The 103,907-nt window shown below is 31.1% G+C and overlaps 4 protein-coding genes and 2 long non-coding RNA genes across 10 annotated transcripts; 3 read left to right on the forward strand and 3 right to left on the reverse strand.

Annotated features, from left to right (window-relative positions):
* The first annotated feature begins 1,431 nt into the window (after positions 1-1,431).
* On the forward strand, positions 1,432-24,030 carry LOC123692441. Of its 4 annotated transcripts, none has more exons than XR_006751550.1 (5): positions 1,432-1,744; positions 2,406-2,446; positions 15,629-15,837; positions 16,126-16,273; positions 16,956-24,030. It is a non-coding gene; the product is annotated as an uncharacterized LOC123692441 (long non-coding RNA). The 4 variants fall into 4 exon arrangements; XR_006751549.1 differs by having other exon boundaries at positions 15,671-15,837; XR_006751551.1 differs by lacking the exon at positions 2,406-2,446.
* A 1,093-nt stretch (positions 24,031-25,123) lies between these two features.
* LOC123692843 lies at positions 25,124-26,213 on the forward strand. Its single transcript, XR_006751606.1, has 3 exons — positions 25,124-25,369; positions 25,450-25,504; positions 26,050-26,213. It is a non-coding gene; the product is annotated as an uncharacterized LOC123692843 (long non-coding RNA).
* A 715-nt stretch (positions 26,214-26,928) lies between these two features.
* On the reverse strand, positions 26,929-77,487 carry LOC123692449. The gene is made up of 3 exons (XM_045637197.1): positions 77,339-77,487; positions 61,722-61,759; positions 26,929-29,047 (listed from the first exon to the last, which is right to left on the reverse strand). The coding sequence occupies exon 3, from the start codon at positions 28,985-28,987 to the stop codon at positions 28,526-28,528; it is 462 nt and encodes a 153-aa protein (XP_045493153.1). The 5' UTR covers positions 28,988-29,047; positions 61,722-61,759; positions 77,339-77,487; the 3' UTR covers positions 26,929-28,525.
* Positions 77,488-83,939: 6,452 nt separating this feature from the next.
* On the forward strand, positions 83,940-86,265 carry LOC123692784. Of its 2 annotated transcripts, XM_045637574.1 has the most exons (5): positions 83,940-84,145; positions 84,550-84,577; positions 85,240-85,392; positions 85,625-85,639; positions 86,114-86,265. In XM_045637574.1, exons 1-5 carry the CDS (start codon positions 84,107-84,109, stop codon positions 86,242-86,244), a joined length of 366 nt encoding a protein of 121 aa, XP_045493530.1. In that variant the 5' UTR covers positions 83,940-84,106; the 3' UTR covers positions 86,245-86,265. The 2 variants fall into 2 exon arrangements, with proteins under 2 accessions (XP_045493530.1, XP_045493531.1); XM_045637575.1 differs by lacking the exon at positions 85,625-85,639.
* Positions 86,266-86,738: 473 nt separating this feature from the next.
* Positions 86,739-91,998, reverse strand: LOC123692531 (calreticulin). The gene is made up of 7 exons (XM_045637290.1): positions 91,848-91,998; positions 91,625-91,729; positions 91,096-91,331; positions 89,318-89,515; positions 88,783-88,992; positions 87,576-87,911; positions 86,739-87,270 (listed from the first exon to the last, which is right to left on the reverse strand). The coding sequence occupies exons 1-7, from the start codon at positions 91,933-91,935 to the stop codon at positions 87,250-87,252; spliced, it is 1,194 nt and encodes a 397-aa protein (XP_045493246.1). The 5' UTR covers positions 91,936-91,998; the 3' UTR covers positions 86,739-87,249.
* Positions 91,999-93,664: 1,666 nt separating this feature from the next.
* LOC123692573 (guanine nucleotide-binding protein-like 3 homolog) lies at positions 93,665-98,704 on the reverse strand. The gene is made up of 9 exons (XM_045637331.1): positions 98,551-98,704; positions 98,045-98,334; positions 97,332-97,518; positions 96,594-96,818; positions 96,085-96,268; positions 95,534-95,756; positions 95,149-95,256; positions 94,555-94,719; positions 93,665-94,039 (listed from the first exon to the last, which is right to left on the reverse strand). Exons 1-9 carry the CDS (start codon positions 98,567-98,569, stop codon positions 93,716-93,718), a joined length of 1,725 nt encoding a protein of 574 aa, XP_045493287.1. The 5' UTR covers positions 98,570-98,704; the 3' UTR covers positions 93,665-93,715.
* Between the last annotated feature and the right edge of the window lie 5,203 nt (positions 98,705-103,907).

Below are 103,907 nucleotides of genomic sequence, written 5' to 3' on the forward strand. Positions count from 1 at the left end.
TAAGTCTCTTTCTATTTTGTTATTATATTTTATCCGTAAAAGCTGTTTGTGTATTTTTTAAACATTATAGCCGAGAGTGTAGAGCGAGCAGTAAGTCACCTTTCTATGTGTGCGTGTGACTCGACCACACATACACAGCCAATGCATTCTCTGGAAATTTAAGGTCTATTGATCTCAATTTCTTTGCTTTGCGCAGCTGCAATCCGTACCTACTGTTTTTGTTCCCAGACCCCAGTCCCCAACCCTCTAATAATGATGCACACATACAAAATATTGCAGTTTCTGGAACGTTCTATATCTATACCTTATATTGATCGTTTACACTGAGTCTGCATTCATAAAAAATCGCACCCGTATACTGCATAGTATAAGATATGACAACAAGTTTTTGTATTATAAAGTACCTAGTATTAATGATTAAAAAAAGATGATTTTACTCTTTATAAGTTTTAATTACTACTGCTAATTAGGCCAATTAGTTAATTATTGTAAAAGATTTCACCACTAACTATATTGTAATCATATTTTTTTACAACTAGATTTAATCAAATCATGAAATCATTAGTCAACAAAGAAATAATGTGAAATGATTTAAAATATATGTAGGTATGTTATTAATACATAATTGTAAAATGTAGTAAATTCATCTGATTATTTTTTTAATGTATAGTTATTAAATGTATGTGTGAATCCTTTATTTTAAATAACTGATAATTTACATTTATATGGATGGCATACTTTTTCTTCATTAGTTTTGATGATATTTAGATATGATTTCTTTACAAAAAAATCTTTATACGCTCTGAAGTAAAAAATATAACGATAATTAAAATAGTGAATGTTCTTTATTCCATAATTATACATACTCCAAAATTTTTTTTTTATAATTTTAAATTAATATATGTATTTGTATTATATAATTTTTAATTCGCTAATTAATTGTGTTGGTTGTTCATTATTTTACATATTTGAATAACTGAAATAGGTTAAAATGCTTATTGTGTTTTACATAATATCAAATATTTTGTGAATACATATTTATTATTTATTATTGATCGATAAATTATTATAATTCGTAATAACATTTTTAAACAAGATAAAAACAATTTACATAAATAGAAACGGTTAAAAATTAGCAACATTGAATTACTGATTAAAAAGATATTATAAAATCGATTAAAATTTTCTGCATCTCTTATGCTATAATCAGATTTGGAAGATTCCAGAACATCCATCGTTCTCTTTTATCCTTTATGCGTTGTCTCTTTCAGACCGTTATCGAATGTTCTAGAACTATTATCTTACCGAAATACAAATATTGCTTAAAAATATAGCAAGCTAACCATTGCGGTGGCCTCTTAAACTTTGTCGTATAATACTGCGTCACCGGGTGAGTTCTAGGGTATAAAAGCAGCTGCGCGGGGGTTCGGGCACGATACCTATTTCATTAGAGTAGTGGAGAGGTTCGTAGGTTAGATAAAATGTATTCTAGGTGTAGTCTCTATACCAGTAGGAATTATAAAGCTTTAAAAAATGTAGATTACAAAAGTGAACTAGAATAATAAGTCTCATATGACCTAGAGAAGATTGCATAAAATGGATAGCATAGAATAATGAATAATCCAAGATGGCGCAGTCATCGCCCGGTTGAAAATGTAGGCTGTCGTAACTGCGTAATTTGGTTTATCATCGAAAAGATGGGAGTGAAATCGCCCCGGGAGGCAGCAAAGATATAAATAATAAGGTGGGTGTGATTTTTTTATCAATATTTTATTCAAGTCAGTGTCAAAGAAAATTAACATAATGACGTACATTTTACTTAACAGTAATTAAATCGCTAATCTTTCACATTTTGGTCATATTATTAATTTGTAATCTAAGTTATTATTAATAATTAGCTACTTTATATTTAACGTGACAAAGATAACCTTGTTGAATATTAGTTTAGCCAAGTAGAGTAAACAATGCCATCATCAGCATAAATATTTCGAGTACGTCATTATTATTAATCATGAGAAGTAAAAATAACGTCATGATAAATTTTAATGCGCAATATTTGTGCAGTAGGTTTTGCAAGTACCTTGGTAGAAATACATTATTTTTAATAAATATAGATAGGTACATAATATAAGATGCTAGAATATAAGTAAATTGTGTGTGTAACTTATTTCCATATCAATTTAAAAGTAATAATTTATTTACCTATAAGTATTATTTCGTCGAGTAGGTACCTATTGCTAGATAGAGTATAATATGTATTTAATTATGAAATCAAATGATGTAAGGATACGAATCAGGTTTACATAATATTGTGCCTGGTTTAAATTTTTGATAAGGTTGAAATAAAGTAGTAAGTAGGTATGTACTTAGTTATTCATGTAGCATAACACAAACGACATTTTCAGATGTGCCACAGCTCAGTCAAGAGACTAGCGATGGATCAAAGGTACAATGCTGGAAATTTAGGACGAAAAAACTTGATAAAATCGAGTAAAATTTTGAATAAAACTGTAGGCTCATTGTTAGGCACTTAGGTAATAAACAGATAAAATATAGGTTTCAAATCCAAATACCTAGATAAGGTAGATCGATCCTAATTGGCACAATATTAGAGTTGATAGGTTGTAGGTATAGCGAATATTATTGAGTTATTTTAGAGTCTAGTAACATTAGGATTTTTTTAATAGAGCTCTCTTATAAAATTTTATAGCTTAGGTACCTATTTTAAAACGAGTGTAGATACACCATTATTGGTAGAACAAGACAAAGAATTAGGTACCATTACTGAATTATAATTAGACCGTACTAAAATATTATTTTTACAAAGAAATATATTGTAATTATAATAATGCAATTTGTTAAAATTCCAGTATTGAAATAGGTATCGTACATAATTATTATCTTAAGCAAATTGAAATTTTAATTAGGTCTATTATATGCAAGAAACGGAATTCAGCTATGAATGCTATTCATATAAATCTATATAACAAAGAATATTAAGATTATAATATGAGAAACAGATCGCAAACAAATAACGTGATAAATATAATAAACAATGATTATTAGGTATTTAATATTTATGATAAGTAATCTTATCATATAGGTTCTCCGACCAAATAAAAATCAATAACAAACAAGGAAAACCATAATAGATATGAAAATGAAAATGAAAATGAAAATATATTTATTTCTCATACACACAGTTTTCATATACAGAAAATGAATGAGTCCTCCTAGTAAGTTTACAAAAACCTGTGTCAGGAGGACCCGCTCTTCCTTAACTAGAGTTTACAAACATAATACGTGTGCAGATGTATGTCTGTGAGTGAGTGTGTGTGTATGTAAAAGTTAAAAAATGTAAATATTCAGTGGGTTTAATTTTTTATTATTATTATCTAGACTAAATTTCAAAATTCGAGAGAATTGAATAAATACAATCGATGCAATAATTAATTTCTTTTCGATTAGTCAAACGATATTCATAGAATAGGTAGCAAAATAGTTTAATAGCGATACAGAAAATATTAATAGGAAACAAGGAACTTGTTCTTAAAAAAATCTTCCCTTAAAGGGTGAATCTACGGATTACGAAATGAATTACAACCATAGCCAGAAATCCACAGAACATAATATGCAGAAATCAGGAAGCTAGTGTAGCTGAAGTATGCATTAGGTATTTTTTTAGGTAGATTGGTATTTTGATGATTACAAAAAATTATTTAATATTACGCAATGATGATCATGAAAGCAATTACTTTTTTTCGTAAATTGGGTAGGTAGGTAGACAATGCGACAATTGTAATAATACATATTAAAACATTCGTTATATATGAAGACATATTTTAAGTAGATATGAAAAAGAAGACAGCAGTGGAGCCAAAAAATAAATAAATAATTATTGAGATAGGTACGAATTCATCTGTTCAAACATATAACACAACATATAATAACATAACTGTACATATATATTATATTAGTTGGAAATTAATAAGGACATTTACACAATACTAGGTTTTAGTAAGGAGAAATTGTAATATAAAATAAATCCTTAAAAACCAAAAAATATAAATATAATTTACAGTCGAATAATAAATTACAAATGCAATTAATGCAATCGAATTGACAGATACAATCTTAGGTAGGTAGGTAAGTTCAAGGCAGGACCGAAAAATAAAGGTCTCAAAATTAAAATTAATTATTATATAAAGAAAACGTAAGCAAAGATTGATACCTAATATGAGGAAATAATTGAAACTTGCAACGGAATCTATTAAGAAACAATATTTAGGTCAAAAATTATTTATTCTATAAAGCGATTATAGTATTAGTTAGCGATTAGCGTTAAGTACTTTATTTTCTAGGCCAAGAAGAAAAAAATTTTAAATTAAATATTGAATAGGTGTTGACAGCAACATTGAAAAATAATTACTAAATTTGAATTATGTGTTATCAATTTTTAAATTATAAGACTTACAGATTGTCACAAAATTGCAAAAAAAAAATAACGAGAAATAATGATAGAAGCATTATTTGAATTTTGAATCGATATTGATTTTGAATCTGAAAACTGTACAAATGTAAAAAATCGCCACTGGAGCTCTAGCTTCCTATCTCCAGACAAAAGACTAACAAACAAAAACCTTTTCGAATATAGATAAAAGAATATAATGTAAAGTATCTAACGATATGGGCTGTTTATTTTTTATACGGTTTTATTTTGTTTAAAAATCTTAATTGCATAAAATATTAACATACCAGATACCACAGATATAATATAACATACCATAGGTGCGTAACAAATTGAATAGATCCAAGGTATATAGAGATCAACGATAGAGATATTAATATAATCTTTATGAACTTTCAAGTGTAACTTTAAATAAATAAAGACTTATAAAATACAGAGTATTAGTAAAGCCACAAACAATAGGTCTAAATTTAAAAGATTGGAGGTCTGAAAATATATAATTCCGCAATATATAATAATAAAAACCTTACTAGGTACTATAATTCATATATTTAGGCGTGAACAAACGAAAGATGATATTATATCTCAAACATACCATAGACATGAATATACCTAGCTAGGTACATGAAAATTTAACAGAACTTTAAAAATACTATAATATGTTATGTGGTTATTAGTTTAGTAACATATTAAATATGTTACATAAGAAATGGAAACTATAATGCAATGTGATAAATATACCTACCTATAAAAAAAAATATTTGAATCTACTGATGGACATATTGTATGACTTTCGATAGATCTGTTGCGACCGCGACGTGAAATAAGGACAAACAAACAAACACGCATTCGTATTTATAATAATTAATTAAATAATAATATTATTAAATGTAAGAATAATATTTGTAAGGATATGTATATTAAATATTGGGGTAGGATTCTTCAGCTTCAATTAAACTAGCAAATACTTCAAATAACACTTTTATTAGTATTCTTCACATAAGTTATATATAATATTCACAATATGACAACGTGTGACGCGCGTCGCTGCTCTACGCATATTGGCGCTCTCCCACCTCCTCTAAGCTTGCAAAGCCCTACGTCTAGGTACATTATATAGATAAATAATAATAGAACCTAACAATTATTATAATGAACAAAATATAGATGTTGTGGATATTGAAATTATTCAAACGTACCAACTCGTAACATGAAAATAAAGTGTAGGTACCTATATCTACCTATATGTATTAGTAATAACACTAATGAACGTAAATATTAGTTACCTAATAAAGAAGTAAATAAGGAATATGATAGTAACCAATAAAGATCTCTTTATTCAAAAAATAGTAGGTGGTGGTTTATTACAGATTTTTTAAAAAACTACTGAGGAAATGATAATGATAAATCAAAGATAAATTATAAAACGATTATAATTATTATATGAATCAAAAACAACATTAGGAATGGAAAAAATATACTACCAAATTTCAACGTTAGTTTGAATTTTATGTTGTAAAATACAGTGGAATCATATATATATTTTATAAGGAACATATTTAAAAAGACAAAATTTAGTAAACGTGATTACGTGAAGTGTCAAATAAGTAAATTTTGAAGATTTTATTGATGTTATCTACCTATAGATAACATTATTTTTTACGATTTCCATTAGTATCCAAAGGAAAACCGATTGAAAAATTCAATAAAGACATGAAGAATAGCGTGAAATAGTTTTTGTAAATTTTACTAATTCGTTTAATCGAAAAATATTATGTGTATTATTTATATTTTATAGGTAAAGGTTTATTAGGAAATTGAATGCAAAAAATAATTTAATAGGTAAATAATTATTTATATTTTATAGGTAAAGGTTTATTAGGAAATTGAATGCTAAAAATAATTTAATAGGTAAATAATTATTTATATTTTATAGGTAAAGGTTTATTAGGAAATTGAATGCAAAAAATAATTCAATAGGTAAATAATATGAATCAAAGGATATAATTATATTTTATTGAATAATAATATGTAAAAGATTGAATTGAGGTAATAAAATCGAATATATATATAATATAAGATTTATAAAAAAGAACGATCGTAAATGGAGATCTAAAAAGTATCGATAGATTACCTATATTATACGAGTGTAAGGTAAATATAAATAATTGATAAATGAATAGTAGGAATTTAGCTGTATGATTAGAAAAGAAAACGAGATACCTTTTAAAATTTAATTTTAATAATAATTAATAGTTATAATCGACACACGGATAAAAAAAATAAATGACACAATTTTTAACTAAGTATATAACTGCAATATATTATGTAGGTACAAATCAAAAAAATATATTTTTTAGAATACATACCAAGTACCTAAGTTTTAAATAATAGATTAAAATTATTGAAACTTTTAACGGAATATAGAAACAGAATATTTAAATAACAAATGTGATCATGTATATTATGTAGGTATCTTGGCACTGCATAAGAATTATGACCTCAACGTTAGAAGTTAGAACAATAGGTCTTTAGTATGAAATATACTACATATTTGAAATGTAATGCCGGAACAAAACAATGTACTCGGAGTAAATTGAAAATATTATTATTTACCATAGCCGCAGAACAAACTACCTAAGTACCTAGAACACACTTTAATACTTTAAGTTATATTTGAAAATAATATAAATCTAAGGATATATTGTATAATACAAACAATATAATCGTAAAACAATACAAAAACAATAATTGGTAATTAATAATTATACTAAACTTTCCACGAGTCGCGTAGTTATTCATAGATCTTAAAAAATCTTTCCTTAAAAATGTTAGAATCATAATTATAATTATGTATATCATAGAAGTGAAAAATATAGCAAGTAGGTAGTGTATTAGTAAGATTAATCCGTAGCTGAGAAAGGATTTTAGTAAAGATGTTTGTTACGAAAACAATATTATATTATTAGGTAGGTATAATAGGTAATAATAAACAATGAGAAACGAGGAGAGAAGTCATATTTCAATAAAAGTATTAAATTCAGAGATAATATTATGAAATAACATAAATTTTGATCAAGTTTATTTTAAAGGAAGCTATTTAAAAGATACATTTTAGTAAAACTCATGTAGAACAGTACATACGTACCGCGAGCTGTTAAATTATTATTAAGTTTCAAAGATTTTATTCATTAGATTACATTTTTTAATGATTTCTATCCAAAGGAAAATTGATTGGAAAAATTCTAAACATGAAGAGTAGCGTGAAATATTAAGTTAATATTAGGTTTTGAGTTTTGCTAATTCGATAAATATCTATACGAAATATTAAATGTATTTATTTTTAATAAGTAAAGGCTTAGAAGTATGTATTAGCAAGTAAAGGTTTATTAGGAAATTGAATGCAAAAATAGTTCAATAGGTAAATAATATGAATCAAAGGATATAAGTAGTCAGTAGATACATATTATTTATATTTTATTAGAACACCTACTTTTTATGCGAATGATTATGATTACGTATTTTTAAATGATTGATTACCAACTTTTTTACATTTTAAATAATAATAGTTATTATTGATATTACACACGGAAACAAAAAAAAATTAAACAATTGTTAACTTACTTTATAATATTTTTTAGAATGAAGGATTGATACCAAGTTAACCTAAGTTTTAAATAGGTTAGTAATTGAAATGTCTTTTAACGGAATATCGAAACAAAATAATTAAATAACATGTAAATAACAGATGTGATATCCTTGGCACTGCATAAAAATTATGACCTCAAGGTTAGAAGTTAGAACAATAGGTCTATAGTATTAAATACTACCTATTTGAAATATAATGCCGGAACAAAACAATGTACTTACTCAGAGTAAAATGAAAATATTATTATTTACCATAGCCACAGAACAAACTACCTAAGTACCTAGAACACACATAGGTTTTATACTTTGAGTTATATTTGAAAATAATATAAATCTATGGATATATTGTATAATACAAACAATATAATCGTAAAACAATACAAATACAATAATTGGTAATTATACTAAACTTTCCACGAGTCGCGACTCGTTAAAATTTGTTAATAGTTATTCATAGATCTTAATTTTATCTTTCCTTAAAAATGTTAGAATAATAATTATAATTATGTATATCATAGAAGTGAAAAAGATAGCAAGTAGGTAGTGTATTAGTAAGATTAATCCGTAGCTGAGAAAGGATATTAGTAAAGATGTTTGTAACGAAAACGATATTATATTATTAGGTATAATAGGTAATAATAAACAATGAGAAACGAGGAGAGAAGTCATATTTCAATAAAAGTATTAAATTCAGAGATAATATTATGAAATAACATAAATTTTGATCAAGTTTATTTTATAAGGAACCTATTTAAAAGATAAATTTTAGTAAAACTCATGTAGAACAAACAGTACCTACGTACCGCGAGCTGTTAAATTATTATTAAGTTTCAAAGATTTTATTCATTAGATCACAATTTTTAATGATTTCTATCCAAAGGAAAATCGATTGGAAAAATTCTAAACATGAAGAGTAGCGTGAAATATTAAGTTAATATTAGGTTTTGAGTTTTGCTAATTCGATAAATATCTATACGAAATATTAAATGTATTTATTATTAATAAGTAAAGGCTTAGAGTATGAATTAGCAAGTAAAGGTTTATTAGGAAATTGAATGCAAAAATAAAATAGTTCAATAGGTAAATAATATGAATCAAAGGATTTAAGTACATATTATTTATATTTTATTGGAACACCTAATTTTTATGCGAATGATTATGATTACGTATTTTAAAATGATTGATTACCAACTTTTTTTACACTTTAAATAATAATAGTTATTATTGACATTACACACGGAAACAAAACAAAATTAAACAATTGTTAACTTACTTTATAATATTTTTTAGAATGAAGGATTGATACCAAGTTAACCTAAGTTTTAAATAGGTTAGTAATTGAAATGTCTTTTAACGGAATATCGAAATAAAATAATTAAATAACATGTAAATAACAGATGTGATATCCTTGGCACTGCATAAAAATTATGACCTCAAGGTTAGAAGTTAGAACAATAGGTCTATAGTATTAAATACTACCTATTTGAAATATAATGCCGGAACAAAACAATGTACTTACTCAGAGTAAAATGAAAATATTATTATTTACCATAGCCACAGAACAAACTACCTAAGTACCTAGAACACACATAGGTTTTATACTTTAAGTTATATTTGTAAATAATATAAATCTAAGGATATATTGTATAATACAAACAATATAATCGTAAAACAATACAAATACAATAATTGGTAATTATACTAAACTTTCCACGAGTCGCGTAGTTATTCATATATCTTAAAAAATCTTTCCTTAAAAATGTTAGAATAAAATAAATAAATAAATAAATAAATAAATAAATAAAAATCGTTTATTTAGTACTAAGTAATACATACCTAACACAATACAATTTGAACTCGACGATCGCCTCAACTAGGTATAAACCTGTGCTTTATGTAGAGAATCATAATTATAATTATGTATTTCATAGAAGTGAAAAAGATAGCAAGTAGGTAGTGTATTAGTAAGATTAATCCGTAGCTGAGAAAGGATTTTAGTAAAGATTTTTGTAACGAAAACGATATTATATTATTAGGTAGGTATAATAGGTAATAATAAACAATGAGAAACGAGGAGAGAAGTCATATTTCAATAAAAGTATTAAATTCAGAGATAATATTATGGAATAACATAAATTTTGATCAAGTTTATTTTATAAGGAAGCTATTTAAAAGATACATTTTAGTAAAACTCATGTAGAACAGTACATATGTACCGCGAGCTGTTAAATTATTATTAAGTTTTAAAGATTTTATTCATTAGATTACATTTTTTAATGATTTCTATCCAAAGGAAAATCGATTGGAAAAATTCTAAACATGAAGAGTAGCGTGAAATATTAAGTTAAATAATAATGAAATATTAGGTTTTGCTAATTTGATAAATATCTATACGAAATATTAAATGTATTTATTTTTAATAAGTAAAGGCTTAGAAGTATGTATTAGCAAGTAAAGGTTTATTAGGAAATTGAATGCAAAAAAAATTCAATAGGTAAATAATATGAATCAAAGGATATAAGTAGTCAGTAGATACATATTATTTATATTTTATTAGAACACCTACTTTTTATGCGAATGATTATGATTACGTATTTTAAAATGATTGATTACCAACTTTTTTACATTTTAAATAATAATAGTTATTATTGATATTACACACGGAAACAAAACAAAATTAAACAATTGTTAACAAAAAATATATATTTTTTAGAATGAAGGATTGATACCAAGTACCTATCTACGTTTTAAATAAGTAATATATTAAAATGTCTTTTAACGGAATATCGAAACAAAATAATTAAATAACAATATGTAAATAACAGATGTGACAATATAATTATCTTGGCACTGCATAAAAATTATGACCTCAGTTAGAAGTTAGAACAATAGGTCTTTAGTATTAAATACAATTTGAAATATAAAGCCGGAACAAAACAATGTACTTGGAGTAAAATAAAAATATTATTTACCATAGCCACAGAACAAACTACCTAGAACCACAGAATAATAACTAGTAGATAGCTACTAGTAACTAGAACACACTGTATAGGTTTAATACTTTAAGTTATATTTGTAAATAATATAAATCTAAGGTTATATTCAATTTTATTAGAATACAATACAAACAATATAATCGTAAAACAATACAATTACAATTGTAAATTATACCAAACTTTCCACGCGTCGCGTATTCTTTGATCTTAAAAACAAAATTATATCCGTCGTAGGTTCTTAGATCTTTAAACGAATGAGAAAAAGAATTTCTTCTTTCAAGAAAATGTTTTAATCAGAATTATAAATATTAAATAGTATCATAGAAGTGAGAAAAATAGCAAGTAGGTAGTGTATTAGTAAGGTAGGGAGGAGAGAAATCACATTTCAATAAAAGTATTAAATTCAGAGATAATTTGAAATCACAGAAATTTTGATCAAGTATATAATACGAAATACCTACATATTATTCATATTGAAATGTATGTAGGTTCTAGATACCTATGTAGGTATGTCAGTTTAGAAAAAAAGGCGTTGAAAAAAAGATAGGTTTACAATAAATAAATAGTCAAAATAAATTGTCAAGGCAAAGCCAAAACAAATTAGGTGTATTTTAATTAAATTTTAGATATTTTTTGTAAGTACATATATTTTATTATAAGTAAGTGGTATAAACTACAAAAGAATATGAAATTGTAACGACAACAAATCTTTGAATAAATAGATTTAAAAGAATAAATTAAATATTAGTAATTAATAGAAAAACAATGTAAAATTAATACATTTATACGATAGCTAGATAGGTAGGTACATGAGAAAATATATTTTGTAACAAAACGCATTGAAAATGCTATTAAGAGATTATTAATTATAGGTCAAAATTATTTTTCTTTTGGTAGGTCACTATATAAGAGCATTTTTTTAAAACTATAATAGGATCTGAAACAATACAGATGTTACCCAACATAAGGTCACGGATTGTCCATTAATAAAAAAAATAAAAACAATGATTATATTATGAAATAATAAATTGACCAATGTATTTTATTATAATAATGAAACAGATGAGTAAAAAATCAAAGGAAGAAGTAAATAGAAGACGTACCTAACTAAAATGAAACTTTACAGATAAAACAGATTGCTGAAATTTACTACGGTAATTACACTAAAATGCGTAATAATGATATTAAAAACATTATTTTATATAAGTTAAAATTAAGATTTTAACCAGTAGGTAAAATGAATTGAAACATTGGTATGAGATATTTGGTCAAAGCAATAAAACAAATACGAATAAAAGGTACGGTCTGGGTAAAAACACAAGACTTCTGAAATAAGCAAATTAATTAAATGTTATAAATTTAGAAAATGCAATTACATTTTTTTACAAAATGTTTCTCTCCAAAAAAGTTTAACGTAGCGTATATATTTTAAATAAAAGTTACATTTATACATATAGCTGTATAACATAAGAGTTGACTTAGGTAGATAGATAATATAAAATGAGCCATAGATAACTTCCAAGAACGTAAACCTTAATTAATTCTCAGGACTTAATTTCGTAAAAATTAAAAGTTTCGCATTAGTGGAAATATTCATATATTGGAATTTAGAAATTTCGAATAAGAATAGGATGCTTCCCTGCTGATAAATATCGCCAGACACGAAAATAACATAATATTGATTAATAAATAAGTTAATACAAACTAATCACGAAATTATTATGACCGGTATACCGTGTACGATATTGGAATTGAATATTTTGTGTAGAGAAATAAGTTTATATAAATCATCTAATTAATTATAAGGACATACAACGGGAGAGTGTAAATTGCTTTTTAAAATATTTTAAATAAAGTATATATTAATAATTAATATGCACTAACGCAATTATTATTTTAATGAATAATTAATGAATATTAACTTGTCTTATTTATTAAAATTATGATTGTTATTCGCAATAATTAATGCTAAAATTATTTTTGCATGCACATTGAATTGAAATTTAAATTATGTGTAGGTAATTGTAATAACAAATCACAAGCATTTTTTCTTTGTTCGAATATTTTATTGGTAAATTTGGTTCATGTCAATAACATTTATTGCATGGGATTTTTATCATTTACTAGCGGTCCGCCCCGGCTTCGCCCGTGGTACATATTAACGTTTTCTCTACATAAGAACCATCCTCGTACTTCAAGGAATATAATAAAAAAAGAATTATCGAAATCGGTTCAGCCGTTCTCGAGTTATGGAATTACAACGAAAAGTGGCATTGATTTTTATATATTAGATTATGGCTTTAATTTTTGCAGCATTGTTTTTGATATGTGTTAGGTTAGGTTATGTGTTTAAAATTCTGGGCTTAATTACCATAAAAGTCATTAAAATGACTGTTACTTAAAAATATATTATCTTCGTAATTCTATAATAATTAAATAGGCAGCGATAGATGTATTTTTATATCGTTTAAGTATATGGTTTATCTTCGTAGGCGACACGTTGATCGGAATAGGAAGACATCTGCAGATATTAGGTTAATTTGTTATTAAAAGAATGATGATAGGTATACAATATATTTCTTGACTCGGAAAACAGATTTAAGATATGAAATATGTCCTAGGAAAGTATACATGGCTAATAAAATAGTACTATCGTGAATGTAAAGATAATAATTATTATAAGAGTAGGTAGGTACAGTAAATATTAATTAATGAAAATTCATAGTAGGGTAATTTAGGTGTATGATTAAAAAAATAAAGTGTTCTTTTAAATAATAATTTAAATAATAAAAAGCTATTTACAATACACACAGAAACAAAAAAATAATAGATATGATTGAAACTTTTATCGGAATATTGAAACAGAATATTTTAATGAAAAATAAATTAATAACTACAATATATAATTATACATAGGTATAATAGAAAGATTTTTAGAATGAAGGACAAGTACTGGCTAAGTTTTAAATAATTATAATGGAAACTTTAAACGGAATATCGAAACAATATATTAAATATACTTAAATGTATAAGAAATTAAATTAAACAATTTTTAACTATAATATAATTCACTACAATATATTTTAAACACATCAAAAAGATATATAAATGCTTGAAAGTTCGAAATATCGAAACAGAATATTTTACTGAAAAAGAAATTACTTAAATGAAACATTTGTTAACTATATAACTACAATATATTATAATATACACATAAACAAAATATTATTTTTAGAAAGAAGGATTAAATAGGTATATATGTACACGAAATATATATTTTTTAGAGTAAAGGATTCATAACAAGTATCTAAGTTTTTAATAGTAAATTAAAATGAAGGATAGTTTTAGCGCAATATTGATACAGAATATTTTAATGAAAAACTAAATAACTGAAACAATTGTTAATTATATAAGTACAATATATACACACATTAAAAATATATTTTTAGAATAAAGATTTCATGCCCAGTACCTAAGTTATAAAATATAAGTATAATGATTGAGGAATATCGAAACAGGATACTTTCATGAAAAATATTAAAAGAAACACTTGTTAACTATATAACTAGGTACAATATATTATAGATATCCCTATTCCCTACACATCAAAGAAATATATTTTTTAGAATGTAACACGTACACTTATAACAAATTAAAACGATTGAACTTCTCTCGAATCTTTGAATCACAAATGTGACATTGCCAGAATTGGATCATGTAGAAATAGTTATACATAATACTACGCCATATATCTTGGCACTGCTTAGGAATTCTGCGACCTCAACGTTAGAACAATAGGTAGTGTTTATTATTAAATACTAATTGAAATGTAAATGGCGGAACAGAACATTGTACAGAGTAAAATGGAGATAATATTATTTATCATAGCCACTGAATAATAGGGGAGAAACAATTAAAACTATAGGAACTGCGGTATCTTAAATATTTTAACACACATAAGTTTTATATTTAATTCTATAATATGTTTTAGTAATTAATTGTCAAATTCTTACGTCATACGTTTTACGTTTAGATATGGTTAAGGAATTAGATTACATAATTAATAAGAAATAAACATATATTTGGTTGGAATAATGAAAATGATTGTAATAATGATAGATATGTATTTACTGTATTTATAACGAACGTTAAATTAACTGTATATTATATTAAACTTTTATCTTTTTAACGCACAATTATATATCAAACCATGATTTATAAATTATAATATAAGTAGCACATAATATAACTATACTTATATATACATAATTTACAAAGCTTCTACTTTAAAAATAGCGTCATCAATTTATAAACTCATTAAAAAATGAAATGTCAGTTTATGATTTATTATTATTTATTACCATTTATGTAAACAATAAATCCATCCAATAACGTCTATCAAGCAACAATTGAAAGCGTGAAGTTTAATATGATCATAAAGTTAATTTGTAACAGCATTGCATGCGTTTACGTTCTAATAACACTTGATTAATGTATCGTATTAATTGTATTTCAGGAGTTTGTTTAACTGTGTATTGATGGGTCGCTTTTTCAACAGAGCCGGGTTATGACAGTCAGGCAGGCAGGTCGCATAGATGACGTTGTGATAGCTTGTAGAGCCTTCGTATACCCTCGGTCGCGACCCTTTCGTATCAACAAGGAACCCGCTCGTCCGTAGAGAAACGTCCCCGATTAGGGATTTTCTTTAATTTAAATTAAGTACAGGTATATTAAACTAGCTCATAACATTTTTTATTATAGTTGATTTGGTACAGATTAAGAACGAAATTTATTTTCACTAATTCATTCAAGTTTCTGGGAATCACACGGAATTCAATTTTTAACAGATTTTTGAAATACAAATAACTTTTATTTAAACGAACATTTTCGGAACTAATAACATTTTATGTTGTGTAAATACGACCTAAAAGCGTTAAATTTTTTATTCAATATTAAGGAGTAATTAACATTAGATATAAGTGAAGTAATGAGTCCGATTACATTAATTTTCAGATATTTATAAAAATATATTGGAGCTGCAGGCAGGCTTGTTCGCGATAGGAGTTAAGCTACGATAAGAGATTTCAAATATCGTCGTCGAATTTTCATTTTGAAAGCATTTGCAAACATTCGGATATAATTTGAACCCCTTAATTTTTTTGTAAGTTTAAAAATAGTCTAGCAAATAACATACATATTACCATTAGACAAGTTTTAAAGTTAATTACAAAATTAAAATGTTTGCTTAGGTATATCGTACATAAATTAAAGACTCGAGTCATGGAGTATATTATATTTAGAATAGACCGGGCGATGACAAATTTATAATAACAGTAAAATAATTTAAGATTGCTTTAGATAATATTTTAGTTTGACACTAAGGAGATAATAAGTATAGTTGAGTTTAGTCCCTATTACTTCATTCTCAATAGTATCGTCAACATATAGGATATTATTTATTGTATATATTTATTAAAATACTTTTATTTATAAATACCTAATAAATAAAAAGTCATTGCTCCGGATAAAAAAAAACCTGACTAATACAGATAATAACTCGAATCGAATAATTTGTGTACGTAGTACGAAAACATTGTCATAATATAAATATGTAAACATTGAAAATATTATTTTAAATTAATTCATTAAAATAATTAATGAATAGTAATTTTCATTCCTACTATCATTCACATTTGTTTGTACTTTGTTTACTAAATTACCATTTATACAAATATGAATATAGTATTCAAAATAAATTATTTTTATTTTAATAAAATGGTTGTTATACTTTTTAATCCCAATTCACTTTAATACTTAAAATACCCTCAATCTTTAACTTTCAGTTCTTTATAAGGAGGCAGGGATCAAATTAAATGCTCATTAATATCGAGGTGAAAAATATAGAAATTAGAACTAAATAGATCGTCTATCGGGGATACTTTTTATGTAGATCGTAGACGTGTTTCTTGAGTTAGATATTCGAATATAACGGAATTTCGAGCGTAAACAAGAAAAATACAAATGAAATTTTGAGATAATGCACAGAAGAAATAATTAAACGAATATTCAAGCAAAAGATAATACTCAGAAAAGACTTCGGAAAGGTCAGTCGAAATAACAGGCGTCCTTTGGAAATAATAAAAAATTGGCGAAATAGAGCATCGACATTTATGTCCTGAGGTAAAAACTTAAAGCAGTAACTAGTTTTCAGAGTTAGTCAGCCGATTTGTTAGCTCGACTCAGAACAGGTCAGTAGGCGAGAAATACGTAGATTGTAAAGTCCCTACACCTAATGGTTTTATTGAAAACTAAATGAATTTAAATGATAATGCGCTGAGGAAGTAATTTCGATATAAGCTGAGCAAAGGTAAAGCTCTATTTTTAATGAAAGATCATTTAAACTAAAAGGTCCCGGTCGTCGGTAAATCTAAGTATATGCGGTTATCGAGAGTCTGACGATATCGTAAGGTAAAAGTTTTTAATGTTGTAGTTTGAAAACAGATTGGTTACTTTTACCCAGTTATCCGGTCACGGGACAAGAAGTAAGAGATATTTAGATAGTACTTGCTTGAATTTTCCAAAGGTCAAAAACAACACACAAAGAATGAATGCAATATGGCAATAAAGATATCGATTACACCATACAGAAGGTTGGTTTAAAATATAAGTAGTTTGCAATATAATTTCGAATAAATAGATAAGACCGTCGGATGTCTAAAACACTGGAGCAGTTTTGCAAGTATAGGTAATACATATATTGAATATATTTTCACAATCCACGATCTTTCGCATCGGAGATTCAAAACAATGCGGAAGGTGGGTTTAACTTCTTATTTTTAAATTACCCTATTACGTCGGAGCTATATCGAAAGCTGGAAGTCTGATTAGTATTCTGAAGTAACATTTACTCGGATTATGAGTTAAGGAAGGAAGTACAAAACAAATTTTAATTAACATAATTTAACGATTTATGCCAATCCTTAAGGTCAGTAGCCGTGAAGTAAATGCAGATGTAAATTGTTGGTGTCGCGTACCACGACTAAGGTTGGTTTTATTCAATATTCTGTTTTTCCACCGAACTAAAGGAAAGTACAATCTAAATACACTTCACTTCGGGAATTCACGATAAAATATAGGTAAAAACCTTAACATCTTAATACTCAACAAAACATCGTGGACATGACACTATAATAAACGCCGGAAAAATCAAGGTTAATATGTATATTACTGAAAACAGAGAAATAATTTTATTGATTGGAGATATTCAAATAACCATGCGAGTAGATACTGCATAATTCACAATTTAACAGCTGTCAATAAAAATCACTTGCACGCCTTAGTAAGGTTAGTAAAATTGGGCATATAATGCTTTTCATGTAAGGATCCATTGAACGTATGTAATGTTTATATATTAATTCTTGTATGTTATTTATCCTGTATTATATATTATGTTTGCAAAATTACATTTAATTTTATTAGTGCCGCTAATTGTGTTTTTGTTTCCCATAAACATCAACAGGTTTTTGTAAAGTGGATGTAAATACTATATAATATATATAATACACCCAGCAGTATATATTAATGGAAAAATTAAATTTAATTGTTCGACCGTATTGAACACATCCTCTTTCAGTTTTTTTTCTATATTAAAGATCAAATTGAGTTGAATTATAAGAAATATTTTAAAGCAAAAATTTACAAGATATTCAAGACATAAAGAACATTGAGCCAAGTTATAGAAAACATCTTTAATTGAAGATTATTTGAAATATGAAGTGACGAAGATATTCAGAAGATTTATTTAATTACAATGATTATAATCAAGTATGATAGATAAAACAAAATGAAAGCTCAATTAATGTTAATGTGTTTAAGTGAAACAAAAATAACGTAAATGATGATAAATAAAGGGTCATTCCCCAAAGTTACAGTTTCAGTGTGATTGTGGTATGGTTTTTTATTATTTTAATGTGGTGGGTTTATAATTAATATCAAGAGAAGTTTATGTTTGCAAAAATAGTTTGGGTGATGAGTTTCGAAATATCGATAGATAAATTCTGAATAAGGAGTAATCAGTTAGAAACACCTAATAGCATGATTTAGTAGCTAATTGGCTATTGTGTTGATGTTGGTGAGAGTGCTAATGTTTTGTTTGTCTATCAATTATTGATAGTGTGCAAAGTATTGTGATATATATTAACTTATGGTCGTATAATGGTTGCCCATATAGAAAGTTTTGTGTTAAGTGGTTGTGTTTAGTTCTATTTCTTTCTGTAATTCATTTCAAATGAATAAAGCTTTGTAATGTGCAAAAGAGCTAACACGGCGTTTAAGCTTGTTTAAAATTTATTACACGTATTTTTTCGTAATACCTTCCAAATCTGTTCCAATATTATTTCGTAGGAAACCCTTCCTCTAAATATGTTCACAGAAGTTTTGACACGTTGATGTAATACCATGAGCATCGCCACTCACCACATGACCAGTCAGCAAAGTAAATAACAAAAAAAACACGGTATTCTTCGGTACGTACGTTTTAGTATGTTCACAGGTTTCCTCACCAGTTAAAATAACAACGAATACACCACAGATGATGTAGAATTTTAATTTACGCTTCAAGCACGAGCTTGTGAAATGTCAAAACACTAGAAACCATCAAGAGCATTCCAATTGTCCACCTAGACGTAGGTACCGCTAACAGTGTGCTTTCAGAATTTCGTAGTCCTGTTACGCTTTGAACTGCCGCGATACAAGGAGGTGGTCTAGCTGCCATTCGATCCGTGCTTAAGGTTACAAACAATAGTCAATATCTACTTAGATACTAGACTCGCAGAAAGCTTGCAGGACAAATTGTCGGTTGAGACGTGGAAATCGTTCAGCAGAAAATTGGTAAAGTCCAATAGAGTTTAATTATTTAACTACTCATTGCCTACAGATCTATAGCATCGGATATGCTGAACTCGACTCAATTGGTAAAGCTTAAACTGTCATTAGATAGGTGTGCATTTAGTGTGATTACAGATTACGCGTGTCGGGTATAAAACTAATGAGGAATTCGAGATAACGCACTGAAAGGTTGAATGATATTTACTAGATAGTACGCTCGCAGCATGCTTGCAAAACAAATTGTCCTTTGACTTACGATACGGGAGAGCATCTATCGGAAACTTGGTAACATCCAAAGCTATAATTATGTAACCTTTTATCTAATCCCATACAAATAGATGTGATTGGCATCGGACATGCTGATATCGAGAAAAAGGGTAAAGTTTTATTTTTATCCCACTTAATATTTACCATTATTAGATAGGTGTGCTTTCATGTGTGATTACAGATGTTGCACGCCCGTCGTGAAAATTTTCGAGGATTACACATTACCCTGTAATGTATTCATATGTCTTTATTATTTAGCAATATTGCTTGTGTAGATAAATTTAATGTTCCCTTGAACTTAACATTTTCCTATATGGAAAATATCGTGTTTTAAATCTTTTCGCAGTTTTAACTCGTCGTGATCGTGGAAATAGACTCCAAAAGGCGGTAACACTCGAGTTCTTTATTGCATGAGAACCAAAAATCTTTCCCTAATTATTATAATCACTATTTTGGTACGCTTCTGTTGTAGTTTTAAGTGTTAGGGAACGGCTTTTTCTTAGTATGTTTCAGATGTTGAGCTACGGCTTTTCTAGGAGTTTGGCACGGAGTCTCAATAGCACTGTATAACAAAGGTCCGTTTTATGAAATAACACCTTTAATATCTTCCATTGCATCTTGTAAGCTAGGCAAAACGCACTTAATATGATTCCAGATAAAGCGACAAAGCGCTTGTGACGATGCTTTCTCACTCGACTCATCCGGTAAACAAATTAATATTCTTACTATGAATAACATAATGTTATATTTTTAAAACTATTACTTAATTTTTCTACTGTATATTAGGTAGATAGCAATAGGGAACGATATGATTAGAATGTTTCAGATGAAAAGTGCACGCATTCGGGAGGTTGGTCTTGTCGTCTCATTCATCGGTAAATTAAACTTTATCTATGAATGCGTGTTATTCGCAGAAATCGGTTTGTTTTTTTTATTTGCAGAAAACCTGACCGCGAGAGTTCGTTAGAGCATCGAGATGCTTGCGCGGTCGAGCAATAACACAGCTTACTTTTGTAAGTCAAATACATAGAAATTAAATCTTGTCGCAAAATTAAAAAAGTTACTTGGAATACATATTATAATATATTTAAACATATAATATTATTTGTCGGTTTTCTTTTATATGTAGATAGGATACGATAGGCAAACCATACATTAAATGTTTCAGATGAAATCGGCAGATCCGTTTTGGAGCTTCACCATATTAAAATGGTAAATTTTCAAATGCATCTTTAAAATATATTTCGCCAGAAATCGGTTTTGTGTCGTATGTTCACAGAAAATCTGATGAGGATAGAATGTCAAAGATCCAGATGATCCCGCGTTCGTTGCGTCGCCGGTAATAAAAACACAATTATTATGGCCAAAGGCCACTTTAATAAGCAAAAACGGTTTTTCTTCATATGATTTCAGATGTCCAGGACGATATTGTGACACTGATTATGTTCTAATCACGCACAAACGAGTAGGTAATATGAATACTCATGTACACAAAGCTTAACCCTAGGCTTAGGATAGCATCCCGCAGAATTCGGTTGTTTTGAATGATTGCAGAATCCCTGGCAATGGGCGAGTTAGTCCCGAGTCCGCCGTTACGAGAGGTGAAGGTTAGGTAGATATGAATGTTCCACACCTAGATTGCATAAATAAGTGTATTTTGCATGTAGGAAGCATTTTGTTGAAGTATGTTTCAGATTTGGCCCAGTGTTAGCTAATGCGTAGAACGTAGCCGATTTTCCGGTAACCGTCGTTATTTAACGAGCAAATCTTAATATTTTACCCAGTATATTTAGGAAGCAGAGCCAATAATATATTGCAGACTGGTCGAGGTTAACGGAACAATCTAATTATGAGTAAGATTTTTGCCATGAGCTGTATAAAATTATTTGTATATAAAATTATATATTTATTGCGTTATTTTATTTTTCCTTTAGCCAATAACATATTGTAACTAAATAGCTTTAGAAATAGTGGTAGGGTGCTATGATCATCTCTTCCAGGTCTTGAGATCTTTCACCATGTTTGGATATTGAGTGTCGCGGTGCATATCGCAATATTGTATGTAAATAAACATATTTATTTGAGAGATGTGAACGTTAACACCCAGTAATCCTAGCACGAGCACGATGTTTGTAATAGTATTGCAAATAATCATGGAAAATTCAAAATGGGTTGGTAAATTAAGCAACATTAAAACAATGTAGAATCTGCGTCTTTGGAAAGTGATTGTTAGAGGTTTGTTATAGTTTCGTGTGCAACTAATATTCGGGCTTAAATTTAACAATTTAATTCTGTAATATGTGGTGGTCATGAAATAGACGGGAAAGCTTTCAAAGTTAATGTCTGATTGGCGTTCAGTAATTTTTTGCTGGTTGCGTTCATTGTTTTCATTTTTACGCTTTTGCATCAAACTTATTTCGCAACCTCCACCGAATAGTTGTCTGTACAATTTATAACAAGCTAGCCTTAGGATAGTCTTATACCTCATACGTTTTGGTGATTTCAGCACGTAGAAACAACAGCTGTGGCTAACGTTTATATTGACATATTTGCAACTTTAGTCTTACTGAGCATGAAGCTTGAACGGTTCATGGTAATCAATCGACTTCCGGCATTTCCAGCTTGTGTGGTGCATCGTTTCAAAAACTGCGTTTATGTAATTTAATAAATTGCACAAAACCTTTTTGTTGACGCCAAAATCATGTAAATCACTCCACCCGGATGATATTGTGTGCTTTGATGTTCAATTGTCATCGGTATGTTATTTCCTTCGTATTTTTTCATGTCTTCGCTAATAAACGCTTAATTTACGGTTTGCAAATTTTATAACACTACACAGGTTTAGTGTTATGCCCTATTCCTGATATTGTGATGTGTGTTCTTAATTAGTACAATTTATATTTATTCTGTTATTTATATTGTGTTATGTAATGCTTTTAATCATCTATTTAGGACTTTCACAATCTACTTATGTATTTATTTAAAGCAATTTCCTACATTTTTGGAATTCTAACACATGGTTCTTGTGTACTGCAATGCTTTTATTTCGCAAGCGATAAATAATTATTATACTTATATTGTGCCTATTTTGTGTATGATAAAATGCAATATTTTATAAATCATGTAAAAATGTATAAAAACATATACTGAAGATGGAAAGTACATGTAAGTTTATACAATGTTAATATATTTAAAAATAACTTGTATAAAATATAATAAATATTTTTTACAGGAACTAGAAAATTATAGGATGTTGAATAATAACTAAATGTAATCTATTTAAACAAATTTCTGTATGAAAATAAAAGTTAAACAAAGGTCTATGAAATTACGACTTTATAAAATTACTTATAAATTATAATAAAACGAGGAAACCAAAGGAAGAGTTACTAAGTACCTTATTACTTATATTATATATTGTAAAAAACGTATGACGGACGTTGAAATGAATATAAACGAATTATTTATATTATGGAAATAGGTAGGCAAAGAAGTAATCCGGGCGATGACATAGGTAGGGTATATACCTATATATTTTATACCTACAATATATATATTTTTTTGTTTGTTATTTATAACTTATATAAGGACAAATAATGTTTTGAAGTAATTGATTTAAAAAAAAGTGATTCCCGTGGAGTTTCTTGCGCCGCTTCTTCTCCACGGAGGAACACTTTCCGAAGCGGTGGTAGATTTTTTCTAAAAGTAAAAAAAAACAATCTTAAAAATCTAAAATCATGAAATATACATAAGTTTTAAAATCTATTGCAGTTGTTTTATTTTTACCCCTATACACACCTTGAATTACTTATTACTTGAAGAAAGACAGTTGATGGTGATAAAATCATATCCATACATATATATATACCTACAAAACTTTTGTTATGTGTTAAAATTTATCAAAGTAAAAGTTGATCATCAAAATGGAATAAAATCATATTATAACAATGATCAATTACCTATCTCATTTCTGAACCACTGAAAATTTAACTAATCTGGGTTCGATCCCCGGTCTAACTGTCTAGTACTCTAGTAGAAACAATTTGTAAATAGGAAAGAAATCTAAAAATATTTTGTTTTTATTTCAATATCGATTTCAAAGATCACTCAATCCACTTGCTGTAAACGGGGTTTTCCTTAGCTGTGATAGTCATTCAATTTGATATCCAAGTACTGTGGTTATTACTAGCTAGAAGGTATGTATTATGTCATCGTGAATTTGTAAAAACCGTTAGCTCGCCGAGGGATAGATTCCCGAAAATAGTAATATATATAATATAATATATAATGCATTGAATTGCAAGCGTACATAGGTGTCCTACGGATTACAATGTTTCGACAGCTTACAATGTCGCGAGTTAGGTGGATTTAGGTAGATATAAATTAATTTAGATTTAGGTAGATCTAACGGTTTTTACAATCTTACGGCGACATAATATTCTAACTATAAATAAATAAAAACATCTGTCTCATTGTTCAGTGTTTAAAACTATACAAAGAACGTTTACAAACATAGGTATGTAATCTAACATAATAAATTAGGCTGCCCAAGGGTTGCCCTTTATAGGTACTCTTTGAATTAGGCTAAGGTAGATAATACAATAATACCTATAATCTATGACTCCGCCACATATCATCACGAAAATTAATTAATATTACACCAATACGGTAAATATTAAATCATTGGATTATGGAGTGTAGATAAAGATATTCACTTGTTAAAGTTCGCATAAAAAGTATCGAATAAGTTTTATCAAAGTTAGATTGGATAATTAAATGAGAAAGGGCAGAGCAATGGCGCGCATTTCACAATTTGTAAGTTAGTTGATAAAGATTATAGAGTTTAATTAGACACAAAATCAAGTACCTAATCAACATCTTAACGTTTGATCACGTCACTCTAGCGCCGCTGTGGCCAGTTTTCGAACTATAATTATTTTGTTTCATTTTCCGGACACTTCACATAGAATATAGAGAGTATTGTAGATTGCCTGTGGATTTAGAGGTATAATAGAACTGATGTATAACGGATTGTCCTTTTTCTACACTCCATATTTCAATATATAATATGAAAAAAATACATAAAAATAGGATACAACTACAAGTAGGTAGTACCTAGGTATTATGAAGAGCAAAATTGGGTAAAATTATCTGAGACTATTGTGTAAATTCTTTCACTTACAGAAAGCTACACAGGAGCAACATATCATTCTTTTTATTTATCCCGGATTAACATAAAGTAAGTATGTTATATGTAGATACCTATTTGGCTATATTTTCATGAAATAATATTTTATTTATCCTATTGGTAAAAGCTCACGAGTCAATTTGATGTATATTGAGACTGTTTTATAAGAATAAATGATTGGATTTGAATTATTATAATTACACAACATACTGATATCACAGTTAAAATTAACACCAAATCGGTAGAGGATTTCAAAATATACCTACGTATGCAGTAGGTATAATTGACAGGCAATTCAGAAAAAAATATAAGAATCAATTTCACACATCTGCCACCTTATGTTTTAAAGATTTATAATCTACCTAATTTTTAAATGGATATCTTTAAATCAGTATTCAAAAACTACAATCAAACCGGTTTTCCATTTTTGCCTGGAAGTTATAAAATGCCTTGATTGCAAATTACGACATGTGAAAGGTTAATCATTTATTATTGCATGAATGATAATGATTAAAAATTTAGGTTTTAATGTAGGTTCTCATTGAATTCCAAAAATACCTTTATCTGAAAATCGTTTGTGAAATCACCTTTCACAGATTTAAATGTCTTAGGACATAGGAATAGCGTTCACATCCAGATGGCGGCTACCAGCGGGATCACTCCAAATTAAAACCACCTTGGTATCTATATGTACATTGGACATTGTATCTTGTTGAAAGCAGGGACGAGTTGCATGTGATTAATAAAGAGTTTCATAGAATTGTTCGTTTTCATTTAAAAGACTAATTCCTCAATCCTAACTTGTACCTAATAAGCTACAATTTAAATCTAAATGTGTAGAGACCTGTAGCTGTGGTAGAGACCAATCCTTCCATCCTATGTTTATAAGACAAGTGAACTGTCACTGCCTACACCTACTGCGAGGTAGGTAGTATTGAATTGTTACATCAACTAAGAACTAATTAGACCAAATGATAAACTAGCTTCTACTTGTACAGGCAGTGTTGTATTCTTAAAATACTTGTAATACAATATGTACCTGCTTATGTACAATAACATCATTTCATCATTGGCCCATATTACCCGCTAGTTTTTTTATTTCAAATATGAGGGATTATTTAAATAATAAAAACACAATTTAAATATGTAAAATTATTTTAATATTGCATTACAATAAATTGTCACAACAAGGAATTGCCACGAGCCTACCGTACACATAATATAATATTATGTCGATCCACACCATAGCGCTAATTTACAATGTTCCCTCAACCCTTTTGTAAACGAGTCTCTATAAATACGTGTGCGAAAGGAGCACACAACCACCTTAAAAATGTTTAAAATTTTCAATTTCCCACTTAAAATATGTATTAGTCAGTCCAATGCAGGATAGATGCCGTCATCTCAGTGTAAAAGGTCCATTACATATCACCACAGACTAATAATAATATACTACGTATACAAATATCACATATCACATAACCCCCCCCAAATTTTCTACAATGGCTTATCACCAGCTTCCAACATTGAACATACACGCTATATAGAGACTAAATTATCGTAGAACCATAATATAATTATATACTGTAAGTTTTTTGGTCATTATTTTTAAAAATTACAATTAGGACTATGGTGTGAATTCAAGTCTTATCTTACTTAATATTTAACCTATGCACGATATTAACTATGTAGTACACTTAACGTTACATCACATGTAGAATGAGATATTTTTCATAATAAGTAACAATGGCCGAAGATATTTCGTCACTTACTCCGTTCCCAACAAATTAAATTATACCTCATCATACAGTTTTTTTTTTTACTACAGTATTAACACGATTAAGCGTCTTATTATGCATCTATTACCTATCTATTTTATTACGCACGTTAAATTAGTTATGACGCAATTGAAGACACAGGTTGGAGATCAGAAAAACCAGCCTTATTCAACGTAAGCAATAGTTATATGTTTACAAAGTTTTCTTAAATATATTGCCAGTATAAAAGTAAGCAAAAGTAGAAAATAGCTACCAATTGTAAATAACCGCGTGGCAGTGGTAAAAGCACCAGATATTTCTGGGACATCGAGATTGATTTACAGTAACAATTGTACACAAATATTACAAATAATATTATTATAAAAATCTCAAACATTTCCAAAGCCTATAAATGCATTTAAAAAGCTTTCAGGAACAGGAACAGTTTTTCAATGCTTAACTAAACATCGATGAAATATTGTACGCTCCATTAAGTTTAAATTTAATTACAATAACTGTTCTATCCACTGGAAAGAATATTTTAGCACTTTACTCTATAAATACCTACACAAAATGGACACTTATCGGCTGAATAAAAGTTTTTGAAAATCTATCCTTCGTTTCGTGGTAATGTAGGATGCTTAATATAAATATAACTATAAGACTTCATTGTTCTTACTTTAGCAACATGTACCTTTTCCTCAAAAATGTATTACATATTAAACATAATAAAATAAAATGTAGATATATTCATAGTGTTGGAGTTCAGATTTAGAAGGTTTTTTTTTTAATTCTATCCGGGATTTTAGTATAGAGTTATGTTGACAATGACGGAAACTTTTCTTTTATGACAAAAAGTAGTGAAATAAGAAGAATTATTGGTCTTGATTAATTATGTGAAATACTGCCTCGACGTACCAACACACAATTTCATAGTGTTTCCATTGAAAAAACCTGCTAAGTTGTTGACGCAAGAGAAACACGTCAAGGATCAAAGGTTCAGAGCTATTCTTTCAAAACCTTGATGTTTATTTCGAAATTAATTCATTTGTGCCTTACGTTTTATGTATTGTATTGCGAAAACAGATTGTAAAGTGACCTTTAATCTTCTACTTTTCATTTAATTCATCGGCTTCAGATTTCATTATAATAAAATTCAATAACATCCCTGATGCAAACGTTCACAAGGATTAATCAATTAGTTGACAACAATTCCCAAACTTTTAAATGGAAAGTAACAGAGTAGACAATGGAATTATAGAATATGCAAATAGGATAACACGGAGTTGACGGTACAACGGCTATCGTTAACAAATTATCTCTTATTTTTATTTTTCATCGTAAGACGTCGCCAGAAGCTCGTCTTTTCAGCGGGAGGCTGTTCCTCCCTCGCTTCTTCACCCCTCGTCTCTCCCCGAAGCATGTCTAAGAAGGTCGGGTCGTTCTTCTTAACATTTTTCTCAATTTTAACCGCTTCGGCGCTGAGTTCCGCCTTTAGTTTTTCTGGGCTCGTGTTCTCGACCTTAAACTCGTTAGGGTCTTCAACGAACGCCTGTTGGAGATCACGCATAATCTTTTTCCGTATTGTTTTTTTCATACTTAGATGCCTTTCAAGTGTTTTCACATCGCCATTGGCGTACGTACGGTAGTCATCTTTTTTCTTCCTGCATGATTTCTTTGTTTTGTCTTCGTTCTCGTCGAAAACTTGCTTGGCTTCGTACTGTTGATTGAGGCCAAAGATATCTCGCAAATGAGGTATAGCTCGTTCGGATGTCATCTTGCATGTGGCGGCAGCCGCGCCCGGCACGAGATCACAGACAGCTCCTCATCGTGGGACCTGGAATTGAGAAAATATTAAATTAACAAGACATATTTTTAAAGTTGGGTCATATTTTTATACATTTATATTTTCGTTCAATACTTAATTGATTGAGAAATTTCAATATACAATTTTTTAGAAAACTGAGACTTATTTAATAAAACTAAGAAGTATTGAGATTTGAGGTGAAAAGTGTATTGACGAAAAAGGTTGGTTGAACAAAATATTAGAGGCCAGTTTTCGCTAATGGAACAAGCTTCCTAGCTTTTACATTTTGTTTTAATAAAGTATGCCTCAGTTTTACAAAATGTAGGGCAGAACAATAAACACGTGGTGATGTGATAATGTTAGCTAATCCGGTGGTAAACTTGGTCGTTACCCCGAAGCCACTCCCCACGACCTCACACGCATACAGATTGCTATAGTAATTATTTAAATTGAGCCCACATTAGCGGAAAGAGGAAGAGGTGTGTCAGGTATCCACGTCAATTTTGTTATAAAAAAAATAAACTATCTTTGTTAGTTTGGATAATACCTAGTTACAACGGTTCCCTGAGCTGTTTTGACCTAATCGAATACTTACCTAATTTTTTTATTGTATCTTATTACATTAGGTACATTTAACAGACGACTTCGGCTTGAAATTAACTTGATTCTAAAGAAACTAGTTTGCTAAAAGTCAGTTTTCAAATGCCATCTTTTAAAGTCCATAATAGATCTAAAAATCAGGTAGGTACGTAACTTTTAGAAAACCGACGGCAAAAAGTTCTAGAACAAAACTCAATAAGCGAACAGTGAAGGTGTTAAGATGGTTAGCTCAACACATGATCCAAATAGACAATGGAAATCGTGTACCGTAACCGCTGGCTACTCTAACGACTTCCTTCATTCATCTTGCCTTCGACAAATGTTGACACTGCAGGGAAATTATGTATTATCACGCTCTATTAACATTATCAACACCTATCACATGGAAAGTGTACTCGTTAACCCTTGTATAGCGAAGTATAGGGCGGATATTGTTGCTTACAAGTTACACTTACAGTTAATACAAAAATGTACGCAAATACTTGATCATAAGTCTTACTGAATTTAAAATGAAATCGATTGTGATAGTGCAAAGCGATTTGATACGGTTACTTTGAAATGTTTAAATTTAAAATACTGTTATAAATAGGTTTGTATCTATTACTTTCTGTCTTGATTTTCCATAGGTAGAGTAAGGATTTCAAGCGATAATACAAAACTTATTCAAATTTCGTGAGACTATATTATCAATTTATACCTAGTTTATAGAACGTAGTATATTAATAAAAAATGTAGTTTTATAAGGCTCTAGCTCACGATTTCAACTTGCATTGAAATTGTGCATGTACACACGCCGAATTGTCGACCTACAAAGTATTGCTGTCGTGCGGCACTAGAAAACACGTTTTATCTATGTTCCTTTTCATCATAAAGTATTTATTCATACATGTATAATTAAAACGCGGACGTGTAGTTCACTTTCATCTACGTCGCTCGACAGCACATGACATTCGTCTTGCATTGTGTTCATAATATACCTAATACCGCTCGCTTCACTGCACTAGGCTCCTCTCTCCGAACAATGCGACTTTGCAGACATTTCTCCACTTTATTTCCCTAATACCAACTGTGTGCGGTGTTAATTTTTTAACGTTACAAAAACTGTACTTTCAAATATTTTAACGTTTACACTTTTCTACAATGGCTTTGTTGTAGAGCCACATAACGATAATATGATGGGTTCTACTTACATCTTATAACATATTATAACTTTTTTCTCTATGTAAAATTTTCTACCTGTTGTCCTGTACCGGTATAAAGAAACAAATTATAAGCACTGTCCTAATGAAGAAGATGTTTCATGAATATGAATAGGAATTCGAAGCTAACATTTTCACAGAATTTATAACCTAATTCGAGTTCAGAGTTTACCCAACATTATGAATTAAAATGTCTTTAGATTGTATACGTAGTATATTATTATTAGTCTGTGCTTTAGAAATGAATTTCGTTATATGTCTAAACTATATTTTGTGAACACCGTAGCTGAACTTAAGCCAAGTTATTGTTGCGGAAAAGCAATAACATCTATGAATAATTCGTGTGCGGCCAACAGCTGACATTAACATTGGCTGGGGTCACTGCACTTTACCTAACATGTGATCGGCCATCTTGCCTCTTGACGTCAGAGTTTGGTAAATTCTCAAACATTTTTATTCGTTCGTAACCGTACATAACAATCACTCTATATAATATGTTTTAAATTATACACAATTTTTAGGCCTGTGCTGCATAAATATATTATTAACAACAATGAAGTAATGGAGGAAATGATACATATTTTACATAATAGTGCTGTCTTTATTATCTAAGATTTAAGAGCTCTGGATTTCAAAATTTCATTTAACAGCAATCTGATTATTCAATATTTAATACATACTTAAAAGAGCATTCTCTATATAAGTATATACCTTCACCTAATAATCAATAACACCAATAATACGTACTTTTTTATTGGTGCCGTTAAAGTTCTAAAAACAATTTCTCTGCACAGCTAGTACTTAGATACCGTTAAATGGCATTATCACGGTCATATGGGCACCGCACGAAGCAAAGTACACGGTTATGTTGGAAAGAGTACAAAATAAATTCATGCGACACCTGTACATGAAGCTTTATGGCGTGTATCCCTTCTATCCTCTAATGTATCCCACACTGTTTGTACTGGGAATGGTGGGATATAATGAGTTAAGGGTAAGGCGCGAATTTAAGCTGGTGGCATACTTGGTGGAGGTTTTAAGGGGCAAAGAATACAATCCTGGAATATTACAGAGATTGCATTTTAAGGTTCCAGACAACTATTTAGGAAGAAGAATCTTACCCAATTTACTGTATGTTCCAGTAGCGAGGACTAATCTATTAGCCAAATCCCCTCTTTTTTGTGCATTCCGTACAGTTAATGAAGTACACAATAAAATAGATGTGTTCTCTTGTACTTTGAGTGATTTTTCAAAGGTGCTCTTATATATTTTATGCTATCGGGAATGTTAATTGTATTGAGATTATAATTGTTAAGTAGTACTTATTTTTAATTTTAATGATGTTGATGTTTGATGAGATGAGATTTGTTTTTGTTAATTTATAAAAGAACACTGTCGAATTAGGTTAGAATCCTGTAATGATAGTAAGTTCTATGTGATGTAAATAAATAAATAAATAAATAAATAAATAAATAAAAATCACAACTAGCCCCCGGTTTAGCGTTGATCCATTGGTTTAAAACTGGGGCGTCGAGTACCGCCACGATATTTATTGGAAATTGTACAAATTGATTCATCTGATCTGTATCTTTTAATTGGTTTTGTTTTCATTTTAACGCATCGCTACTCGAATGTTTTTACTCCACTAATTGCTGGCTGGTCGAATCGTTTGAAATCGGTTACGCTATTAATAGATCTGCTGTTCTGACTTTGCCGGAATTTGCGATGCGGAAGGTGTTAAAATATGAAATAAAAGCACTTTTCAAGTTCAAATACAAATATTATCTATAGAAAATAATTGTGAATATGTGAATCTGTCAAAAATAGGTTAAAGGAGTAATATCTCATATGCAACGTAATAACTCAGCCCCCGGAATCACAGACACAATAGAAAATCTATTGGTGTCGTGGTCCGATCGGGCCGCTGCGCTCGGGGCTCAATGGGTACTTATAATGTTTAGTGCAGTTCATACAGAAGTATGATAAATGGACACTTTTAAATATACATAATCGATATCAATGTCATATTTTGGTATTTATAACGATATCTGTACATATTTAAAACAACTTTATTCGGATTTCAGAATAACCGGCCTTGGGGTTTTTATTCAACTTACAAGTTACATGTTATATATTGACTCAAGTGTTGTGCCTTTCTAGTGTGCATAATAACAAAACAATAAAATGAGAATTTATTTCCAAACGAAATGCGGGCTCTGCATTTAATTTGTTTATGACAGGTAAAATTATAACTGAGTTTGCCATGTTTTCATACGGGTCTTAATCACTCTCATGATTCATTTTCATTAGATATCTTTATTTTAATGAATACTAATATATGTATGCATCAACTAGGTACTGTTTTAAAGTAAATATAAACGTTAAATAAAGAATAACTCAAATATGCTTCATGTACAAAAACAATAATGGAAATTTAATACAGGAAATATATTTAAAAATATTCACATAAGTAAGTATTCCAAGTGAAATATGTTGAAACTGGTCGGTTTTTATTACTCAGATATTAATATTATAGCATAAATACCACTGGCATATGCAAGACAATAAATAAGAAGTAATAAAATAAATACCTAATAAGTACTTATTTTTCAAGTAAACAAAGATTAATTTTAAATCGTTAATCGTTAATTAAGGAAATCCATTAATTGGAAAAACCATTAACTACTTTATTGTTCAAAACAAATTGTATAAGTAGATACCTATTTTTTTTAAATAATTACAAAGTTACTTAGAAAATCACAGTTGTAATCTCCGGAATGAATTACTTCTTAAAACCTCAAAATTGAACAAAGGCTTCGCAAAATTCCAGTTTTCACAGTATAATCACGAAAAGGGAAATTTCTTTATTTTTTTAACAAAACGATAAATTAGGTCGAATTTACATTAACATTAAAAAGGAGAGTATTCTAATGTCGTTTCTCACAGTAATTATAAATATGTAGTGAGTTTTTATTATGGATATTCAGAGTACAGATATTTTTTCAGTTTGTTTAAATTATTATAATATATATGAAACGGTTCAACGTACCTAATAGGTACCTACATTTCTTTAAGTTATCAAGAAAATTGTAAGGCCGATCAAAGCAACTTCGTACTAATCAGACGGAAAAATGCGTCTAATTAGTTCAATTTAAAATTTCTTGACACAATCCTTTTATTTGGTGTGAAATAAGGTTTATTACACATCGCAACAACATGGATGTATCGCATAATGGATACGCGAGATCGTTGTGGCCTAGTACACGTTTCGCCCTGATTGTTCTACGAGATGCGAGTCCATTTGTAAAGTTTTTATAACATTGACTTTTATTATACTTATATCTATGTGCAGGATGTATAAATAGTACGTCGTGTTATAGTTATTTAATTATTTATTTATAATTTATATTTGAGTATTATTAAAACATTTATATCACCCGTAACATTTACCCATAACCAGAGCTTCTAGTTCTACTACATAATATAAATAATAAAAAACAATAAATTCATATAATTTCAAGAAAAGTTACTTGAATAATTTTTATTACAATTCTGTTTTGTTTTAAATAAAAGACAGCCGAAGATTAAGGTAAACTAACAACTTCCATTATCTTTTAAACGAAGCATTACACGAAAAATGCAAAATTTGCATTGCACACATTCGAAAGTAGGTTTATTCATTGGCCGTATCTTTAGCAATTTTGTTTGTTTGTCTATTATAACAGTGACATAATGGGAACATTGCGACAACGATGACGTATGCAAGTACGCATTCATGTGCGTATTGCGTGAGCATTTTAAAGTTAATTAGAATATAAATAGAACATTATTGCAGTGATTGTATCGTCATTCCATTTCTAAGTATATCGAGACAGTGATATATTGCGTTTGTATGCTGATTAAATTTTACATTTCTGAAATGTGTTATTTTTGCAATCGTATACCTAATAATTTCGTCATACAATTGTTTGAGCGGATGGAGTGGATAGTCGCGTCTGGCTTTTACTTTAAAATTGTAATTTGACTTTTTGGTGTTATCAATTCGAAAATTATTACACAAGTAGATAAAATGTATGTAGAATGTTGATATATTAAGTGTTAACTAAAAAGTAGGTACTGAAGGTACTGATTGTTACAATATTTGTTATGGTGATTTTGCTAGTTTTTTAGTTGAGTGGTAGAGTATGCTTATTTTTACAAATTGAGTTATTGACATAATATGATAAGCCCTAATCACTAGATACGTTGCTTAACTTGCAATTCGCTAATGGATGAGCCAGGCTATACCCAGGCAGTGAAGCTTTGACCTAGATTTAGATGAGCTCTTTGACTAATAGATAAACCTGTCTTCTAGATAAATGAACGTGATCCTTCATCAGAGAGCAAAGCAAATCTTTGCTCCCTTAATTTCGGCTCATTATACCTCTTTATATATTTTACTAGCTGCTCCGCGCGGTTTCACCCCCATGGCTCCCGTCCCGTTGGTCGTAGCGTGATGATATATAGCCTATAGCCTTCCTCGATAAATGAGCTATCTAACACCGAAAGAATTTTTCAAATCGGACCAGTAGTTCCCGAGATTAGCGCGTTCAAACAAACAAACAAACTCTTCAGCTTTATAATATTAGTATAGATTCGCTGGAAGATGAAATAATTTACGCCGTTTATAGGTAGTTATTAAATTATTTGTGTTAGGTACTCACTTTCAGTACTTAGGATAATAAAGTTAGATCTAGAAGGATAAAATAACATTTATTACTGTAAATTCTCATGAAATTACTTCAGGTATGAATTTAATTAAACTCTATCTACGGCGGCCTCATTTGAATTACATAAATATTAATAAGTAAGTACGTATTTAAGTATCAATAACTTACTGCTTACATAACTATAAAATATCTAAATATTCAAGAATCATCATCATCATCATCATCAGCCCAAAATATTCCCACTGCAGGGAAACAGTGGTAAATTATTATAATAATTAAAGTTAAACCAATTAGCATAGTCCTTAAAGACAAGAAGTAGGTCAAACTGATTAAGGTTAATTATAAAAACGTACATATCACTTTTTTGGCTCAAAATATTTACAGAAAACAAAATGAGAACATATCATATAACATACTATAGCTTACCGCCCGCGGCTTCGCCCGCTTTGTCTAAAACCTAATAAATTATATACTAAAACCTTACTCTTGAATCACTCTATCTATTAAAAAAACCGCATCAAAATCCGTTGCGTAGTTTTAAAGATTTAAGCATACAAATGGACATAGGGACAGAGAAAGCGACATTGTTTTATACTATGTAAGTGATTTATTTTGCTTGTAGGAATTATTGCTTGTATTTTTTCATATTTAAATACATTCATCACACATTCACGCGTTTTGCTTGCGTATATTTGACTCACATAATATGTAGAGCCAAATAAACGCAAGCAAAACGCATCGCAACTAAATAATATCAGTTTTATTGCTAGTGTAAATGCACTACTTAAAGAGCTATTATTATAATATACTAGCGGTCCGCCCCGGCTTCGCCCGTGGTACATATTCACGTTTTCTCTACATAAGAACCATCCTCGAACTTCAAGGAATACTTATTATAAAAAAAAGAATTAACGAAATCGGTTAAGCCGTTCTGAAGTTATGCGCTTACCAACACATTTTGGGATTCATTTTTATATTATAGATTTTAAGAATATACAGTAAGGGTCATTTACCATTAGTAGAAGCTGAGCTTATAGAATAATTCCCACGGTGGAAGCGTTGGATAATATGTTACTTAACAATTCATTGAATGATTGTGCAAGCGGGACTCAAGGTTTGAGCCGTGTGATCTTATCACAATGCCTGCCTCTTTATTGCTATAAAGTATAAACACTGAAAATGCTTTTTTTGAATGCAAATATTAGTTTCTAGGCGTTTTATTCGGTCAGGTTAAAACGGCATTAAAAGTACCTGGTATTACCACAAAACAATATAAACACAGTCTAACTATAATGCCTCCTCCACACTACTCGCGAAGTTCCTCGGCGAAGTACTCGGCCGAAGTTGACTTCGCGAGGAACGCATACGTTCATATTCAGAACGAACTTCAGGTAACTTCGTGCCCTTTGACTCGGGCGCAAAAACCGACAACAAACGGAAGTCGGCCGAGGCGAGGTAAAGTTGGACGAAGTAAGCCGAAGTGCCTCTCTACATTATTCTATTCGTCTAACCTCGTTCAACTTCGCGAGTAGTGTGGAGGAGGCATAAGCTTCTTGGTCTAACTATATACCAGGGATCTGTCACTTTAAAAGTTGTCTATGTTAAATACTCCAAAACCATATTAATGGACTAAACCCTGTCTAGAGTTTTTTTTGGTAAGACAGACCATATTATATTTACCTAAAGATTTTTTACATAAATTATATAAATTTTCACTTCAGTCTTCAGAGGATGTGATAAATTCCTTTGATATCTCCTTGACTTTGGCTCGCAGCTATATGGCTTATTTCACGTTTTTTAACAGCAAGAGACCGGAATAAATGCATGAAACCTTTTGAGTGAGTGACAAGAAAATGTAGACTTTAAGGTAAGGTAGGTCTTCTATTTAGAAAATGTATACGAAACCACTATATTTAGTTACAAAATAGTTAGTGTTTCTGTTTGGTAAATATTTGTAACAAAATAATTGAAATTAAGAAAGTGTTTCAATGCATAAACAACGTGTTAGTAAGAAGGGATATACCAATATTACTTACGCGTAGGTAAAATATTTTAGCCATAGACTAAATAAACAGTTGATTTACGTAATTTTGTTATAATAATAGAGAAGTTTATACAATACTAGCTTTTGGGCCGCAGCTTCGCCTACGTAGTAGAAGAAACACCCGCATACAGCATACTTCCCGTTTCCTTGTTATTTCCGGTATAAAATCTATCTTATGACCTTTCTATTAGTTATCTCACAACCAAATTTCATCAAAATCCGTGCAGTGGTTGAGGCGTGAAGAGACAGACAGAGTTACGTTTTCGCTTTTATAAAATGACTTAGGATAGTTAGGATTAAAATAACTATACAAGAAAGCTTGTAAAAGACACGAAAACGTTTACATGAATAAATACACACACAAATAAATCGTCAACATACAACAATCATTTGACATACCACAGACTAAAAACTCAACATACCGTTCCTTAATGAGCGTTCCAAAATGACACAGATAAAACAAGAACCAAAAGCCTTCCGTTACGGGAGTACATCAGATAGGGTAGGTTTAATTGAGCTCTCTTAAGGTTCTGATTTATGAGCCACCACGCTAAAAGTTATTTTCATTTCGCACCTTGGGGTTTTACCTGTGGGTTTTACTGTGTGGACGGATGATGAACAAAGAGCATAAATATTATGTTACTTTAAATAGCCTTGTTAAAATAAAATATAAAGTTTACTTTTAAAATGCCACCCCACCACACGATGACTGCTACTGGTAAAAAAAATATATTAAAAACACATAAAATAAAAATTATAATAATCAAAAAAAGCACATAAAATAAAAATTATTTAAATTAAATTCAAACGCCTAGAGGGCTTCACTGTGACTTAATTAATTTAAGATTATGAGCTATCTTTACAAACAAGCCTTTATACTAAACTATGTAATTCATAAAAAAACGTCCTTTTGGTTCATCAATTACTAAAATTGCTAAAACCTGAAATAATAATTAGTTTATTCCATACTAGCTGTGCCCGCGACTTCGTCCGCGTGGAATAGCGACTGCATAGTAGTTACTACTTTACATACAATTATTTAGTAAACACGTACTACCATAAACAATTCATAGAATTGTTAATAGAATTTATTACTAAAGAAAGAAAAGACTACTTATTACTACTAAACTAATCTAAGCTAAAAAACTTACGTACTTTCCGGAAATCCGGGGCATTTTCCGGGGATATCCGGAAAATGCCTGTAAAATATCTGGAAAATCCCCCGGAAAATGTGTGAAAATGTCCGGGAAATACCCGGAAAATATCCGGAAAATGCGTGAAAATGTCCGGAATAAGCGTGGAAAATGCCTGGAAATCCCCGGAAAAATGTCAGGGAATGTCCGGAAAATGCTTGGAAAATGCCTGGAAAATGCCTGGGAAATATCTGGAAAATATCCGGAAAAAGCGTGGAAAATGCCTGGAAATTTCCTGGGAATTACCCAGAAAATGCGTGAAAATGTCCGGAAAAGCGTGGAAAATGCCTGGATAATCTCCGGAAAATGTCAGGGAAATGTCAGGGAAATGCCTGGGAAATGCCTGGAAAATATCTGGAAAATATCCGGAAAATGCGTGAAATGGTCCGGAAAAGGCGTGGAAAATGCCTGGAAAATCCCCGGAAAATGCGTGAGGAATTGCCCGGAAAATGCCCGGAAAATATCCGAAAAATGCGTGAAAATGTCCGGAAATAGCGTGGAAAATGCCTCTTCAAATTTGCGAAGTAATTAAAGCAGACAACCAAAAAAAGAAAAAGAAAGCTAAAATCTTTCATATTAAATGTATATGGGATATTCATATTTCATATTATGTACTTAATGTATGGGAGGGTTTAAATATATTTTTTTTTTATATTTCTCGATTTATTTAAAAAAAATGATTACGGCCATTATTAGGTTAAGTACTTTCGATATCAGTTTAAAGTTTTTTGTTATCTGTAATACTTACAAAAAAAAATCGCCTGTGCACACTGAACGATTACACCTTGTACACCAATGCCTTAGCAAATCTTCGCCGTGATTATTTAAATGATCATAATTTTTTTATTAATGAACCAATTGACATGAATTAAACACTAAATGACAAAAAAAATTAACTACAGTTTTGGGTTCGGGATCAATTTAATAATTACACCTGCTAATATTTTTTTACATATTTTCATTGTATAAAATCGTAACATAATTTCCTTTATGTATTGTTCTATTAACACATAGATAATATCTTCCCAAGGTACTAAATTTTAATAAAAAAGTTGTTTTTGTTATTTATATCTAAAAAAGAGTATTTATATTAGACAGAAATAAACATAAAATTTTTATAAGTTTTATGGAAGCTGAATGTAATGCAAATGGGCAAATATAAAAGTAAAATTAGGTATTTAAAATAAATAAATGAAACAACTATGTACCAATTACAGAAAAACTACGCAACTAAGTGTTGGAATAATCTACCGCCGCCGATACGTGAATCAATGTCTAAAAATTCTTTTAAGCATAAATATAAAAAACATTTGATTAACGAATTCGTCGGAAAACCTTAGTTGCGTTGTATATAACGCAAACAAAGCCGAAAGACATTGTATATACACGTATTATATAGTATGCAATATAGTTGTATTCTTATAATTTCTTATATTTATAAACTATGGTTATTTATATATATGTATATTAGTGTATTAGTTGAATTTTTGAATGTATTATAAGTATATTATGTAGTTCACAATATGGGTAATATTAGTATTATATAGTATTATATTATATTCTTTACATGCAAACATATAATTATTTTTTTTTTCTAAATTAATTGTTTAATTAACCGATAGCAGAGAGAGACACTTTAGACTTAAGCGTTTTGTTGTCTGGTGGGGCCCTGAAAACCAGCGCTATGCTGACCACATCGGCATAGCATATGCTGAGCGGCCTTACCCTTTAGGTCGCCAGTCGCCACACAAATTATATTAGTTTTTATTTTTATGTTTGTTTAATTTTAAGAGTGTATTTTGATATTGTTTTTTTTGTTTCTTTGTTTGTGTTGGTGGTGGTAATTTGGTGTGCCTAATAAAATTTATTTTATTCTTATTCTTTATTCTTATTCTTTTTCGTTTGAAAATTGCTGGATCATGAGTATAATTCTTTATCTCTTACCTTGGGCAGTCTGGAAGAGATCGCTAGTAAGCGATAAGACCGCCTTATGTACATACCGTGTTAATCCATTTGGTATGATTGTAAATATTTTACTTGGTGTGGTACGTATATTACCACACCAATTGATAAATAATATGTACTCTGATCCCAGTACGATCTGTACCGCGATAGCCATAACGATAATAAAACAATCAGATGACAGTAAAGCACGATTATAAATCATACTTGTACAGTAGTTGTGAGTGCAATATTTACGTTTCAAAATAACATTTTTTTGGTACTAAAACGTAGGTAGATTCTCACGCACGCACGCTGATACGTGGTTGGCTGCCCCTTTTCTCATTCCCGAAAAATATCCTCTAAAATTACCCAAGATTCTTCCAATGATTGTACCATACGTTGGAAATTAACTTTAGTCAACAATTGACCACGCGCCAGGATACTTATTTCTACTACATCCTCATGCAAATCGTTAATTTTTATGAACATTGAATCTGTAAATAAAAAAAATGAAAACATTACTTTACCTAATTTTATTAAAAAGCTACTAACAAATAAAATTCTATCAAGAACTAAAGTGACCTTCTTTGGGCGTTTAATATAGTCTTGTAAAAGTTATACATAAAAATAAAATTTCATCATTTTCTTATTTTGTCGTAACTTCAATTCTAATTAAAAATATGAGTCTAACTATATAATTAATTAATAAAGAATAAATATAAAAGCTACAACTTACCTTTTGTGGGAACGCAAGAAGGATTTTTTAAAATGTCACAAATTACTGTTAATAGTGTCTTGTTTGACATCAAATAATAAACATCTACCCTCACTTGTAAAATTTTATTTAGTATATTCACATAAAATATAAGCACCTGAAGTGGACTCTGGGAAGACATGGGTTAAAAAGTTAAATAAATAAGTACAATTAAAAACCCCACCAACATCATATTATTTAATTTTTAATTATAAATTTGCAAGAAGCGTTAAACATGTAAATTGATTTGATTTTAATGAAGTCTCATAGATGGCGCTGTTTCAAATTTGTCTTTATACTACTAAGATTCATTAAACTGTTTCTCTGCCAAAATTACGTAAATGACGTAGTTTTTATAGTGTAAAGCTAGATAATAGCGTGGCTTACCCAAAAACAACATTTAAACATGAGTCTTTAGATTGTACGCTGTGTAATACACGGAATACGTTAGAAAAATAAAGGTTCACAGCTCCTCCCCCGGAGGTGATAGCATGATAATGTGTATATAAAAGCCTCACCCGACCTGTTAGTAATATTCATGCAAAATTTGAAGTCAATCTATGCGGTACTTTTCGAGATTAGCTCGGACAAATATACAGACAAACAGACAAACAGACAAACCGACAAACAGACAAACAGACAAAAACTCTAAAAACTATGTTTTTGGCTTCTATATTGATTATAGATCATGGATTATGTATTCTTTTAAAAAAATATTCAATGTACAGTTTTGACTTTCCTACGATTTTATTATATGTAAAGATTGCATTAACGAAATGGGCCTATAAGAATAACAGCGTGTAGGATATTTTCACAAGTCGTTTTAGACGTTACACACGTCTAAAACGACTGGAAAATAAATCAAATTGGTACCTTTAGAACGATAAGTTGAATCGTGTTTAGTATTATAAATATTAAATCTATACATATAATAAAATCGTAGGAAAGTCAAAACTGTACATTGAATATTTTTTTAAAAGAATACATAATCCATGATCTATAATCAATATAGAAGCCAAAAACATAGTTTTTAGAGTTTTTGTCTGTTTGTCTGTTTGTCGGTTTGTCTGTTTGTCTGTTTGTCTGTATATTTGTCCGAGCTAATCTCGAAAAGTACCGCATAGATTGACTTCAAATTTTGCATGAATATTACTAACAGGTCGGGTGAGGCTTTTATATACACATTATCATGCTATCACCTCCGGGGGAGGAGCTGTGAACCTTTATTTTTCTAACGTATTCCGTGTATTACACAGCGTACAATCTAAAGACTCATGTTTAAATGTTGTTTTTGGGTAAGCCACGCTATTATCTAGCTTTACACTATAAAAACTACGTCATTTACGTAATTTTGGCAGAGAAACAGTTTAATGAATCTTAGTAGTATAAAGACAAATTTGAAACAGCGCCATCTATGAGACTTCATTAAAATCAAATCAATTTACATGTTTAACGCTTCTTGCAAATTTATAATTAAAAATTAAATAATATGATGTTGGTGGGGTTTTTAATTGTACTTATTTATTTAACTTTTTAACCCATGTCTTCCCAGAGTCCACTTCAGGTGCTTATATTTTATGTGAATATACTAAATAAAATTTTACAAGTGAGGGTAGATGTTTATTATTTGATGTCAAACAAGACACTATTAACAGTAATTTGTGACATTTTAAAAAATCCTTCTTGCGTTCCCACAAAAGGTAAGTTGTAGCTTTTATATTTATTCTTTATTAATTAATTATATAGTTAGACTCATATTTTTAATTAGAATTGAAGTTACGACAAAATAAGAAAATGATGAAATTTTATTTTTATGTATAACTTTTACAAGACTATATTAAACGCCCAAAGAAGGTCACTTTAGTTCTTGATAGAATTTTATTTGTTAGTAGCTTTTTAATAAAATTAGGTAAAGTAATGTTTTCATTTTTTTTATTTACAGATTCAATGTTCATAAAAATTAACGATTTGCATGAGGATGTAGTAGAAATAAGTATCCTGGCGCGTGGTCAATTGTTGACTAAAGTTAATTTCCAACGTATGGTACAATCATTGGAAGAATCTTGGGTAATTTTAGAGGATATTTTTCGGGAATGAGAAAAGGGGCAGCCAACCACGTATCAGCGTGCGTGCGTGAGAATCTACCTACGTTTTAGTACCAAAAAAATGTTATTTTGAAACGTAAATATTGCACTCACAACTACTGTACAAGTATGATTTATAATCGTGCTTTACTGTCATCTGATTGTTTTATTATCGTTATGGCTATCGCGGTACAGATCGTACTGGGATCAGAGTACATATTATTTATCAATTGGTGTGGTAATATACGTACCACACCAAGTAAAATATTTACAATCATACCAAATGGATTAACACGGTATGTACATAAGGCGGTCTTATCGCTTACTAGCGATCTCTTCCAGACTGCCCAAGGTAAGAGATAAAGAATTATACTCATGATCCAGCAATTTTCAAACGAAAAAGAATAAGAATAAAGAATAAGAATAAAATAAATTTTATTAGGCACACCAAATTACCACCACCAACACAAACAAAGAAACAAAAAAAACAATATCAAAATACACTCTTAAAATTAAACAAACATAAAAATAAAAACTAATATAATTTGTGTGGCGACTGGCGACCTAAAGGGTAAGGCCGCTCAGCATATGCTATGCCGATGTGGTCAGCATAGCGCTGGTTTTCAGGGCCCCACCAGACAACAAAACGCTTAAGTCTAAAGTGTCTCTCTCTGCTATCGGTTAATTAAACAATTAATTTAGAAAAAAAAAATAATTATATGTTTGCATGTAAAGAATATAATATAATACTATATAATACTAATATTACCCATATTGTGAACTACATAATATACTTATAATACATTCAAAAATTCAACTAATACACTAATATACATATATATAAATAACCATAGTTTATAAATATAAGAAATTATAAGAATACAACTATATTGCATACTATATAATACGTGTATATACAATGTCTTTCGGCTTTGTTTGCGTTATATACAACGCAACTAAGGTTTTCCGACGAATTCGTTAATCAAATGTTTTTTATATTTATGCTTAAAAGAATTTTTAGACATTGATTCACGTATCGGCGGCGGTAGATTATTCCAACACTTAGTTGCGTAGTTTTTCTGTAATTGGTACATAGTTGTTTCATTTATTTATTTTAAATACCTAATTTTACTTTTATATTTGCCCATTTGCATTACATTCAGCTTCCATAAAACTTATAAAAATTTTATGTTTATTTCTGTCTAATATAAATACTCTTTTTTAGATATAAATAACAAAAACAACTTTTTTATTAAAATTTAGTACCTTGGGAAGATATTATCTATGTGTTAATAGAACAATACATAAAGGAAATTATGTTACGATTTTATACAATGAAAATATGTAAAAAAATATTAGCAGGTGTAATTATTAAATTGATCCCGAACCCAAAACTGTAGTTAATTTTTTTTGTCATTTAGTGTTTAATTCATGTCAATTGGTTCATTAATAAAAAAATTATGATCATTTAAATAATCACGGCGAAGATTTGCTAAGGCATTGGTGTACAAGGTGTAATCGTTCAGTGTGCACAGGCGATTTTTTTTTGTAAGTATTACAGATAACAAAAAACTTTAAACTGATATCGAAAGTACTTAACCTAATAATGGCCGTAATCATTTTTTTTAAATAAATCGAGAAATATAAAAAAAAAATATATTTAAACCCTCCCATACATTAAGTACATAATATGAAATATGAATATCCCATATACATTTAATATGAAAGATTTTAGCTTTCTTTTTCTTTTTTTGGTTGTCTGCTTTAATTACTTCGCAAATTTGAAGAGGCATTTTCCACGCTATTTCCGGACATTTTCACGCATTTTTCGGATATTTTCCGGGCATTTTCCGGGCAATTCCTCACGCATTTTCCGGGGATTTTCCAGGCATTTTCCACGCCTTTTCCGGACCATTTCACGCATTTTCCGGATATTTTCCAGATATTTTCCAGGCATTTCCCAGGCATTTCCCTGACATTTCCCTGACATTTTCCGGAGATTATCCAGGCATTTTCCACGCTTTTCCGGACATTTTCACGCATTTTCTGGGTAATTCCCAGGAAATTTCCAGGCATTTTCCACGCTTTTTCCGGATATTTTCCAGATATTTCCCAGGCATTTTCCAGGCATTTTCCAAGCATTTTCCGGACATTCCCTGACATTTTTCCGGGGATTTCCAGGCATTTTCCACGCTTATTCCGGACATTTTCACGCATTTTCCGGATATTTTCCGGGTATTTCCCGGACATTTTCACACATTTTCCGGGGGATTTTCCAGATATTTTACAGGCATTTTCCGGATATCCCCGGAAAATGCCCCGGATTTCCGGAAAGTACGTAAGTTTTTTAGCTTAGATTAGTTTAGTAGTAATAAGTAGTCTTTTCTTTCTTTAGTAATAAATTCTATTAACAATTCTATGAATTGTTTATGGTAGTACGTGTTTACTAAATAATTGTATGTAAAGTAGTAACTACTATGCAGTCGCTATTCCACGCGGACGAAGTCGCGGGCACAGCTAGTAGAGTATAAATGATGATACAGGCACGATTAAATTAGCACTAAGAATAATCAACTTTATTTAAAAGCTTTTATGTTAATCAACTATTTACATAAGAGTGACTATGTATTCTTTAACAGTTAAACGGATTGCGGATACGAAGCCATACATCGATTAAGTACAACAGGATCAAAGAATAATAAAAACGCTTGCAAAAACTACAAAATAAGTCTATCAAAGATCTCAACCTCCAGTTTGCACGTTTAAAATCCAGTACACGTGATAACGCATCAGAGATAAGGAATAATAGACGTAAATCCGTTTTAATTACTACTTTGTGCTCATTGTCTGGTACACTTCCACTTTTACTGCTTTTAGCCGAAACAACTCCGTGTTGAGGCATTATATAATTTTTGTATTCTTCTAATATGACGTGAAGTTTTGTTTATGAATGATTTTATTCAATTTATTTTTTGCACTGTACACGTAGATGAGTTAACAAAAGCTCATCTATTAAATCCAACTCGTGCCTCAAATAGTTATAGGCATATTACAATATTATTTCGTAAAACTGTGTATAGGTTTTGGAAATTCACTACCATGGTACCGACCGGGACCATGTGAGTAAAGAAAATTGTTTTAACAATATTGGTTCTGTAGCGCTGAATTGTGAATCGATTAAAAAAAGAATATTACAATAATTATCTCATTAGAAATTAGAATATCGGTTTGTAAGAAAAATATCAATTATGTGCAAAGAAAATTGCATCTATTGAAACAAACCGAATTAAACAAGTCTTCGTAATATTTATTATGTCGTTAAGGAAAAATTACGCATTAAAATATAAAAAAATACATTCCCACCAAGTTGAATGTCACGTAGATAGGAAGCTAAAGCAATCTCTCAAAGCATCTTGAGCCAAAATTCTTCCTATGATTATATCATGTGCGTCGTGGGAAAACTTTAGTAAATGAATAACAATGTTATTTTAATATAAATAAACCTATCTATAGCTACCTGCCTAGCTACTTGAAATTACAAGAGCGAAATCGAGTTTGAGTTGATTAACATTTCTTCCGTTGATTCCATTGTAAACAGATATATTTAAAAATTGATACATTTAACTAAACAAGATTTTCAGATAAAACAATAATGTGAAGTAGAATACTTTCTTAACAAAGAAGGTACAAAGAAATTTACGTTTATTGCCAATAGAATCGTGCTGAACAATGGGATACATTTTTCAATAAGCGATTTTGTAAAATACTGGAGATAATATTATCGCTCTACATAAAGGAATAACAAATTAAGAATCTCTACCTTTTATTCTTTTGAAGTAAGTACTAATAAATATAGTCTGTTGATACGCAAGATTGCTCTTATATTTATGTACCCATTATAAAATCCATTTCCATACAAAAAATTCGACCCTCACTTTAAATAATTAATCTCAAAGATTAAAGTTTTTATCGAGTAATGAGCAATAGTGTTTTTATGCAAATCAAGAGCCTTGGAGAGTGAACGTCTTTATTGATTTTCTTTAGAATTATAGACTGTATCTTGTATGAGAGTTTCGTCTGAAATGAACAATTTAAAATATATTTAGTAATTTGAATGAAACTATATAAAAGTTATGCACCGGAATGTTTTTCATAAGCGTTTTAAAGTGCTGTGGTCACGATTTGCGACAGAACATCTGATAAAAATACTTAAAATTCCTTATTACGTATTTAAAATAAAGTAACTGTTATAGTTAACTAACAATTTTTTGTCCATAATTTACTTAATTTTGTGTAGATGTAGAAAATTGGAAATAATATAAAATAACAACGTTTTAATTACATGTAACTATAAAGCGATTTTATAGTAAAGTGGGAAAACAGGATCTAGTCTGGTATGCTGTTACTGAACTTGTACTGTTCTTTAAGCGATTCACAACTCACAAGTTATTATAAAATACACATTCCTTTAAAAAGAAGAAAAATAAAGTTACTTCTCGGTGAACATATGGCTGAACGCAAAATTCATAAATAAATCACCTATAACCACGTTGAAAGGAATGAATATCATACGATTAGAAAATTTAACAAAACCGTATTGCTGCTCCATCGGCTTTTGATTTAAAAAACTTCGAGAAATCTTTCAAACTTTACCATATTGAGATCTTCTCTTAAGCACCTGGAAATGAAACTTTTTTTTTTTTTTTTTTTTTTTTTTTATACATAGATAGGCGGACGTTTGACCCCAGTCCCACCTGATGGAAAGTGGTGACGAGATCTAAGGTGGTAAGTCACGCCCGCCTAGAAAGTGCCTGTTAATTCGTCTCTTGAAAATTCCCATGTTATACTTCTCTGGAAAGACGGACGCCGGCAGAGAATTCCACTCTTTGGCAGCTCGCATTAAGAAGGAGGACGCAAAGCGTGCTGTGCGTGCAGTCGGCATTTCTACCAGGTAAGGGTGGTATCCCGCCGTGCGCCTGGACGTTCTTTGGAAAAAAGGGGAAGCTGGGATAAGGCCATGTAATTCAGTTGCACATTCCCCGAAATGAAGTCGATAAAAAACTGAGAGACTGGCAATTTTGCGGCGATGACCAAGGCTCAGAAGCCGGTTTTCGAATAGCCGGTCGTTTCCAATAATTCGCTTGGCGCGACGTTCCATAGCTTCCAGAACATCGAGGTGACATTTGGCGGTACCTGCCCAGAGGTGGCAGCAGTATTCCACACAAGATCGAACTTGAGCTTGATAAAGAGTTAAAAGCTGTTCAGATGTGAAATACTGCCGCACCTTAGCTAGTATGCCAAGTTTTTTGGCTGCGAGTTGAGCTTTGGACGTAATAAACTGGCCAAAGTTGAGGGTTGGCGATAGTGAAACTCCAAGCATTTCTAAGTTATCGGCTAGTTCTATCGACACACCGCGGAAAGAGGGAGTTAAGGTGAGGGGACTCCTTTTGGCAGAAAAAAGACACGCCTGTGTTTTGGCAGCATTAAACTTCACTAAGTTGGCATCTCCCCATTGAGATACTTTTTGTAGAGTCTGGTTTATTCGCTGCACCATGGCCTCTCTCTCGTTCTGGATGGTAACATTAGTTGCACGAGCATTTGACAGGTATCTCTCCACAACCGTACAATCGTCTGCATACCCAAAGATGTTTGATTGGAGAAGGTCATTTATATGTATCAGAAAGAGGGTTGCGGAGAGAACAGACCCCTGAGGTACGCCGGCGTTGATTGCCAATTGATTAGACGAGCAGCCGTCAATGACTACCCGAATAGATCGTTCCCTCAAGAAGTCGGCTATCCAAGCTGTGAGGACTGGAGGTAAGCCGTAGGAAGGGAGCTTGCTTAGAAGGGATTCGTGCCAAACCTTGTCGAAGGCTTTCGAGATATCCAATGATACCGCTAATGCTTCACCATGGTTCTCAATGGCTTCTCCCCATAGGTGCGTGGCGTGTACTAGAAGGTCGCCAGTTGATCTTTTAGGGCGAAAACCGTATTGCCGATCGTTCAGTAGATCGTTGGCCTCTAGGTACGCGAGAAGTCGATAGTTCAATGCACGTTCCATAATCTTACATAGTAAAGACGTGATTGAAATCGGACGGTAATTGCACGGATCAGCACGGCATCCCTTCTTAGGCACTGGCTGCACGTTGGCAAGCTTCCAAGCCTTAGGTACAATTCCAGACGAAAGGGAAAGGCGAAATAGGCGCGTCAGAATAGGAGACAACTCGGGTGCACAGGTCTTCAAAACCACTGCAGGAATCCCGTCGGGCCCACTGGCTTTATTCACATCAAGATTTTGCATAATTTTTAATACTTCTTTGTTGGTAATACGAATTTTTGACATGTGTGAGCCACGGTGGGGTATTATCGGTGGACTTAAATTGGTATCGTCGAGATGTGAATTATTAGCAAACAGTGAGGCCAGAACATCGGCTTTCTCTTTTGCTGTATGAGCCAGGTTACCGTCGGGTTTCAAGAGTGGTGGAAGTGAAGACTGAGAGAAGTTAGACTCAATAGTTTTTGCTAGAGACCAAAAAGCTTTGCTACCGGGTGGATATTTTGCAAGCTTTTCACCTGTCCGTCGGATATGATCATGTCGAGCTTTTTTCAAAACTTTTTTGCATGACTTGGCCGCTCTATTGAAGGATCTCTTTTTTGCACCAACATCGGGTAATTTGCGAGTGCGAGCATCGACCCATGCTTTGAAGGCGTTCTGTTTAACATGATCAGCTTGCCTACATTCCTTGTTAAACCATGGTCTAGCTTTGTCAACCGCGAGAACGTCAGAGAATGGAATGTAATATTCCATTCCCTGACGGATAACGTCGGTAACATCATCTGCAACTTTCGATGGGTCGGTGGAGGAGAAACATACTTGCCGCCAGGGATATGATGCAAAAAAGTGACGCATCTCGTCCCAATCAGCTGACTTGTATCTCCATATTCTTTTTCTTCCTCTTATAGTGCTGTCTGGAGGAGAATATGTCGACACTGACTTAACCAGACAGTGGTCGGATGATCCCAGTGGAGCGGAAACCGTAACCACATATCGGTCTGGTTCAGTTGTCATAAAAAGGTCAAGACAATTAGCTGTGTGGTCTTCAATATCCGGGACCCGAGTAGCTTCATTCACCAGCTGGTAAAGGTTGAAAGATGTGGCGAAGTTAAACGTCTCTTTTCCAGCATGGTCAGTCTTCTTGAATGGGTATAACCAGTCTGCATGACACGCATTAAAATCTCCCAAAAAGACGAGTTGGGCTGTAGGGTATAGTTTCTGTGTGCGGTCTGCTGCTTCACTGAGGTAATTGAATAGACGAGTTGTCTCAGAATTTCCGCTATGCGATCGGTAAGCACATGCATACACAATTTTTTCACAGCCTGTATCGACGAGGGCCCATAGGACAGAGAAACTGGGTTCTTCAAGGTGACGGAGACGCAATAGGCAAATGTCATCGCGGACATAAACACATGTGCCTGCCTTGGGGTGAAAGTTGTATTCAAGAGCATAACCGGGGTACATGAGGTATGTCGCGTCAGCAGGACACTTGATCTGAGTCTCCGTGAGAAATAGTAAGTGAGGCTTTTCTGTCTCGAGATGGTGGTGGACAGCGGTGAGATTGGAGTGCAGACCTCGAATATTTGAGAGGTGCACTGTTAAAGAGAGGATGTGCAGCCGCTGAGGAAACTTACTACTTTTATGGACCTTTTTCATGTTTTTATTTGGAATGGACGAAGAATAGGCGGGGAGATAAATAGTAATTGGATTAGGCTTCACGAATAGTGCCTCCTAAGTGAGCAAAGATTTGTACACTTATGGGAGTCTAGATTGGAGACTGCGGGGACGCCCGAAACCCCCTGAATATCGCCAACGGGTCCTCTCGTCCGGTCGCCAACCGGCACGTTGGAGCCAACTCAGGATTATACACAGGCGGCGGGGCAGCCTTTCACGGGTGGCTAACCCGCTAATTGGGCCCCCTACAACCTGCGGTCGGCCAGCGGTTAACCGTTTCTTCGGATCCCGCTACCCTCCACATCTAGACACCCGGCGACGAAATACTATGCCACTGGATTCGACTCATAGACGTAAAGCAAATTATACAATACATTTATCATCCCAAATGGTTTCACCAGACCTCACACCGGAACACGACAACGCTGCGAACATCATCGCTTGGCGGCATGGCGTCGTCAGGTGGGTGGTGACTAGCCACGACATAAAGTCTCCCACCAGAATAAGAATGCTCGTTTTGCACAACCCGGGGGGCACGTGTAGGGAATCAAGTGTTAACACCTACGGACGCGAGCATTAGCACCCCCTAAACTTTAGGAATACATATATATATACCTACTTTCCATTGCTTTTCCTGATTCCAGATTACCCCAAATCCCTATTGAAAATTTTAGATTTTGTTAAGTGTTAGCCAAAGTTTATAAGCAATTAATTTAATTATTAAATAAAATAATAAGGTCCTGATATGAAATGTCCTTGTATATTTACGAGAAAATTATGTATCTTTGTATTAACGGGTTTCAAACACATGGTTCATACTTCGAATTCCTACACACCATTACCATTTGTGTTACATCAGGCATAAGTAATAAGCTTATGGCCATTAGCCGGCCGCTGGTAAATCGTTATCGTCGGCGAATTATAAACACGCTCAGTTAATAGGAATATAGATACTATGAGAGGTAATTCATTATATGAAAGTGAATGGATAGGCAGTGCCCATCTGGTACTCAGTTTTAGCGTGGGTGTAGGTAGTTGTAGGCTTCCAAGTTCCAACGAAGCCTAACCTTTATACGTTTATCTCTCTTAGATCTAGTTTCTCGCTTTCAAATTTCAACTATACATATATTTAGTAGAAAATCTAGGATTAATTCAAAGTATTAATAATTTTAATGTTCAAGAGATAGTAGACCGTACGAACTAGCAATTACTAAGGTAATTGCTAAAGTTGATTGTAATGATAGAATTTGCGCTCAAATATGAGTTGCTAAACAAACTTTAAATGAAAGGAATTTCTCTTCTTATGTAATTTATTCTTATTTTTAATTGCCATACTGCCAAAACAGCCTCTCTTGTATATTACGTCTTCAATTATTTCGTCGGAAGAAGGCGATAACATGACTGTAAATGATTTCCCCTTTGATCATTGATTTGTAATTTATTTTAGGCACGTAACGCGCCAACCGTCCTTACCAGGGTGAACCTTCAGTTCACCCCCGCGTCCGCGTTAAAATGTAAAAGCCCTTCTGGCTAACATTGAGAAACACCATACAAAAAAAAAAAAAAAAAAAAAAGCCAACCGTCCAGTCATACAAAGGAAGTATTACGTATTACTAATTTCTTTTAAAATATACGATAGATAGTATTGTAAATATAGAAAATACGTAAAAGCAAGTTTCACCTTGCGCGAAAACTAATAAAATGACAATTAAGAATTTAATAATGCTCTACATTTTATAAAAATTGGATTTATTTATTTTAATTTATGAACATGAAAATTAAGTTCATATTACAACATACTATTTAAAAACAATTCATGTTTTCATTTTATGTAAAACGCAATACAATTAGAAACTAAACATCTAATCACATTTAATTACGGAGTCTCATGTTGTTCACCGTTTTTCATACATTTCTACTTAATGCTGATGATTTGCAGATTTCAATTATTAACAGTCATGGTGTACATTTTGATATTAACATGGCATCCTCTCACTTCCGAGTTTCGATGTGTATTATTTAAGTGTGAACAGTGAACACGAATGACATTTTTAAATCGTTATTTGCACCCGAGAATAAAAAATCTAGCTGAAGCATGAACAGAGCATAACCTTCAAAATGCGACTAGCATTTTTAATTACTGCAATTTTTCTTATCACTACGAGATAAGCGCAATTTTCTTTCATTATGCTAATCTTTATTTAATCTCTAGAACATTCGTAATGTTCGTTTTATGTGACTTATTGTTTGTTTCTTATCAATCTTCTCGAAAATCTAGCAAACATGAAATGGTTTTGATGTTCTAAATAATTATCGACTATCGTCTATTATTTTGGTGTCCTTTATTTAGTCGAGACGTTTATTCGTGCTCCGTCTAATTGTAAGTGAAGTTTAAAAGCTATTACGACAGTGTCAAAAGAGAAAGGGAACAAAGCGTTGCACAAAATCGCAACAGAGTCAAACGAAACGCGGTAATTGGTAGAAAATAACTAAACAGTATGTGTCAGATGACTGATAATAGCATTAGGCGCTCGCTCGAGAATGGGGGGAAAAAACACTATCAAGCAGTGAAAGTGTTCGGAATTTTCTCGTTAAGAATACTTGTAAATGTTGGTAATGAAATTGTTTGCACGTGATCGTTAATAACTCATTTATGTCAACAAAAAGTGAAGAGATAAAGTCGATCGAGGCGACGAGGTTAGAAGCGCTGGGACAATAAACTGCTTTATGGTGGTGTATTTATAAAGGGCGACGTGAGATGCGAAGCATGTGAGTCTGCGAAACTGAAATACTCGCGGACTAACTATAAATAGTCCTAGAAATAAAGTACTATAACTATTCAATCTGCGCTAATTACATCTTGTACTCTTGTTACAAAATAACTTCCAGAAATAAGTACTTATGTCTTACACCGTTGTTATGTAAAGCTATCTTTGATAGACAATGTCTCTTGATCCTTATATTATAACACATGAAAAGAGTTACCTATCTAAAAGGTACGTTTATTGTTACGAAAACTATAAACCTTGCCTATTATTCTGCAAACTGTGACGTCATTACACATACGAATTCCTTAGTAATTAGAGCAGTGCTATTAATTTCACCACATGTCAGTTTTGGGTTACACGTGCACCGCAAATAATGTTTTTGCTTGGTATCCTTCAAAATCGCACGTCTATTAAACAAAATGAATTTGTAATGTTGTAGCGTTTAGCTACTATTATGTATTCTGTGATGTTGTATGAATCACCGTGACAGCGTCTTTACTTATTCATTTATCGATAGGAAAATACTTCTGGCCCTTATTTCTTTCTTTGTGAAGGATTTAAACTTATCATTTTATTTCAGGAAAAAGTCTTGTTCTTTTTGTCAACCGATTTATTAAACACAAGTAAAATAAATTCCGATTTTTTTAAAACCCCAAGTTTCCAAATTATGGAAAAATTTTGAGATAATTATTCGTTATATATAAAAAGACAACCACTTTTATTACTAAGTACAATTTTTTTTACCAGATTATTACGATATTATTTCTGTTAACGAGAATTGAAGTAACTTTTATGCAAATTGGTATCAAAATATATTATAAAAAAACGTTTATTAATTCTCTCAGATAGGTATTATTTTTTCATAGTAATAAAGGTTTATCTGTAGGTTTATTTACCTATATAAGTACTTCATAAAAAATAATTATTAGACGCAAAAAATCACGGAAATTTCTTAAGAAAAATAATGATCTATAATATAAAAATGATCCGCCAACACGCACTTGGCCAGCGCGGTGGATTATGGCCTGTACCCTCATAGGAGGCCCGTGTCCCAGCAGTGGGAACGTATATGGGCTGATGATGATGATGATGATGATGAATATAAAAATGAATCCCTTTTTATAATATTCCTTGAAGTTCGAGGATGGTTCTTATGTAGAGAAAACGTGAATATGTACCACGGGCGAAGCCGTGGCAGACCGCTAGTTAATTATAAATGTTTCTGATGTTTAAAACAATTATTTTTATATATTTTTTTAAATTTAGTTTAATCTTTGCGTTTCTATACACTTCGAAAAAAAAAACGATAAGATTTCTTCACAAAAGTAAAGAAATTCAAAGCCTTTTACTTATTTCGATAAACTGATGTCACGACAACAATAAAAAATTGTAAAAAATACTTTATTACTTTTAGATAAGGTATAAAATTGAGTATTTTTAAAAGGCTTTAGTTCTAAGATGGCGGAAGCATTTTGTCGTAATCTTAGAGCAACAGTTGGAAACAGATTTCGTGACATTTACAAGGAATAATGAATGATAAGCTACTTTTGTTAACCATATTTAGATCTGGTTCGGTTTTAATGATTTGTATCTTTGAACTACTTAGTATATTTTTAAATTTTAAATTTAAAGCTGTTTTAGAATTTTTCAATTAATATGCAACATTTCATTGTTTATTTTGTTACTCTCCTATCACAAAATTTTACTGCAAAATATGTGTAGGTAATAAATACGATGGTATAGGTAGTGAACTATATATTCTGATAATAAAAAAATATTTTCGCAGAAATATGTAGAGAAAAACCATGGAAATCAAGTAAACCTTTTGAAGTTATACTTCTTTTGGCGCGATGGAGAAAAATGATGAGAGTGAATTTTTACGATGCGCGCGCACACCGACACCTAAATTTAACAGCATGAAGTTAGTTCTAGGTGGTATGAAAATTGATAACTATGTTCAAGTTGTATATTCTAGTATTTTTTCCATACGCCAAAGAAGTATAACTTCTAACGCGTGTACGTAAGTACACACACTCTTTTTTTGATAATGTTTTTATTATTTGCAACAACAGTGTCTTAGTTACCATACTATGAATACAAATTATAAAATACCGTTGTGTGTAGCCTGCGATTATATTTTTAATCTGTGCCATCTGTCTGTGGTCTGTAAGATAATTGACAGTTGCGTAGGCAGTGCACTAAACAAAGTCATAATTATTTTATCAAATAATTGTTGTTATTGAATGAATCCTACATAATATACCATTAACATGTGCACAAAAGATTATCTACAGATATTTTAGAACGAATCTTTAACATTTTTGATAGATTTTAGTACATAAATAAATATCTACTAAATATTTTTAATACAATGTAACCACAGATCACAGAAAATGTAACATAAATCTTTGGTTAAATAGTAATAATAAGTACTTAGTTTTTAAAGCGTCATCTTTTATTTTACAAGGGTTTTCTTATACCATTTACCTTCAAAGACCTTTTATAAATTAAGTTATAATTAACTCTTCTTAAGATGTTATTGCTGTGATAGCAAATTGAGTTACAAGGTAATTCGCGTTTTCCTGCAAATAACTGAATCATCGTTTTTATTCATATCTAAATTTAAATCTTTATTTACAAAAATAAAACCTTACAAATAATTCTCTTGTATTTTTACTTATTTTTGAATATTAGGTCTTAATTCTTATACTTAGGTAATATACTATTAATATTTCCGGAAGTAATCTCAAGTGTTGATAGCTTCCGCGATTTATTTCCTTTCAAACGATATTAAACTGAAAATTATAATTTAAATGTATCCCTCACTTGTCTCTAATTACGAACAGTAGTTGATATACGACAGTTTAATTTGACTGTTAGCATGTGGTTGCTATAACGAGAAAATGAGAACAACCCGCGGGCAAAGCCCTTATTGCGACTGAAAATGTTTTAGACATCAAATTCGTAGCCAATTTCCGAATATCGAGGTTAAATATTGAACAGTCAAGGATGCTTAAAATGTAGCTTATTTATACAGCATATATATTTTTAATAATTTGTAGCTTTTCCCTAAAAGTTAATATAGTTATTATTCTGTGCTAAAATGTACAAAAATCTCGTGATAGTACCTACCTATTGTAAAAGTCATGATTGTCTACTAGTCCATATAAATCCTATTATAAAATCTCTATTCCATAGACAACAAACTTACTAACAATTCCTTTTCAGTCTGCGATTTCAAGATAAGTACGATCTTTTTATTAACTTTTGTTCGGTCAGAAAGCTACTTAGATGAAAATTGATAAATTGGGCGCAAGTCTAAACGCTATTGTATTGTTTCTTATATCTCTGATATCGTGTTTTATACTGGTGGTAAAAGGTGAATTAACAATAACGAGACCAATTTAAACTTTTAACAAAAGATAGGCGATCGCACGAATGACGGATTACATTTTTAATACTAGTAGTATCCGCTCTGGCTACACCAGTTTTGGGAATTGGGATAAAAATACACAATTTAAAAAATATTCCGATCAAAAAATACAAATATTCCGATCGTTACCTTTCAGCATAATTTGGGGTATAACAACAAAAGCTTTTAATTTTCTTTACCATATTTTTGTTATGTTCGTTCGCAAATATTGCAAATTTTCAATAAACTGAGCGTTAGAGTGAAAAATTATTTGAACGTGTAATTGATTGTAATTTACTCATATGTTAATTTTTTCATTACACTAGGTACTATCTCTATCTTAATATATATAAATCTCGTGTCACAATGTTTTTCCTCAATGGACTCCTAAACCACTAAACATATTATAATAAAATTCGCACACCATGTGCAGTTCGATCCAACTTGAGGGATAGGATAGTTTTAGAGAAAGCGGGCGAAGCCGCGGGCGGTAAGCTAGTATACTTATAGATATAGTAGTGTTGTGACTATTGACTGATGTTATAGAATCAGTGCATGCCAGACTCAACACACAATAATTGTTTTTTTTTTTCTTCTTCATTTCCAGTAGTTACTTTGAAGTTACTCCAGGACATGGTTATTTCGTTCAGAGCCGTGAGAACACGGACGCATGTCAAGGCGCGTCGTGATCAATTCAATGCAACTGAACGTCCTTATAGTACTTGAACCGAATGATTTATTCAATGTTTTCGACTGGAAAGTTTCCCTAAAGCTCTGTTTGCGTATTTATTAGTGAATCATCACAAATGACATTTATTTTTAGGGTTCCGTACCTCAAAAGGAAAAAACGGAACCCTTATAGGATCACTTTGTTGTCCGTCTGTCCGTCCGTCTGTCAAGACCCTTTTTCTCAGGAACGCGTGGAGGTATGAAGCTGAAATTTATATCAATTACTCAGGTCTACTGTCCCTTGAAGCTGTGAAAAAATCAAACTTCAAAGCCAACGCAATCAAAAGATACAGCCGTTTATGCCGCAAATTTTCGACACTTGCAAGGGAATCAAAACCTAGGTAGGTACAGGGTGCTTCCCGTGAACTCAGAATCTTGAAATTTGGTTCGAAGCAACGTCTTATAGCATAGATAAAGGAAAAATTACGAAAACCATAAATGTTTAGTTACATCACATAATATATATTTTTTTAATAATTTTAAACTTACTACCCATTTCCTCATAAACGCGTAGAGGTATAAAATTCAAATTCATACCAAATTATGGTATTAAATACGTAAGTAGTAAATAGGTATTAAATACAGAACCCTCGGTGCGCGAGTCCGACTCGCACTTGGCCGGTTTTTTTACTAGGTACATCCTATATTTTAATATTATTAAGGGTAATATAAAACGCAAGTTTCTAACTTGAAAAATGTTCTCGTTAACTTTGGAGTAATGTCAAACGATCAAGCTTTTTGTCATGAAAGCGACAGTGACAGACGGACAGACTTACTTTCAGAATTATTTACTATTACGTTTTTATTGGACCACGTTCGTACTCATTCTATTCTGCTTTTGAAATCTTTCAAAAAGTTAATTAAGTTGTGGCTTCGTAACTTAGATTAAAAACATTGTTCCTCCAATTAAACTTTTATCACACTTGAGTAAACATTACTATAAATTAAAAATCGATAATATAGCGAAGGTTCTGGCAAGAATATTAATTGTTGATTTATAACTGTTTTCAAGATGACGTTAAAAATCCTCACAGAAATATTTATAAATTTACTAAAAACACGACCTCATGCTTTATGGGATATTATATAAGCCATTGCACACAGAAAGTTAAATCTATGGTTAAAACCATTAACATTTAACTGTAGGTCAATAACGGAAACACCTTGAAACAATTATATGCTTTTTGGAGATGTCGTCCAAATATTTTGAACTTAATTGTCCGTAGAGCCAAGGACGACGATTATTGTTGTCGTGATTTGAATGGCAACCTTTGTGATGTTTATGTAAAGGATTAGTTCATTTAATAGTACCGACGGTTTATACAAATTAGATCAATAACATTGACCAAAAAGTTTATTTGTATTCTATATTCTACAAGCTGCGCTCCGCGGTTTCACCCGCGTGGCTCCGATATATGATATTTAGCCCATAGCTATAATCAATGAATTGGCTATCTAACACTGAAAGAATTTTTCAAATCGGACCAATGTTGGTTCCTGAGATTAGCGCGTTCAAACAAACAAACTCTTCAGTTTTCTAGTATAGGTTACCTACAACAGCCGCCCGCTGTTTTTTTTATTGTTGTGTTTTACAGTCTCTGGTAGAGTGTAGGACAATGTTATCCGCACAAAACTATCGAAAATTGAAACTTAAATAGTGTAACATTATTACGGCAAACTTCAAAATCGATTTCAATGAAATTTGGCAAGGATCGTGTCCCCGCGGGGTAAGGCGTAGGCTTATAATTGGTTGGAAAGCCTTAGGCAAAATTGAATAGTTGGAGTATTGTGCAATGCACAAACTTATAGCGGGCTAATATCATGTTAATATGCAGTGACTGTATTGTTTTACGTGTATAGATATATTATTAAGTAGGATAATTCAACAATACATGAATAGCGCAAAATTCAACAAAGCCTACATGTACATTATATGTATTTTTTTACATTTTGAAATAAAAGTTAATAAAACTGCAATAAGTAAAGATAAAATATAGCATCGAAGGCACAGTTAAGTACGTGTTAGATAGGTACCAGAATTATTGAAATCATATGCATCTTCTTTTTTATTTTCATTTAAGAGATAATGCTCATTAATTAAATTTTTCATAGAGGATTAAAACTTGGCCGTACGAAACGTTATTAAAACGTTACCTAATATTTGTTGTTTCTGGTGTTTATTTTCAAGGAAGCAGATAATCTGCGAAGTTGAATCTCGGATCGACCTTTGGGCAACCGGTTTGTGATACAAGTATTACTAAATTATACCTAACGAGACGAGATCCGATTGACTTGCAGTGAACTCGCTCATTATTTCTATTCATATTTCATACATAGCTTTTTGGGACCAATACAGCTATATAGCTACATTTAACGCGGCTATGTACAGTAGGTATATTCTACTGAGAAGAAAATTCTCTTATGAAGACGTTCGTACGGTCTATTTCTTAAATTAATCACATGGACATTCTGAGCATAAAATATTATTATTATTATGTGTCATTTTCTTTACCTACTTCAACTTTCAGCTGATTCATTCATTAGTAGACAATTAATTTCTAAAAACAAAACAATTCTACTATTAGGTTAGCCTTAAATCAGCGAAGCCTTCAGGTACGACAGAAAAAATATATAAAAAAATTCAGAACAATCCTTACAAAATCTATTCCCATTTAGACAGGCGAAAGAAAACCAATAAGTTCAATTAAATAACACAAATTTTGCACACGTTCTTATGAAATTTGCATTGATTTGTTTTGTTATGGCCTCAACTCCTATTTTGGTTATGTTTATGTCAAAAGCAGCTACGACAAGCCTTGTGCAAGCAACCAGCAAGGTTCATGCACAATGCTGATGTTAGATAACCCTCGTTATAATAATTAATTAGTTAGATTTTTGTATTCGTTTCTTAATTATTGTTCTATCATAATTATGTGGGTTATGTAAGGATTTTTGGAGACTTGGAGTATCTCTTATTACGATCAATGGAGGAAATATTTTGGTTAAATATTATGTTTCTGTCGTTCTTGTTTAGTTTTGTTTATAATCTGTTTAGCTTACTCTTATGTTCATTTTAATCTCTTTCTCACATATTAATACAATATGTGGGCTTGAAATGCTGAACTTGTAGAGTAGCAAATGTATAAAATCTTGTTATGTTAATAAAAATCAAGCATAATGTTTTATAACACGTTTGCTTTATTCATTTATTTAATTCTCAAATAATAATATTTGTTTAAAGATATCTAGGACAACGTTACAATAGACTACACAATTCCGAGTAAAATAAAATAAAACATAACATTCTTTCTTATCTAGTTAAGGTTTTTTTTATTTGAATGTTGCTGAAATCATAGACCATGTCTGAATATTATACTAGTATGTACTAGGTATGTACATTTAAATGTAACTGAATCGAAAAAATCTCTATAAGTAGGTACCTACTTCTTTTTAGGATTAATCGTTAACAGATTTTTAAAACCAGTTTTTGATCTCCTTTTGAATCGAGTTTAAAATAAGACTAATTAATAGATACTTACAAGTTTCAATCTTCAGCCAATCCTTTAAGAAGACTATCCTGCAAGGAAAAAAATACCTATATTAATTCATAAATCTATAATTAGCCGGCAAATGGTTTTTAAATGTCTGAAAAATAAATGTTGTATTGCAAGCCGACAGATTTTGTTTTGCGCTCGCCACAAAAAAGGTAACTGACTGAAACGACTTCTTAATTATAAAGCTGTGTGGACACAGGGTGATATAAATAGTTTTATATATATTATGGTTTTAAAATACTTAATAATTGTTAAAAAAACTTTGCATGTTTGAAATAATGAAAGTTTATTTCGTTAATTTAGTTTCCAATTCATTTATCACATTCTAGAATTTAGTTAGTTTCCAATTTCCGTAGATGTGAAATCTATTTTATGTAAGTGAATAATGACATGAAGAATTTGTAAATATAACCCTTTTACATAAATACGTTATCAGAAATGCGGTTCAAAATACTTTATGGTTTCAGGTCTACACAGACGAATGAAGTCTCCAAATTGAAAGGCAATTGTTGATCGCCAAATGTTTGGCTCAGTATGCACCCAGCTCAAGACAGCCTGTATCAAAACAAGTTGCGGATTTACTCTGGAAAGGCTGACGCCATTCTGACATAATATTATAGCCTTCATTGCAGAAATAATGTACAAATTCTGCTTTACTTTGAAAAACAAAACCGCTAAAAGATTTACAAAACTAGTAATTAGCAAATATAAATGAGTCTAACAATAATAATATTTACCAATGTAAGTATGTAAAAAATTAACGTAAATACGTAGCGTTTTCTATAGTAGGTATTTCATAGTTGACATTAGAGGATACATTTTTATTTCTTAGTGTCGATTAAATATATATAAGTATTTTCCAATACATATAAGCACTAAGTAAATAATCATAACATTAACGATGACCCTCAAATAAGCACTATTTTAATTTATTTTTATTATAAGTAATTACTTCCTTAATCATCTTAATACATTACCTACAGGTTTATATACACCTATAGCTTAGCGACTAAAGACATAAAAATAAATATAATTAATGCCCCAATAAATACTGATGTATATTTTATTATTAATATTCTTGAAAGTCTCCACTTCATTTGACCATACGTGTTACTTTTTAATAATCTGCAAATATAATGTTTATTTAAATTAAATAAATAATAAATGTACATACGCATTCATAATTAATTATTACTTTCCGGTTTCAGGTCTTTTTTTTTATAATAATACAAATATGGCGATACACGCCATCTTTTATTATCTAATATAACTTAGTATGAAGAAAAATCTACGTACCTATTAATATAATTGTATAGAATTAAAAATGAATAAATTATAAATATCTGTTCTACATACATTTTAAACCGTACATTAATAAGGATAATGCGCAGTTATTTTTAAAATGAATTGTTTAAAATGTAGTTGAAAATTGTTTATGCCATACCTACCTACTTTACGTTCTATTAGTGGGAGTATTCTAAGATAAAACTTTGCGCAACAAATAATTGTTGCTCTTGGAATAGTTTGACTATAAATGAAGACGCTGTAGTACACACAGCATAAGTAGAATACTTCTAACAATAATTATCTTTTGTTGCTACATCCTTGAATTACACACGATATTAATATAATAAATGTTCTGAGAAAATTATGCTGGCCTTATGATTGCTCTTCAATGTCACCAAATCGTGGAAGTTTCGCAATATCAGGAAAACATTTAATCAATAAATATTTCAATCGTCTATTTATTCTATCCACGTCAAAATGAAAACGTTAATTAATCTATTCATGTTATTTAAAGCAATAATTATAAGGGTTCAAAGCTTTCAGCGTGCACGGTGCATTGATTTGAAAAATTCGAATGTAACCTTTTTAGTTTTTACAGAGTTTTGCCACAGATAACTAAATGGCTTTGCTCATCCTCAGCAATAAACAATGTAGAGTCAAGAGCGTCGTGTTCGAATCTCAAATGTTTTATTTAATTAGCCGCCTAGATCCATGTTCTTTGAATTCGACAGTTACAAAATAGTGAAAGGCATCAAGGCCGTGGCAACAATGCTACACTTATATATCTGCGATACAAGACCACCGGAAGACGGCTCATAAAGCACCTTTGTTCGAGGATCCTTCTTAAATTTGACCGGCCATGATAGATGCTATGTTTGTTCACTATTGTATATCATGTAATATGATAAGTAGCTGGATTATATAGGATTTTAATTTATATGTTAGAATTCAACTAGGTTGGCACAGATGTAATATTATGAGGTAGGTACGCTTGACAACGTAGGCTCAATCCTTCTATTGAAAAATATTGCGATATAAATTATAAATATGTGCATGTATGTGTTTCTCTAGTAGGTGCATTATAGTGTTTATATTATGAGTAATATGTTACTTGGAAAATAAAGTATATATTTAGTACATTCTTCAATCTGATAGTTGTCATATTAAAAGTTTAACATAATAGTGAATACTGCATAGCGTTGTGTTAACTACCTATGTCTGGGAATATTTAAAAAGTCTGTGTGTTACTTAATCTTCTTTTACTTAATTTTCAGATAAAATGAAAATACAAGAGTTTGTACAGATGCATACTTATTACGTAATATTTTAATAACGCCGCGGCAGTGTCTATTTTGAAGAGCATTACTTTATAATCTCATTTTACGAAAACTGTTGATACTTTGTACGGTATTGTTGGTACTTTGAGTCTCTTTTTATACAGGTTTTAATAAAGATTACTGTCTCATTACGTATTATAATCTAGTTTAATGTTCTCATTTGTAAACTGCACTAGACCGTGGATGCCGTTATATTATGACATTCGACTTGGTACTGATTTAAATTTCAAATTCATATCAAAGACTAGAATATATGAATGTTATAAGTTATACTTGTTATTTATTTTTTTTAATTCAAAAATAATGATGCCATTAATGAAACTATGAAAGTTAGAACATTCGAGAAAGACGAATGTGAGATCAGTTCATCAAAAAGTCCTTGAAAAATCAATAGGTCCTTACCTACGTGATGGTTTCTACATTATTTTATAATAACCATATTACAACAATAATTGTTTTACATAACCTTGAATATAAAAATTGAACATAATAATATAATCTATCCAGAAAGCCAAGCATTAGGTATAAAATTTCTAATTATTATATATCAATTATCAATAGATCCACGTACACAAAACAAACGGAAATATAAACACACAGACGCTGTCCATTTTATCGTTCTATTCTAATATTTTTTGCTTACAAGCGATGTCAGTATTACAAAACACAATATACAATACTTTTTAACCACAATCTCTGAGATTTTGTCCTAAGAACTGCATTGTTAACCATTCTCTTTAATTTCCTTTGTTCCCTTAATTTGAAGACCATTCGTTTATAAAAATACGAGAAACAAGCGACAAACCGGTCTGTTCTTTTAATTGCACTTTGCATACAATTTGCGCAATCATTATACTGGTTATTACCCCTCACTTGCGAGCTTAAAAAGGCACTTACGATATATTTTACAATTTGCTTATATGATTATTAACAGGCGCTTGGGCACTTTCGTATCGACGTTTGCGACGTCATTTGCATAATTATGAAATGTATAGCTATACAACGCGTTTTCAATTAGCCCGTTGAAGCTTTTATCTGATTGGCTAATGCAGCAGAGTGTGTGTTGGAAAAAAAATGATAAAAGTGCTTAGTGCCATTTACCTGGTACCTACCAACTGGTTTTGATTGTAGGTGCACTAGATGCGATTCTCGGTAATCAGGTCCGCTTGTAAAGTGTAGAAATCAGGTCTTTTATCTTTTATCGGACGATGTTTGTGGGCTCCGTGTTATTGATTTTGTTTTGTTGGTTATTTTAGTTCAGTTCAGCTCGGGATGGGCTATTGTAATTGCAATTGCTCTCGCGAAAAAGGAAAACAAAACCATACCTCACACGTATATATGTATCATCTATCATTTTTTAAAAGTTGATAAACTGTACATAATTTTTTCAATACAAGTTATTTCAAAAAGCTGATCATAACTGAATTTTATACTTCACGAATGCACTGCACATTTCTAGCTCTACGAATTTAAAAACGTTTTTACCTAACTAGGTTATGAACATCAGAGTAAAGTTACCTTATTCAAAGTTAATATTAAATTTTCCAATTTCACGTATAACGGGATAATTCCGAAATGTTTGCGCACTGCTGACCGCATAGTAAATAATTGGGCGACCCACATATAAAGTTTAGCTTGCTAAATATCTGCAAAGCTCTAAGGCTTACATAATCGGAGTTTCATTATACATGCAAAACGTTTTGCAGCTGAATACAGGACTTATTAATTGTTAGAACAATGTACATTTTCATGGTAATTTTTTATAGACTATCTGTCCACGGTTTTACCCGCGATGCACCGCTCCTGTTGGTCTTAGCGTGATAATATATAGCCTATAGTCTCTTCGATAAATGGGCTATCTAACACCGAAAGAATTTTTCAAATCGGACCAGTAGTTCCTGAGATTAATGCGTTCGAATAAATAAACAAACTCTTCAGCTTTATAATATTAGTATAGATTTATATTGGATAGCAAAACTGTGTAGGTAATTTTGTCAAAGTTTATTCATATAATTGACTATTTAAAAGACCAATCTTAAATCTTATGATTGCAATACCTATTCAATACTCAAAGTGTCCACGTGTCTGTTAGATCAAAGTATAATTCAACTTGTAAACAATGTATAATAAGATATGTAATTTATTGGTTTCATTGAGAATTAACTCAAACAATGAAGTCATACTAACGCAGGTAGGTAATAAGTAATAACTAACTTCCTTCCTTTATAGCAGGTTGGAATGATGTATATATGGAATCGTAGGAACTTATATGTGCTTATGTGTAATTTAATAAAAAATATAAATTTATATGTAAAACAATGGACAGATCACACATAGTACATATTTTATTACATATTCATCGAAAAGTCTCTACTTCAAGTACCAAATAGTAAAATATTTTTTGCTTATGCCTAGTTAAAATAATTGTTGAAAATTTTCAAATTCGCAAAATATTTTTTGTTTAATTACGTAATTGAAATTGTAGAAAGACGTTCCAAATAAACATTATTTCACAATAGCGCTCAATTGTTTCCGTAATGTGTAATATTTCCAAGTATAATGGCTTCGTCCGAAAGTTAGAAGTAGAAGCAACACAAAGATTAGAATAATGTACATAGTATATAATACCTACAAATGCACGTTGAACATCAAAACTTTACGCAAATTTTTCATATTTTACCTATCTGTTGCAGGTGTTACATTTTAGCTTCAGCTGGTAAGACAATTAAAAAGTTATTGTTTAAGTTTCAATAATTTATCTCCATCGTGAAAACTCTACCATGAATCTCAACCATAAATGTGACACATATTATCTACATATTACATTAACAATACATAAATTTATTTTTATTTCATTTAAGTTTAGGTATTCGATATAAAACAGACTTTTCGAGAAAGTGATACGACAGCACACAGCGATCTAGTCTGGTTAGTTGTTCAGTAAGATGAATCATAGCCTGAAAATCAGACTATTCAGACTTTCACTCACGCTGATCTACTAGCACTATAACTGGCATTTGTTTATAAACACCCAGTTACCTTTTGAGCGGTACACTTTCTTCAAAGGTGAAAAAATAGTTCATTAACCTTCCGTCTCCAGACAGATGATACGCTCGAATGCTCAGCTATTAGGAGGTTGAATTATCTTGGTAAAAACCTAAACTGTAAGGCGAAACAGGCCTTTTTATGTTTATTTGGCGACGTTTTATTTACCTATTGATTATATAATACGTTATGTAAGTGTAGGTATGTAAGTAATGAAATTAATAAATGCATTTTTAGTAAGGATATTCAGTACTCGTAAAAATACTTTTGTAAGTTGCATAATAATTATTACCTATACTTAAGCGCATATTGTGCTGATGCTCTACTTAATTACTATTACATTATTGGTGTGCTGTGTAGATTGCAATTTCTTTACAATATTTTCAATATAAAATGTACATTACGAGAAGTGAAATTTTGACTTGTCTGTTCTTGGAATATAACTTTGTTACATACAAAATCAATATTTTCCTCTACTTTTTCTTGTAAAATAGTTAATTAGTGACTCAAAGTAAAACGTGACTGCAATCAAGATTACACCTCTACAATAGATAAGAGATTGCTCAATCCGATGACGGACCTTGAAAAGTGGAGAAGTGAAACAAGAAAAGGTTAAGAAAACGAGACAGATTCAGTAACAGTATAATGTAATGGTATACGCCACTCGTGGTATCAGGTGCTAGAAATCGGAATGTTACTGCATTCGTGTCTCAGCGAGTCAAGCGAAACGGTTCACGTATATTTATTTCTTTTTATCTATCTTGCTAATTGATTACGGAGGTGGGACAGGAATTGGGAATTAGTAACTATTATAGTTCTAAGGTAAACAATTGGGTGTTTAATAAATTTATAAGTACTGCCACAGATATTAAATACATACTACTTAATGTACTGCCGAAAATTTCCCTTTGATGAAAATTGAGAATCTAGTTGATTTTAACATTGTTTCCGAACTAAAATAATTATATAAAAGACAGTTTAAATTCAAATAATATTTATAGATAAATTTCTATCAATTCTAGCAAATTCAATGGAATGGAACAAACTACGACAAAAGGAATAGTAGAATATGGTGTCAACGTGATTTAGTCCTCGTTCCATCATGGCAAATGTCAGCGCAATTCGTCTACGTTACACCACGACAGTCAGTCGTGGGGTGTGCAAAGAACAGGACTTTCCGATAAAAAGCCAATTTAAGCATTACAGAAGTAATTTTTGCAGATTGAAATGCAGAACATTGGCATCTGCGTCGGAAAGTCGTTTCAATTTAACTGAATAGAAAGTTTAGATAACAACACACTGCCACCTGCTTTCAGCAAAATGTTATAAAACAACCGAACCTAATTTACCTACCGTCGTGCACTGACTATGGTTTTTGCATGACAATTACCTATAGATATCAAGCGGCGTGTAAAGTTTATTTACAATTTAGCAGGGCACTCCTGGTGACCCAATTGGGGTAGATAATAACATGAGAAGTAGGTCAAGTGTAGCGAGGGGACTTCCGGCTCAATACCTCGTGTCCAATGTTGTGTTTAATAATCTGTACACGCTATTTGAACCTCCTTGATGGATTATTCGCTAGATTGAGATTTGAAATCCCTTGATTGTGGAAGCCTATATAGATCAGTATTATTTTTTCGCAAATATGCCTTACCTTAAGAGAGCTTTAAAAGCTCAATTTTAAAACATAAATCTATTCATAATTTTCTTTATTTTTAAAAAGTGATGCATATTTCCCAGAATGGGTATTAGTTATTACTTATTACCTATTTATCTATTTAATAATTCACTATATTTTAAACGGGTGATAGGTAATTCCAAGAAAAGTAACAAAAATTGGAAAAAAGTTTTATTTCTCGTGTCTTTTAATTTGGCAGCGAACTTGGTTGTTTACTTGAAATAATAAAAAGAAGAAAGTACATTATTTGAGGCGAAGTTCCGGCTATGAAGCGGAAGATAAAATGTACCTACTGCTTGATGAAATGTAAATTAAAGGTTTTGGTACTAAACAAAAAATATGATTATGATAGAGTGCTATGGAAAATGTAAGTATTGTGTACATAACTTTGTGGATAATGATATTTCCATTATAGTTAAAAATATTTAATAGAAAGTTTTGGAATCAGATTCAATCATCTTATAATAATGAATGGTGATATAATGTATTTGCATGAAAATTACATTATAAAAACTTTAAACTAGTTAAAAAAACTCTGCGTGAACTATCTTAATGCGCAGTCTGCCATCTCGCCTAATAACTATGTCCAAAACTTTAATACTCTTTGAGAATGTTGTTCTCATTCCCATTTAAAAAATATCAGTCAACATTTTCTGAACTAATAATGATTAATCGCCAATTAAAATTATTAAAACCTCTGCCTTATAAGTCAGTCAGTACGCTAATTGAACGCGTGTGTCATCGAAATAAAAAGTTAAAAATGCAAGTCAAACATTCTCAGGCTGGTTGAATCACGGTGCAAGTTCGCATGCGTCATAAAATAGAGATATACTACCTCTATAGACTGTAACTGTCTATAGTCTATGCTCAGCTTTGTATAATTGTATAGTCTATGGTCGCCGATGACTCAGTGTCCAATGTAAATTGTAAACCCTTTCGAGTTTCGAGTAACTGAGACCGGTTTCATACAATACATAATTTTCACTGCAACCTCCAGATTATTCTAAATTGTTTCATTTCCTTATACGAAATGGCAATATTGTTGTTTTGATCAACCTGTTTTATGTGTTTTGCTTTTAAGGCTTTGCGCTATAATGTCAACTAGTTTGATATGTTTAATTTTAGCAGCTTCTAATACACACAATAATTGGGTGTGTAATGTGACTCAGATCAGCGACCAATATTATTATTTTTAAAATAAATGTGCGATTCAATTTGCAAAGAAGAAAAAAGATACCTAACTGTTATTTCATCTCAAATTAGTGATATTGTATTACTCAGAAAATAACACGGATAAAAATATTATTGTAGTGAACGCGTCATTGCTTTTGTCCGATGTTGTGAACACAAGCCTTGTATGGAACAGTTGTGCAAACGAAAACCGGTTCAAAACATCGCTGAGCCCACAAATGCAATATTTTAGTGCACTCTTCGTACACAACACATAATTCGATACGTCGGCCTGTCCAACACGGTTTTATCTGCTTCAAGATTAAAGAAATCAGTTGTGGGTATATGACGCTGTAGCCTATACTTCTCAGCTCTCTTGAAATATTTTAACATTTTAGCTGGAGATTTTACTTAAGTAAACACAGTATCGGTAATTACTGTCAGTAATTAAATTCATTAATATTTAATAAAAACGGTAAGATATCTACTAGCTAAGAAAAAGCTCAAATCAGAAAGACACATAAGCACAGATTAAGGTAGTTAAGGTTTTTCTCTGAGCATTTCAATTCTCTCGTCACCCAGAAAAAGATTTTTCTTCTTCCAAAAATAAAAGAAACTGATATAGAATAAATTGTATCATAGTTAAAGGCAATTGAAACCATTAATAAGTTACTAAACGAACATCACATAACCATAACTATTGACATTGAACGCAGAACTACGCTTTAACCTCTGTTCGATCATTAATTGGTATTCACGCCGTTATGTCATTAACTATAGTTGGTCACGCCGCGTGTCAACGAACTAATTGGCGCAAGTCACAAAAGAATTGACGTGTTGACACATTAGATGCATTTAACTCTACTTGTGTACTCATTGTAGTCCATTTGCATCCATTTTGTCATCATGCTCGACAAAATAAATTCGTACATGGACTTGAAAGGTTTCTTTGCTGTTATCCTGTGTTGCATACTTATATTTCATTTATTTCTATATTGAGTTCCGGTACGATGTAAGTTTCTATCGGTTGTGAAGTATAATTTTGGTAAGGAGAGAAGTAAAGAGAGACTATGACTCCTTTGGGTAGTGGAATAACATCCGATACAACATTTTAGGCATTTTACTTACTACTAAGATACTTTTTATGAGAAATGTTATAAAAAAAAATGTTATAACACATACTCATGATTAATGCTCAAGATACTTCTTCACAATGCTCTTCTTTTAGAAGTGCTATAGAAATAATGCGTTCCTTCGTAAGATGCTCCTACTTTAAGATTTTATCTTAGAGAGCAACGCCTCTGAAAATCGCACACTCATTCAAAAGTCTTGTATAAGTGTAAGGAGCTTCTTTACAAATTATTTTCTAAAGAAATTTCAAAAATCTCTATGAATAGCCCTGTCCTTAAAAGAAGGTGTCTGAATTCGTTTTTTTTATTGTTAAATAAAGCTAAAAGAAATAAAAGACCTGGAAAATTTACAATGAAAAGAAAAGAGAAGAAAAATCGCATATTTTGTATGTTCTTAAGCTCGGTTAGTAAAATATGAAAGCGTGTCTCTGGGTCGGCAGAGTAAATAAATAAAACTGTTATAACCATTATTTACCCAACATCCCTGAAACCCACGATTTCCGAGACAAATAACTCCACTCTTATAAAGCTCTAGGAAAATACGCTACGGCTTTTCTTGAGTAAGTATACTTAACGAGCTAGTGAGGGGAAATGTTAAAAATACAAAGGGCGTATAAATTCTTTTATTACGCTCTATCTTGTAAAATAGTAACACATTTATTTACCTTCTTATTGTATTGTGTCGTTGGAAAAATAGTTTTACTTTATTAGATTTACGATTCTAATACATTTTTAATAGGAGTTTTATAAACTCTTAGAATTTCCTTCATGATTGATAGCTTTAAAAAAATACTACTGAATTATTTTTTTATATGAAGTTCCACCTTAATTTAAATAATGTTGAAAACTTATACCATAAAACAACTATAGCCTCTGAAAGGTTCTTAAAAAAATGTACATAAAATGTACATATAACATAAATTTAATAAATAAATTTCCTATCAACCATTCAAGGGTGTTACATTTCTATTGAACCCATTACTATAAATACATCTTAAATGCACCACTTTCGAGGGCGCCACCCCATACAGGGAATAAAGAATAGGAAATGCTATGTGAGACATATACTGATGAAATTGCAATACGTCGGGGAGTTTCACGGCCCTTTGTACTCGCTCACATCATTCATCCTCAGCGTACTATGGGAGTACTACATTCCCTCACAAACTTTTTCATACAAACGAGGTAGTAACGAAATTTCAGGCAGGTAACAGTACATTGCTCTTTTCGAACAAAACAATCGGATATTGTTATGCGAATTTACAATTGTACTTAGTGGAATTGATATAAACGCGATCGATTAAATGTTACAAGTTTGGTCGTCTTTTGTCCTTGTCACGTAATAACAAACTGATTAAACACGCTCCGATAAGTTTGAGATGATATATTACAGCTAAGAAAGTAAACTATTTCTTTGTAGGACCCTCGGTGATACTGTAGACGATGTGTTATGTTTATAGCGAGCTTCAGATATTTAACTTTATGATAACAGACACGGCTAACGCATATCTCCAAACTTTTTACCCCAAAATCCGGTTTACCAAAAATTTGTTGCCCTTTTATGAAGGCAAAGTGAAAAGTTTGGCAAATTTGTTCCTTTCTCCCTCTTCAATTTATCAGACGTTCATTAACAAATGGCTTCAGTCGATTTGTATAAACCACAGCTCATTATGAAACGTTTTCTGGGCTTATTCCTTTACAAATCTGTGCTATGTATAAAGTTTTAAAAATCTTGACTACGGAGATATACACGTCAAACCATTGTAGTGTTTATTCAACTATCCTAGTATTACATATCAAAAATGTATCTTTCTTAATAAGCTCCAATTTTGAAACTAAAACTGGGTTAAAGCAGTAACAATACATGAGACTTAAACGGCAAAATGTTTTAATATTAAGTATGTTTACTTTGAACAAAATGAGAAGTTCTCAAGCTTGCACAAACTAAACTAGGCTGCCCCTACTTCAAGAAAGTTCCTTAGGCTTTAATTTTGTACAAACAACTAAAGTTTTCTTGAAAAATACTCGGGACCGGAGCACGTAATTCATTGAAAATGTTGTTGAACTTAATTCATCTCAAATGAGGCTGTATAGCAAAGTTCTTTGAGACATGAGAAAATAAACAATAAACTGGTAAACCTTTGAATATTTAAGCGATATGAATACTAGTTTCCACTTTCCCTATGAGGAATACAATAATACATTATATTAGTTTGTTATGTTTACTTGTTGTTAATGAGGTTGCGTTTCATGTTTGGTATAGCTATATATCACAGGATTTTTATAACTTAGTTGGTGCGACAATTTTGTATTATACAAAACTTCAAAATATTAGTATAAATCATACAGATTTTATAGGAAATGAGGCATATTTATCCTATCTTCATAAAGATTCGTCGTTAATTCTTATTTCTCCGAATTAACTTCAAAACACCGTATGGCAAGATAACATTACCAACTGCGGCCCCATTCAATTATAACATCTGCTAAAATCGATACAATCCACACAATTAAGGATCCCTAATCAAAATTAAACTCCGACCCTCGAAAACAATACCGTTACCAAAATAAACTGGTAAAGATCAATAAAAAAATTACGAGGGTGCGTCATTTATCAAAGGCGTAACTGTGTAATGGGTTTTTAATTAATTAACTAAACATTCATGGTCTATGGGTCACCGTTATATTGCAGTCCTGTGAGACGCGTATTATTTTAATTAACTTCACATTTAAATAATTAATATCGTGTCATGCAGTGAAATCCTCGCGGACTGATGACGTCAAAGTTATGGTCTAATAACATAATCATGTTCTTTTTTCAAAAGCTGACTTTAAAACGCCTTAAAATTCGGTTCAAAAGTTACTTAAAAGGAAGGAATTAATATAAAAAATTATAATATAAAATATATTGTATTAATTAATGATAATAAATAGAATAATATCAAAATAATAATACAAGAACTAAAAGATTTCGTAGTCCGTAGACATAATTAATTAAATATTGTCTCTATTTTTTGTATTTCGTGATTTTTTATGGTCGTATCATGTAACAAAACCAGATTTTGTTACGATCTCTGTTAATCAAAGTTTGGCGAAAAAGCCTTTTAACGAAACGTAGGTAATTTATGACTTCAACATTTGTGATAATTATTACCATTCGCCATTATTTATGTAACGTTTTAAGATAAAAAGGAATTACCTTTTAAAGACGTATTTTTCTTAATTAGCGTAAGTATAATAAAGAAATACATATATTATGTATAATATAATTGTTGAGACATTAGTCGTGGTTTGTACAGCGTTTTCTATATCTTACCACTATTTGCTATGTTTTGTATTGCAAAACGTCCTCTGCCGCTTCTGTTTCTATCTATTCGCGAAAAACACTGCCTCGATTTCTGTTTTCGCCAATAAAAAAATTTTTTTTGGTTCAGCGAGCGAAGCGAATATTTGATACAAAATTGTTAAAAAGCAACCGTTGTGATGTCACTGTAAATCGGTTTCAACCGAGTACAACCGGTTGAGCGTTGTGCAAAGATGAACTAAAAACAAAAGTTTTTACACAAGCCGGCTGATAAGATCGATTTAGTGTGATTGCAAAACCCGTTTCAAACCTGAATAATTTTAATATGCAAGTTGTTTCAACTAGAAATTTCGTTTAAAATTTAACTTTAAATGGTTGTTTGCATTTCGACACGCGTTTGCAAACGATGCGTCTCTTTTTAATTACTTACAGAATATTTTTGTAAAATAACTTTTTATAATAATGAGTGCATTATGAACCTAGTTTCAAGATTGTGCAACATAATACAATAACCTTGATTGTATATAATGCAACGAATTGAAAAATATATCACCTACTTCCATAATAGAGGTCACGTTTATGATATTGAGTTTATTAATTTAGGTCTTTCGTATCAATTATAACTTTATTGCAAAATTTTAAAGGTTATTTTAAAAAATGGGTAGATGTTTGATTGACAATAAAATAAAATAAATACATAGCTCATATATGGCATCTTGTTTTGAAATTTACAAAAGGGCATTATTTGAAACAAAAATCATTTTATGTACTCCCAGGGTAGGTATTCCATCAAGTAATAATTTTTTAGCTAAAGATTTGCTGCGTATAATAATAAACTGCACTAAAAAAAACCTATGAAAGCGGCAATTATTGAGCTGATTGGACCTTTCTTCATACTGATATTCAGGATTTTGGTAGGTACACATATATTTAAGTAGGTAGTACTGGACAATAGAATACTGAAAAGGCCAATTTTTATATATGGATATAAAGCGCATTTGAACACTGTATTTTTAAGGTGTTGGTCAAATTGCTTATATAATACCTTAATAAGATAAATGTACATGTTAAAGTAGATTCAATTAATTATCGAAGTTAATCCTCCTATCTCGTAACTGCCAGGAGATAAACATATTCTGTGTAGGTACTTCTTCCTACTTCTTGTAAAATGTGAATTCAATAGAATATTTAATTAGCGTATAATACATAAGAAAAATATTGAAATGTTAATTAATCATGCTTATTTTTTTCCGAGGTTTTTGCGCGTGACTTCGAGGTTTTATGATTTATTCAAGACTCTTCTGGAACAGCTAGGCGAGTTGTATCGAAAAGGAAGTAAAATTAGGTACTTATATAAAATACAGTTAAATCATTTATTTATGGGATCATCCATCATCCATCCATCCATTCAGCCCGGATAAGTCCACTGTTGGACGTAGGCCTCCCCCATACTGTGCCACAGTTGCCGATCTTTGGCTTTGCTTAACCATCTGCGCCCAGCTGTCTTAACTATATCATCCGTCCATCTAGTGGGAGGGCGTCCAACAGTGCGCCGTCCGGTTCTTGGTCGCCATTCAAGGACCTGTATTCCCCAACGAGCATCGGTCCTGCGGGCTATGTGGCCTGCCCACTGCCATTTTAGTTTGGAGATTCTGAGAGCAATGTCAGTTACCTTCGTTCGTCTGCGAATTTCCGTATTGCGGATCTTGTCGCGCAGCGAAATTCCGAGCATTGCTCTCTCCATAGCTCGTTGGGTCACTCTTAATTTATTTATCAGGCCCTTTGTAAATGACCATGTCTCTGCGCCATATGTTATAACTGGCAACACACACTGGTTGTATACTTTTGTTTTTAGGCATTGCGGTATGTTTGACGAGAAGATCGTGCGTAGCTTCCCGTAAGCTGCCCATCCTAGTTGGATTCGGCGGTTTATCTCCTTCTCGAAATTGGATTTACCTAGCTGGATCGTTTGTCCCAGGTATATATATTCCTTGACAATTTCGAGTTCACAGCATCCCAGAGAGACAGGTTTAACTTCGATGTGGGCATTGAACATAATCTTTGTTTTATCCATATTCATCTTTAGGCCTACCTGTTGAGATACTTTATGGAGGTCTTCTAGCATTTTCTTCAGGTCATCAAGAGATTCCGCCATGAGAACTATATCGTCTGCAAACCGAAGATGAGAGAGATATCGCCCATTGATGTTTATCCCTGATTCTTTCCAATCCAGAAGCTTGAAGATGTCTTCTAAGGTGGCAGTGAAGAGCTTGGGTGAGATCACGTCTCCTTGTCGTACGCCTTTTCGTATAGGGTATATTTATGGGATACCATATAATAAACAGTAAGCCGGATTATCGTATATACCTAATATGCCATGAAATGAGGCATCGCTGGATAAATAAAAACAGCCGTAATACAACAAAGTACTTAGGTCAGTACTCGCTGTACGAGCTTTACGAGATTTAATCACATTAAGCTCCATTCTAGATAATATTGTTACATTAAATGTCTACACTGGACAAAAGATACGTTTCAACTCGAACTGTCATTATTTCCGATTTATAGTTCGTACTGCCATAACTTAATGCGTTTCTTTCCCTCCATAAATCTGTATTAAATAGAAATAAAGATGTAAAAATACTTACGAAGAATAATATCCAAATGTGTGTCAATCAAATTTTAAGTCACAGCACGAGTTTTTATATAAAAAATCAACTTTTTGTAACAACACCGACGTGACGGAGAGATACGTGTTAGCACCGCGACACTGTGAGGAGGACTGAGGCGAGCCGACCCTCTCTCTCTCGGAGGACTGAGGGACGATAACCTCTGTACTATGATGCCGTATAAACCTCAGCGAGTTTTACTTATGTTTCATGTACATTGCGTATTTCGCATCATCAAATTTTATCTGTGTATGTTCAATCGAGTGTAAGTTGGGGATGTTAGGACATATTGTATTGTTTTTAGTTTTCACTTGCGATAGTGAACTTTTTAAGAGTGTAATTAAAAAAAAACTTATTTAAATTTATTTAAATTTATTTATATAATATACAACCCTCCTGATTGACTCTATCTTATTAAACACTCGACCGTAATTTGAACGAATTCAATGGTTTTTTAAGTAGAAAGTCTTAAATTAATTAAAATAAAAAATAATACCTACAACTCCACACTAAAATTTATTTCACAATAATTAATCTATAAGGTAGGTAGGTAGGTATGTAGAGTAGGGTCGAATGCAAATGTAGACATAGGAACAATCCGAATTCTAACCCTACAAAATAATATTCATAGGTACTGTAATCAATTATGAGATATTATCTAAAATTATAATTATTTAAATTCTCGAGTATATTTATACAAGCCAGCATTGATAGGGGTTGTGCTTGTGTTGCAAGCCTGAAACTCTACAAACATATCTGTACCACAGATAACATAATTTATACATCTTCTTACCTTACTTAGTTGTAATAAGTAACGAAAAGAACAATTCATTTAATATATTTTAAAATTTAAAGAGAAAACAAATCAACAGAGAAATGGATTATCCACTGCGTACAATGAAGCGCAAACGTAATTAATTTTGAATACATAAAGCGCCAATTTATCGGAAGCGTAATGATGTTAAAATTATTTTAACGGAGTCCATTATTCTTTCGCTTTGGGATTCAATTGACAGCTTCATTACATTCAATATTAATTAACAATGTACCTACAATTTTGTTGAAAAATGTATTCATATACTTAATTAATTTACGTCGGAGGAACTAGTTCGTAAAAGCGGAGATGTCTTATTTTTTTTTATCCGTACAATTTATTGAATATGGTTAATTACATTTACGTATTCTATAAAATTTGTAAAAGTAAACCACCTCTACGTAACATTAGCATAAGTTATAAAAATATTGATTTTTTTTTATTTGTTCTACTTACCCCTTTCATTTACTTACATATAATTTGGTTACATAAAGTGGAATTAAAAAAATAAAGCTAAACACTGCTAAAGATATTCAGAAGCAGCTTGACCCAATGCTCATTTCCTTGTCTCCCATAAAAGCACACATCTTATGAGATACTCCGATATACAGATATTAAGATACGTACTCTGATATCCAATTATAGAAGCCATTTAGTTAACAATCATAAACGTTTTCGTGGCATCACCGACACAAATCTTAATAACATAAAGTACTCGGAGGACGAAATAATAAAAACTGTGGAATACAACACATATACGTAACATATTTTTATCGTTGAATCATGATAAAAAATAGCAGAATGTACACATTCTATATGATATAGGAAACCTATTCCTTTTATTATTGCAAAATGTTTTTTTGCAATGTTGTTCTTGCATTGTTTTTCAGGTCTGTACCTATTAAAATCTATTTAAATCTCATCTTTGAAAAAGTTATGTACTTACCTACTAACAAAAGACCTTTACCATGCAATAAATATGCAATATGCACTCTAAGAAGTTGTGAAATAATTCCTGAATGAAAGCAAAAATTAAAAATAATACTTAAAATACGGAAAAAATATGTTTATGAAGTTCTATAACTTGTAAGTTAGGTTCATTGGCGCGTCCTTGACTGTCGAATACACACTGAAACCAATTCTTTCGTTCTACCGCTTCGGCTAATTGTTGAGAGACGTTTATAGTTTATGATCCGAAAATATTAGACACGATAACTCCTAATATCTGTTATTATATTTTGTTCTCAATAATCGAAATTATTTGAGTTGAATAATGAAAATATAATAAATATGTTGCTGAAACAAAATTTATAAACCTGAGTTTCACCGTGAAAATAAAGAGGACTTATTCTAAGCTAGGCAACGTTAAGAAATTATCAATGTTATGAATCTTGCATATTCTGGACAGTTGGTAGACTGTAACATATTGGTAAAAATATATTATATTCAATTCAAAACAAAATGCCACTGAAACGAGTTAAATCAAGGTTTTGTAAAACCTGATATTTCTTTGAAAGGCTTAAAAGTTAAAACAGATAAAAAATATCTCGCATATTTTTTACGAATCTTACTAGTACCTATTATATTATCTTTGGTATGGATATATCATATCGTATGCAAGAACATTTAAATAATTTGAAACATTTTTGTCTTTGTTAAATAATTTGTACAAGACTTTAGATAATAATATTACAGACTGTGGTCACTGGTCACAGTAGGAATATCACTCCAAGGTTCGTAACACACTACGTTCGTACACATATATATATATATATATAAACAAATTACATTTTTAAAGTTATTTATTTAGCAGATAAGTATCACACAAAATTAAACTCTTCGTCTTTGTGCATACAGACATAGCAGAAATCTGAAATACATTTAAAAATAGAAAGTACATAGGTAGGTACTATGTACAATTTAGTATGTTTCATTTTTTTAAATCTACTTGTTTATAGAATAAATTAATTAAAATTGTCTCTCGTCTTTCATGTAATACATATTATCTAATTATTCTTAAGTATTCAAATCGTAATTTCCTTTTACTGTTTCATACTGTGTTCAAAATTCTCTAACGACACAAAACATTTTAATTGTAATTTTAACATTACAAGGAAGTCGTTACGATAATTCATCCGATTAATCCGACACGAATAAAACATAATGTCGTGCCTTTGCCGTTAGGCGTAAACAGCTTCCGTAAATTACCATACTATAGTTTCTTGTGAAAAATATAAGCCGTTGAATAAGCAATGGCTCGTATTTGTCACAGTTGAACCTGAGTACTTTATAATTATTTATCTGGATTAATATACTATTCCAATTTCCAGTTGCTGGTAAATAAAAAATGAATGTACAGTTTATACCTACCGATAACTTATTAAGTTATTAGTTATTATATCGCGTCTATTTATTTTTATATATCAATTGAGGAGTACTTCCATACATACGAACAAGTACACTAATTATCTAATAACCTAGTTGTAGTAATTTGAAATCTGTTTCAAAAGTTTTTCAAATGATAATATTATTGATTATTTTTCATATAGGTAGGTACCTACCTACCTGATCTTTAGAAACATACTGACTAAAATTCTATTGTCTTAGTGACCGAAAAATATTTGAGCTATCAGCGATGCTGTAACAACATAAGAATTTATATATTTCATGTATAAATTTTGAGGAAATACATATCATATACATACTTAAAAATCGACACACCTCATTTAGCCGATATTGAAAAGGAGCGATAAAACCGTTTCGTTACGCCTATAAAAGGTTATAACATAACTTTATTGTACTCACCCTCATATTTTTTTCAATTCATTTTAAAAAGGCCTCTTGTGTGGAATGAATGTCTCTCCATTGTGAATAATCGAATTACAATAAGAGCAATTTGTTTATATTTATCAGAATATAACGAGAATTTTATTTAATAAAATTGGTTACGTGCTATGTGAAATTACCTATGTGGTTTTGATACGTCTAGTTTAACAAACACTTTTTAAAGGATTACCTACGTAATTTTTTATTTTTAATATTATTTAAACCTCTACGAACATGGGAAATACCTACTAAACTGAAATATCACGTCTCAAATGTAGGTACCTATACGTACCTACCCAGACATTTATTTATTGAATATGAAACAAAATACATGTTTTATTTTTGTATTTTCAATGACAATTGACAACCAATAAAAAAGATAACCGAACCTGAAGAGACAACATGAACTCATACATTCTTCTTCCTCACCTTACAAAATTCCTATGTTCTATGAATTTTACTATCACAAAATGACCATCCATTGCCAAACAATCATGCCGATCACACAATTTCACTTAAAATTATCGGCAGTGTCATACTTTCAAGTGCAATCTTCAGTATTTTGAACCTTCTCTACATTGTACCTACGTTCGTAAATTCAAGAATAGTTTACGAGCGACCATAAGTTATGTTTCTCATTGCCCTCAGACATTTATTTGAGTATATATAGCTTTTTTACTTTGTTTATATATCATCGAAGTTGGATCATTGTTTTCTGACGTTTATGGAATTAGTTTGTATTTTTAGAGTCTAGTGTACTTACCTACCTACTACAAATTAATGTAGTAACTTAGTAAGTATGTAGTTATTAATACTGCTTGATATATTTTTTTAATCCTACAAATGTACGATAAAACTGGCTTAGCTTTTCACACTTTTAATAATGAAAACGCAAATCACAACGATTACTTAACCGAACAATATTTTTATAATCTTAATATTTTGAACAGATAAGTACAATTTCATGCACTTATTAGGTGTACTTTTACATTTATGAGGAGAACACTGATTCATACCAAGTAGGGACCGACGTCTGCAGGTCCTCTATAATTCCATAGGGTAGTTTGTGTTTACCTTCTTGTTACCTTTAAAATTATTGACATGCTAGCACCTGTTGTATAATCAAGTGCATAACCAAATAAAAGCACAGCTGCTTATTTGACTTTTAAGGGTAAAAGCGATAAGATAAAATTTTTAAAATGTTGTTTTTGATGCCATTCGAAAAACGTCTAAATATTTTGTGTGATTTAACTTTATTCGTGTATTTAATTAATTGCACTTTTTTTCTAAACTGTTCATTTTTTAAACCGATCACATTTTTATATATGTATTCCTTTTTTAAATACCTAACTGAACTTTGATAAAATAAGTTGCGGATTGCCCGGATCCCCGGATGTAAATACCTAAGTATATATTCGATTTTCTCATTCTAACGACTATCACGTACCTTTCCTCTGCATGTATCTCTAAGAAACATACTTATACTTCAGTAAATCTCCATCGTATTTTATTGGTAATAATATATGATATGAAAATAACGACATCTTTAGGTCAGGTACCTACGCGTACTACGTGGAGGAAACAAACTTAACTTATGTAGGTACTAGGTACCATACATTCTAAACATTCATAAGAAGAAATTAGTATAAATTTACAAATCCTTAAAATAATCCTTATCTTTCAGCAATATAGCGATTTTTGGGGTAGAACTAAAGTAGACCCGGTGTAGACTTCCAAAATATTGACAATAGGTGCTTATCACTCTTCTTTCCTTTAAAATACTTTTGCGATCTCATAAATACTTTTCTCATTATGTTAGACCTTACTCCTTTGTTTTAAGGGCTATTCTATTATTTATAACTAGCTTCCGCCCGCGACTCCGTCCGCGCGGATGTCGGTCTTCGCGTGGATGGTTATTTCTCCATTTTGAGTACCTCTGTCAATAACATCTTATAAATATCTATTGGACCCAATTCCCAAATACGGCAAGGCCTATAATAATACGCAACGTGTGTTCGCGGTTCTACGGAACAACGTCTATGGATAAAACTGAAAAATTAAGATTAATTTTTTTCTACGTATTTTTCCAGGATAAAAAGTATCCTATTTTACGCCCAGGATAATAAGGTATAATTATACCAAGTTTCATCGAAATCGAACCGCTAGTTTTCACGTGATGCCTTCACATACAGACAGACAGACAGACAGACAGACAGACAGACAGAGAGACAAAAATTTTTTTAATCACATATTTGGGTTTGGTATCGATCCAGTAACACCCCCTGCTATTTATTTTTTCAATATTTTCAATGTACAGAATTGACCCTTCTACAGATTTATTATATGTATAGATAACTAAGTGAATTTGTATTCATTCGTCTAGGGGTTGATAAAGACAACACTGGCGGTAGACGCCCCTCACTTAGTCGTTTTAAATAAATAAATGTTGACTGATAAAGTTTCTCCTAAATGAAAGTGTTGAAAGTAACAGTTGATATAGATATCTGTGTATATATATTATATGTACATATTTATATAGAGCTCATTGACAAGATCATATTATAATTTCAATTCGCCTTGATTAAAATAATAATTAAGAATTATTTTGCAAACTTAACATTGGAAAAGTTAGGATTTTATTTACAGACATGTTATTTTTTTATAAAAGTTTCAAAATAAAAACAACCATTAATAAGATTTGAATTTTGGGGAGGTTTTATTTTTTCTTTTATCTGGTAACTACGTACCTACATACCTATTATCATTTATATAATTTGACCTTACACTTATATAGCAAACCGTACGTACCTATTACCTACAATTAAACTCTTGAGCTTACTTATTATAAATCTGTATTCAATAGACATAAGACACTTTAAAATATTAGTTTTATATTACTTACTAAGTTGATCATAAACACCAACTCGAATGTTTTTAAAGCAAATACCTATAAAATTTAAAGTCTATTCACGTAAACATTTTCATAACGGCTCGTAAAACAAAACATTGCGAAGGCTCATTTGTGTTTTAATTAAGCATAACAATATAGTTGTATATAAGTGACAAATATCCTGAATAAATGAGTAGAGATAATATTTTAGTGAAACATGTGTTGTAAGTTGGGACTTGTCGTCGTATCGATTGTGGTAAGATGTGTTTTATAGCATTTTTAATAAGGTTTTCATAAAAAAAATTGTATAAGAATATTATTAGAATTAATTATTGTCGTAATTATTATAAGAATATATTAACAGGTAACTGTATATTTTCAATTTTAAATTTATTTATTATATAAGCACCCGTCATTCGTCCCAACTTCTGCGTTGGATTGCACACTCAAGCAAATAGAATTAACGTGCACTGAAGAATTTTTTCAAATCAGTTACAATATTATATCTGACTTTTTCCAATACTTGTTACTTTTATAGTAAGAATAGATATAAATTTTAGTTAGGTACCTACTAGGTGCCTCGGTAGATTATATAATTATATTTCTGTCGATGTATTAGTATATAAAATGCCTACTTAATGTTCTATTACACCTACACAGGTATTATTACAACTAACGGAAACTAAAGGTAAGCTGTTTTTAATTTTATGCATCAAGATATTTTTTCACGAAACCATACAATGCATTTTTTTTATATCCGGGAACTGCGCATCTCATGACGAGACGCGGAAAATATGTTAATTACCTACACAATTACTTATAATAATATAATAATTAATAATTTTAATGGTCATACAATTGATATGTATCGGATTACAAGGCCTTCCTATTTCAGGTCATAATAGGTACGTTTCGTCTAGAATAGGTATATTCTTTTTAGGAATTTTGAGTTTCAAAGAACAATGAATGCTCAAGATTTGATATTTATCTTTCTAAATAGATAAAATTCGCGTTCAAATGAATACCTCATTTTGAATATATAAAATAAGTACCTACTTAATCAAATGGGTACCTATCTAAATACATAAGGTACCTACCTATGCTCAAAGTTTCTGCGGAGGAATGTAATGGGAATTGGGATATTATCCACACCAGGTTCAAAATGGAATGCTGTAGGAATTAGGAAGTCACAAGGGGTCAGTTAGGTACCTACTACGGAAGCAAACTCACTCAGATAATATTTGCACATTTCACTCATTTTTATTGAACTTCATAGTTACAGCCTTTTACAGAGAAATTTATATGGAAGTAACTATGGTGATTTAACTGATACATTTATAAAATTTACAGAGAGTCTTGAGTCCGATATTTGCAAAGATTTCATGAGCTACGTCAAAAAACATCAACAAAAACACAACAAAGATGATAGGGAGGAAAAAGACTCAGCTGAGGATAAGAAAAAGGCTGATAAAAAGAAGAATTTTGATGAACGATTGGAGAAATGTGAGTAATAAATAAAATATAGGCATTATAATATTCCAAAATTCTGCGCCTACTAAATGTATAAGGCAACAGTTTTTTAGTTTGTATCTTTTTATGCAGCATTTTATAGCTTATTACTTCTTTTATAGTGGAATGATAAATTTCTTTCGTATAGGTACTTGAACAATAAGGTAATAAATAACACGCATTTTGTTAATCAGTACCTATTAATTTTTTATTCTTTTTGTTTCAGATCTAGAAAACAAATGTGAGTATTACTATGGTAACTACCTATTCATTTGTATGTAAAATATATGCACCTTATACTGTTAGGTTTTAGCTGATTCATCAAAGGAAATAGAACATAAAGCTAGCTTCGCATAGGGAATCATAATTTAACTTTGTTTATTGACTTGGACCAAAACTGTAGAACTATATCATACACATAGCACCTATAAAAAATTATACTTTTTCAATTTTATTAAGGTGTAAAGAAACTCGGTCATGGAAACACGAAACCACCTGCCCCAGGGGAAACGGCTAAAATGTTATAATAGATAACAAGTTAGCAAGGTCACATACAATAATAAAATAACACATACATATACTGATACTGAAATCAATCATTTATTGACTGAAATTAAAATAAAACTAATAAATATGTTAAATGGTCAGCAAAAATTGTTTAAAAGGTTTAACGTATGTTTCCAGTTGAATTTTAATGTTTTTTTTTAATTTGCAGTTCCCTGGTGGCCTAAAAAACAAATCGAAGACTTGGATGCAACTGAAAAACCAAAGTCAACTGCGACGCCCTTGGAAGGATTGGTGACGAGTTACGTTGACTTCGTATCTTATTTATTTAAGATGTTATAAATAAATTATTTTATTATTTTCTTCTTTTTGTATTATTTAGATTCAAACTTGATGAATGCCTGTAAGGTTGTAAGGTAGATTACGGCATTCAGTTAGCCGAATGTTTTGCGAAAAATCGATTAGGAAAAATTTAATAAAAGTGCTTGCGTCCAAATTTCGACTGACAACGATAGTCGATACCTATATTATATTCTCCTAATTATAATTATACATACATACAGTTTTGGTTTTACCAAAAAAACTATGTGGTACGAATCCTGAGATCGGATTTAAGACTAAAGTCTAAATTAGATCATATTTTCGATAAACGATTTCTTTTTTAATTTTTATGAAAAAAAGTAGGATTCTGCGTTTTTGTATTGTAATTATTGTCCAACCTAATTGTCCAAAATTATTGAATACTTTCGTAATAAGGAAGAGAATGAGGTAAAACAGAATATATATAAAGTGTCTACTTCAACTGTTATTTCTTTACCACAAATAAAACACAAACGTATGTTATATATTAATTTAATCAGACTCATTTCACAACACAAACATTCATCCTTCGACCACACCAAACTTGGCTCCACACGACACGCAGTGCCGTGAAACTATCTGACTCGGCTGTGTACACACTGCACAATGCACATTACTCTTATTGCTTAACCTGTTTCCGATCGTGTGTACAGAGCTTTATATACATAAAAAAATCAGTACATCCCAGGCGTACAACACGCCCAATTCATTTACGTGGAAAAACCCTAAATTTCTTAGTGAGCTTGAATTATACCGATTGTAAACTAGCAGAGATATTGTGCGGTATTTTAGCTTTTTTGCAATTTGTGGGTAAAATCCAGGGTTTTTTCACGTCAACATACAAAATGGAATATTTCGAGTGTCACACAGTGCTATTTATATAAATATTATACTGGATTGCACACGATTCAACTAGCATTGTAGGAGCATGGCGCGGCATGCTATATACCCGTCGGTAATTATTGTCTTTGCACTACACTATTTTGTTTACAGCTCATCGTGCTCCTCCTGTAACAAATAAAACAACATTTTAAATAACCTTGTAATATAATACTCAAATATTAATAAGTCTGTCTGCAAGTATATTTAATCAGCATGAACATTTTATATGTAAATATCCAAAATAAATATTTCTGAATTCAATTCTGTTTACATGCAAATTTGTTTCAAAAATATAACATGAAATCATCTCCAGATGTTACCAGATACCACAATTTACATTTCATTAGATACTTAAAAACCAATATAAGAACCTGCCCTAACTTTTGGCAACATGTACTTTTAAGTTTATTTAAAAATCAAAGTCAACTCACCACAGGCGCGGCATCGCCAGCCTCATCATCGAGATCCTCATCATCCTCCTCATCAGGCTTCTCCGCCTTCTCCTTCTCCCGTTCCACTTCATCCTGTTCATTCTTCATCTTCTTCTCTCCCTCAATCTTCCTCTTAATTTCCTCTCCCTTTTCCTTGGCGAGTGACAAATCATCAGTGATTAGGAAGTTGTCGAAGATTGTTCCAGACTTCACTTGCCACAAGTCAAGACCGACAGCGCAGAGTTCGTTGCGTTTGTAGAGGTTCGCGTCTGGTGTGTACTCAGGGTTGTCGATCTCGGGGTGTACCCAAGGACCTTTGTATGCTGGGTTGTCGATCTGTAGAGAAAAGCGGTTTTAGTGGCAACCCTAAATAATTAAATTCGAAATTATTGTACGAGATTGCAATAAATTGAGCTCCATACTCCAACTTTTTATACCTATATAATATCAATGTTTAAACTTTAAAGGTAAAACCTGTAATACAAGTTGTATTACAGGTTCTACAAGTTTTTATACATAGCCAATTTCAGTTAAGAATAATGATGATAAAATGCTCATAATATATTATCAAGCAGCTATACTTTAAGAAATTCAAAGAAGAAATGAATCAATCATAATGAGTAAGTTCTACTGCGGAAACTTCCAAAAGCATGACTAGTAGGGGTCACTGAAACCTTCCAATTAACGGATATACCACGACATACGAGTGACGTAGCTAAGTGCAAATGAACCAATAAGCAATAACTTAACATAATAATTTGGACAAACATATTGGCCCCGCAATAGCGGTAATAAAGGTGAACAACCTGTGCGACTAGACGCAGCCAGTATAAACAACTTTTTTCGTCACAGTTCATTCAATTTTGAATATGGCTATAGAAAAGGCAGTTACGCTTTCGAGATTTTGCGGATGTATAATGAAATGGATAGTTGATAGTTAGATATTTAGGCTATTTGAGATTTGTAATTTGTATTTTTTATATCCAAAAATATTTTATGGGCGAATTTATTTTTTAATATTTAACAACTTTTCTTCAAAATGTTTATAATTTTTTAGTCATTTGATAAAAATTAAAAAAGTATTTTTTTTTCATTTGTAAATGTGTGTGTGTTGCTTTTTCTACTTTTCCAAATGTATTAAAATATGAAAAACAACTTTTCCAATTTATTTAACAACTTATTATTACAATGGTATTGTCACACCAACCTGCTTAGGCGCCCACACACCCTTGTACTCGGGGTTATCAATCATGGGTGGTTCCCACTCTCCGTCCATTTCATCGTCCCAATCTTCAGGCTTGGTGGCATCAGGGTCCGGAATGTGTTCAGGCTTGTCCCAGTCTTCGGGTTTCTGGTCATCTGGGTCGGGGATGGTCGCCCTGTCGTCCCAGTCTTCGGGCTTTTTGGCTGATGGGTCCTAGAGAGATGGGGGGGAATTAGTAAAACAAAAAACAAATATTTCAAATTAGAAAATAGACTTAAAAATAAACAAAAACATATTACAGGATAGATACAGGGAAATTTTTGTATGAGGATGTACTGTGATAATATAATGATTATGATTTTCGGCTGATAAGTTGCATGATCAATAATAAAAATTTGCAAATAGGAACTTGAGAGACAAAAATATATAACTTCATGAAAAAAAACGTGAAAAAAAAGAATAAAACAATTTTAAACGAGGCTGATTTCAAAAATGACTTTATTTATTTATTTTATTTAGATAAAAAATACAAGCATACCTTAATCTTCTTAGGTGGCAGGAAGTCCCAGTCATCTTCAAGGTTTCCAGATTCAACCTTTTCATTATCAATGAGAACTTCATAGGTATTATCTGGGTTCACGAGCAGAGTGTACAAGTGAGTGTAGACGTCGTCCTTGCAACGGATGTCCTTCTTGATGAGGTGGTTCTTGCCCTTGTAGCTGAAGATTACGTGCACCTAGAAGTAAAGGAGATTTGTGTTTAGCCAATTTTAAAGCTACTGTACACGCCTACCTAGAAACAAAAAAGATTAATTTGAATTAAAACACCCTTCTATCATATTTTTATCATAGAATTTTTTATCAATTGAAATTCAAGATAATAAAATTTGATTAATAAATGTTGGTCAAATTAATCATTAGGGACGTGAAATTACTTTATTTTGGCAATAAATATTTACATCTATTTGATCATAAAGATAAAAACTGATAACCCAATTCCATTCGATTAATAAAATCTGATAAAAACATTCAACTCACATGGTGAATGCAATATCCTACTTGTTCTATTTTTACTTTTAGTAAGATATCAGTTATAAAGTTAATAAGTATCTTAATTTCTCTCTGTACAACCGGTTGTCTGGAAGAAATCGCTATTTAGCGATAAGACCGCCGTTTGTTGTAATGTATCCTAGGCTAAGTCTCATTTTGTAATTTATCTTGAGCAATAAAGCATAAATAAATAAAGAGAAAAAATTTTTGGATAAAATTCTTTACAGCAAATGATGCATGAAAAAGCTATTATGAATTTATGAGTATTTCGTTATTATGTCTAGTTTAATTAGCAAAAAATAACATTATAATAATTAATTAATTGTTACCCTATCTTTTATACATGCATATATTTAATGTTAATTTATTAGCTCAAAATATTCACAACAGTTAATTAATATGCATCAATTAAACTTTGATAACTTATCATTATTTAATTATAATGGATTTTATTGAATACAATGCCATTAACAAAATAATTAGAAAGGTAGGTAAGCCTATTATTTTCATATTCTTTACTGAATCAAAATTAATTTAAAAACACAGTAATATAATTAAATCATTACCTAGTTTTAGTTGTTATGTTTTATTTAAAACCAAAAAAAAAAAAAGTTAAATTTCATGTTATAGCCTTATTATTACTAGAATTAATTAAGTATGTTTCATATGAGATACACATCAGTATAACACCTATTATATTATTGGCATGCAACAGCAATATTATTAACAGTCAAGGTGAAATATCCTTTCAATTTAAAATGATTACAATCAAGATTATTCTCTGTAATTATAATTTACTGAAATTTATATGAGTACTAGAGATAATTGATCCAATATTCCAAATTTTTAATGCAAGAAAAATCATAGAATTCCATTTAAAGAACTTAAAAACTATAAATAAATACACATGCCTCTAAAAACATCATTTTGATAAGACCTATGATAACTACAATTATAGAAAGTATTTTAGGAATAATAACCAAAGAACATATTATGTTAATAAATAGTTAGGCAAGTAATTGTAAATCAACTACCAGAAAGTTCCAATTTTTTTTAAACATTGGCCTTCATGAAGTTTGATCAATTAACTACCTACTAGGTATTTATATTTAATTGAGTAATAACTGTCTACTTTTTATGGAACTATGAAAGTGAAGAATTTTCTAGAAAAATCATTCAAGCCAACATGTGCAACATAAAATGTCAAAGATATAAATCTAGAGCTTTCCATGGTGAGATTTTTTTTACTCAGCTATAGATTTCTTACCTTCTTAGTACCAGGACCACAAATGTCAGGACCAAACATAATTTCGTAGGGTGTCTCTCCGTGCATGTCCTTGGAGTCCAACTTGCAGTCGAAGATTTTCAGGTAACCACCACCGCAGTCAATGTCCTGTTCATGTTTCACAGAGAACTGCACAACTAAGGGCTTGCCCTCGTTTGAGAACGGCTTGAATTTGGTTGAGAGGGCATAGAACCTCGCATCCTCTGATGTTTGTAGACCTGACAAAAAATACTCATTTAATATGGAAAAATAGGTTCAGCAAACTGATTTATAATGTAGGTACGGTAAAAAACTCTTGAGGGTAGCGGAGTTTTTGCCGGTTTCGCACATTATGAATATTACTCATGTGGATCGAAATTAGGTAATTGGATTATTATTGGGCTATTGCTTAGTTGTATTAAAAACGGCCTCTTTTGTCACATATTATTCAAAATATTTCGTATATTAATAAAAACACTTAAAATAGTTGACTACGTGTATGATTTTGATTAGAAAGGAAGAGGTACCTTACCTTTATCTTCTTCTGGGTCATTGTAGAACTTTCCCGCTGTCAGCTTGAATTTACCGAATTCTTTTCCGGGATGTTCACTGTATACCCAATTAGATTCCCATGAATCTGTAACAGAAATAAGTCTTTGTAAAATCTATGAAATGTAGCCGGCATCGGCTATCGATTCCTACACGCGGTATGCCGGCACTTTTGTCTTTTTGGCCTTTCGTAGTTTTGAACTTACCATCAGGGAATTTTTCTTCGAAATATACATCACAATTAACTGAATAAATTGCCAGCAAGCTGACCAAACCTAAAACTAGCGAATTCATTTTGTTTGACACAGACACCCTCACTCGCGAGCAGACTAGCCACGAATAAGCACAAAAAATTTTGAGACGCTCTATTATTTAATTTTAACTGCTATGTTACGTAGTAAATTCGCCGTCTCATTCTATCTTAAGCAAAGGCCATATGAGGGAATGAGTCGGCAACAGTAGTGACATACGATTACAAAATTAGTGAAAGAAATAAATATATGAAAATATCACTAGTTGGAAAGAGATATACTGTATACAGGTTCATTATGTGACGTTGCATTACGCAGACAGATGGAACGTTCTTATTGGGCCAAATTATCAAATAGGAATTGAACACACCGTCGCTATGGGATTGTCGTTGTTGGCGGGAGAATTTAAAATATTTATCCTAGAGGACGATTCAAATGTTGTCGAGAAATAAAAAGATGGTCTATTTATAGTCTATTATTATAATATAAAATTTATTGGTAATTTGTAGTATTCAGAAAAAAATTATATATTATTATTTATTCATTAAAATTTAAGTAAAAATGTATTCTTCAAATATAATATTATTGTCCAATAGAAAATGCACAGGGCATAAGATAGAGACAGAGATATCATATTTTGTGCGTTGAAGCAAAACAAAACATTGATGTAGCGTGGTGAAGAACTCGCGATCAGAGATAGACTGGATTCTCGGCATTATTTTTTTTTTTTTTTTTTTTCATTTGTACAGACGACATTGAAGAAAAATAAAATAAATAATGTATAATAATTAAAATATAAGTACATAGAACATAGCTTGTATGGGTTTTATTTAATATGTATTATGTTTATATAGGTATTATATTATATATTATATATATATATACGTAGTATTCTTATGAAAAGGAAATGACCGCTTCACGTTAAATGATGTACAGGGCCTACTTACTGCATAAATTAATAATTAAAATACCATTTTTTAATTAGCAGAGTAGGTAGGTAATTAATAAATTAGTAAATAGATTCATTGGTACTCTTTATTGTAAGTACATAGTTACATAGAAATATTGTTTGTTACATGGTTAAGATAGCTTATAATAGAGACATACAAAGAGCGGATTTAACGCTCATTATATTATGATGAGTCCCATTAAATATATTTTTTTACAAGCATTGATAAAAGGCAAGTTTCTCTATTCGACTGTATTTTTTTTCGTGTGTGTATCCACAGATCTATGGACTGAGTGATTCTATTTCGATGATTCTGTTTTTTGGTTGGTCCCATTTAAATATTGTCCAGTTCTGATCATGTAAATTATAAAGGCGGTTAAGGTTTTTGTTAAATATAATATAATTACTTACATACTTATCTGTTTTTATTTTAACATTTGATCGCGAGTCTATTGAATGTGAGTGATAATAGAGGTATTATAATAACACGTATCTAGTACTAATTAGTAACTCAATGGTAACAACTGATAAATATATTTACCATAACATGCCACTTTTGTTATGTTGAATGTATTTAAAATGGGTTGCGTGTATGGTGAATTCAACCTAATTAATTCAGATAAAGACTATAATATAGAACCATAATATTAAGCCATTATTTTATTGCTATCGAGGATAGAAAATTGTTTTACGTATAGTTTTATTTTACCTGTGGTTTTACATTCTGATTCTGCCTCTATGAAAAAAATATGATCGCTTGCGACTCAAAAATCAGACAAACAAACACATAATTATTTCAAATAATTTATAAATAAAACAAGCATTCAATATAGAAATATACAATATATTTCAACTTAGCACACAATATGCCGAACTACAATGAGAAATCCTCCTTAAAACTGTAGTCATCTTTCTTAACTGAATTAGTCAAAGTAACAGTTTCTAAAACATCAGCCAATTGTACCGCTTTCTTTTCATTTTTAGCTCTTTTCTTTTTGTCCTTTTTAAACTGCATTTTCCTTAGTTTATTTTGTTTAGTGTTGCCTTCTATTTGCATTTCAGGGTCGTTTTTCGCTTTAACTGCGTTCCTGCCAGTTTTATCCAGTTTTGGTCGAATATTGACTGTTTTTGATAATAAGCCTTCTTTTTCATCGATTTGCATTTCATCCATGGCTGTTACTGGACCTGTGCTGGATATCTGGAAATAAAATTGCATTGAAATAACTATTATATTATTTGAATGCCGAGGTTTTTCTTGTTACAATGACACAATCCTACTAATATTATAAATGCGAAAGTTTGTGAGGATGTGTGTGTGTTTGTTACTCTTTCACACAAATACTACTGAACCGATTACAATGAAATTTAGCACAAATATAGAGGGTAACCTGGATTAACACATAGGATAGGTTTTATTCCGAAAATCCCACGGTAACGGGAACTATGAGGGTTTTTCTTTGAGAACGCGGGCGAACCGCGGGCGGAAAGCTATTTACACATATTATAAGCGAAACTCACAACATAATATTTATATTTTACTGTCATGTTTTTAATTAGACATTTGTCTAGTGATCAGCATGTTCAATTTTAAAATCTCTAACGAAGTCTCTCTCTAAGTTCGATTCTCGGGACGAGTTTATTTTTTTGTTACACAGAGAAAACAAACAAAAATTCCAAATTCTATTAACAGTTCCATGACATTGAATAACTTACTTTAATAGCATCTTCATTAGGTTGACAATTCAGTGCATTGATCGCCTCAGTTTCCATCGCTTCAAAGGAATTAATGTCGAATTCCTGCGCCATTGACGTCACTATTTTAGCATCTACATGCACTTCGGAAACCGGCGTCTCTGGAGGCTCCGTGAAATAGCGGACCTGGAAAAGAACATTGAATATAAAGTTTATTATAATAGGTTTAATATTTTAATTGTTACTAGGACTTTCCAAAACGTAATGTCAATCATTTGTACCAATTGCAATAGCATGTACCAATATTCAGGATAAGATAATAACATGTTAGTATATCACATTAATTTCTAACAATTAAGTTATTATTTTCCTAAAACAATATTTATAACAACTTCAAATAAAGATTACTACAACTTATGATTATCAATTTTCAATTATATGAGTCCAACATAAGCATGAAGATATCATATTTTCAATCACAACAAAAAACAAGAACATTCTGATTAATTTTTTATGATATACGGAGCTGACGTGACGCCTTGCCTGGTGGTAAGCTAAGTGCTAAGTTTCTGATTAATTAAAAGGACCTTATCAATAAAAAGAAATAATCATTACCTTTCCAGTATTCCAATCATTGAGCAATATTCTTGCAGCGGCATCTTGGTCGGGCACACCACCCTTCTTATACCGACCCATTCGAGATGCTAAACTTGCGTAGAATTCCTGGATTGAATAACATATTTAATATTTATTACCTACTTACTTCATAAAAAGAATTTTCAATTATTATTAAAATGGATAAGAGAAGTTCGTAAAATATATTTTATAATTAATTTGCCCAGTATATTGTTACATGAAATACATTCAAAATTTCATACTGTGAAACCGTCAATTGTGCAATAAAAACAAACTGCTGTATATTTTTACAGCTAAAATGAGGATGACGTTCTATTTTCATATTCGGAAAAAATATGTATAAACAATAAAAAAATTGACTCACTTGCGGTGTACTAAACTCCGGTATACAATACAGTGCCACTAGCGTGTGCTTATTAGCTCTCTGTAAGATCGCATTAGCAGGTGTTATGGGATCCTTCAACGCTCCCACTCGAATAGCATTCTTTAGAGCTACTGTTGCATCGCTTTCCGACCCTGAGTGGAATACTATTCCTGGACTGTCGAGGATCTTGATCTTTGAGTCTAACTGTACGGTTTGCATTTGTCTGGAATATTATGGTAAGTTTTCAAGAGATATTTAGAAGAATAAGTGGATTGAAATATGTACTCTCTAATGCTTCAAAATTGCCATATTAGATTCAGTTTTCATCTACTAATTCGCACTTTTCCAAATTCGCAACTCTAATTTCCCCAACGAATAGTAAACAACACTTGAAATGCTTGAAATTTACACTTAAAAAAATTACTTACATTGATAATTTGAGACTATCCTAAGTACGAATTTGAGTAAATTTAACAAACGTTTTAAAAAAACTCTTCGAAATCTATTAACAATATAAACAACAAAGAATATGAATAATACAAATTACTTACTTCGTAACTCCAGGAGTACTACCAACATTACACGCGCGGGATCTATTCAAGCTGTTGATAATGGAACTCTTGCCAACATTAGGGAGGCCAACCACACCAACTGTTATAGATGTCTTGATACCCTTGTTCCTACAGTAGTTGCCGAGTAGGCTCATTAGTAATTCTGCACCAACACAGGCTGATCCTGAAGGAAAAATTGAAAATAGTAAACCATAGAATATCATATTGTAAAGCAACATCATGCAAAGAATTAATTTACTCATAACTACACACTTATAATAACTATTAATAGCTTTTCTTTAAGCATGAATTTTTTTTTTTGTAAAAAATAACATGATTTCTTTTAATTTGGCTTTATGATTCACAAACAGAAATGAAGGTAATTATGCATATTAATTAAAAAGCTACTGAAAAATCAAGGTTTAAACAATGTGAATATGTAAATGTATATATTATGTACAAAATATCCAAAAAAATAATTTTATTTATTCATATTAAACAGAAAAAACCTTTCATCTCCTTCTCTTTTACAATATGCTTCATCTTCTTTCTACCAAGGTTATGTTGCTGGTCCTGAGTGGACGCCTTAAATGGTACTGCGGGTGCTGTTCTCCGTAAATACTTCAACCAAGCTGTTAGGTTTTCCCTTGGCACTAAGTCTGCTTTATTTAATACTAGGACTAGGCGCTTTCCAGATTCTCGCACAGCTTCTTCTACTTGAGTACAACGGGTACCTAAAAATTTCATATTATAAGTCACTAACCTGAATTCCCAAATTAATAATGCATACATTTTTTAACCCATTGACCACCGAGCGGCCCAATGAGACCACGACACAATAGATTTTCTATTGTGTCTGTGATTCCGGGGGCTGAGGCATTAAAAAGGATGAGTGAAACAATCAGTTCTTATTCTAACTTATAATATTATCCTTACTAATATTTAAAATGTGAAAGTGTCTTTATTTGTCTTTTTTTCATGACAAAAATGGAGAAATTTTATTATGTGACTGGTTGTTAGAAATTATATGTATATTTTTGTTTGGTGATTATTGTATTCAATAAGCTGAGTGACAGGCTCCTTTTTACCATAGTAAAACATATCATACACTTAAGTATTTTGAAGATGTGGGCAATGCTTGTCTATATATTTTTATGACTATGCAACATCCATAAAAAAATAAAAAAGGTGAAGAATAAAATGATCACCAGTAATCATATTAAAAAATAAGGATAGGAATAGCTCACCAAGAGGATCTCTCGCATCCACCACTTCTAAAATGACCTCAGCTTCAGTTATGACCTTCTTAAACTCTCTATAGTAAGTCTTCAATGAGTTCTCTTGCTGTCTGTCCTTACCCATACCATCATCAGTTTCAATTTCATTTCCTTTGAACGCTTCATGGACTTTCCCTCTGGCCTGAGCATTAGCTACCTAAATAAGGACAATAAATAATAATAGAGGCATAATAAAAAGGTGTTTTTATTTCATTTGTATTAAAACAATTGAAAAAAATCCATATTTAATAACTCAGCCCCCGGAATCACAGACACAATAGAAAATCTATTGTGTCGTGGTCCGATCGGGCCACTCGGGGCTCAATGGGTTAAATGATGTTTAAGGCTTAAAGCCTTAGCTTAATGTATGTAATTAAGTAGAAGTACTTTATTTCAAACTAGCGGTCCACCCCGGCTTCGCCCGTGGTACATATTTCGCAATAAAAGGTACCCTATGTTCTTTGTCAGGGTCTAAAGATTGTCTGTGCCAAATTTCATCAAAATCGGTCCAGTAGTTTATGCGCCTATTCATTACAATCAAACAAACAAAGTTTTCCTCTTTATAATATTAGTGTAGACAAAATATGTTTATGATCCGGGGTAACCAAAAAATCGGATAATAATTGCTAATAATCTTCTTAAAATCAATTCTATAAAATAAATTAACAAATTTGAATACTTACGAGTGTACCCATATCCACATTGTTTCCTTTCTTCTCTTCTAGTTTCTTCTGTTTCTCAAGTTTAGCTATTTCCCTTCTCTTCTGTCTTTCTTCTTCCTTGTGCTTCTTTACAGCTTCCACCTCCTTTAAAATATCTTCTTTGAACGGACACTCATTTGGAATCTGAATCGGCTTAGCTTTTTTAGATTTTGGATTCTTCTTTGCCTCCTTTTTTAATTTTCGGTTGTGGTCTTTAACCTTTTTCTCTATTTTGTAACGAAGACGCGCTGGCTGACGCTTAGATGGTTTCTCTGAATAATTTAAATATGATATTTTATAAATGTAAGCATATTTGAAAACATAACCTCACTTCCAGTAAATAAGTTTCTAAATTAAATATTAAAATAAACGTTTTTGTTGCGTAATACAAGTTATAATTTAATCATATATAATTTATTTCCACTACATTTCCATCCATGTGAGGAATAGTTACATTTTCTATCAAATTCTTAAATATAAAAACTTACTTAATTTAAATTTTGCCATTTTATAGTCTGACTGTTATTCGAACTTTATTGAGACTTAAATTGTATGTAATTTACAAATGAAGTGATATTAATACTTATTATAGTTTATATAAACACTTGGTTAAATGTGAATTTTAGATAATTATCGTCGTGATATCGTCCACATTTTTTTGTTATGACAGGTTACAGAATTATAGACTAAGAGCAATTGGCCGTAGATAAGCAAAAAGGATCCAACCCACAACATGACCGAAAATGAGTTAAATATACCAAACTGCTCGTCTAGGTCTATATTTTCGATTAGCAAAAACAATCCAAGTAAAATATGAATATTTTGACGTTAAATTGACACTGGGTACCAACCCACATGTATGGAGAAGCCATATTTTAGTTTCGTAAAAACAATCCATTCTTCTTGGATCATATTGTAAAACGCTCAGTCTAAGAAACTAACACAAAACTAAAATGTTAAAAAAAATCCAAAAGCATGTGGATCCTTTTAGATATTTAATTTTTATTTTATTATGATGCAATAGATAAATCACTAAAAAGATTCAGAAAGCATGGATCTCTTTTGTTAAACTGAATTTTGTAGAAATGTATACTCGTTTAATAACAAAAACGATTCAGAACATTTGGATAGACTGAATATTATGTATTTAAAGCTTGAGGCGTTAGGCATGCATTAAGTTCACACTCCAAGTATCTTGATCGGGTCACACATCTTTGCCTTTTTTATACCGATTTTTCTAAAATAGAAGCACTTCGAAAATACCTGAAAAAATTTACGAAGCTGACGAACATGTCGAAGTAACAAAAAAAAAATTACTCGCACAACTATCGATTACGCGCTCATGTGATCTTTATTACCTTCATTCAAGAATTGCCTATAGAAGACTGTAAGGTTTGTTGGGGATATAAATTATTAAGACTGAAATCGATTGTATGCGCACCTCCATCGACTAAACAGTTTAGTCATGTTGAATTCAAGAGGAGAATACAGCTCGACAGATCAGTTTAGTCGATGCAAAAGTTGTATCTATGGGCGGGCTCGAAAGGTAAATCTTCGGAGGTATCTGATAATGATTTTCAATGACTATGGCCAAATGTTAAAGAAAAGCCCAATTAGACGATTTGGAGTCAATCTTTGACTATTTATCTAAATACTGCCTGGATTTCTATAAATCAATCCAAGGGGGCAATCCAAGACTTCATGACGATGTAGATATGGCGATGAACCGGACTTTGCACACGAAGAAGAATAGTAAATCGGATAGAATTAATATGTTTTATATAAATAATGAAAAAAAAAATTGAAAGTTAGTTGTTTTATTTACGAAATTAAAAAAAAATAAGGATCTTAGTAGCAATTAGCTACTTTGAATCGTTTTTGCGAAATGAAAATTCACTTATCATAATTGAAAATAGGTTTTATCAAAAAGGATCCTAACACACATTTAGCTGAATATTTCAAGAAATAAAACTAAATTCAATAAAATTTGTTTGTAAGAATAAAATATACATTGACACACACACTTTTCCATAAGAAGCAATTAACACAAGCAAGTCTTTATATGAACAAACACAGGTTAAACTTCAAACTTCAATAACTCAAAAGTAACATTTTGTGGGTTGGATCCTTTTTGGTTATCTACGGCCAATTAACCTATAGAGTACTTGTATCGAGCGTATACAATTTACATATATTTGTTTCTCTCTATCTAAAGAAAACGTCGTATGAAAGAATGAGACAGCTATAGACAACAAGCTACGTTTCAACATAGTCATGGCACCATTTTTACTATAGGTACGTATTTAGATAGATAGAAGGTGATAGTGATGGGATGTGCTTCAATCGATAAAATCGTGAATGTATTTTGCATTTACGGTTTCGTGAAATAATAAATAATAAAAAAACAAAACCTAAAATTAATTTCAGTTGAATACATTATTTGTTTAATCCTACTTATATAATAAATGCGAAATTATGTGAGAAGGGATGATACTCTTTCACTGCGGAACCGATTACAATGAAATTTTGTACATACACACATAGGTTAGGTTTTATCCCGGAAATCCCACGTGAACGGGAACTGTGCAGGATTTTCTTTAAAAACGCGGGCGGAAAGTTAGTAGGTACATTATAAAAGAAATTTTAAAACTTGAAACGTAATTTAAAATAAAGAAGGAAATGATGATAAAGTTAAAGGAGTGAGGAGAAAGGCACACTCAGCATGAAGGAATCATGCAGCATTTTAACAAGTTAATAAAAGGACAGTCTTAATGAAAACATTTTCCTAACATCCTACTAATAAATCGAAAGTTTGTGAGGATGGATGTTTGTTACTCTTTCACGCGAATACTACTAAACCGATTACAATGAAATTTGGAAAAATTACTTTTGATCCCGTAAATCCAACAGGAATGGGAACTATGCGGGTTTTTCTTTGAAAACGCATGTATATTAAGTATGTATTTCAATAGTAGTTTCTCATCTATGAGAACTGTCATTTAATCAACCGTTTAATTTTCACATAGTTACACATTTAAAGTAGGTAACTTATGTGTAAAAAATTTCAAAATAAAAATTCACTCTCTTTAATCAAATGTATTTATTATCTACAGGAACAAAAAACAAACGTAAGCGTAAGATTGCACAATTCTTCTAGAGTATCCATCTTGATAACACGTAGGCTCGAAATGCAGTGAACACAATATTGCAAATTGTGGCGGCGTCCAATCAACTCATTTCTCACGTTTTATACCCATTTTTTATTTAGCTCTGGAAATCTTAAACAAAATGAATTTATTAATAATCTGAAAGAGAAATTAAATAAACAACAAACGAAAACTAAAACACATAGGGCAAATAAAACAACCACGTGGTATGTTTTATTTTCCTGCGGTAAAAAATTTACATCTATTATTTGCAACAACAACTACATATCAATCTGATTTATGAAACAAAATAAATAAATCAACGTTAATATGAAATAGATTTTTTGTCATAAATCGATAATATACGCTAGATGTGTTACAACACTACGGTGGTAAACAAAATGCCAAACGTGATATTATTGTGACGTTTTTTAAAAATTATTTCATTATTTTATATTCCACAACCCCATAAAGTGGGTAAATGTTACAGTTACAACATAAAATTACAAAAAAGCGCTTGATAAAACCTTCAAATAGGTTTAAAACATAAATATTTATCAATTTGCTGAAAATCACTTACCGATGGAAATATATTTTTACGTTGTTTTTATCCAAAACTCCCATTCGACTAGTGATAGCCGGTTGCTAAACATACAATAGTTATTTTAGCACACTGACAAATAAAAAGAAACACTGTACACTTTATATTTTCTAAATATTTCGTTAAAACACTTGACGCACTGAGCCCACCAGCTGGTTGGAAAACAAACTGACTGCCGGCGCGCTACGTTTGAAGACAGTGAAGATACTCTATCGCTATCTCAATCTGGCTTATGCTGTTATTGACTAAGAGTAAGTAGATTAGAAAATATGTATTTTGTTCTGTCTTAATATAAGAACTCTATCTAAGAGCAATTAACCTATAGAGTACTTGTATCGAGCGTATACAATTTACATATATTTGTTTCTCTCTATCTAAAGAAAACGTCGTATGAAAGAATGAGACAGCTATAGACAACAAGCTACGTTTCAACATAGTCATGGCACCATTTTTACTATAGGTACGTATTTAGATAGATAGAAGGTGATAGTGATGGGATGTGCTTCAATCGATAAAATCGTGAATGTATTTTGCATTTACGGTTTCGTGAAATAATAAATAATAAAAAAACAAAACCTAAAATTAATTTCAGTTGAATACATTATTTGTTTAATCCTACTTATATAATAAATGCGAAATTATGTGAGAAGGGATGATACTCTTTCACTGCGGAACCGATTACAATGAAATTTTGTACATACACACATAGGTTAGGTTTTATCCCGGAAATCCCACGTGAACGGGAACTGTGCAGGATTTTCTTTAAAAACGCGGGCGGAAAGTTAGTAGGTACATTATAAAAGAAATTTTAAAACTTGAAACGTAATTTAAAATAAAGAAGGAAATGATGATAAAGTTAAAGGAGTGAGGAGAAAGGCACACTCAGCATGAAGGAATCATGCAGCATTTTAACAAGTTAATAAAAGGACAGTCTTAATGAAAACATTTTCCTAACATCCTACTAATAAATCGAAAGTTTGTGAGGATGGATGTTTGTTACTCTTTCACGCGAATACTACTAAACCGATTACAATGAAATTTGGAAAAATTACTTTTGATCCCGTAAATCCAACAGGAATGGGAACTATGCGGGTTTTTCTTTGAAAACGCATGTATATTAAGTATGTATTTCAATAGTAGTTTCTCATCTATGAGAACTGTCATTTAATCAACCGTTTAATTTTCACATAGTTACACATTTAAAGTAGGTAACTTATGTGTAAAAAATTTCAAAATAAAAATTCACTCTCTTTAATCAAATGTATTTATTATCTACAGGAACAAAAAACAAACGTAAGCGTAAGATTGCACAATTCTTCTAGAGTATCCATCTTGATAACACGTAGGCTCGAAATGCAGTGAACACAATATTGCAAATTGTGGCGGCGTCCAATCAACTCATTTCTCACGTTTTATACCCATTTTTTATTTAGCTCTGGAAATCTTAAACAAAATGAATTTATTAATAATCTGAAAGAGAAATTAAATAAACAACAAACGAAAACTAAAACACATAGGGCAAATAAAACAACCACGTGGTATGTTTTATTTTCCTGCGGTAAAAAATTTACATCTATTATTTGCAACAACAACTACATATCAATCTGATTTATGAAACAAAATAAATAAATCAACGTTAATATGAAATAGATTTTTTGTCATAAATCGATAATATACGCTAGATGTGTTACAACACTACGGTGGTAAACAAAATGCCAAACGTGATATTATTGTGACGTTTTTTAAAAATTATTTCATTATTTTATATTCCACAACCCCATAAAGTGGGTAAATGTTACAGTTACAACATAAAATTACAAAAAAGCGCTTGATAAAACCTTCAAATAGGTTTAAAACATAAATATTTATCAATTTGCTGAAAATCACTTACCGATGGAAATATATTTTTACGTTGTTTTTATCCAAAACTCCCATTCGACTAGTGATAGCCGGTTGCTAAACATACAATAGTTATTTTAGCACACTGACAAATAAAAAGAAACACTGTACACTTTATATTTTCTAAATATTTCGTTAAAACACTTGACGCACTGAGCCCACCAGCTGGTTGGAAAACAAACTGACTGCCGGCGCGCTA

This window comes from Colias croceus, chromosome 6 (genome assembly GCF_905220415.1).
Source record: "Colias croceus chromosome 6, ilColCroc2.1".
Taxonomy (NCBI): domain Eukaryota; kingdom Metazoa; phylum Arthropoda; class Insecta; order Lepidoptera; family Pieridae; genus Colias; species Colias croceus.

Coding starts and splice junctions, on each gene's coding strand:
- LOC123692449 (XM_045637197.1), bottom strand. CDS start 28,987: ATGACATCCGAACGAGCTATACCTCATTTGCGAGATATCTTTGGCCTC.
- LOC123692784 (XM_045637574.1), top strand. CDS start 84,107: ATGTGTTGTAAGTTGGGACTTGTCGTCGTATCGATTGTG. Junction 84,146..84,549: donor TTGTCGTCGTATCGATTGTG/GTAAGATGTGTT, acceptor ACACCTACACAG/GTATTATTACAACTAACGGA. Junction 84,578..85,239: donor ACAACTAACGGAAACTAAAG/GTAAGCTGTTTT, acceptor TAAAATTTACAG/AGAGTCTTGAGTCCGATATT.
- LOC123692531 (XM_045637290.1), bottom strand. CDS start 91,935: ATGAATTCGCTAGTTTTAGGTTTGGTCAGCTTGCTGGCAATTTATTCA. Junction 89,516..91,095: donor GTGGTCCTGGTACTAAGAAG/GTAAGAAATCTA, acceptor CTTTACTTCTAG/GTGCACGTAATCTTCAGCTA. Junction 87,912..88,782: donor GTGTGTGGGCGCCTAAGCAG/GTTGGTGTGACA, acceptor TTTTCTCTACAG/ATCGACAACCCAGCATACAA.
- LOC123692573 (XM_045637331.1), bottom strand. Junction 96,269..96,593: donor AAAAGAGAAGGAGATGAAAG/GTTTTTTCTGTT, acceptor TTTTTCCTTCAG/GATCAGCCTGTGTTGGTGCA. Junction 95,257..95,533: donor CGGAGTTTAGTACACCGCAA/GTGAGTCAATTT, acceptor TATTCAATCCAG/GAATTCTACGCAAGTTTAGC.